The 140,786-nt window shown below is 44.8% G+C and overlaps 9 protein-coding genes across 14 annotated transcripts; 5 read left to right on the top strand and 4 right to left on the bottom strand.

Annotated features, from left to right (window-relative positions):
* Positions 1–22,178: 22,178 nt before the first annotated feature.
* Positions 22,179–31,022, top strand: hoatz (HOATZ cilia and flagella associated protein). 2 transcript variants are annotated; one of them, XM_018755162.1, is made up of 6 exons: positions 22,179–22,398; positions 22,576–22,602; positions 22,714–22,781; positions 28,237–28,296; positions 29,110–29,162; positions 30,753–31,022. In XM_018755162.1, the coding sequence occupies exons 1-6, from the start codon at positions 22,203–22,205 to the stop codon at positions 30,817–30,819; spliced, it is 471 nt and encodes a 156-aa protein (XP_018610678.1). In that variant the 5' UTR covers positions 22,179–22,202; the 3' UTR covers positions 30,820–31,022. The 2 variants fall into 2 exon arrangements, with proteins under 2 accessions (XP_018610678.1, XP_018610679.1); XM_018755163.1 differs by lacking the exons at positions 28,237–28,296; positions 29,110–29,162; positions 30,753–31,022 and adding an exon at positions 25,040–25,403.
* Positions 31,023–31,867: 845 nt separating this feature from the next.
* Positions 31,868–38,362, top strand: layna (layilin a). 2 transcript variants are annotated; one of them, XM_018755143.2, is made up of 8 exons: positions 31,868–32,374; positions 32,988–33,008; positions 33,796–34,093; positions 34,957–35,114; positions 35,342–35,386; positions 35,942–36,028; positions 36,429–36,531; positions 36,621–38,362. In XM_018755143.2, the coding sequence occupies exons 1-8, from the start codon at positions 32,296–32,298 to the stop codon at positions 36,967–36,969; spliced, it is 1,140 nt and encodes a 379-aa protein (XP_018610659.1). In that variant the 5' UTR covers positions 31,868–32,295; the 3' UTR covers positions 36,970–38,362. The 2 variants fall into 2 exon arrangements, with proteins under 2 accessions (XP_018610659.1, XP_018610660.1); XM_018755144.2 differs by lacking the exon at positions 32,988–33,008.
* A 1,282-nt stretch (positions 38,363–39,644) lies between these two features.
* Positions 39,645–72,538, top strand: LOC108936192 (serine/threonine-protein kinase SIK2-like). Of its 2 annotated transcripts, XM_029250877.1 has the most exons (15): positions 39,645–39,983; positions 45,438–45,554; positions 47,551–47,614; positions 55,828–55,989; positions 60,759–60,883; positions 60,993–61,116; positions 64,862–65,097; positions 65,290–65,442; positions 65,610–65,768; positions 67,512–67,740; positions 68,211–68,495; positions 69,241–69,404; positions 69,879–69,986; positions 70,207–70,298; positions 70,388–72,538. In XM_029250877.1, exons 1-15 carry the CDS (start codon positions 39,843–39,845, stop codon positions 70,935–70,937), a joined length of 2,709 nt encoding a protein of 902 aa, XP_029106710.1. In that variant the 5' UTR covers positions 39,645–39,842; the 3' UTR covers positions 70,938–72,538. The 2 variants fall into 2 exon arrangements, with proteins under 2 accessions (XP_029106710.1, XP_029106711.1); XM_029250878.1 differs by lacking the exon at positions 55,828–55,989.
* A 7,049-nt stretch (positions 72,539–79,587) lies between these two features.
* Positions 79,588–92,024, bottom strand: ppp2r1ba (protein phosphatase 2, regulatory subunit A, beta a). Its single transcript, XM_018755505.2, has 15 exons — positions 91,923–92,024; positions 90,042–90,132; positions 89,576–89,676; positions 89,232–89,464; positions 88,591–88,738; positions 88,312–88,467; positions 87,011–87,125; positions 86,838–86,908; positions 85,231–85,365; positions 84,027–84,200; positions 83,645–83,705; positions 81,789–81,943; positions 81,405–81,547; positions 81,150–81,241; positions 79,588–81,054 (listed from the first exon to the last, which is right to left on the bottom strand). The coding sequence occupies exons 1-15, from the start codon at positions 91,998–92,000 to the stop codon at positions 81,038–81,040; spliced, it is 1,770 nt and encodes a 589-aa protein (XP_018611021.1). The 5' UTR covers positions 92,001–92,024; the 3' UTR covers positions 79,588–81,037.
* Positions 92,025–101,086: 9,062 nt separating this feature from the next.
* alg9 (ALG9 alpha-1,2-mannosyltransferase) lies at positions 101,087–118,562 on the bottom strand. Of its 3 annotated transcripts, none has more exons than XM_018755563.2 (15): positions 118,398–118,562; positions 117,196–117,331; positions 116,475–116,609; positions 116,275–116,345; positions 115,913–116,001; positions 115,610–115,745; positions 115,392–115,479; positions 115,189–115,294; positions 114,775–114,897; positions 112,968–113,122; positions 112,708–112,837; positions 112,453–112,600; positions 111,852–111,981; positions 110,523–110,653; positions 101,087–101,882 (listed from the first exon to the last, which is right to left on the bottom strand). In XM_018755563.2, exons 1-15 carry the CDS (start codon positions 118,541–118,543, stop codon positions 101,759–101,761), a joined length of 1,848 nt encoding a protein of 615 aa, XP_018611079.1. In that variant the 5' UTR covers positions 118,544–118,562; the 3' UTR covers positions 101,087–101,758. The 3 variants fall into 3 exon arrangements, with proteins under 3 accessions (XP_018611079.1, XP_018611080.1, XP_018611081.1); XM_018755564.2 differs by lacking the exon at positions 118,398–118,562 and adding an exon at positions 117,650–118,363; XM_018755565.2 differs by lacking the exons at positions 116,275–116,345; positions 116,475–116,609; positions 117,196–117,331; positions 118,398–118,562 and adding an exon at positions 116,097–116,154.
* A 4,100-nt stretch (positions 118,563–122,662) lies between these two features.
* Positions 122,663–126,635, bottom strand: fdxacb1 (ferredoxin-fold anticodon binding domain containing 1). The gene is made up of 6 exons (XM_018755192.2): positions 126,139–126,635; positions 125,836–126,021; positions 125,314–125,470; positions 124,703–124,906; positions 124,437–124,595; positions 122,663–124,083 (listed from the first exon to the last, which is right to left on the bottom strand). Exons 2-6 carry the CDS (start codon positions 126,008–126,010, stop codon positions 123,030–123,032), a joined length of 1,749 nt encoding a protein of 582 aa, XP_018610708.2. The 5' UTR covers positions 126,011–126,021; positions 126,139–126,635; the 3' UTR covers positions 122,663–123,029.
* Positions 126,636–128,171: 1,536 nt separating this feature from the next.
* gig2p (grass carp reovirus (GCRV)-induced gene 2p) lies at positions 128,172–129,454 on the top strand. Its single transcript, XM_018755550.2, has 2 exons — positions 128,172–128,276; positions 128,698–129,454. Exon 2 carries the CDS (start codon positions 128,756–128,758, stop codon positions 129,392–129,394), a length of 639 nt encoding a protein of 212 aa, XP_018611066.1. The 5' UTR covers positions 128,172–128,276; positions 128,698–128,755; the 3' UTR covers positions 129,395–129,454.
* Positions 129,455–131,564: 2,110 nt separating this feature from the next.
* ufc1 (ubiquitin-fold modifier conjugating enzyme 1) lies at positions 131,565–134,849 on the bottom strand. Its single transcript, XM_018755549.2, has 6 exons — positions 134,211–134,849; positions 133,598–133,665; positions 133,428–133,491; positions 132,688–132,764; positions 132,166–132,256; positions 131,565–132,084 (listed from the first exon to the last, which is right to left on the bottom strand). The coding sequence occupies exons 1-6, from the start codon at positions 134,676–134,678 to the stop codon at positions 132,004–132,006; spliced, it is 849 nt and encodes a 282-aa protein (XP_018611065.2). The 5' UTR covers positions 134,679–134,849; the 3' UTR covers positions 131,565–132,003.
* Positions 134,692–139,239, top strand: si:dkey-71l1.1 (mitochondrial import receptor subunit TOM40B). Its single transcript, XM_018755547.1, has 10 exons — positions 134,692–134,770; positions 135,248–135,443; positions 136,094–136,161; positions 136,312–136,404; positions 136,496–136,597; positions 136,745–136,850; positions 137,234–137,356; positions 137,503–137,579; positions 137,850–137,952; positions 138,225–139,239. Exons 2-10 carry the CDS (start codon positions 135,299–135,301, stop codon positions 138,362–138,364), a joined length of 957 nt encoding a protein of 318 aa, XP_018611063.1. The 5' UTR covers positions 134,692–134,770; positions 135,248–135,298; the 3' UTR covers positions 138,365–139,239.
* The last annotated feature ends 1,547 nt before the right edge of the window (positions 139,240–140,786 follow it).

The following is a 140,786-nucleotide window of genomic DNA, read 5'->3' as shown; positions in this document are numbered from 1 at the left end:
TGAACCATACACTGGTACAACATCTGTGTTTGAACAATAGGTCCCAGTGACCAGTAGCAAGACGCTGACAGGCTCAGGTATCTTGATGAATGACATGATGGATACTGAGCATGGAAACATTCAAACCCTCGGGGGATGAAAGACATGGATGACAGCTGCCTTGTTTTAAATGTTTACCAAGCCTGATCTGGGATTCTCTCTGGACTCTGGCCAGTGCTTTGTGCTCAGAAAGCCCAGTAACAGCCCTCCAGTGAAACTGAACACACAAAGGGAACCACATTTCCAGTCATAAATAAAGGCTCAGACATGGCAGAATCAGCAGAAAAGGTTCAGGATGTCAGTATTGCACACAGAACATGGTTAGTGTTCATATAGCACACTGTGTTATCCCCACTGTTGAAAAAAATCTAAACTTGATGAATGATTTTGTCTTGTCTAAAATATTAGATGTTGAGCTCTACAAAACTACTTTTCAGTTTCCTTTTTGGGGAGACGAGAGCCCGACAGTGATCAGTCCACAGATGTGAGTCTGATAGATGAGACTAAATTGTCCAAGGCATGTCACTATGACTTAACATAAGTGTAGTTACCCTTTGAGGAACTAGCATCCATTTGGGGTGTATCCTACCAAGTCTAGTACCGCATGCCTCCAGGATAGGCTCCAAAGTGCCGTAACCCTGAATTATGAGTTAACGGTGAGCTTTCCATTGGTAATGGGAACTACTGGAAGTGATGTGAAATCCCCACAGCAGGACTCAAATGCATCTTTCTCAGCTGTTCCTAGACACACAGCAGTGCTGGGTTGCTTCTTGAAGGACACACTCCATATCCATACACAGAGTGAAAGTTATTGTAGGCCACAGCACAGGAGAAGAGTTGAGCAAATGCACATTAGTTATTGCATCTCCAGATTCCACAACTGAATAAGGCAACAAAGAAATGTTATTGTAACATGTAAACAAAGGCAGTAGTTACAGTTTTGACATCTGCTTTGTCTTATGTTATGTTTCACACAAATGCAGTATTGTCTGACCTGCCTTTACAGACAAGAAAATTAATTTGCATTTTCAGGGATTTCAGATTCACTGACACGTTAATGCTACTTTTTACACAAGAATCTGTAATAGTTTAACAATGGATCTGAGATGTATACTTGGATTTTTGAACTGCATTACAACATAAAGCCTTTCATTATTTGCTATAATATACACAGAGGCTCCAACTAAGTTTATATTTCTCTGTCTTCAAATGGGCTCATCATATTCTCATTTAACCTGGGACATTTCATTCTGTACCTCATTTAGTAGTATATAAGCTTGATTGCCTTGGGTTGAACAGTCAATAGTGATTTTTACAAAAAGGATCCCATCATTTTAAAGTGATGGTTGCAATGGAGAAGGCTAAGCAGACAACAAATGGGTTTCTCATGCATCTCACAGATAACATTCATTGTGCTCATCTGCTCTGATCAGCAATCATCTCTGACAAGTTTGGATTAGTAAGCAGATGATCATTCTAACGGGATGTGGTGGTGTCCATCTTTCAGCAGGCACCTGAGGATTGATGTAACGCAAAGGATCGAAAAGCATTCAGGAAAGTCAGCAGAATGCAGAAAGGAATCAATACGCCACATGTGGATTGAAGTCACGACACTAAACAATCCAATCACACTCCAGACCAAAGACATGTGGAAAACACCAGTTGAAGATAGAAGATAACACACTTTGCATCAAGATTAACCCCTTGACATATCCTCATAGACCACCTTGTTTACTCAGACTGCCAGTAGGATGCATATTGCACCAGTCACTCAAGCAAAAAATACTTTTCACTTGCTCTGAAGGGATCCACGCCGACAGCCCAGCAGGAAATATTCAAGAGTCCGCAGTATGTGTTATGTTGCATCTGTCCACAAGAGATATTAATCCAACCTGATATGATTTGATGGGGAGGGAAGCAATTCAACACACCAGCTCAATTCTCTATACATACACTACTTTATCACCACTAGACGGCAGCAATGCCCTCTTACAACAGATTATCTCCTTTTACTGTAAGCAAAAGCTGGCAAGGCATGGCAGGCAGCAGTATATAACTTCATTCCCCACAATGCTGCAACAATATGATGTAAATACTACATACTCTCAGAACACAGGAAGTGAACCCCTTTAAAGATACTTATGAAACAGGCAAAATAGAAACAAGAGACCATATATAGGAACAACATCACCTGGCCCCCTGTGAACACATCTCTCACCCTCCAGTGAGAGACAGTGCAGATCTGTTCTTCATGGGGGACAAGCACAGCTGTGCATGACTTTGTAAACAGCCCAAAGTGAACACTGGCATTTGAAAGCTGCTATTTCTCATTCTTGTACAGTAAGAAGCTGGGACATGTGTAGGTCATTTGTGATGCTGACAGTGATTAATGAGTTATGTATTTATTATTATGACAGTGATTAATGATTAATGTAATTTGATGTCTACATGCATTAGCATTTTCAGAAGGGGCAGGGTTGCATTTCCCTTTCTTGATCTGAGGGAAACACTGCCTATGCTTTCAATTCATGTCACTAAAGGTGGTGGGACAGGGGGAGGGGTTCCGCACATCTCCCCAATGTCTCTCACACTACAGTAATATGCCAAGAGTGGAGACATGAAAGGGAGGGACAGGATATCCAGTGTGAACTACATGATCAGCTACACCAGAGCCCCTCTGTTCTGACACAGCAAGCTACACCACCAGGTAGAGTAACTCTGTCCCCACTGCAGTGGGACCCACCAGCACACCGTATGTCTAACACTTTCTAGAGACATGTTTAAATGACCTAGGTCAGAGTTAACATTTCCTGCAGAGCTGCAGTTTCACAGATTTAATTTTTGAGGATTTGGCTTTTTTCCTGCTCAACTTATGAACAGTGGTAACAAAAACCATAAAAATCAATTTTAAGATGCAAAAATCAAAGATAACAAAACTTTACCATTTCATGAAACTAACAGAAGCTTCTTTTCCGCATTACGATGACAGACATGAGAGCAGGTCATTGGATCTAGACGCAGGGGTTTATTGCAAGCAAAGAAGGTAAATGCTGACAGTAACTCTCAGTCAGGGGGACCAGTCTAAACTGACCCCCACCAACAGGACACAAACTCAGGGGAGCACAAAATCCCACAGGAAGTGGTTATCAGCTCTCCACCTTCATAACTAGGACTAATTGGGAAAGTGGCAGCAGGTGTGAAGCATTCTGCTCTGGGAAGGGCCTCCTCTGGAGCTCTAAGGAGGGAGAAGCAACGAGGGATGGGCCACTTACCAAAAAGCAGCCCAAATGGGACTAATTTTTAAGTCATTACTAAACCGAGAGGCCATTAAATCCTGTGGTGCAATTATTTCCAAGTGAGGCAGTGAATCAAAAACGAATCACTGAAAAATGTACCCAGTTGTCCTGTATAATTTAATATCGAAAAAAATGCAACCAATATTTTTTCCTGGGAGGTGTGGTGGCGCAGTGGGTTGGACTGGGTCCTGCTCTCTGGTGGGTCTGGGGTTTGAGTCCCGCTTGGGGTGCCTTGCGACAGACTGGCGTCTTGTCTGGGTGTGTCCCTTACGTCCTGTGTCACCACGTTAGGCTCTGGCACCCCATATGGGACGTGGTGTGGTGTGTGTGTGTGTGTGTGTGTGTGGTTCTTGCCTTTATAAACAAGAGGACTGTCCACCCTTTGTCCTTTAACGTTCAAATGATCTTAACTACCTCATTTTAATTATTTAACTACCTCTGACTGAGCTAATGAATGAATCTTTGGGTTTTAATTGTTTTACACATGCACTGATTCTTATGTACAGATTTTTGTTTTTTTGGTTCTGTGGGTGGCATGATGGTGCGGTGAGTTGTGCTGCAGTGATCTAAACAGCCTGGGCTGTTTGGGCATTGGTTCAAATCCAGCTGAGCATACATGGAGTTTTCTATTTTGTCCGTCTGGGTGCTCTGGTTTCCTCGCCGAGTCAAAAGACAGGCAGTTCAGGTGAACTGGTAGTAGCTAAACTGTATGTGTGTGTGTGGCTACCCTGAAATGGGGTGATGTCCTGTTCAGTGTGTATTCCTTGTGCCCAGTGATTCCAGGATAGGCTCTGGACCACCGCAACCCTGATCAGGACAAAGCAGTTAGTAAAATGGAATGAATGTTATATTACATATATAAACTGAGCTGAATAAATTTTGGAATGCCATAGGTTTTCGCCCCATTCTACCAAAATAGAAAAGTCCATCTGTTTTTTGGTTAAAGCCTTGAATGTTGCATTTACGTGTTGTGAGCAATGTGTTAACATAACAAATCATCACAAGTGTAAAGTCTGGGCCTGAAATTCACACTTTGGACTTCAGACAGATGACATCAGTAGAATTTCTCCATAGAGGTTAAACAATGACTGATGAGGAGTGGTATCCCGCAAACTGGCCATGCTGTAGTTGGGAAAAAGCAATTTGTTATGTATTTACAGTACATATATTATATTGCCTGGAGTTCAGCCCACCTCCGATTAGAAGTGTGTTTCATAATTCTATTCTATGGCTGATTCACCAAACTTTAACACACTTCCCTAAGTTCACAGTGAGGGCAGGCAGGTAGACGTCAGCGTTGAAGCATTCCAGTTTTTATTGGGGGCACACAATCCTTTCACCTACTGTGACTTCACAGGTCACACTGGACCTGAACCCAAGTTAAAGAAAAGTAATCTTGCAAAGTATGTTTCATCTGGATGATTGTGTCAGGTTATATCCTCTTATAACACTTTACCCTTTGGACCTTCCCTGTACACACATCAACCATGTAGCACCAAGCAAATCAACTTTGTAATACTACTTGTTAATATTATTAGTTTTAATATAATTTTGTAGCTTTGTTGGCACTGTTTTTCTATGTGAATTTACCCTTGTAAAAACTTCAATATTTGTCTCGGGGGCAGCTGATAGCATAGCGTATGGAGTTTTTTGACTTTCAAATCTGAAGCTTGTAGGTTTGAATCCCACCTACTGCTGTAATACACACACACACTACACAGTCTGAAGTTGCTTATCCCAACCAGGGTTGCAGCGAACCGGAGCCTAACCCGGCAACGCAGGGCACAAGGCTGGAGGGGGAGGGGACACACCTGGGACAGGACGCCAGTCCATCGCGAGGCACCCCAAGCAGGAGTGGAACGCCAGACCCACCAGAGAGCTGGACCTGGCCAAACCTGCTGCGCCACCACACCCCCCCCCCATACTGCTGTAATACCCTTGAGCAAAGTAATTTACTACATTCGGTTAGCCTGAACTTATACAGCAGTAAAATTACCCAGCTATATAAATGGGTCAATCATCGTAGGTTGCTTAACACTATAAGTCACTTTGGAGAAAAGTGTCAGATAAATGTCAAATGTGTTTAGGTTCAGTAGTTTGTTCACAGTAACAAATGCAGAGCCTCAAAGACAGTAATGAACCAAACACGTTGATCGATACAATATACAGTGCTGCTTGAAAGTACGTGAAGGGATGGTCATTATTCTTGTATAAAAATTCTTTATACTTGTATAAAATGTTAAAATAAACTTATTAAATGAATAAATGATTATGATTTTCAAACCTGATTCTACTTACCTACTTGTTTTCATCAATGCAACTTGGGGTTCACTCATTTTTGCACCTGCACTACTTCTGTTTCGCTACTGCATGATGAGTTCCTGGAACTTATGCATCTAGTAGCAAAACATAAGTAGTGCAGGTTCAAAAATAAGTGGAATTTGGACAACTTCCAACATGATATTTGTCGTTACACATGCATTTCGTCAAATGACGAACACTGCTTCTCCTTAAATAGCGATTACATGGTTGGTACAAGTGTACGAGAAACATAGGGGCCTAGGACGGCTGGACCCAAGTGCAGCGTCATTCGTCCGGGGACGAGGGATGAGGCAAGTTCTCGGTGTTGGGGACAGGCGAAGGGTCGGTCGATCGGCGGTCAGGGTCAGAGCGAAGATCCATGGGCGAGGCCAGCGGACTTAGCGAAGGGTCGGTCGAACGGCAAACAGGACAGGAACGAGGATTCGTGGACGTGGTCGGGAAACGAAGCGAAGAGTCAGAAACCAGAGGACATGAATGAAGAGCTAGCGATGCTTGTGAATGAAGAGTCACGAGAAAGGGGGGTTGTCCCTGACGAGATTCAGCAAAGGTCTGGGAGTTGTGGAGTGTCTTTTAAAGGGTAGGTGCTGAACTGGAGTCAGGTGCTGTCGACTGAGTTGTAGGCGTGGACGTGACAGTAAGTAAGGCACACAAGGGGTTCCCATTCTTTCAAGCAGCTCGGTATATGTAAATGTACTTCCTTTCTGCATTACTGTGCTCACCTCAACCCATTCTAGGTGCACTCAGGGCAACAGGTCTGTCGTCGCTATTAAACATCTCATTGCTTTAGACTTACACTGTACTGAAGTAAAAATGAAAGTTGTCATTTTAAACTAATGATGCAATTACCAACCAACCAATGCCTACAACCACTTGTCCCACGGCAAGCCAGAGCCTACCCAGCAACACAGGGCGCAAGGCTAAAGGGACACACACACACACACACACCCTGGACAGGACACCAGTCTGCCGCAAAGCACCCTATGCAGGGCTCGAAACCCAGACCGTCCAGACAGCGGGCACTGGCCAAACCTGCCACACCACCACACCATCCGGATGCAATTACATTTACATTAATATTTACCTTGTGCTTGTTGTTGTACAGATCTAGTATTACAACTTCTAGATGACCAGACTGTAGATGACTTGCTGTTACACAGCTGTCTCATGAGCCAGCGCTACATCATCTAAGGGTGGAAGATAATGTCGTGAGAAAGATTTTTAAAAGTCAAAGAAGAATACAACTCCACAACCCTTGTCCCACTGCATCGTGTCAGCGCATAACACCAACTCCAAGCTCCTGACCTGACCCTCAACACAGTCTTTGTTGACAAAGCCAGGCTACAGGTCATACAGATAACAGTGGCCTAAGGGTAGATAAGGAGCAACAGGAGGGAGTGGTTTCTTCACACATACTCACTGTCAGAAAAGGGTCAGATATACACAAAGACACACGCTCAAGCACCCATTCCATTCTGCAGCTCAGACAACGACTATGATTCCATCCTTGTCTATCCACTACTGTCAGTTTGACTGGGACTTACCATTTTGTGATCAGGGATTATATCACTTATTCAACTAATTATATGCATCTTCCCTTATAGTGGCACAACTGAAAATGCACCTATTAAGATCTACCCTTGTTCTCTGCCTTCTGGGCAGTGCAGGTCAGTGTGTCCAAGGGATTTCTCTGTAGGCCCATCTCCTTCCCAGAGGCTTACTGACTTTTGTGTTTCTCCTATTGCAGCCATCGCACTGCCACACAGCTGGGGCTCCTCCAGCACTCAGCATTCCCACCATCACCAATGATGCAACCAACAAAACTCAGAATATGGAAGTGTCCCGGGACTTCAGGTAGGTCCTTTAGCAGCAACTTTTTTAGTGTCAAATACACACACGCTGTCTGAAGCCGCTTGTCCCAAGTGAAGTCGCAGCAAGCCGAAGCCTAACCCGGCAACACGGGGCGCAAGGCTGGAGGGGGTGGGGACACAGCCAGGACAGGACGCCAGTCTGTCACAAGGCACCCCAAGCAGGAGTCGAACCTCAGACACGCCAGAGAGCAGGACCTGGCCAAACATGCTGCACCACCACACCCCCCTATGAGTGTCAAATAATTATTTTAATATTTTTCATAAGCAAAGGTAAAATTGCCGTTCACCTTCCCCTCTATTCCTCCATCAATGGCTGCAGTCTGAAGAGCCGTCTGGAGAACAGGGAGCTGTACACCGAGGAGGGTCTGAACCACCTGGCAGAGGAGCTTATACAAAAGTTGAGCCTGCAGTCGGAGAAGGTCCACAGCCACCTCATGGAGGAGCTGAGAATTCTGCAGGAGAACCTCTCGCACCTCACAGACCAGGAACCACAGGGTCGGCCCTTCTTTCAGAGCCGCTTGGCTCTTTACGTGCATCGGCTCAGGGGCATTTTCTGTGCTAACGTCCAGGATCTGCGCAGCCACCTCCAGCTCTACATTCACGACCTGAAGACACCAATGTCCCAAGGAGAGTACCAGGAGACCACACGGTGGATCGGAAGCATGCTGCACGAACCCATCCAGGACCTGCAACCGCATCTCCGGGAATTTGACACGCTGGCCTCACAGGTGGCGGAGAATGTCAGGGACAGCAAGGAGGGTAATCGCTGGTAGGACACCACGATCCAGCTGGGCCGTGAGATACAAGTGATGGAGTCAGAGCTCCATAGCGGGGCAGAGGCGCTGCAGGCCACTGTGGCCAATATGCTGGGAAGTACAGGCTCTCCCAGGGAGCAGCTCTCGCAGAGCATAGACCGCTTCTGCCAGAGCTCCCTTAAACAAATGGAGCACTTTGGCTCCAGGATCAAGCAGCTGCTGAAGGGGCTAGAGCAGGGAAAGGTCAAGGAGCTGACGCAGAGCCAAGGAATGGACCCCCAGCACAGCATGGTGGTCTCCCTTCATGGGGATTTCATGACCAGACTGACCACTCTTCTCACAGACCTTTGACAGATTCTGAACTGAACCGGTATAGCGGTCATGGCAGGAGAGTTTTTGAATTTAAACTGTTCTTGGCTGATGTTATTCCTCTGGTTGCCTCTAACAAGATAACGTGAGTCAATGAACAACACTGAGCTTACAAATGACAGTCAGCTGAAAATGAGTTTTGAAAGCGGAGTGTAACAGCTGGTTAGAGACACCATTACAGCCTTTTTCTGTCCGATTTATGGACTGAGTTTGACACAAAGAGTCCATCTGAGACCCTCTGCTCCAAACTGGCATCAACACATGGCAGGCCTGTTGAACACCCAACACACACCTCATATATTCCCTGCCATTGTTTTTCATTATTGTGTTTATTCATTTTATACAATTTTTCATACTTAATTGAAGACATCGCTTGGACTAGTCATCTATTCAGCAATGAATTTATGTCATGTTATGCCAATCTTTGCTTAATATGTTGCATCTGAGGTTATTATATGTTATATGCAGCAACCAACAGAAGGACTTTACATACATACACACACACACACACACACACACACACACACACACACACACATTTTCAGAACCGCTTGTCCCTTACGGGGTCACAGGGAACCGGAGCCTACCCGGCAACACAGGGCGTAAGGCCGGAGGGGGAAGGGGACACACCCAGGACGGGACGCCAGTCCGCCGCAAGGCACCCCAAGCGGGACTCGAACCCCAGACCCACCGGAGAACAGGACTGCGGTCCAACCCACTGCGCCACCGCACCCCCTTTACATATATATATATATATATTTTCACAGTATATCTACAAATATATGGATATTTTGGCTGAGAGAACCAAGGAGAGTGTTTGTTTTTGTTCTACTTAAAACCCTTAATCTCTTTATTAGATCATCCTAAATTAATGTATGTGAACATGATCAATGACTGTGACCATAGACTGCCAACTTGTTTCATTTCTTAAATAGAATATAAGATCCACAAAACTTCATTCATAATGTTACAAAACCCTGTAATGCTTTAATCCAATAATACACACACACTGGCCCCAAGTGGGGTTGCAGCAAACCAGAGCCCAACCCAGCAACGCAGGGCGCAAGGCTGGAGAGGGAGGGGACACACACAGGAGAGGACGCCAGGCCATCGCAAGGCACCCCAAGCAGGGCTCGAACCCCAGACCCACCAGAGGGCAGGACGCTGTCAAACCTGCTGCACCACCATGCCCCCCGCAGCTAATATTATTTTAATATTTATGTTCAGTGCAGGAAAATGAAAGTATTAAGCGTTAAAACATGACATTGTAATATGTCTGGATGAACTATAATTTCAATTATTCTTTAGAAGTCTAAATTCTGAGGGTAAATGATTAGAAGATACTTATCTTCCTGTACTGATGTCCCAGAATGGAGAAGAAAAACAGTTTTATTATTAATAAACATATGATAAATTTAAGATGGGGGGTGCGGTGGCACAGTGGGTTGGCCCTCGTCCTGCTCTACGGTGGGTCTGGGGTTTGAGTCCAGCTTGGGGTGCCTTGTGACGGACTGGCGTCCCGTCCTGAGTGTGTCCCCTCTCCCTCCAGCCTTACGCCCTGTGTTGCTGGGTAGGCTCCGGTTCCCCGTGACCCCGTGTGGGACAAGCGGTTCTGAAAATGCGTGTGTGTGTGTGTGTGAAAAACATTCAAACTTTCTGTTTTTTATTTACGTTAAACGTTTTTAATTTTTGTTTAAGGCCAACCAACATAAATAAAAGCAAGAGAAAGGTAAAAATAAAAATATAATCATGAACACTGACGTGATAACAGAAGTAGTAATAAATAATAATATATTAGTATATCTGCACCATGGATGGTCCCAAGCCCCGCTGAGAAAGGAGGAGGGTTGGGCGTGAGGCTAGTTACCCCACACCGTAAAAACCTTGCCAGCTACAGAAACGCCAGCAAGGAAACTTCACGACATCTCAGCTCTTAGGGACACCTGGAGAACCCTTGTTGGCAGCCTATGCCCCAGGAAGGGTGGAAGGCATAAGAAGAAGAAGAAGATATATTAGTATATATAATATATATTACTCTACAAGTATAGGGTACATAAGTATATGCTAGTATATAAGCAATGAATAATTTTTGCTGTCAGTATAAGAAATATCTACAGTTCTAAAGCAATAAACTGTGAGTTTATTTAGTTCATGGTCTATATGATCTTCTTAGATTTAACATCCCAATTTTACTCTGGTGAAAGCTATTTGACTTTTGATCACATAAAATACAAGAAAATTATGCAAATACAATCCAGGTGACCAGAATGAGCCACAAATACAGGGAAGAAAGAATGATTTGTGGAATCAACCTATTTTCCTAGCTGGGATAACTTTTCCCGACACATGAGTCACTAGAACTATTCTCATGCGGAGGATTTCAGATGCTTACGTAACTCTCGGACATGTCTGAATTTTAAGGCAGAGTTGAAAAGGCAGAACACGTGGATGCTCCCTATTCCAGCCAACAAAATGTGTTTGAGCTGCATCAGAACCTTTTTTCATCAGTGACTGCCATCAAAAAGACATTATCACCAGATTTGGTGCTTTCTGCAGAGGAGCTCCCCCATCAGGGGGGAGAACACTATAAGCGAAATGCAGTAACTTCTGCAGAAGACACAGCTCACAGAGTGACAGAACCAATCTGAGGGTCCCATCGCTTGCATGAGAGCCACTGACTGAGTGGGATTACTGTACAGTGCACGGCTTCACATAAAATCCTCCTAGCTTTAAAAAAAACCCTTTATTGTGAAGAGACATATTTTATCACTTTACGCAGGGCTCAGGTGCGACACGGGTGAATGCCATTTACTTTCTTGACAAGCACTTTTCTGGGAGAACTTTTAGCCAGAGAAGAGTGAGATTTTTTTCATTATTACATCCCACACTCAGGCTCTTCGGAATTATTTTTGTTACTTAGGCTACTGTTTCAAATGACTTTTTTAAAATATAGATGTGTATAATTTTGTATCAGAATCTGTTAGTTATAAAACATAACTTTTTTGTGTAAGGACTTTTTTGCCTTGTATGAACTATATATATAGATACGTATATGAAGAATGTATGTATATATTACAATAATAATAATAATAATAATAATAATAATAATAGTAATAGCAGTAGTAGCAGTAGTCGTAGCAGTAAGAAGAAGAAGAAGAAGAAGAAGAAGAAGAAGAAGAAAGCAGTGGAAAAAAGACCATGTACCAATACCATTTACCAGACTATTCTAGAAGCACAGGATATAAAGCTAGGTGGGATACACCATGGATGGGATGCCTTTCCATTGCAGGAGATCATTTCACTCATATTTTTTTTTGCTTAGATGAAAAATGGCTGTGTTATCCCTTGTGAATGAGTTTAAATTAACTTTTGAATCGTTCTGTTGTTGCCAGAGTCACTTGGAACATTTATTTGAGTGTTGTCACTGCCGGCACTAGTACATGTGCAATACCAAAATGTTGAACCCCTGTTGCGGAAGGCAAGCAAACGACATACAGAAATCCCCATATATGTGTGGGTGACATCTGTAGAATTGTTGTTTTGGTGGCGGGGGGGTGGATTAAAAAAATGTGTGCCTCAAATTAGTGAACTTACTTCTAAATAGTTCATTCATTCACACATTGTCCACTGAAGGGTCGCAGTGGTCCGGAGCCTGTCACAGTAACATAACACAGAGGAAGGGATCTCATCCATCACAGGGTGGACACACACATTCACTGTCACTCTCACACACTACAGGCAATTTAGAGTCATAAGCCCACCTGAAACACACGATGACAAACACCCTTATACACATGGGGTGTAATATCTTGTCCTGTGTGTCTTGAATGAATGAATGAATGAATGAATGAATGAATGAATGATAACTCATGTTTAGCAATCTTTGACTGTATTGACATGAACCTTTTTTTTGCAGGTTAGTAAAAAAACAAAACAAAAAAAAAATACAAGTGCAATTTTCTGCAGTGACCTTTGAGCACTGGTAATGAAATATGAGCATATCCCTTGTAGTACCTAACTGATATCACGTTTGATTAAAATGCTGATTTAATTTTGATGGGAGATGTTGGGAAATGTCACCCAGGAGTGTAATTAAGGGAAGATATTGCATGACAAAATTGCTCAACACTCTGCAGGTGCTCACAAAGTTCTAAAGAGACACTGATGCAGCACAAAGGCAAGAAATTATGAACACAAAACAATGCAAACTATGCTCTGCCCACACAAAGCTGCCAGACACAGAGATGAGCGTCCTTTGCTGGAATGATGCTCGAACGCCCATGTGCTGGCAGACGTACACGGACCGATGGAGCTCATTCAGCATGTGCCATCCAGGGATCTTCATCCTTCAGTCATTTTTCTAGACCCTTTGTCATATTATAAAAATTATAGGGTTCAGATAAATCTCAGAAGACTTCTCATTAAGAAAAATAAACCCACCAAATCTATACTGAGAGGAAGAAAAAACACATCTTGACATTTAAACCCTGTTTTATTAAAATGACATCCATGTATTACATAAATAAACAATGGACTTCTGATGACAAAGTTAAATAATTATGATGATTTACATACTGACTGAGACACGCCTGACAAATAATAAGTCTACAAAACTCACAATAAAAAGTGGTGCATTAGTCACCCTCTTATTGAGCAGCCTTTGGGATTTCTGATTATACAGTGCATTAGAAACAAATGGCATCATTAAATATACAATATATGAATGTTAACATTAGTTCATTTGAGGTATTTTCTATTCATGAACTTTAGAGCTTTTATTTTGGAGGGTGATTGATCAAGTCTTTACTGATGCATATACAAGTACATTACTGTGCATCTTAGACGGGCTAATCTGTGTCACATTAGTACCAAACACACTTTGTTCAGCATTAAGACCACTGGCACAGACAAAGACACTGATACACGCCAAAAATAAAACTTCTGGGAGAAATGGTCATCTACTGCCCTCTAAAGGGAATAAAAATATTATACTGCACAATGTTTACATACATTTATTCTATCCACTGCTTTATGAACTAATAGCACAGTGGCACAGCAAGTAGCGCTGCTGCCTCACAGCGCCTTGGTAGTGTGACAGGATGTGGGTTCGATCCCTGCTCAGTCTGTGTGGAGTTTGCATGTTGTCCCTGTGTCTGTGTGGGTTTTCTCCGGGTGCTCTGGTTTCCTTCCACAGTCCAAAGACATAATGTTTAGCTTCCCCTGCAGTGTGTGAGTGACACAGAGAGAGTGTGTTCCACTGATGTATGGATGAGTGACCCATTGTAAGTAGTGTATCTAGCAGTGTAAGTCACCTTAGTGAATGAGGTGTGTGGGCTGATAACACTACATAGTATCCATTGGAGGTTGCTTTGGAGAAAAGTGAATAAATGTAAATTATTTACCCATTTAGAGAGCAGGATGGGGAAAATCTCCCTAAATAAATGAGTAAAGCACTGTAAGTTCCTCCGGAGAGAGATCAGCTAAATAATATTGCTTTAAATTTTCTGTTCAATGTATAATGTGTATTAGTAATGTGATACTGACAAAAATGCTATAAGACCAGTAAATGAAACTATTTAAAATGAACTCCAAAAGACTCCACCTTTGCCAGCTCATCCATGCAGATAGGTGAAACAGGTTTTTTCAAGATTTGAAAAATGAAGCTGCTGATTTCACATACTGGATCTACTGTGCAATACTGTATTCAAAGGCTCCAGCATGACACATGGAATTAACTAAGGGTGTCTTGCTGAATCTCAGACTCATGCTGGACATACAGTAACCTTGACAGAATCAGGAGTCCACTCAGACAAGGGTCACTGCACAGTGCTGTATTCCCGATAGAGAGAGCCACTAAGCTTTCTCAGCATGTATTGTATGACGCTAGTTTAAACGTTACAAAATAGCTGCTGATTCATTTCCATCTACTGGACCCATGTGATGGTGCTCCAACAGCTGCGTTTTATAGCTGATTATTTAAAATGAGCTTGTTCTAAGCAAGAGTGATTACTCAGTGCATTGCCTTGCTCACGCACTATAAAAAGTATTGTGGCACACAGCACCGTGGGTTTGGATGGGGTGAAGAAGGACGCGGAGACAGCGTTCATAACGAACGATTTATTCGAACACCGACACAAAGGAAACGATGCTCTTGGTCCGAGGACCCCCTTTCTTCCAGGACCTGTGCTCACAGCCAGCCTGCCTAGCATCCCCAGACTCTCCCCACTATATTAGGAGACACAGTCACCCTACCATTTTCCCCTTAAGTGCCCCCAGTGGTTACACACACATTTAACATTATTTCCCATAATGCAACTATTTACATTGAATCAGTGACGCGGGTCGTTACAGTACACACACACACACACACACACACACACAGACACACACACACACACACACACACACACACACATTTTCTGAACCGCTTATCCCAGACGGGGTCACGGGGAACCAGAGCCTAACCCGGCAACACAGGGCGTAAGGCTGGAGAGGGAGGGGACACACCCAGGATGGGACGCCAGTCCGCCGCAAGGCACCCCAAGCGGGACTTGAACCCCAGACCCACGGGAGAGCAGGACCCGGTCCAACCCACTGCGCCACCGCGCCCCCTAAAAATATATATATATACAATTTTTTTTAAAAAAAAGAAATGTTTAAAGAAGCGGGGGGGCGCGGGGGCGCGGTGGCGCAGTGGGTTGGGCCGCAGTCCTGCTCTCTGGTGGGTCTGGGGTTCGAGTCCCGCTTGGGGTGCCTTGCGGCGGACTGGCGTCCCATCCTGGGTGTGTCCCCCTCTCCCTCCAGCCTTACGCCCTGTGTTGCCGGGTAGGCTCCGGTTCCCCGTGACCCCGTATGGGACAAGCAGTTCTGAAAATGTGTGTGTGTGTGTGTGTGTTTAAAGAAGCTTTAAAAAATTTGGAAAAAGTATTAAATGGATTTTCCCCATTTTTCCCGCTAACATTACTTAATAAAAAACATTTTTGATCTTGATTTGATGAATACAGTGTGAATAACAGTTCACACACACAGTGTGGGCGTGACAAAGACCTTCACTAATGTTGAGTATATGGATTAAACGGTGAAAAATAATTACTTGTATTTTCTTCTTTGTACTGTCAGAAGTTGGTAGCTCAGCTGCAAATGGCATTTGGAAATAAAGTATTTGGTAAATGTAGTATTTTATGTCTCACTTGCATAACGTTCATGGCATTTTGTGCAATATTCATTTCATATATTTACAGTATTTTAATTATTTCCCCCAACTATTCACCAAATTGGGTGCCAGAAAGGCCTATCTACAGAGGTATTTCATTTTTATTTGTAGATCAATCACTGGTGAGCATCAACCTTTTAAGAAATAATTTCAGCCTACCAAACACAGACTTCTATAAAAATGTAGAACTTTATCACTTTATTGCTGCCCTAGATAAGGAGCTCAGATCAGGGACAGAATTAACAAAAGTTGAGAAACAGCTCAATACACCAACTCCAGGGGCATGAGCTCCACATTATATACCATTTTATCAAGTGCTGGTACTGGCTCTTGTGACACACAGAGAAACTTGAACAGGACCTTGAAGTATCTTTCGGCAACCATGAATGGTCATCTATATGTGCTAAAATCTTCCCCCCCTACTCTTTCCTTACCATCCAGGATCAAAACTTAATTCACAGTTCATTCACAAAATTGATCGCATCCCAGTGAGCCTTCACAGGATATTGATGTTATGGTATATAACCTATCCACTCATACATATGGCAAATGTATTTTAATATTGTGGCCTATACCCTAATTTCTCTCTATAAACATGTGGATGACAGAAGAACTCTCTCCTTTTTACCAAACTGACATTTGACTTGCATGATGACTCTGGAATATCTGGATACCCTTTTCTGGAAGTTATTCATACAAGTGATAAAATTATAACCTTTTGACCGTGAGCCCTCGCTCTATGTATGTGAACGTATGTGCTTTTTCTCAGTGTACTGTCTTTCTGTGCTGTTTTGACACTGTCCTGTGAATAAACCCAATAAATATAAATACGTAATTTATTTATTCATATGATATTTCAAGACACTCGCAATGCAATGTGTAGACCATGTCTACAACATACATTGAGACATTCACCAGCCACACTTCATCAGAATGTCATCAGAACATGACTTGCTTTAATTACTCATTGGACCTTTATATCAGCTGAAACAAAGTACTGAAGTGCTGAAATAAAATATAGTGATGATACCCTGAATATGGCAACAGCAATCCTGCAGTAAAACTAGTTTTACGTAGTAAAACAAGTGTACATATGGATATTATTTTTCAGTCTATACTGTAGCGACACAAATGAGGCTGGTTAAAAAATATATTAAAACTACATAAGAACCTCCATATTTTTCATTATTTATTCAGTATAGTTTAATTCCTAACAATGTTTAAGACTACCCGACCAACTTCCATTAACCATGTGTGCGCTTAATGAACAATTGAGTCCAGCAGGCTGATACATAAATGCTTCAGGTCACGTCTCAACATCTGACCTGAGGTCGATGAATCAGGGTAGAGTGGCAAATCCCAGCTGTGACATCATCAAAAGATCTTAAGACAATAAAGGGTTAAGACTAACAGCTTGTTTGCCAACAGGAATAGTTTACTAGAGACTCATGGGTCCCGATTAAATTATGACCTGCCAGTATTCGCTTGGTGGGCAAGCCTAGGCATGAAGGGAAGGGAAAGAGTCGTTATACAAATACAGTTACTGTAGCAACCCTTAACGACACTACTGTCCACTCACTAGTGGCCTCATGAAATCTCTGTAACAACATAATGCAAACCAAAAAAATGACATTTACTGTAGGGGAAACTTGATCAATTTTCTTTTTGTTCTTTGAAATGAAAGATTCATAATTAAACTGTGTATTTTTTAAATTCTTGCACCCCACCCCTCCCCCAACGGAGAGAGGATGAAGATTTGACTGTGGAGTCCCTGTGATGGCAGGGTCTGTCTACTGGCTTTATGATGGACAGGTAAGAGAAACGCTCACCTCTAACAAGTGTCAGTAACTGACTCAAACAGATCCTAGTGGCCTTGGCAACAAACCTGGCATTTGAACATGATTGGCCTTTTGAATCTACGTTCATTCAACACAAAGGGCTTGAAACAATGTGGGATTATCACTATGTCCTGTAAGACAACCTACAGTGAAGGGTCGAAATTCTTGAAATCTGAAATCTAAACAACTACAGAGACAGTTGTCTTTACTGGTATGGGGAGGTTGTTGACCATTATCCAAGCAACCGATCAATCTAAGTAACAGACAACAAAGATTAGGCACAAACAAAATCTCAGCATTTCACTTTTAAGGTAATGCGTCTTAAAACTTTACATTATTTTTACTCCAGACTACTGTTCAGGAAGAAAACAATAAGATGTGGGAAATTTCAGCCACTGAAGAACTCAAGTGAAGCAGTTTATGGTTTACAGAATGATTTAAAAATGTGAAGAATTAATTTATTTTTTTAATTTTGAGATCTTAAGAAGGGTTGCACGGTAGTAGAGCACTGCCATCTCAGAGTGCTTAACTGGTGCAAGAGCAGATGGGTTCTATCAGTCTGTGTGAAGTCTACATGTTCTCCCTGTGTCTGCATGGGTTTCCTCTGGGTGCTCTGGTTTCCTCCCACGGTCCAAAGACATCCAGTTCAGGTGAACTGGCGATACTAAATTGCTTTTAATGTGTGTTTGTGTGTGTGTGTCGCTACCCTGCAATGGACCAATGTCCCATCCAGGGTGTACCCCCCGCCAGCCTTGCACCCACTGCTTCCGGGATAGGCTTCGACTCACTGTGTCCTACTCAGGACAAGTGGTTATTGAAACCGGATGGACAGTTCAGTAACAAGTTGTTCTTTTGCTAATTAACATACATTCCTTTTCCCAATTGTGTGAGTTTCTGCTACTTTGCAATTCTTTTATAATTAATGTACAGGCAAACGTGGATTCCCGGTCGTTAACTGCTTAGTCTTATCAGGGTTGAGGTGGTCCAGAGCCTATCCTGAAATGACTGGGTGCTAAGCTAACTGGAGTACAACCTGGATGGGATGTCAGTCCATAGCAGGGTAGACACACACATACAAGAGGCAATTTAGGGTTGCCAGTTCACAAGGACTACATGTCTTTGGAATGTGAGAAGAAATCGAAGTACCTGGAAAAAACCCACACAGACACAGGGACAACATGCACACTTCAGACAGACAGAACCACATTTGAACCTATGCCCAAACAGCCCAGGCGCTGTAATATGGTAGCACTACCCACCTGCACCATCATGCTCCCATACAGGCATATACATAAGCATCAACTTACTGAAGGCCTACAGATATATAGGACACAACTGATGCCACATTCACAATGACATTTTTCCTAAATATCTACAAAATTTTATTGGACACTTTCAGTGCAATTTACTATTTATCTCAATAAGACCAACAGTACGCAACTTTCCATCAAACTGTCCATTGAAGGGGTTTGGGCCTAACTTATCTGGTTTCAAGGTAAGTAGAGGGAAGGGATATGTGAAACAGTGAGGATCACAGCTTAACCCCGGAGGTGATCTCCCTGGTAACCAAATGGAAACATCAGAACGTGACAGACAGACAGACAGAAAGACAGACAGACAGATAGATAGACAGATAGATAGATAGATATTTCAGAAGAGCTGGTCACTACCCCGGAGTGTTGAAACAACGATGCTCGTCTCCTTGACAACCGAACGGCGGCATCCCCGCAGTGAGCGCCCTGTTTCCCGCCGTGCTGAGCTCGCGCTCTGCCAGGCGCTCAGTTCAAAGTTGAGCAAGAGGCGATGCGGTGTCTCGCGCTATAAAGGCAGCCGCGTGCGACGAGCTCGCAGTGACACCGGCACACACGGAGCGAGCGGACGGAGCTCTCGCAGGTAAAACTTCTCCTAAGAACTTCTCCGCAAGTTGTAATGAGCACCCTTAACATACACGATTCCTCGTGAAAAGTTCAGCCGCCGTGCAAAGGGAGTTAAAAGATGTTACGCAGCCGTTGAAGAAAGAACACGGTGGAACTTTCTTTACCCTGACTAACTCACTTCGGGGGGGGGGGGCGCGTTAGAGAAGCTTACGGCCAAACACTCTATATCCCTGCATTACATAGATATAGCGTGTATGATATCCGTGCGTGCGTGCGCGCCCGCGCGCCTGCCTGGTTCACCTGTTCTCCGCATTCCAACACCTGACGCACTACGTCACCGGGTCCATGACTACAGCGATGTACACAAAAATGCTTCCCTAGATTTCCACTTCTCTGCTAAAACTGCGGGCCATGTAGCTCACCTTGGAGTTTCACCTCCTATGTAACTGTATTTATGCATTTTTTGAGCTGATCTACTCTGTCTCCACGTTCAGGGAACCAGGTAACATCTTCCACTGCTAATATGCATTTTTTTGATTATCTAGTTTTTTAACCAACATCTGTTTGCTTTAAGTGTGCTTACATATACAGTAACAGCTAAAGTGTGTGTTACCTGTTCTATTCACACCGTCTTTCTCTCATATCCAGAGATCTTGTCTACAAGGTGTTTGACGCTCAATGTGTTAATATGAAGATTTTAAAAACTATAAGAATTGCGTTCAAAATTCTTTGTTCACTGCTGCACTAACATGTTTGTAGCCCCAGCCAGGTTGCCCCTGCGACAGGAGCTGCAGCTTGGTTTGTAGGCAGTGTTGTTAGCTGATTGTTTCGCTCTTGCTGCAATCACTAACCATACTGCCAACAGAACGTGCTACAAGCGGATATGGACCGTTTTGTCAGTGCTTCAGTCTCCACCAGTGAAATTTTAGAGAAAAAAAGTATTACTTTTGAATAATTGGGAGCAGCTGGTAGTGTAATGGTGAGCGCTGTTGCCTTTGGACCCAAAGGTTCCAGGTCTGAGTCTCATCACCAGCTGTAATACCCTTCAGCAAGGTGCTACACTGCACCATTAAAATTATCCAGCTGTACAGATGGGTAAATAGATTTTTTTTTTTCCTTTGGGTAAAAGTGTCTGTTAAATGCAAATAGTCCATTACTATGTCTGAGATTTTTCTGCATCAGTCTTTCCCCCCTTGTAAAACCTCAGACTCCTAAAAGAAAAATTCACCTTCACTCTGAAATGTGCTTTTTACTCATTTCCAGTGAAACAATTAAAAGTTGTGCTCATGTATAACATGGCATGGCTTTAATCCGTTCTAGCAGTTCCTTCCAATTGGAAAATCATTTCATATCTATCAGACATGCTGCCCCTGAAGAAAATTCCTGGTGGTGAAGAGCAAAGGAAGCATGGTTGCTGGGAAATGGATGATCCTGTGTTGTCACCAGGCAGTGTAGTTAGCTGATTGCAGTGTTCAGTAATCACTAACTGCACAGCCAGGTGAAGGACAGGCATGGAGCAGCCCACCCACTGACCCCACACCTGAACCCATGACTCTAGTCCTGATGGAACTGGGGGTTTTACAAGAACTTCTCTATAATATTATTTTCATGTTTCAGTAATAAACATTAAAACCAATCTCTGATTTCATCTTATAGGGTATATGTGGACACCTCTTGTTTAATTAAAGTATGTTTTGAAGTTTACCAGCTTGTTTTGTGACTTCTTTAATCTATTGACCTGCAGGACTGCTCTTAACAGTCCATGTACATAGCTACCTGGGAGATGGCAAAAAGATCTATACACACAGAAACCGCTTGTCCCAAGTGGGATCGTGGCGAGCCAGAGCCTAACCCAGCAACGCAGGGCGTAAGGCTGGAAGAGGAGGGGATACACCCAGGATGGGATGCCAGTCTGTCACATGGCACCCCAAGCAGGACTCCAACCCCAGAGAGCAGGCACAGGCCAAACCTGCTGCACCACCACCACACCCCCTCAAAAAGATCTAATTTTCCATAACACAAATTGGGATTGTAATGTCAAAAAAAATCCTGATATGGTGAATCTATTCAAAATTTGGATTAACACACAATGTCTTCAAGAGAGGAGGTCGGAATACCTCTGTAATAAACCTGGACAAAACCATATTAAATCATAATTTAGCATTGTTACTGCATATAGTCAGTATGCAAATAGTTATAAACCAAAAAAATTAAGTATCATTATTTGCTTACTCAGAATTATCAGATGTTGAGCTAACCATATGTTAACAGAAATCTGAATTCTCTGAACCACAGGTTCGAAGCTTCTCCATGTTCACCTATTTTTGGTTGAGTAAATAATAATGGCAGCAAAAGTGATGTTACTATTAGAACATGGTGAAGACTAGCGGAGGTTTAATTACTTGTCCCAACAGGCTAAATTAAATAATTGAAAGAGGATTTACTGTGTTTTTCGTTGTCAATTACCCGCCTTACTGATGAAGCCCGCCAGGGGGGTTCGTATTCGTGCTTTGATTGGATATTGGATTCTAAGCGTGAACACCACTTGCCGGCTGCGGCGTCTCGTCTCCATGGTTACCGCTTCCTCCGCTCTCCGCTCCCTGGATTTTGATCGCTGTAGCAAACATGTCGGAGCAGCAGGGCGAACACGCGTTTGCGGATCTGGACAAATATTACACCGTTTTTGCTGGATCCTCTCCAGAGGACGTGGCCTACGCCAAAGTATTCTGGAATTCTTTCAACTTACATCCGCCACTCGAGTCTCGCTTGGTTTCGGCCGACATGAGACAAAGACTTCAAGTAGCGGGGAGCACGCGGGACTGTAAGGAAAGCACCGATCAGCATGTTTGTTCTCTCGATAGTCATTGATAAAAATTTCATACACGTTTGTCATTTTAGTGTAACAATGTATATAGAAACTTACAAAATCAATACAAACAATAGTCAGTGCAGATGCTTGCAATTATGTCACAGGACTGACTTTCATTGTTTCTTTCAGCTCGTGGATGTCCAACCTCTGACAGGAGTGAGTAGTATTATATACGAAGGTGTGGAGGTTCCAGGGTACGAGGGTTTGAGGGTGCTGTGCTTTCAGGGAGCAGGTACCTCAGTCCTGACGCCGGGATTTGTGTTGCAGGAGATGAGAAGCTGCAGGAAGTGTACATCAAGCAGAGGCTGGAAGAAAAGCAGCGATATTTGGAGATGGTAAGATTCATCCACACCATAAATGATCTGAGCTGTACGGTTCAAACTTTAGCTGCATGTGATTTATCAGTCTGCAATATCAAGCAGAGAACCGCTTAAGCACACAAACTTTCCAAGTGCACTGTACATTTGCTGATGCAGGATGGTTATTCTAGGTCATCTTCTCCCTATAAACCACTGATTTCCCATAATCCCTGCTGTGGGGAAGTGGACAGTGATGGAATTTCCATCTCTCTCAAACTTGTGCCAGTGCAATATTCTCTTCCTCTGTTGCTTGATGGATGTTGACAGACTGTTGTGTGTTGGCTGCGTTGCACAACATACAACCCCTTCCCCCTCTCCCAATTTCCTGACTGTGACAAAAACCAATAGCTGCAGTGCAGAAGTGTTATTTTGTACAGGTGTATTCTAGCTGGGGGGCGTGGTGGCGCAGTGGGTTGGACCGGGTCCTGCTCTCTGGTGGGTCTGGGATTCGAGTCCCGCTTGGGGTGCCTTGCGGTGGACTGGCGTCCTGTCCTGGGTGTGTCCCCTCCCCCTCCGGCCTTACACCCTGTGTTACCGGGTGGGCTCTGTGACCCCGTATGGGGCAAGCGGTTCTGAAAATGTGTGTGTGTGTGTGTGTTCTAGCTTCATTTCAGTACTGACCAGTGTCTTTAGGAGTGAAGACAAAGCTTTTAGCAGATGAACTTGACATTTCCTCTCCAACAGGACAAAACCAGTTGGGAAATGTGCATGAAACTCATACATCAGTGAGTGATAGACAGGTTACATTTATGCATTTAGCTGACAATTTTTTCCCTAAAGCACATTCCAGTGTTCAGGTACTTACAATTATTCACCCATTTATACAGCCAGGTAATTTTACTAGAGCAATTTCAGAGTAAGTACCTTGCTCAAGGGTAGTACAGCCAAAGGTGGGAATCAAACCTGCAACATTTGAGTCCAAAGGTAGTAGAACAAACCCCTACACTACTGGCTCCTGGCTAATGCTGGGACTCCTCTGAAGCTGGAAATGTAGGCATGGTTAAAGCAACTTTGTGAAAAAATCTGCCAAATAAGTCAATGTAACTATAAATGTACAGTACAGGATTCTTCTGAAATGTAGATTGTCACCATTTTCGTGTCAGTTTGAGAGTGTACAGTGCTTCAGAAATGTTTTCTCCATCCTAATGGACTTTCGCTGGCCTTAGACGATTAACACTACAAACGCACCGTGGCTTTATGGGAGATAGTTGCACCGTTCCACCATGTGCCATTACAAGTTGTTGGCTGAAGATGACAGAACATCATCAGTTTTTAGAGTGCGGATCTGGCAGGCGGCTGGTGCACGGGGTTCAGAGGGGCTGCGCTGTGCGCTGCATTAAGGAAATGAATCTCCCAGCAGAGTCTCTGCAGGACTTTGGGCTTCCAACATTAAACGTGACGGGCCGGCCAGCCTTGCCGCAGCACCCTGTATCTTAAATCACACAGGGGCTCTTCACTATAATGGGGAAGCTTGCATGTACATTTATAAATGCGAGGCCTCAGCCCTTTTTAGGAAGGCAATCATGTGGACAGCTTTCCCCGGTGAAATTGCGAAGATCGGGCTGAGCAGAGTGGTGAACTGTTAGCCCTTTATGTTTTAAGTTAATGGAAAATACGAAAAACTAAAAACTGAACCTCGCAATGTAAGTATCATTGATTTTCAGTTGAACATTTTAATATTTGCGCTATGAGAACAGTATGAATACCTTTACATTTACATTTATTAATGTAGCAGATGCTTTTCTCCAGGACAATGAACATCTCAGAGAACAATACAAAGAGTCATCAACAGAAAGAGAGATCTGGATGCAGACACGTGATTCTTGAGTACAACCCGTTTCATTGCGTTTTATCATATGAACCAGTGTGCATTACATGAGGGTTTTCAATTATTAAACACATTGTTATTAAATATTATTACACATAACAAACACCTACATGTTTATGAAGCACTTACAAGATCAGGGGAAAATTGAGTCCGAAAAAGCTGAGTTTTAGCATCCTTCTTAAATGTAGAGAGGGATTCAGCAGTTGCTAAGTACCATGCTCAATGGGTCCTTCCCGAGACTTGAGCTGGAAACCCACAGGTTACCAGACATTGTCTTTAGCCAATATACTCACAGCTGCCTCCCTCCAATTGTTTTGGGTTGTTTTTCTTTCCCTTTGCCTAAAATGAAACCGTTTCGACGGATAGCACACATCCTGCGTGTCCCAGCTTGGCTTCCTGTTCTCAGGAGCGGTTCTGTGCCACCATCCCACAAGCATGGAGCACCCGTTGGCCCTTCCTTCCTTCTCCAGTCCCCCTTCCAGGGAATTCAACTCACGTTTCATGCCAGCAGTGGCTGCTTTCACAAAAGTGACAGCATGGGAAGAATGTGGCTGATTCGGGTCATCGCTACAAACTCGCTTGGAACTGTGAAATTCACACCGTCTTTTCCTGTCAAATATACCTTAGTGCAGTTCACTCATCTCAAATGTTCTTCAAATTAACATACATATGTATATATAAACGTATTTATATTAACGTTGTGTGATTGTGGGTGGCGTCATGGCTGATTTGTGAATACTGTTAAAATTTCCTGATTGAAATGGTTAACAAATGCCCAACCTTCATCTGGCAAAGACCAACAGCAATGTATGGTCACACTCATTTCAAAAAGCAACAATAACAAATTGTTACAGAAGAGTCATTATTTTGGTATATATATATATGCATATATAGTAAAGATGCTGGACTTTGAGTATTAGAAGTATGTATTTCGGTTGATATACACAAAGAATAAACCTGATGGCACCCTTCAGGGAATGTCACTGCTGTCACATGTTCATGTAGTTGCTTGGCTGTTTCCTTTGTCTCATATAGAGGTCAGTTTTAACTTTTTATAGTATCTAGGGCAACTGTTCAGGAGTAAAGCTCCACAAGACATTTAAACTAGCAACGTTTCCCTTGTTCTTACAGGTCCATTATTTCATTGTCCATCCATCCATCCATCCCATCCATCCATCCATCCATCCATTTTTTTGACTGCTTGTCCTTCTAGGGTTGCGGCAGCAATAGGGAGAGCAGAGAAGTCCAGACGTGTCTGATTATTTGATACCTATCTCAAAATTTTGTCCAAATCAACACATTTTACTCACCAGGTTTAGAGTATGTACCATATGCGCACGTACTGAAGCAGGTCCTCCCTTGAGGGTTGAATTTACTTGTATTTACATGTAATTTATATTACATTTATTCATTTAGCAGACGCTTTTCTCCAAAGTGATGCACAGCTCAGAGGAAAAAAAAAGTGCATTTCACTAACAGACAGAGAGAGAGATGCAGACCTGTGATTTTTGAAGATAGTCAATTAGACCAATACTATTGTTTAACTGGAATATTGGATTAGAAGAGAGTACATTTTTTTTTAAAAAGAAGGTAATATGCAAGTTTACGGAGTAGATAGCAAATTAGGAGAGAAGTGAGTCTGAAAGAGATGTGTCTTGAGACTTTTCTTGGATGTTTAGAGTGATTCAGCAGCTGCGAGTGAGAGAGGAAACCTCATTCCACCACACTGGAGTCAACTAAGAATATTCAAGCTTTTTGACTGTTTACTATAAGAGAGTATGGCATTAAATTTTTAAGCCCTACCCTACCTCCCATGAAGTTTAGTGGAATGGTTCATGCTCTTTATATTGGTGCCAATGTGAATTTGACATAGTGCTGATTCCTCTATCACCCTGCAGGAAGCAGTTAAAGTGCCCTAGAGCAGCAAGGCTGGCATCCCTGCGCTGGCTCAGTCCCAGTCACTGCGCACGCTCCTCTGATTAATGTGCCTGCAGCGGTTCCCCACCACCGCCCCCAGCAGCCACCTTCACTAATCCGATTATCAGGGGGTGTATACTCAGGGATCAATTCATTGGAGAGGATTTATGATAATTAGAGGAACATTGATTTATCTCTTTGAAGCGCAGGTTACTGCCAGCCAGGGAAACAGCTCATCTTTCTATTGGAGTGATGTGACAGTCGGTGCAATAGTCTAAATGCTTCTCGTAGTCATCTCCGGTCTTACTTTTGAATAAGCCAATATACTAATTGCGAGACAAAAATCTCAGCTAATCATTGATCATATTGATCTTAATTCCCACAGAGCTTTGTTTTCTTGGAAGAACTGTCACTCGTTGCGAGACAAGATGCTGTGTCATGATTGGTACTATTTATTTTCCCTTCTTTTCTGCAGCTTTGTGATTTTTTTTCCAAGTGGGAAGATAAGGAAATTACATTTTTACTCATTATTGCCTTTTATGATTCTCATATTTAAAGTCCAGGAAATAATTGTGACAGTGGAACACTTTGTGGAACAGTTTATGAAACATGTAGCATACATGGGACCATTAAACTCACCATACTGCATTTGTATGTTCTGTATCTGTAACTTAAAGTGTGCAGTCATTCACTATCTGCAACATTTGAGTGATATTTCTTTGCAAGATGTGACAAAGTTAAATTCCCTTAGGGAATATGGGTTCATTAATTGATTAATGGAAGCTTTGAGCAGCTTTTTTAGAGCTTGGTGCTCTTGGCAGGTTCATGCCATTCATTCCTCTTTTTTCTCCATGGAGAGCAATCAACCTAGAAGCCCACAAAGTGTTGGTCTCCAGAGTGAAGATCAGTCAGATTGAAGTCCCCTTAATGAATGTACACTTCTCCAAAGCATTCTTAGTCACACTGGTTGATGACTTCCCTACTTTTTCACATTTTCTATAGTAAATCCTTCTATGAAACTCCACATGTGAAGCTTGATGGTGAGAATTTTCCATTCTTCAAAACATATTCAGTTAAGCCAGTCTTAAAATTATGTATTGAACTGTTACGCATTTGTCATGATGGTAGAGAGATTTGTATTTCACTTTTTTAAAACGAAACAGTAAAATAATGATCTGACGTTAGCCTACCTGAGGTTGGACATTTCAAAAAAGCATGTCTAATACTTTTAAGTCTCATGATGTTAACAGTTACAGGCATGGTATGTGGTTTTAAAAGATTAAGTTAGCCCCTGGGATGACCCCTGCCAGACAAATTTCCGCTTAGCATATTCGTAATGGATTAATCAAACAACATTAAACATGGACTGGCGTGTTCCTTCGGCCCTCCGCTGGTTGGGTGCTAAATCAGATTTTACGAGCCTGCTTTCCTGATGGCTGCAGTTTCGCCTACAAGATGGGCTGTCGTTTTGGCTGCTCTAGCATGCATGCGGCCTCTTGCCACTCATGGGGACCCAAACACCCACCACGCTTCCAGTAGTGACTCAGAGATTTTTATTATACACCCCGACCCATTACTCCCATCCCTTTCCCCAGTTGGACCACAGGATAGGAGTGTCACCTGATCCATCGCTCCCTGCACAGTGTCACTATGTTCCACTGTAACATTTGTTCACATCTATTTCAGGCAAAAAAGAGAGATGACACTCTGGCTCTTCTGAAGAAACAAAGGGAGGAGCGGATAAAGGTAAAAACCCAGAGGGGATACAGTTCGTATGTGCACCAAGCTTCAGAGCTGACGGCTGGCAAGAAATCCCCCCCCAACTAACATCCTCATTGCAAAATGATAATGGAAAAAATAAGCTTAGCTTCCCCACCCCTTGGCTTCCGAGGGTTTTATTTAACTCCCCTCCATTAGGGCACTCTCTCTTTAGCTCTCAGCACTTTTTCCTCTGGGTCTCAGCGCTTTCTGGGACCGTTCACCGAGGTGGGAGGAGTAGGTGTGGGGGATGGGCAGTTCCGGGGCCTGCGCACTGAAGAATAATGTACTTTTTGTGTCGTCGGGGACTCGTGCCCCCCAGGACATATCTGTGGAGGCGGGGGTGGCCTGCAGGGGTCTTATACGTGGAGGAAAGATTTTTTTTACACAGTTAGGAATTGGCTCTCAACCATCCAAACCTCAAGATTGCTCAGGGAACATGAGAATTTACTTTTCTTTGTTTTTCTCATTCCCTCCTCCATCATATCTACTGGTGTTTGTGTTCCAGTGTAGTTAGTGATTTTCCTCAGCTTCCTCCTGAGCTCCAACACATGAACAATATTCGCTGTAGTTGAAGCTGATCTTTTAATTTGTTAGCAGTAGGTTCTTCAGCATACAACAGGGGTGCTTGAGAGTGTGATCATCCTGGAAGCAGTGTGTACATACTGCTTGTTTGACGGTTTAGAACCCAGTTAAAGTAGCCTATGAATACCAGCAGAGTATGTTTCAACGTAAACCTCAAGGTCATAAACTGCTTTCTTTCCACCATTTGTCATTTCTTTTGTTTGTCTTTTACCACAGAAGGAGATGATATCTTTACCATACAAGCCAAACCAATGTGAGAAAAAAGAGAGGTATGACCACTTTTTGCTTTTTTTCCCTATGTAAAAACCCCATACTTTTTCACACTGGATTTCATATTCAGTCTTTTATAGCAGAACTCCTCAGAATCTAAGAATGTTGTATTTTATATTAATGCAGAGCTGTCTTGTCAATATTACGCACATGTTGTTTGAGACACAATTGTGTTTTATTTAATGATTTTTGGTGTCATGAAATAAGTGAAATAAGAAAGCAATAGCAAAGGAGTAAATATTGATTGTGTCAACAAAGAGGCTGTAACCCAGTCCTAGTCTGTGATTTATAGTTACAGATTGTGTGGGCCTCACTGTTTTGCTGATACTGCTGGCATTAATCACCAGAAATTGAGGAAATTGACACAAAGAATGCTTCCCTTTACTTCCTGGCAAAGAATGCTACAATTTTGTGATGGTGTGTAGGTTACTGCGGTTTGAAACAGCATATGAAATACAGGCAAGCTAAAGCATTTTAAAAGATTCTGAGGTGGTGTGTATGTGTGTGGGTTTTGGGGTTGGAACCCTACATGAATTTCCATTAACAGTTATTCTAGAGCTTCACTCGCCCGAAGTGTTTCCATACAGAAAGGATGCGGCAGACCTCATCATCACATCATGGGAAAGAGGTTCATTGTAATTGCTATTATTTCAAAAGTACTCACAAGTTATACCTTTCAGATTTTTTTTTTCAATTTTATTTTTATCACATGCTTATCAAAACCAGACTGGTTCATCTATGGAAAGTTTCACGACTCATTGTTTCTCTGTTTTTGTTCCGTAAACAAGGCTGCTGTCTGTCCCTGCGCCCCTGCATCTTAAGGAGCACCACGGCACGGTTAATGAACTTTGAATAGATCGGGCTGCTTGGCAGCGCCGGGTTGTGTTGTGCTCCCCGGTCAATAGGAGAGATTCTCTAATGAAGAGGCCGTCCCAGCTCTAACTCCCCCCAGAGAGCGCAATAAACGGCCTGTTGGCGGAGCCGAGGCTAGCCGCTTTAAAGCTCATTGATTTTCTGCCCTGTTGTATTAAATAGTGCCTGTGTCGATTACAGTATGGGACGGCTAATTCAGTTTCATTACGGGCTTCTTTTCATCAGTCATCTAGTGTCGTTGAGAATTATTTAATGCTCTCTTTGTGTTTGCCTCCAAGGCAGGCGAGAGAAAAATAAAGCACAAATCACATCTGCAATTTAACTGCTGACTGACATGATATTAATGCATATGCATCTGCCATTGATGTGGTGTTTTGGACAGATGTCAGCGGGCCCAAGTAAATTGTTTTCCTTTGACACTGGAATGAGCTTGGGACATCAAGATACCTTTGCAATTATGGCCAGCACACCAATACATTTACATACATACATTTATTAATTTAGCTGATGCTTTTCCCCAAAGTGACTTACAATGATAAGGTTAAATTATCGCAGTTACAAGCTTACAATTAATGTTACCAGCTGTCCCAACAAAAATACACATAACTCTTTCAGCCAAGCTGAGAGTGTGGCACATAAGCGAGATAGTTTTAATTCCCCACCAGGCAAAATGCACATATTTTGAAGGGCTGATACTCTTTCTTATGTTGTGACAGACCTACTTTCAGAAGTCTTCCTGAAGAGGCCCACCGGGACATCAAGGATGTTCAGGATCTTAAGTAGTGGTTCTGCTCTCTGGGAAGAATTGATCTTCAGAACAACAAGCGGACTTAAATGTCACTGCTTTTTCTGCTAAGTGCTCTTGAACTGATGTTGACTCTTGGCGACCACACAGATTGCATCCAGAATCTCCATCTTCCACTTGTGTCCTTAAGGTTGAGACTGCTTTTTATGGATACACTCAGAATAAATAAATTATTTGGAAATTTACAGCTTGTGTTCCTCTTCTGCTAAGCATCAAATAAGCAGAATTAAGGTAAGGTATTCATCTGTTCTAAAAGAGCACACATTTTATAAGAAGGGCACAGTTTATGTGATTGTATAAATACTCCAGTGATTGTTGGAGTTTTACACTTGGACATCTGACATTTGTCACCTTAAGCTATGTGGCAAACGGCGTGTTGATAAAATTCTAAATTCTGGAAACCTGACTTAAAAATCACACATGAAATACTGCAATGTCCCTCTCGATATTCGGGAAAAAGAAAATGATGGCGAGCACACTCGAGTTTAGCAGGACAGTTAATTGGTACAGCAAGAATGTGTAGTTGTCTTCATCACCTTGTATGTATAATTGTTTAGCAGTGCTGGTTGGAAGTGTGTGAACCCCTTGTATTCCTTAATATTACCATTAAATAATTGTTTAATGAGAACCAGTCTTTCTCATCTGACTGAATAGATGTATAATGACCAATTCCATATGTTGGTTTAGAGGAAATCGTGTGTAGTAGAAAAACAGAAGTAGCGCAGGTGCAAAAACAAGTGAAACCCAAGTTGCATTGGTTACACTAGGTGAGTAGAATCAGGACTGTAAATCATAATCATTTATAAATTTATTAAGTTTAAGAGTTAAGATTTACATTTTATAAGTTACTTTAATATTTTCTGAAGGAAATGTGACCATCCCTAATTAGGGTTCACATACTTTGAAGCAGCACTGTGTATATGCAATACACACGACACGTATCTCTGTCCCATTAAACTCGAGTGCGCTCCGTTCTCGCACCCTTTCCCTAGAGCTCGGAAAGCCTTCTTGGGTTTCACGCTTTTTCATAATCCTTCATTTAACAGTAGACTATGTTTTCGACGTTCTCGTGTGTCCAGTTAGACATTCAATACAGAGACGACGCACCGCCGACCAGTGAGTTTATAAGCGCATGATGATGATGATATTGCGAAGTTCATGAAAACAGGAAAAGTTCGGAATAGTACTATGGTATGACCGGGAAAGAGCGTCTGTTTAAGCCAGGGAACCCCCAACGTGAATATCTGCGGTGCTGCTTTAGAAAGGATCTCCTGAGTGAGAGTGTCCTCGATCGATCGATCGAAGAAGAAGCTCGCGCTCAGGGAGGATCGCCATAAAGCCCCTCCGCCGGTGCCTGGCGGTCACACACACAGCTCGTGCCCCACTGGACGTGATGTGGACTTCTGAGGGGAGACTCGCCTCGTTGCTCTAGTGCGTGAGGAGCACATGAAGACATGGATGTGCTGAAGGTGCTCGGAGCTCTTCTCGCTCTCTGCCACTGCTCGGCATCCGCCGCGTCCAAACTCTTCAGCGGTAAGTAGGGGGTCCGAGTCCACCACGGTCGCGAATTTTGCCTCAGACGTTTCGTTTGACTCTAAATTTCGACGCGTTTTTCTAGGGCAGCGTCCCCGGGTCTTCATTTTTTGTTCTCAACATTTTTTGTTGACGCGTTTTCAGTGTAACAGTTTGAAAAAGAACCGTTTTTTCCGTGGGTTCCCTCTGGAAATCGGTGGTGTAATGTGGCGGACCGGGTCCCGTGGCATGATCATCATGTTCAAATCTAATGTGTGTAATACTTGTGTTGTGTATAACTCCACAGAATATTGTTTTTACTGTTTTTGTTATTTCTCTGTAACTCAGCTGAGTACTGTCGCAACTGAATGAATGTTTTTGCATCCCCAACATTTATGCAAAACTCCAGAGTGAGTAATAATTTCTCATTAGCATTCGGTGTTCGCCTATTATCTTAATTGTATCCTTAGTTTCAGACTCTCATATTATTACACTTTCACTAGTCTACATGTTAATTTTCCTCTCTGAGCTACTTTTCTGTTGTTCAGCCTGTTACTTTCGTACGTTTCTTCCCCACTGCTTGTTAAATGAGTGTTTTTTTTTTTTTTAACCACATTCTGCACACCGCGTGAAGCTGACTTTTACGAGCCCAGAGGTACGTTGTGCCGCAATGTGAGTGAAGAATGAGTCTCGCGCGTCTGCCGCGCGCTTGGCACGTGGGGGGGGCGGCGATGATGCATCTCGAGATGCTGCGGGTCTGTGCGCCTTTTTTGCGAGGAAACCGATGGCTCAATGTGATCTCATCGGCCATTGAACAAAGGGTCATCTTGCATGTCTCCGCAGCTCTTCATCACTAAGTCAGCATGCGTTCCTGCGAAGTGTGCTTTTTTCACAATACCAGTCAAAATTTTGGGTGCATATATTACAGATTTTTTGTTCCTGTTGGCATTTTTTTATTTATTTTTAATTTTGAGCAGGAAATCAGAGCGCATGTCATTCCATCTCTTCCACAGCAGTTGCAAAAGGTGCAGGACATTCTTGTCGCTGGTTCATCCCATACAAGTATTGTCCAGGTTGCCTGAGTGTGCTCAAAGTTTTGATTGGCACTATGCATTGAATGTGTGCAAGAGGTGCAGATTCGATGTAAATATATTCAGTTATTGCAGCGCGTGTTTCCTCAACATGTGTCCATGTACGACGATGCTGAAGGGGCAGGCCGCTTTATGAGAAGAGCGCCGCTTTAGAGATGCTGAAAATCTCTCAAGAATGTTCACGCCCTTTCTGCACCTGCTCAGTGTCCATGCATGAACTAGGCGGCTGCTCCTGTGTCTCGTTGAGACGATATGGGTGGGCGATGACCTCTGCGACAACATTCAGAGCTTGAGGCCTCCTGCTGCTGTCATACCCTCATGCCCTCCCTCTCGCCCAACACCCGTGCCCAGGTCAGAGGATTTGCCGGCGCGGCACAGAGAAACCCTGCTACAAGATTGCGTACTTCCAGGATAGCCGGCGCAAGATGAACTTCGAGGAGGCCAGTCGGGCGTGCCGCAGCGATGGCGGGGAGCTGCTCAGCATCGAGTCCGAAAATGAACAGCGGCTAATTGAGACCTTCATCCAGGAGCTGCGGGCCGCTGACGGTGACTTCTGGATTGGACTCCATAGGGAGCCAGGCTACCAGGAGACCAGCAGCAACTGCCATGCACTGTACCACTGGCTGGACGGCAGCCAGGCCACCTTCAGGTCCAAAAATGGGGGAGGGGCATTGCACTTAACACTTACATAGCATCTGCGGGAGAGTTAAAAGCACGTAATAGCATGTGATTCATACAGGCACACTGCTCTTTGAAGCAGATCCAAATGGCTCATTCCACTCACCACGTAAAATTACACACACCTGTGAAGCACCATATTCATGGTTTATACAGCTGGATCTGCCTGTCAAGTTATTGATCTTGGTCTCATGAGTCTCAGTTGGGTGGCATTCCTCAGGGTCCATAGCGCTAAAAGGCTGATTGGTTTTGCCTTCAGTACATCTCTTTCATTTGATAACATTTCAGCTCAGTGCTGTGTGGTATCATCATTTTTAACTAACAGCAGAGAAGCACTGAATCATAGCAACACAGAGAACCTGCAAATATCTACACATACATAAATTAAGGGCAAAAGGTCAACATATTTCATAGGTGTGATTACAGAGCACTATATAATAAGTTCCATAAGGAAGGTGTCCAGACATTCCAGAACTCCTTTGAATTGTCATGCAGATCAAATGTTAATTTACAGAGGGAACTTCAGGTGTGGACCATTACAGGAAAATACATTTCCTTGCCAAGTATGTGAGAGTAAGTAGCCTATGTTCTGGAAATTCCGGAAAAAAAAAAAAGAATGTGGGTTGTGACTCACGCAGAAAACAAGAGGGTGACAAAACTGACTTTGTTACACGTTTTTATGGGATATGTCAGACGTGGCTTGAGGAGTGACCGACTGACATCCAGGATGCTGTTCTTTTCTTGTTTGTAGGCTTTGGTTGTATTATTCTTGGAAACTGTTGGGCTAAAACTTGGCCACTTGCAGCTGGTAAGTAAAACATGTTTGCGCTTTAGGAACTGGCATGGAGATGAGCCTTCCTGCGGATACGAGGTGTGTGTGGTCATGTACCACCAGCCCTCGGCACCCCCGGGCCATGGAGGGCTCTACATGTTCCAGTGGAACGATGACAACTGTGACACCAAGAACAACTTCATTTGCAAGTACACCCGAGGTTAGCCGCCTTTTATGCTGCTGCTGCTTTTGTCCAGCAGGGGGTGAAGTATTTCAGGAGTTTGACTTATGTTCGAACACACAGATTTTAGGAAGTATCGTGGATGCTTTGTGAAATCTGCAAAATGTGTGTATAACTGCTTTAGGAAACATCCAGAAAGGCATTTTAAAATAAACATGATGAACGTGGCAAAAGAAAGAGTAACTTAAAGTGATTTCTTCTCTCAGATAAGCGGACTCTCCCTACAACAACTGAGAACTTCACCAACACAGGTAAACATGCCCAATGACTGTCGTGCTGGAAACACAAAACCAACATTATTATATCATAAATATATAATCTTTGAGTCCTGATCCCTTCATTCTCAAGGCTGCCTCGACTAAATGGATCAAAGATCTTTCACAGTAGAGAGGAGTGAAATGCCACTTAATTGCCTTCCATTTGTTCTGATACATTGTGTCTGTTTTTATTCCCGTAAATCTTATAGAATTGTTTGTGGCTGTGAGGACACCTAGTGGCCGCGGATATGTTTACACTTGGCTTTTATTATAGGGCATTACGTAAGCCCCTTTACTGGTGTAAGGAAAGTATTTAATCTCTATTTACTCTACTAAATTGAGTTAAGCATGCACTTTATTTTCTGTGCTGTGAAACCTTCATTGATCTAAGGCAGATATGTTACAGAGGATGGAGCAGAAGATAATTCAATTACTGAATTACATAAAATGGCTTGCCAGGATATTTATATGGTATATTCAACCACACGAGTACGTATATGCCTTGTCAGATGTGAAAATAGTTTTTTCCTTATTGATTCTTTTTTCCAGATACTCCAACCATTTCTCTGAGTCCAAAATATCCTTCAGTTACAAGTAATGACAAAGAAGTAAAAGTGCGTGTCCCAGACCCAACAGGTAACAAGCACTGGGCTTGATTGACATTTACATTTATATTTATTTATTTAACAGATGCTTTTCTCTAAAGCGACTTCATATGAACTCTATGTCGTGTTATCTTTTTTCAAATAAGTTGCTGATTTCTTTCTACGAATAACTGTGTCTGTAAAGTAAAGAAACAATTGCCATCGGATATCTCAAAATTCATTCAAATGGATGCTGCTGTTCTTCATTGTCTTCTGGCACTCCATGGAGGAATTCTCTCTAAAGGTTATTAGGGTGTCATGCAATACTCGTTGTATAATTTATAGGGGCATCTGTTTTACTGAGCAGTGCTTAAAAATTATGGGCGGGACATATAGCGGTGTAGTATGTTGCTTCCCTTTGCCTCACCCTCCCGCTGGTCCATCTCTTTCAGACAATGCTCTGAATATTGCCTACATAGTCCTACCCACCATCCCTCTGCTGCTGCTGCTGCTAGTGGCAACGGGGGTCTTCTGCTTCAAACTGCTCACCAGAAGGTAAGTGTTCACTCAGGTGTTGTGTTACGAGAGGTTCTGGGGCGGTATGTGCAATGTGGGGTGTTAACCACGACTTTCTTTGTATGCAGGAAGAAGGAGCAGACTGAAACCTGCCCCAAGGAGCCGGGATACTGGGTGTCAGCGGAGCGCTGCAACAGTCCGAGCCCGGATGTGTACAACGTCATCCGCAAGCAGCACGACGCAGACCTGGCCGGCACACGCCCCGACATCAAGAACACCTCTTTCCTGGGCTCCTCACCAGACACTCCACCTGGAGACTACGACAACCTGACGGGCAGGGACACTGAGAGTGGCTTTGTGACGCTGGCCAGCACAGAGAGTGGTTTCGTCACCAACGACATCTATGAGACGTGTCACAGCCGGGGCCGCTACTGCCGTGAGACGGGGTGGGTGGACAATGAGATCTATGGCTACTGAGTCACAGTAGGTGCCCCCAAGACCCTCCCTGTCCTTCTCACTGCTAGCTGGTGACCTGCTCTTCTAGCCAGAGCCCTCCTCCCCTTCATGTGTTAGCACTGTGACTGCAATGTCTGGTCCGCCCCCCTCTGCCCAGCCACCACAGGGAGGACCCGGTGGCTATCGTCTCTCACAGGTTTCCTGTGTGAAGGCTGGCAGGCTGGGGTTCTGGAGAAGCTCACAGGAAACTGTCATGATGGCTCGCTGTTGAGTTTAATACCTCCCCGAATAATACTGTTCTCATTGGTCTTCCACCAAGACACATCCCCCTCTCGATCCCTCACGATCTCTATATTGCTGGCCAGTCTCCGCACATCATTCTGACTCCAACTGCTGCCAGAGTCATTCTGCCATTGGATTTTTTTTTGGGTGAGACACACAGAGGAGTGTTGGAAAGGGAACAGGGCTTCTTCGTAGTTTGCTTCGCTGCTGTTGCTGAAGTGCAACTCCACTTCAGAGTGATCCTGTATTCCCATCGACTTGACTGCTCTTACTCCAGTGGGAAATCAAAAGCAGGAGTCATACAGAATTGGGCCTCGAGTGAATGAAACACAGTGCCACTGTGGATTCAGTCAGTTTACATGGAACAGTGTTAGGATTGCTTCTCTTGGGTTTGCATGGACTTGTAATGCGGAGTCTTTTTTTTTTTTAACAAGGGATACACTAGTTAAACGTGTAAGGTAAAGTGTAATAGCTAAAGTCTTGTCCCAGCAACACTTTCCTGTAGAAAAACTATGCCTGACTGATCCTGATACTGACTGCTGCACTTTTCACTGATACTGGAATGTGTTTGCCACTAGACCTTAATAAAGCTCAAAAAATATGATCCTGTCGATTGTTGAGAAAAAAGCATGGAATCCTTCTGAGGTGAGATTATAATGTCAATCTTAACTTGCATGGTTTGTCACTGTGTGTAATGTTGATCTGCCAGCACTGAAGAGGCCCCGCTCCCCCCCCAATGTCCAGATGTTAAACACATTTACAAATGATGCAAAAATATGACAAACATATGTATTCGCTGTGTAGGTGTGTTTTGTATCGTGTTACGGTTGAGTTTTCAGTTCCTGGGGTTTTTTGTAAAGGCAAGCATTTTTCAAGGCCTCCGTATCACTTTTAAATGCGGATTTGCGGATGTCAGGGGCACCCGCAATTCTTCTGGGAAGCCTCCGTGTCTTTTTGGCAAAAGTTTGCTCACCAAACCTTGTGACAGACCCTGAGTGCTTAATTCCGGTGAGAGCCGCAAGGGAACAGCTGTGTGTTGGAGGAGGATGTCAGGGGCTGTGGAAGCACATCTGGAGCACACATGCAGGAAATATAGCCTTGATGGAGGGGGCCTTTCAAGGCAGACCCCCCCCCCCCCACCCCCATGCACAGTGCTTCCTCTCAGGCTGTCACTGTGACACTTTGTGAACATGTGCACATACAGAATAAAAATGTCAAGAGGACTGGGGGGATTGTGAATGAGAGTGTGTGTGTGTGATTCAGTCTCTGTGTAGCTAATAATGTAACAGTAAAAGGAAAATGATTCTGTTATATTTGCAGAATTTCTGCGCTGCATTCGCGAGCGCTCTTTGTGAACAGCGAGCCCATTGTTAGTGCCTTGTCTCCCGCTGGTCGCTGTCCAGACCGACAGCAGGTGGCGCTGTTTCACCGCTCTGGTAACAGACAAAGAGCCGAGAGGCCCCGTCTCTGTGTTTACAGAACATACGTCTTTGAGCAGATTAGATCGCAGCATCGGGCAAGCTGCCACAACATTAGTACAATAAGAAGCTTTACTAAATTACACATTGTAAATGAAAATATAATAGCCTCGTTCACTGACTGAAAATCCAAAATGAATACACGGGTATGACTATACAATTATATAATTTATTTTTTTAAAGTGTGAGCTGCTAATACATTACACTGTAGTCATAAAACGTAGCAAGTAGTTTGTGACAAACCTGATATAAGTGTCAGTACTGCAATCTGCAGTGTGCGTGTGCGTGCGTGCGTGCAAAACAGAAGTTAGTATCATGCAATTTGACTAGAAAAGTGTGCTTCAGCAGATGCGTACATTCAAATTTAGACAAACTTGCCAAAATACCCAGTTCATCTCTTTCCTGTCTTCCACACTGAAACGTTACATTTTCAATTTTTTTTATTACTATGAAGGCGCCCCTGAGCGCAAGAAAATATCTGCGCAGCTCTCATATCTGCGCCGCTCGAGCGAGCACACTGACAGCTGATCGCAAGAGCGGCCGTTTGACGTAAAAGGTGGATCTGGTTGTCTTGGAGACGGATTGGCACCGGACCGTGGAAGCGCTTCGAAGGCCCCGCCCCCTCCCCCCCCTTCCCCGGGCTGCGCTGACGTCAATGCACGCGGAGCTGGGAGCGCGACGCGTCCTGCTGCGTGCCGCGAGGAGTCGGTCCGTAAGCTCGCGCTGGAAGGGCTCGCTGCACAGTGCAACACAACAGTGCTACAACACGGCAGCGCCGCTTCAGCACCACACGCAGCACAGCACTGCAGCCGGTCAACCACCTCCCCCCCCGCCCCCTCCCCCTTTGTACTTGGAGAAACGATGTGACGAACGGCGGCGCGCTCGTCGGCGTCTCATCTTTTATTTTAATTTTTTCTTTTTTTTTTTTTTCCTCGAGGAAGTTGGAGTGAGCGCCGCGAGAACCGGGCAACCCGGCGGGCGGGCGACCGAGCGACTGACTTCTTCATGCGCTCCCCCGGCGCTGCTCTGAACGTGTGGCCGCCCGCGGCTCATCTTTTTTAGGTGGCCGGAGGAGCGACACCCTCCCCACCACCCCCGCTGCCTGGCTGAGAGCCCCCGCGTCCCCGGTACAGCATGGTCATGGCGGACAGCGAGCAGAAGGCTGCAGCGCACCGGGGCCCCGTGCGGGTGGGCTTCTACGACATCGAGCGCACTCTAGGAAAGGGCAACTTCGCCGTGGTCAAGCTGGCGAGACACCGCATCACCAAGACGGAGGCGAGTGGCCGCCCTGGGGGGTCTTCTGGGGGGTCCCTGGGGGGGGGGGTTCCTGCTCGCGGGACAGCGTGCAACTGCTAGTAGGGGCGCTTTTCCGACAGCGTGTCACGGGGCCCCCGGCGTTTCTGTGTCTGTCTCTCTCTCACTCAGTTTTCGCTGCATGATCATGATGATCTGTGTCCCAGTGTCTCTGAGCTGCAAAAATCACTTTCAGTATTTCTCACTCTCTGTGTGTCATTGTGTGTCTCCGTGTCTGTGTGTGTTTCAGTGTCTGTCCCCCCCCCCCGTCTGTCTGTGTGTGTGTTTGGATCCGTCCCCCTCTCTGTCTCTGTGTGTCTCACTCTGTGTTTCAGTGTCTGTCCCCCTGTCCGTTTCAGTGTCTCGCGGCAGTGTTCTGCGATTGTGTGCCGCTCTCTCTCTCTCTGTGTGTTTGGGAGTCTCACTGTGCCTCTTACTTTCACTGTACTGTACGGCAGTACCAAGTACCCCTGCATGCCGAAGTTAAATATTTGTGCAAACAAGCCATTTACACAGGTGCCCTCGCAAACAAACCTTTCTTAAACAATGCAGATGGCCTCCTCGCTATTCAATATTCCCTCATAAAATCTTATTCTCTCTGTTGGCCTTTCAGTGGAGTTTGGAAACAGGTTGATTTTCCTCTCAAGGGCTGGAGCTCAGTAGCACCTGGAACTTGCAAGCAAACTTTTGTCAAAGGAAGCTGTAACCATGATGCATGATTTGAATTTTTTATTTATTTATTTTTTTTAAATTAGTGCAAAGTTGTCTGTGTACAATTTTAAAAAAAAAAGAGAAATTAATTCATATCATGCATCATGGTTACAGCTTCCTTTCCTTTGGGGCATAACTTGCTGTGTATTGGGAGACCAAAAACAATAATAATAATGAATGGAGTTATGTCTGAAATAATAATCAATGGAGTTATACCTGAATATTGGGGCCACATGTCCTCCCTGGGCTGTGTCCATGCTTTGCGTTTTAATTAAGGACATATTTAACAAAGATTTTTTTTCCGCTTATGTTTTGTGGAAGATGCTTCTGGGCATGAAACTGTCATCACAGCAATGTGATGAGGGGCGTGAAGTAGAACATTATATTCTAAAATGGTTTTAATTAAGTACAGATCAAGCTTTCCATCATGATATTTGGTGTTGCATCTGTCATATAGAGCCATGCTGAGACACAAGGGACTTCAGAAATTACACATTTTAAAAAAAGTTGGTTCCTGTGTCGTCTTATTGATTCATTTAGGAGATGTTTTTGTTCATAGTGACTTAAATTTTTTCCAGTTTATAAAGCATGGTGTTACTGTTTAAATTAACGATAAATACACTTGGTCGAGGGTACTCCAGCAAGAGTGGCACTCCCAGAACCTTGAAATTGCAGAATACTACCTGCTGCCACAATGCGGTGTTTTACACCTGCAAATGAATAAAAAAATCGTGTTACCTAGATTCTGACTACAGTCAATATAAAGGTTATGGATGCTGAAATTCTACCTTTATCTTTGGAACAAAATGTTGTAAATATATGGTATCTATAGCTTGCTTTACAGAATGCAAAATTAAAGTATGTAAATGTGGTGTGAATTGGGATATTTGGTGAGTGCACATGCAAACATGATATGTTTATAATGATTGTAAATAATAATCTGTGATTGTGCTTTTACTGTTTTGTTGCTGCAGCATTAAGCACATTTCCAGATGTGATTTGAGCATATTGCTATGTTGGCTAATACAGCTCCAAGAAATATTGAGTTAATGCTTCGCGACTGCGTTCACCACAAGCGTGCGTGATATGCCAACAAGATTTCACACGGAAACTAGTAAAAGTGTACCTGACCTCATGTGACCCCACTGATACAAGGAAAAAGCAACAAGCTGATAGCACACACACAGAGCAGCCTGTGTGTGGCTTACGTAACATTATCAGCCATGATGCGATGATAATATATAATTTTTTTTTTTTTTTTTGGTTTGTATAATCCTGTCTTCAGGGGGTTTTAAAAAAAAAAAAAAAAGTACAAAACATGTACAAATAAAGCAAGTAATTAAACTCCAGTGATGTTATTTCTCTGTCTGTCAGATACTTTGTTCCTTTTGCTTGGGGATTTTTCCTGACAGCCTCTTGCATGTATTGCTGTTGCTTTTCCAACCTAAAATGTATTTATAGAATTACTATGCTATATATACCCCATAAAAGATGTTGTCTAACAGCTTCTTTCCTTGATCATTTTGTCGTCTTATTTTTTTTATTTTTTTTTTTTTTTTTTTTTAACTGACCTCTTCAAGGGACCTCCCACGTCTAACGTAAACTAACAGAGAGGAGTTTGCAGCTTGAGTCATCTGCGCTTCCTCTGTCCCTTTTGGTCGTTTTTGTGTTCGCTGCGCTACAAATTGAGAACGTTTTCAGCCATTAAAGACCAGCATGCTGTGTGCACCAGCCCACACGTGAAAGGATGACTCTCCGAGCACATATGAACCCCAACGGGTTCTTCCCTGCGAGTCCTCTAGAAGGGCTCTTCAAGCTCTCTGGCTTCATTAGATCTCGCTGTCGTTTCAGGCTGATATCCGCAGGTCAACTCACAGGACCGGTTGCTCTTAACAAAAAAACTCTCTGGGCTACTAAAGAACTGGAAAACCACTAATAACACCGCTATTGTAGCACGAGAGGCTGTTTCAAGTTGTAGCGTTCGGTTTGAATCCCCCCCCCCCCCCACTATTAAATGATCAGAAAGCCTTTATTAAAATGTATTGTTTTTCTAATGGTTTGAAAAGCTTTGTTGCGTTGCTTATTGTTTTATGTATTTTTTTTTCCTGTAATGACAGACCATTTTACGAATGTATACCGAGTCGAATGGCTTTATTGTCATTTCAACTATATACGGCTGGTACAGTACACAGTGAAACAAATCAACGTTCCTCCAGAACCATGGCGCTACATAAAACAACACAAAGCTACCTACACAGGACTAGATAAAGTGCACGCGTGCAAGACGTGTGCAAACGGCGCTAAACATTATAAGAATTACTAGAAGAGGACAATAGGCACAGTGATGGGCAGTTCAGCAGCGACCAGTACGCAAGTTCAGTCCCCGAGCGTTGAGGAGTCTGGGGGCTTGGGGGAAGGAACTGTTACGGTCTGGCCGTGGGGCCCGAACGCTTCGGTACCTTTTGGCAGCCGGCAGGAGGGTGAAGAGTTTGTGTGAGGGATGTGTGGGGTCATGATGAAACAGAACATGCATTCTGATGCCAGTGTGTCCTCCTCCTCCCTGTGAGTTTCCATGGGTGCTTATATTTAAAAGGTTGTATAACGTCCATCGAGTTGGCCGAGCTGTCCCCGTGACAGAGGTTATTTGAGGGAAATGCATCTGTTTTCAGCAGTCGCAAAAGAAATGACAATGAAGTCGATGTTAGTAAAGCTGATCATGAAGTCCATTTGCAAATTACGTACAGTAATGTGGATATCGTTCAGTTAAGTTAGTTTTGGGGGAAAAAAAAAATCACTACACCTTTTGTGCCTAGGTTAACCTTTCATTTTATCTTTGGTCCTCTCATTTTGTAGTCCTGCCAGCCAGTTTGGTCATATTGAAATACAAAATCTTAAGGAACTGCATGTCGAGTGATTGTTTGCAGTGCTGCGGAGAAATGAAACAGAACTACATTTATTTATTAATTATTTCGGCCAGCCACTCGCTGTATTTGACGGCATTGACAAGAATGCTTAAAAAAAAAAAAAAAAAAGTTTGTTTTTATTTGTGTGTTTGAATACATGTATGAAAGAGTCGGACTGTTTCTGCACACTGTTTGTTTTGTGTCTCAGTGATGGGCTGTGTGTGCGGGGCGAAAAGGGCGGCATGGTAAAGTACCGCTCACCTGGGCTCTCTTGCAGGTGCTGCTTGAGAACACATATCAGTCTCTCTCACACACACACCGTGCTGCAATGTTTGTTTGCCCCATGTCACATGCACCCTTGTGTGCAGGGTAGCACTGACGCTTGTGGTCTGCCAAAGTCTTCAAGCAGGTTTTTCTCACGCCCCACGCTGCAGCCTGAACTGGCGCTTTGTGGTATTTGAGTTGCTTGTTTAAAGTCAAAAGGCCGTCCCCTGGATTGATAGGCAGAATTCTTCGAAGTTCAGCGCGAACGCGGTATATTTAAGAGCCATCTAGCATTGGCCAGTGTGACTAATGATACGATTAATGGGCTCTCGGTGGGAATTCCGGCTATTGAAGTAGTAAAGCTATGGTTAAAGGAGCCTTGAATGTTGTAACTCCAGTGCTATTAAGACATTAATCCTCTCATGTTGCATTGTAAATGTCCATGATGCTCTAAAGCTTCTTGATATGACAGTAGTTGAGAAGAGACACTGATATTTCTGTGCAGTTGGAATTTTGAAGTCAGTCCATTTCCACCGTACAGCTCCACAAACCTGCCTGAAGGAGACCCATAAGACCGAGTCCAACGGAGATCCTTCTTCTCCACCTTCATAGTTAGTTGTTCACAATTTATTCTCATCCCAATGCACCTCAATGAATGAACGTCTCTGCGTTTAGCCCATGTCACATTGCTGCATGTTAAAAGTGCCTCGCTTAAGGGCCATGACCTTCTGGTTTCTTATACTTCTGATTTAAAGTGTAAGTGTGGTGAGGGGAGACAGGTCAGCACACCTTGCTGCAGTTTCCTGAGTGGCGAGGGGTTGGGTCTAACGGACCTGTCATTCCCCAGTAAGACTTCACTTTGGGGTGAGCTATGCGATTCGTAGACAGTGCATTTGTGGTGCTCGGAGGAGACCAGGTATCCTCCTTTCTCTGAATCATCACCGTCCCAGATGTCAGCCTCTCTTCCTGGGTGACGTGGCATGCCTAGTCAACGTTTGGACTCAAAGGCTCATTAAGACGTGCAATGACGTCTTGTTCGGCGCACCGCACAGGCGTGTCTATTCATCATGTGGCTCCGGTTATGTCAGGCAAAGCCAAGTAACGGTTTGGAGCTTTGTGTAGGTGCCCACAGCAGCCTGTGGTAGAGTCTGCAGTGACCCTGTGCTTCAGTAAAAGAAAAGCTGTGAAACTTCCATAGTGTTACCATAGTGCATAATGTTGTCTCTAGAAAGGCAGACCTGGGGTTGTCACATATGAAGATCTACTTCTAGGTCATCAGCTGCTGCTTCTGTTACTCTTGCTTCTTTTCTTTCTTTTGCCTTGGTCCTTGTTTTTTTTTTTTTTCCATTGCCTTGCTCAGCGGTGCATGTAGCAGTTCCGTGAGTCTATGAAGTAAAATAGCCAGTAGTGAAGCATAAGATGTGCTTTCAAGAAAGCACTGTTTCCAAGGATTCTTTTGTTCGCAGCGGATTTTAGTACGCATTTGAAATACACTCTCTGGATATGATGTTCTCTGATTGTGTTCCCTCATTGATGGTGGGCGTCTCCCGGCATGCAGGTGGCGATCAAGATCATAGACAAGACGCAGCTGGACTCAGTCAACCTGGAGAAAATCTACAGGGAGGTGAAGATCATGAAGATGCTGGACCACCCACACATCATCAAGCTGTACCAGGTAATGGCCAACTTTGTGGCACTGTTTTGTGCAAACCTTCGCACTGCTTCCAGCCCTGATCCTGTCCAGTGGGCCTTCCTAAACGGCAAAGTGGAAACACTGTTTGAGTTTCTGTGGGTTCCAAAAACCCACATCGCTGTGAAAACGAGTGTCAAAATGCTGCCTGGGGACGGCTGCACCGATCAGAACGGATACGAGCTTCACGCTGGCAATTTTTGTTCCGTTTCGTCGTGTGTGTTTTTATTGACGTGTGGTGTTACATAAACCCAGGCCAACAGATGCAAAAAACACACTTTCCCCTTTGGTTTTATCCTTGTTCCTAATATTGCATTATGCCCTCCAGGTGTTGGGCACCTTGGGATCAAGCCCATTACTAAAAGGCCTACTTACAACACCTACACTCTCTAGCTGCCCTACCCTCTCCGTGGCCTGATGGCGAACAAGGGCTCCAGGCCCCAACACACCACTCCGATGAGCACCCCTCCCTGAGCCAGCACAGCTGGGGGAGGGATGACGTCACTGTGTTGCGTAAGGTTTCGGGTCACTCCGGCGGCTGTGAGAGACGCAGAAGTTACACAACGCCGCTGGCACTGTTCCAGCCTGCACTCCTCTCTTGGGAGGGTATCCAGCGGGGCTCACTCATCGCTGTCTTTCAAACCATCCTGCCCCAAAAGTAATGCTGTGGCTCATGACATTGCATTACTCCCTTGGTTAGCCAATTCAGAAACCATTATGAGCTTTTTTTTTTTTTTTTAAAGAAAAGAAAGCATTTGACTTTCTGCCTTAAGCATCTTATTGTTCTCCTCCAGCTTCCTTGAAAATATTTAAAACGTGCTTGACTTTCCTTACTTTGTCTACCACCTGCCTAGACCCACACTTTTCCAGGGGTAGGGCAGGTTGCACGCTACAACACTTGCCGCGGCAGCCCTCCATCCCCCCTCTTACCCTCAGGAGGAGCTGCGTCACTGGGCGGATCGCATGGCGGTCCAAAGGCTCGTTTTTACAACCCGTCAGATGATGGAATTGACTTAACACGCAGGCGAATCGTTGCAGTGAAAATGCTCTTGTTTGAAAGTGAAAGTAAATTGAAGATCAGGAAGGGGACAGAAAAAAAAAAAGACTGGTTTCAGGGAACGAGCCACAGCGCCTTTATCACTCTACCATCTGTAGAACTTGCTCCTGTCACATCCTCACTGCAGACTCTCTGCTCCTGCTTACCCTTGTACTGAAAGCTGTACAGCATGGATTTTCACGTTGTATTTTTTTTTTTCTTGTTGACGGTTTACAAATACTGTAAATGTTTTGGTGCACAGTGGCTTATCTTTGTCTGACCCTTTTTTTTTCCCACAAGACTTTCAAAGAATGCCAGGTCTTCTACTGGAGATCTCACTGATGTGGGAATACTTCAGATTAGTCCTAGACATGTGCTTAAGTGTTTTTGGAGGGGTAGCACCCCGTGGTTGCTGTTGAAATGCATGGGGAGTGATGCTGAGAGTTTTGTGGGCCTATGGAGGACCCAAGGAAGCAGAGCAGATGACCGCACCTTTGGGAGCTGCAATGTGATGGTCGAACTAGCCAGGCGGTGATGGTGCTGGGCTGAGGAGGGAAATGCTCCAGACATGGTTGGCCCTCCAAACTTCAGCTACTGCTGCACCACACGCATTGCAATCTCCTTTATTATTTCTGGTATGAATTAGCTTAATAAAAAAGCTAGATAAGACCATGTGGGCCTTCATTTTGCTATTAGAAACCATCAGAAGCATTCAAGATTTTTTTTATTCCCCCCCCCCCTAGCATTCCGCTCTCTCGTTGTGAGGACAAAACCACTTGGTCAACACAATGTGTAAAATCTGACTAAAGTACGATTCTTTGTCATGGTTCTACATTCCCTTATATGCCTTTTTCTTCGAGTGCACAACTTCATCTTTACTCAGCAGCATTGGTGAAGTAATGCCTTGCATGTGAAATATTGACGTTCTCTTGTTTCCCCCCTCAGGTCATGGAGACAAAGAACATGCTGTACCTGGTGACGGAATACGCTAAAAACGGGGAGATCTTTGGTGAGTCTCCTAATTCCACAGATTTCTTCCACCAGCCAGGCATAACTGCCCTCTGATTGCATGTCGCTGTTGACGTGTATCGGAATGTCCACCTTTAATGACGTCTGAAACCACTGTCTCACCTGTTGCTGTGGCGGTAAAGAGATTATAGGAACCAAACCCTTCTCCCAGGTCATCTGTGACCCACGTGGAAGTCGATTTGTCTGGCTTCCTTCACTCCGGGGAATATTGCAAATTTGAACAGTACCTGCAGTTTAGCTTCCCAGAAGGTGCTCTGGTTTATCCGAAAAAACACGGACATGTTCTGGTTGCTTAATGCAGTATTGTGTTTCCATGTATGACTGATGCTTGGTTGCTTAGGGAACGTGCTGCCTGTCTTAAACAGCTTGTTCATTTGTGGCTCAGCGGGTTGTCCCGCTCTTAGCGTTTAGGACTCATGTGTCATTAATTTGTAGTGCACCGTATGATCCAAGTTTGCTTCTGCAGTCCATACTCAATCACCTTTACCTTCATCCTTCTTTGTTGACTGAATGAGGAAAAAATTGATCCTTTGAGTTCTGAGGAAAAAAAACTGCCATACATGGATGGCTTATATTCTGGCCGGGGAGGTCGCTGAAGGCTGTAACCACAGGCGTACATGGCGGACCCTCCAGACTCAAGCTCTCGAGATTCCACTGCCCATGCCTTCCAAGCAGACAATGGGAATGGATGGTGTGCAGTGGTGTGCCTATGGCATCCTGCCCTCTGAAATTCCCCCCCTGACCATTTTCATCCTCATGTCCCCTCTGAACTGCACAAACCACCATCCAGAAATCCAGGCTAATTCCCGTACGTCATGCTTTTTAGCTCCTAAGCCCATCAAGCCCATCACCCGAGGGGGGGGGAGCTTAATTTCTGTCACCAAAGCTGACATCACCTTTGTGTCTTTGGTTTTTGGTGTAGCGGTCTGGGATTAATTAGGGAACCTTTTAATCGTGGCGGTCTGACGCACTTCTGGACGGTGACTGACACCACCACCCGTAAAGAAACGATGACTTTATTTCACTTCACAGCATTTCTGACGAAATATGACATACTGCACTCTGAGGTCATGTGGTGACCCTGACAGCTCAGGGATGTTTCTTTTAATTCATAGCATGAGGCATGTTTTCTATAGGTTCGTGAATCCTTGAGTCATCACCATCACGTTGCAGTTGCTGAGGCACACCTGGAGAAACTGACAGCGTTGACGCTGCACTCGGTGCCTTGAAGCATTTCTCGCAAAATGAGAAAGATGAGAAATGGTGTCAGCACTCCTTGTGTATGTGCTGTTTTAAAATTGAGGTCAAACGGAATGGGAGGAAATTTCAGCAGCTCACATTCGCAGGCTTTACCTTTTGTTAATTCGGAGGGTGAGTGCTGTGTAAATGCTCATTTAGGTTTCTTTTTTTTTTTTTTTTTTTTTCTTTTTTACATGGATGTACTGAAGTCTAGAAAGTCAGGAGATACCTGCTCTCCGCTTGGCAGCTTGCGTTAATAGATGGGTCAGACTGCGAAGGGGTGTTGTCTGCAGAGAGCTACCAGCATCTTGCTTGCAAATTGGATGCATTTACATTCCTTGATTGACCGAGCGCCCAGGTGTTAAACTAGGAGATGAATGAGCAGTGACGTACCAGATTTGCCTGTCCGTTGTAGTCCCCGGTCTTTACCCTGCACGTCTGGCTCCTGCCTGTTCTCAGAAGATAAGAATCTTAATTTTGATCTTGATGACTGAAGTGTATGTGAGTATCTGTTGATGGCCGTGTTTCCTCTACGAGCCAGTTGCTTCACAGAGATGTGCAGCCTTGAATTATAATTATCATATTGCAGTTGTTTAAAGACGTGTGGAGACCCTTACACAAAGAAATCAACCATGTAGACAATGTACCCCATGCAGGGATGCTTTTCTCCTTAAATATGTTAGCACTCCCTATGTATTTGCTCTTTTAAAATTGGGGTCAAGCAGAGTGAGGGGAAGTCTGAACATGAGATTCTACTGATTAAGGTACCGTGTTCTTTTACTAGATGACCGTTGTGTTCAACCAGAAAAAGGAAGAACGTAGCCAGGATTGACATCCATGCGCTCGGATGACTGGTCACGTGCTAGATGATGTCCGTAACAAAGGCCACACGCTTGAAATGTGTATTGACCCTCCGTGTCGGGATAAGCAATCCCATCGTGCACAGAAGTGCTGCGCGTGGAAGACAGTGCTGTTAAACCTGGGGTCTCCAGCCTTTTTGCTCTTTGCACATTTCATGCAGATTTCTGTTGCAGCCAAGCTCAGTTACTCAGCCATGACTGTGGTTTTGACTCTATGCGCCCCATCATTGAAATCATTAAACCAAGCATGTTACTGAGCGTTCATTTTTCAGCTTGTACACCAAACTAAATTTTGTAACTTAATGACTCCATTTGTGCAATTAAAATAGGTTTCCTTTATTTAGCCTTTTGTGTAGCAGAAACAGAACGTAATAAATTAGTTTTTAACTCACTTCAGGTTTGAGTGCTTTAGTATTGTTATTGGACTAAGAATAATTACATAATTGTTGATTAACTTGAAAAAGGTTCATTTGAAACATAACGAATAGTAGTGTAATAATACGAAATGGAAGTACCTTTACTCATGTTTTCACCACTGGAACGAAATAGCCGGTTCTTTACAAATGCTTTTTGTTTGAAGTGATTTGAACAATATGATGCATTCGGTCAAAATCCCTGAGAAGGCTCGCTGAGCTCAGCCGGACAAAAAAAAAAAACCTGTATAGCCTACGGCCCGAGGGGACCAGGATTGCTGACCCCTGCCTGAGATGAAGAACTACATGGCAGCTTGTTTGAAAAATTTTTTTTCTTCGCATCCTTTAATTTCATGCATGTGTTGTTTTCTGTGGGAAAGTTTGTATTCCGTATGAACTCTGATATCCAGTATGCACAATATTTACTCAATTTAGTCACCCCTTTTTATCACAGTCGATTGACTTGTATCTTCGGAGTCTCCGGGGTAATATGGTGCCTTGGCGATATGCATGTGAGCAGGGTAGAGGAACACGTATCTGTTATGTAGCCCTACGTAAACCATTTCTCATGCAAATATTGTTTAATCGTTTGAGGCCAGACCATGCAGTAAATGCTTTTTGACACCCTGACCCTCATAACAGTCTGGCTGTCTGATTGTGGGCTCAGGGTGATGGGACCAGAGCTATATACCTTGGTAGGGCCCCAGAAGGATGAAGTCGAAATTGGACTGGATCTCCCCTGTTTGTGGGTAAGGCGAACCAAGCCACCGACCAACCTCCACAGCAGGTCCAACATCAGGTCCTGGACCATACCCAAAGGAGAGCTGTAATTACTAACCAAATGAGGTCATTCTGTGCATCCACAAGCTTTCCAACTGCTCCAGCTAGTTGATAACCTTATGTTGGCCACCCAGGGCTCTAGTGTCTTGTTGACCTTGGATCGACATCGGACCTCACGGTAAGTTGCAGCATTTTCCTCATCATTCGGAAACCACCGTGAATTTAAAAATACAGATGTGTGCCGTCTTCTCTAAGTGGGCCTCGTCTCTGGCTTGCCTCCAGGGAACACTCATAGTGACCACTTCTGTGTTGTCATGGAAACCCAGCCAAACCCAGTTGTGAACTCTGCGTCATTTGTTATTGTATAGCACAACTGTCGTCCCGGGGCTTCAAGACGTGCCGAGCACTTTGTTGTAGACCTGTAGGATGGCAGTATGCCGAAACCTTCAGGTGTCTTGCAGCCACTCGTTCTGCGGAACTAAATGGATCTCAGAAGGACAGAAAGATGAATCCAGGTAGGTGTGCTATAGACAGATGGATGGAAACTTTATTGGTCCCAAAGGAAATTGCTCAGGCTGCTGCAGCATACGTATAACAGAGCCGTTACACACGACGCTGGAATAACAGTGGAATGCATAAATATCAGATTTAGATAGTATGAAAGAGTACTTATGAAAAGCGTGCAGGTTCTTATGAAAAAGTGCCACTGATACCAATACCACTTAGATAATAAGAGGTCAGTGGCCCCCTTGATTGTGAGATGCCTCATTATAGGGCCTAATGGCTGTTGGCAGAAATGACCTCAAACGGAAGGTGTCGGTGATACTTGTGTTTGGGCAGTTTTAGACCTATTCCAAATCCTGGTCAAACTAATTTTGTCTGGAGGGTTCCCTATTAACATCAGCATAAATCCCTGCGTTTGGAATTGTGATTTATATTTAGGAATCCTGGGGCAAGAGGGTAGGTGACCCGGCTGGGAGCTGTGTACCCGCAGAGCTCCTGGCTAGACCGGCACTGAACGAGAAGGCGGCACGTGCTTTTTAACTTTTTTTAAGCAGCTAATCTCGAAACCTGAGCAGCTGTTCAGAATAGTAGCGTTGAAGCCGAGTTGGGGCGGTGCCGTTTCCCGGAGCTTCCGCTGTTAGTGGGTAACTCGGAATGGGCCACACGACCTGCAGCTTCTCCACCAGCTGGACTGCTCCTCGAGAACTTACCGGAGGCTGCTGTTCCGCTACGAGCAGGTTGCGGCTAAACGAATTCTTTGCTGCGGTCATCCCGCCTGGACACCCCCCCAACCACCACACTCACAGTTGCGTCGCAGATACCCTGTTTTTCCAAGGCACAGATTTCCACAGCCCAGCAACACTTCTCAAACTGTGTCCGTGTCCAAAGTCCAGCACCACGGTGGAGGCAAAGGATGGTGCGTGCCGGGCGTGCAGCATGCAGGTTGAGGGGTGGGGTAGGGTAGGCGGGAAAACACAGGAACCCATGCCACATTCCCACACCAGATGTTTTTTCTGATTACCAGCATGGCTCAAAGAAAGATTTCGTCAAATAAAGAGGGAGGGTTACAATCCGGAATGTGGCACCCTCTGTCTAATCAGCAACACACTCACCCCAGATGAAGCCCTCTACATTTTACCATCTGGCATGGATATACTACCTTTCTCACGCACGCACGCATGCACGCAAACGCACACTGCAGGCATTTCACACGTCAAACATATTCCACGCATGCACACACACGCACACACGCGCACGCACACACCCCAGCCTCCTGGTTTTCCTGCAGAGAGACTGATTGGAGTGTTAATTAAACACGGTCCCGCTCTGCTTGCGTGACGCATCGTTTCACACTCCCCAGGATCTTGATGATGGCCCTTCTCTTTGCCTCGCTTGCCCAACCCCACCACATGCCGTGCCACTGTCTGTCTTTCTGTGAGCAGTGGAGCGATGCCTCTTCACCTGTTGGACCGCTGAAATTGTCACCTTCTCACCTTTCTTGCACTGGCGCCCAGGTGCTGGTTCGCATGAGCTGTGGCCTGTGTCCGAGTGCTTGAGCGCGCGCGCACACACACACACACACACACACGTACGCACCAGCACGCACGCTTTCCCCCTGCTCTCTTAAACATATTCCAGTACTTCTTTTTTCATTAAGCGGGGATACATTCCTAAACATGGCCTGGGGGTGAGATTATGCCATTTAGGTCGTCTTCCATGAAGGAGCGCGTTGAGGAGGCGTCTCCGAGAGCACTTTGGAGCGCGTCTGTGTGACTGGCGAGCCGTGAAAACACCCTGCATATGCAGCAGCTACTTGGCTGTAACCACACTGTAACTTGGCCCGTCGAGACGGCATCTTTTGGGTCCGCAATCTGGTGCTGTAGCGCTGGTCATGTGCTGGGCCATATTGGCGCACGCTGGTGTGACTTGTAAGAGAGGGTGTCCTGGGGGGGGCAGGTGAAGTGGGAGCGGTAATTGTTTTAAGGGTCTTTCAATATGCTCTTTTAACATCCTCTGTTGGTTCAAATCCAGTATCCCTGGAAAAGCCTTATTTACTTATGGTGCACTTGAGGCATGTTGCCTTCCCTTGTGAAAACCGAATGAGAGATCCTCCCCAGGACCCAAGTGTACGCTTATTTGAATCCGCTTGCGAACATCTGAGCGCTATATTTGAACGTTAATGCATTTTGTATTAATTCCTCCGTGATCCATCCAGTTCTCTGTCTGGATGTGGGTTCCAGCTTCGCCGGACTCGGCTAAACAAAACGGCGATCAGTGTGTCGGTGTGCGTCTTCCCCGCAGCGTGTGTGTGTGTGTGTGTGTGTGTGTGTGTGTGTGTGCTGGAAAGCGACCTAGTTAGAGCGATGCTACGTTTCCAGGAGAACGCCAGAACCTTTGCCCTTGCCCCTGTGTGAGCGAGGGGGAGTCTTGGGGGGTGGGGGGAAGGGGCATTGCACAGCCAAGACACGTGGCTGAAGGGTGCCGTGTCACGTCCCTCGTGCTTGTTCCCGCTCGCTTCCGACTTCCTTTTCACACGCACGCATGCGCACCACCCTCCCCCCCAACTTACAGTCACTTGGCAGCCACCCCCGAGTACCTGCAGGAGCAGGTGATGGGGTGGGAGGGGTGTTAACATGACTCAGAGGGGTGTGGCCTCGCCGGGAGTACGTGCTGTGTGCCTATGGGTCCATGAGGTCAGGATGGAGTTTAGACGGCTCCCAGCGTCGTGATCATGTTAACTGTGTTACCGACAGCGTATGTCATCCTGTGCAGCTCCGGTGTGTTAAGTTTGGCTTCCTACGTTCCATCACGGTGAAATGCACACACGTAAAGCTTATGCGGAAGCCATCAGAAGTCCCGAAACGAGCAGATGCACCAAAAAAGATGCTCGGCTTTGCCCTCACGCTGATCCTCACCGCTTTCACCATACAGATGTCAAGCAAGTGGATGCTAAAGAGGCAAGAATGGCGACGAGGGGTATGGGGGGGGGGGGGAAAGCGAACACAGGGAGCTGCTGTTCTTCACACAGCTGTTCTTCCGTTCGGCATTTCAGACATGCTGGTTTGGACTCATTTACATTACATTTACATTTATTCACTTGACACTTTTCTCCAAAGCAAGGTACAACGATTATTAACCAGTGTTTAGCTGACACCTTTATCCAAGGTGACTTTGTATTAAATTCTGACAGTTGTTCACTCATTTATATAGCACAGCAAAGTAATGCACACATACAGTTTGGGGGGGGGAGTTTGGCAACCCTTTGGAATTACCTGGATTTCTACATTAATTGCTCATAAAAGGTGGCCTGATCACCCACTAAGACACAATAATAGGCAAACACTCAAACAAAAATTGTACTTTCTGACATTATTGAATACATAATTTTAACAACCACAGTCCAAGCAGGAAGAAGTATGTGGATAGATGGTGCAAAAGTTGAACTTTTTGGCAGGAATGTTGTGTTTGAAGGAAAAAGCACTGCACTGCATTCCCAACGCCTAAACCTTGTTGTAACTGTGAATCATGGTGGAGGGAGCATCATGCTTTGGAGCTGCTTTGCTGCCTCAGGGCCTGGACAGCTTGCTATTATACTGGGAACAATGAATTCAAAATTGTATCAAGAAATTTTACAGGAGAGTGTCAGGGTATCAGTCTGCCACCCGAAGCTTAATAGAAGTTAGGTGATGCAACGAGACAACGACCCAAACCGGAGGAGTAAATGTACAACAGAGGGGCTTAAACATAAGAAAATTCATGTTCTGGAATGGCCAAGTCAAAGTCCAGACCTTAACCCAGTTGAGATACTGTGGCATGACCTCAAGAGCTGTTCACACAAGGAAACCCAAAAATATCAATGAACTGAAACAGTTTTGTAAGGAGGAACAGTCTGAAGTTCCTCCCAACCGTTGTGCAAATCTAATGAGCGGCTACAGGAAATGTTTAGTGGAGATTATTGCTGCCGCCGGTTTTATCAGTCACTGAAGACGAGGCCTCGCATACGCTTTCTACCTGTGAGACAATGTCTAAATGATGTTTTCACTATTGACAAGAAGCACGTTTGTTTGCGTGCTATTAGTTGAAGCAGGTTGCATTTGCCTGTTGTGACTTAGTTGATCATACCGTGTTTTATGCAGAAATCGAGGTAATTCCAAAGGGTGCACAAACTTTTTTTTTTTTTTTTTTTGCATTACATACATGGTGTGAGTAATGACCTCAGACTGTGGGAGCAAACCCATGTGAACTGGTGGAGAACGTGCAAACTCCACACAGACCGAGCAGGGATCGAACTTGCATCCGTCTGTGCGGCGAGACCCCCGGTGCGAATCACCGTGCCGCTCTAACATCTGTGCCAGATGCAGCGAAAACAGTGGTCCGTGTCTCCACCACCCCTGCAGATTACCTGGCGGGCCACGGTCGGCTGAGCGAAGCCGACGCGCGTCGCAAGTTCTGGCAGATCCTGTCGGCCGTGGAGTACTGCCACAATCGGCACGTTGTCCACCGGGACCTGAAAGCAGAGAACCTGTTGTTGGACGGACATATGAACATCAAGATCGCAGGTATGGCGCCAACCGTTTTTGCGCGTTCGCTTTGTTTGCATACCTCCTGCTACATTTACATTTTTATTTTCGTTAAGAAAAAAGACTGTAGTTTGCAGCTTCTGCCTGTTAGCGCACCTTCGTCCGCCAGCCTGTCCACTTCTGTTCTGAAGTCCGGCGCGATGAGGGGTGTCAAGAAGTCGGGCTGTAATGTGTGCGCGAATAGCGTGGTTCACCACGGGAGAGCAGCGGATTCTGCTCGCCGGATCCTTTGACCGTTGGTGCTGTGCTTTCTGAGCTCCTGTGCAGGTGGCACCAGCCGAGGCCCGAGCGAGGAGGACCGGGGCGGCACGGCTGGATCGAGCCAGCTGGCCTCGGCTGTTTTGAATTAGCAGGAAGCTGGCACCTCTTGCAGCTCAGTGAAAATGCCTCATGGCAGGGCTGTGAGAACAGGCGGCGAGCACGTATCGGGGGTGTCGCGTTGAGACCGGCGCCTATCTGAATGCTCATGTGTGCAGGAGAGATTCCTGTGTTGTCCCCCCCCCCGGGAACTTTCTCTTCTCCTCCGTCTCCTTTCTCATTTTTCGCACGTATTTCAGGAGATTCATAACAGGCTGTCTGTTCATCGCCCACCAACCCCCGGGTAGGGTGTTCCGGCAAATGTCCCGCAGGCCCGGCATTCGATGAGACCGTAAACAACATTTTGCACGTGACCACGGTGAGGTCAGCTGAGGACGCTGGGACACCCAGCCCACAACACTGATGGCACTGTCATGTGGGATTTACTTCCTGCCAGGCTAGCTGGATTGCGTTTTAAAGAGTGCCTCGTCTGCCCAGACCAGCCAGCAAGCAAAGCCTCCAGCCTCCCGCCTAGCAGGCAGGTCCCCCAGCCCTACCTGAAATACTTAACCCTTCCCTTACCAGCATGCTCCTTCGCGGTGGAGAGCAGGTAGCGTAGTGGTTAAGGCCAATGCCTTGCAGTCAAGGGCCTCGGATTCAAATCCTACCTCCTGGTGTAGCGCTCTTGACCAAGGTACTTATCCCAGAATGCTCCAGTAAAAATTACCCCTCTGTATAGACGGGTAAAATAGTTTAAGTAGCTTAACATCGTGTGTTTCTTCGGCAATAAGAGTCCGCTAAATACATAAATGTAAAAGTCATCTTGGCTCGTTTGGTGGTCACACCCAGGGAAGGTAAAGAACAGGACAAGGGGATTTGGGGAGTTTTTAGCATTTTCCCCATCAGACCAGCAGTGCAAAAGAAAGTTAGGACTGTCAGCAAGAGAGCTGGATTGGAGGACTAAACCCGGAAACATTTAGGTGGAGCCAGTTGCGGATCCTGTTGAGCCGACAATGCTTTTCAGCAGTATTGGTGTCTCCACCCCAGTCTGTTTCAACTCTGTCTGCATGTTTCATAAAGGAAGATTTGGTTGGTAAGCATTTTCGCACCATTTTTGTGCATGTTTTGGAGTGTTTTCTGCACCGCTTACCGTGCTAAGCGGAAGGAAGGAGTGTATGTGGGAGATCTGAGGATGCCGAGTTTGTATGGACCCAGGTATGGGGTGCTTCTCGTTTTCGTTCGGCGTCTGCAAACGGCATACTGAGTTCCGCACCCTTAACTCTGTTTGACTGCTCAGACCTTTGAAAGAGTGTGCAAACACGGTACGGGTGTGCTGTAGACCCGTTGTCCTTAACCTTTTAAGTCTGTATCTTGCGTGATCCTTGGAGCAATAACGGCCTCTGTTTAGCATTAACCAGTCACGCGTTTTTTTTTTTTTTACTCCCCCCCCCCTTGTGTGCGGACCTTGGGTATGTTTGAGGCTACAAGATAAAAGCCTGGCTGCCCCACCGGAGATAAGACGTTTATCAGCACTAATGCTGCTTTTCCGCATGCCCCTCCCCTGGCCGTTCTCAGACCCGCGTTACCTCTTTGCCCTTGAGTCACGCAGCACCTCCTCGCCCCACTCTTTAGCAAGGGTTGCCCTCTGGCTGATGAGAAGTGTGCTGGATGCGCTTTAGAGGCGGTCCCGCAAAGCTCACCTGCGATCACCGTTCGTTTCAAAGATTAAAAGGAAAAAAATCTGTAATCTGAAGTGACGTCCTCTGAGATCATATAAAGACAAAATGCATGAATTTTGCATCCCTGCGTTGTGCGCAAATTCTTTCATCGATTTATGTGACGCGCTTAAGGATCAGTTTGTAAAAAAAAAAAAAAAAAAAAAAAGGGTAAAACCCACCTTTGATTAGTGTGTTTACAGACAATGCTGTCTGCTTTGTGTTTGAAGATGGGTTTTGAAAATTTTAAAAGGTTTAATTTTGTAAGATTTTAAAAATTCCCCTTCGGTAATCTGCAGGCTTGACGGCGCATTGCAGGCAGTACATATTACTTAAATTAATGTTATTGTCATGCAGACTCGTGTAACACCTGTCAAGTGTCGTTGCTAAGCAGCTGTATTGTACTATTAAATTTGTTGCTTTCCGGAACATTCAACTGAATGTCTGTGTATTTGGTGGAAGGCGTGTATGATTTTTGTTATGCACGGGCCGTGTGAGTGTGTATTTTCTAGGCTGTTTTGGCGGCAGAAAGAACAGAAGCATAATCCAGACCAGATCTTAATTGTACACCGCTCGTTTCTGTTGCACCCTCCACCCGCTCCTCTGTTCTTCCACCTGAAAGGGCTTTTGGGAAGCCAACACCAGACGCACGCTGGGCACGGGGCTGGGGCTGCTCTCGCAAAAGCTGCTTTCCTTCGCCTCCTTAGAACTCACATGACCTCCTGTTACCCGCATGCAATTTTGCAGTCAAAGAAAAGTGCTCTGCAGGGAAGTGACCAAGGCTCACGGTCCCTTCTGCAGCGGCAACAAGGTCCACTTCTTAGCCCACTTAAGGGTACGCCAGTGGATTACCGCACCGCGCCGCGCCGCGTTTTTCCCCACAGCTGGCCGAATGCAGAGCGTGTATTTGTGTGTGTCCGTCGAATAGTGTTTGGACGCATCCCAGGGGTGTGCATCGCCACCTAACTGAGAGAGAGATAATGGCCCCTTTATAAAACCCCGCAGTGCTTCGGTTCCAGTTAATGCTGCTGTGATAATGCTGCATTCAAGGGATCCGAGCCTCTGCCGGAGCAGCGTCGTCGTCCTCGTAGACGCGGCCCTGAAACGGTAGGTACGGTGGCGTAGCGCTGGCGAAAGCTAACTCTTTGTGCCTGTCGCAAATGCACATGGGTGGAGAGAGGGAGTGCAAAAGAGAGAGGTGTTTTGATTGCAGCCCCCCCCCCCTCCCCAGGTCTACCTCTGGGCAGCAACGGAGCATTGACGTCAGTCTGCCTGCTCAGTATTCACGGCGTGAAGTGGGTCAGCACATCTGACAGCCCCCGACTGCGCTTGCCTCTCACCTTGATGTTGTCAGTGCATGTGTGTCTCACCTCCCGCCGGTCTGCGCAATCCCACATATACTTACCTCTCCCTCTCCCAACCACCATTAACCCCCGCGGCCCACCTGCCTGCCCCCACTGGAGGACCACCTCTAGACATGACCCATAGCCTCTCCTGCTGTGGCCTTTGGTGGAACGGAGGGCGTGGTTTCGGCGGAGTCCGTCTGCGTGATGCCATAATCCTTAAAATTGCTGTGCTATACCACGCCGAGAAGCGGCGTCATTCATTAGTGCCAGATGCCGTCAAGATGCGCAAGTGACGTGTAGAACGCTCCGGAATGCCGGCGCGTTCCGAAGCCAGGTGGGGCGATCGCTTCGGAGGGACCCATGCTGGCGGCGCCTTTGGACGCTGGTGGGCGACGTGGGCCAAGGGTGAAGCGTACTGCTGGCTGTGGCGCGAGGACACGCACACACATGGCTGTGGGCCAAGCGAATGAGCATATTACAAGTAACCCCAGCAGATTGCTGCCGCTAGAGGGGCGGGAGGGGTTCGGCGCAGGAATTTTCCCTGAGTGCCGCCTGCCTTTCCTGGAAGAGGCGGGACTGAAGAACACGTCGTCTTTATGTTGCTGGATATCGGAAGATTACATCGTTGGTGTTTGTCTGTGGGGTTTGACCTTTCTGTTTATGCAGATGGTATGGGTTTTTTTTTTTTTTTTTTAATTGAGATTTCTCTTGTAGAAGGATTGGATATTGCAAGCCTGTGTGAGGCACTTTGAGAATCCCCCCCCCCCCCCCAAAATCCCTGTTTTATAACAGGCCACATGTGTTTGTGTGACTGTGTGTGTGAGAATTGTTGGGGGGGGGGACACACACCGAAATGTCAAATCCCCCTGCTAGCAAGCTATCACAGATGAGTGGCGAGGGAAGGGGGGGGTGGGGGAGAACATTCTTTTCCTTTCTGCTCCTGGGAGAGCAGCCACCTAGCGCTTGCACAATGACAGCCGCTTCCTTTCCGAGTGCGATTTACATGTTTTGCTCATAGAGGAAGCGCGCCAGAGAGGCGGCAGGTGTGCCCTGCAGTCCGTCCCTGCTCTTTACCGTCCCCGGCGTCCGTCTGCTCTCCCCGTGCGCTCTGGTCCCCTTCTCTCCGCCCGCACCTCTTACTTACCGCACGAAGCACCCCCAGGAGGGGTGTGTCCGCATTCCCCTACAGCCCATGAAAAAACGGAGGGCCTTCCACGTCGCCGACACCGAGGTTCGATGTCTCCCGGAGTAAAGCCACGCATTCAGCCTCTGATTTCAGTCTGTGGTTTCTTTTCTTTAGGAACTTTGAAGGTTTTCGTCGGGGCTTCGCTGCAGCGGGTTTGATGCAATGCCTCCCCTGTGAATTAACGGCGGTCTTTGTCTCCCGCAGACTTCGGCTTTGGAAACTTCTTCCAGCCAGGGGAGCCCCTGGCCACGTGGTGCGGCAGCCCCCCCTATGCTGCCCCTGAGGTGTTTGAGGGACAGCAGTATGAGGGCCCCCAACTGGATATATGGGTACGGTGCAAAGCTGTGGTCGGTGAACCCTATTTAACGGGGTAGAGTCACAAGGAGACTCTGTGCACCATGTATGTTCACGTTTTGCTGTGTGCGCCCCTCCCCGCAGAGCATGGGCGTGGTGCTGTACGTGCTGGTGTGCGGAGCCCTCCCGTTCGACGGACCTTCTCTGCCCGTTCTCCGTCAGCGCGTGCTGGAGGGCCGCTTCCGCATCCCATATTTCATGACGGAAGGTAGGGCGCTCCGCAGAGGGTGCCGGAGCACACTTACATTTTACATTTACATTTACAGGCAGTTCCCGAATTACGAACGAGTTCCGTGCCCTCGGTCTGTCTTTAAGTCGGATTTTGACACAAGTCAGAACAGTTGGGTATGGTGGGTATCTAACGTCAGTTTGCCAGCTGGGTCATTATATAGCATATAGTGTACCTTTCTATGCAAAAAACAAAACATTCAAGAAATACTTTGAATACACTGAAACATTTAATATAATAATACAGCAATAATACAGTGTGATGATGATAAAAAATGTAACTAGAGTATTTATAATAAAGAGAGACATAGAAAGAGATGATAAATGTTACTACTGCGAACAGAGGACACGGAGGAGACTGGACCCAAGTGCAGGACCGTTTATTCGGAACGAAAGGAGATGGGTTCTCGTGGTCGGGAACGGGCGAACTAACGCAGACGAGGATCCGAAATCGCGGTCGAGGGACAAGGCAGACGGTCGTTATCCAAGAGATGTGGAACAGGTCTGGGGAACCATGAGGGACAGGACTTGGAAGAGAAGAGCGAGGGAGGTTTGAGAACATGAGGGGGGTGTTGTCTGGAGCGAGATTCCGCAACTGGGAAGAAGCGTCTTTTGTAGCCGAATCGAATGCTCTCTCGGAGGGAGAGGGAGAGAGAGACGATACGCGTGCAAGCAAAACATTCAAGAAACTTTGTTTTCTTTTCCAGTGTTTGTTGTGTTTCACCTTTCGCTTCATTATTTCCTCTTTAGTTTCAATTGTGATCGTTTCCCTTTTCTTGGATGCATCACCATCACTTGCATCACATTTACGCTTTGGTGCCATGGTTGGGAGGGTAAAAACAAAAAAAATTAAAGCCAAATACAGTAACACATGAGACACTGTTACAGGAAAAGAAGGAAGTCTGTCCTCGGGCTCACGAGCCGACAAACCGCTGTAGACACGCGATGTTTTGACGCACGTTGCAAAGTAGCCCGTTTGTTATTACTAACCAGTTGTATATACAGTAACTCTAATTTTTAATATAATAGGTTTAATTATGAAGTTTTCATTTGAATGTTACTTAAGGGTGACAAAAAAATTCAACTTCTGGTCAGTAAGGGGTAAGGGGGGTGGTTCGTAAGTACAAGTTGTATGTAAGTCGGACGTTTGTAACTCGGGGACTGCCTGTATTCATTTAACAGATGCTTTTCCTCCAAAGCGATGTACAACGGTTACTACGTAGTATTTAGCTGACACCTTTATCCATGGTGATCTGCGGTGCTAGATACACTGCGCTGAACTTCGCACAAGTCATTCACCCTTCTGCTTGGCCCGTGAATGAGAGAAAAGTGCCGCGATGGGTGGAAAGGGTTACTCTTCCGCTGATCAGGACCCTACGAGGAGGAGGACTCAATTTGACTGGAGAGGACAAGTCATTACATCAGACGGCTTGTTCTGGTTGAACGCTGCTGAAAGCATTTCTCGGAAATGTGTTCTTGCAGAGTCCTCAAGCGCTTGATGTAATTTGGGGTAACATGGGGAGAGGGGAGCAGGTGTCAGATGATTAAGTTCTTGGAAATTAGTAGAACTTTGCTCAGGACCCTCAAACTATTGAGCTGTGTCCATATTGAGTGGGTCATCGCTGTGTCCCAAGGAACAGAACGTACAGAATGCCATTTCCTCCCAGCATGTTCTCACCACGTCTGGGCTGTCACGATCACTCCTCACCTTGCACCACTAGGGCAGGCCTGTGGTGAACACACTCTACACCACACGCCATTTATACCGAGCAGCTCTGTCATAACCACTACCTACGGCCTTACACCATTTCACCAGCAGTAATGCATGACAGGCCGAAGTGTTGCTGCTAAATTGTAGTTGTGTGGGGGGGGGAATTAGTCCCTTACGGCAGTCATTGAATCTTGCGTGGTCTCAGCTTTACGCGAGCAACGCATGGTTTTTTTATGGCTGTAAAATTGTTAAAAAAAAAAAAAAAAAAAGGTGATTCCACATGTGAATAACACGTAACATGCCACAACGCCAGCTAAGCTATCTGATGAACTAAACGCTCTCCCAGGGGCGACAATTCCAGATACCCATCTCTTATACCCTCCCCTCATGTTCTCTTGTCCATTAACATCTCAGTATAAGTTAATAGCAAAAACCATTTTGGTGTGTTTCTTAAATATCTTCACTCTTTCTTATTTTGCAAGTATAGTGTATTTTTTAAGCATTTTGTTTATTCACATTATTTGTTCTTATATGTACTGTTATTGTTTTATGTTAGCCCTTGCAAACAGTACAATATCCCTTAAGCTTTGATTGTTGAAATGGATATGAACACTGATCCCCCTGTATTCTGCTTTCTCAGGATACGCTTTTTCACGTCTAGCCTGAGATTTATTAATACCACTTATCATTAATTTGTCGATTTTCATGTATTCAGCCTGTGACAACCAGTCCAGAATGGAGACATTTGGTCCAGCTCATTAAACTGAGGCCACATTTGAAATTTGCACCAGTGGTCTGTGTAAGACTGAGACCCACTGCATTGTGGGAGCAGTGTACCCACGCTGTCACTTGTGTTCTGGTACTCTACAGTCTCACATGCAGTCACGTTTTTGTGTTTGCATCTTCTGTTTTGCAGCATTGCATTTTAACTTCATTATTCCTTTATTTAAAGGTAACATATAGTCTTTGCCCTGCTCAACCCGGTCCACACACAGTAATAGTACATTTTGTTTATGAAATCGTTGCTGTTCTAATTTTTTTATACGTTTACACCATTCGTGTTCATCCTTCATGAAAGAGGAATTCCTGTGAATAACTTTGTGTTACCATATAGACTCAAAACCTTAAATAGGGACTATAAAGTAACGGACCTTTAGATAACTTCTGCATTTATAGAGTAGAAGAAAAAGTTAAATGAAATAAAAATCATTGTTTCTACTGTTGCTAATGTAGACTTAAAAAAAACTAGTTCTCAGAGAGAGAATGATGAGGAAGCTTTTTACATATACACATTGTATGTTTGTCACAACAATTATGTAAGATTCAAAAAAGCTTCACGGAAAAATGCTTTGCACAGTTCAACATAAAAATTAAATTTTTTCCCCCAGGACAAACAGCAAAAAAAAAGTTTCAAAAAAAATCTGAGGGGCTAAGTGTATAATGTTTTTATTGCTGTTCATTCTGTTTTAAAATTACACTACTTTTTCTTACGACATTAGGCATCATTTAGGGTAATTTTAATAACTTGGGATGGACTTGGGATGAACTGGCAATTTTTCCCTATAAAAATAATGGAATTAGTAATAATAAATTTTTTTGATATTCTGTAATTTAGATTTTAAATTTTGTCCTACAAAATTGTGACCTTCAATTACTGACCAGCTTCCTTAACAGAAGCTTTTATATTTGTTACTTACCTCTACACGGTTCAGGTTATGCATCTTTGCCTAATGGTGAAGAATCAGGGGCTGTCACTACCACCGTGGTGTGTTTCCCAAAAGCACCACACAACTTGCTGTGAACAAACTGAGGAGCGTGTGTAAGGAAAGTGCGCGCGCACACACACACACACGCTTACTTTCTGAACCGCTTGTCCCATACGGGGTCGCGGGGAACCGGAGCCTAACCCAGCAACTCAGGGCGTAAGGCTGAAGGGGGAGGGGACGCACCCAGGAGTAAGGAAAGCAGGCTCTGAATAATGTCCCCTTTCTCTGTGTACCTCATGCCAAAAAAGACTGCGAGCACCTGATTCGCAGAATGCTGGTGCTGGACCCCTCCAAGCGGCTCACCGTGACACAGATCAAGGAGCATCGCTGGATGGCTCTGGAGGTGCCTGTGCAGCGTCCCCTGCTCTACCAGCACAGCGGCACTGAGGAAGGGGGCAGCAATGAGCCCGGTGTGGGTGAGCACAGTGAGCAGGTGCTCCGCCTAATGCACAGCCTGGGGATCGACCAACACAAGACCATAGAGGTAAGCTTGGGAGACCCACCACCCTGAACCTCAGCCTAGAGGTTACTCATTTACAGAACAAGTTACTGTTCTCTGCATGCTGTTGAGCAGGGTGGTAACGGGTCACATTTTCTCCACCTGCGTTTTCCACGATAAACCAAGTTTACTTTTAAAAGTACAAAACCCCAGACAAATGAGAGCATTTCTTTTCAGTCCCTACAGAACAAGAGCTACAACCATTTCGCTGCAATCTACTACCTGCTGGTGGAGCGGCTCAAGGCCCACCGCTGCAGCTTCCCCGTGGAGCAGAGGCTTGACGCCCGCCAGCGTCGACCCAGCACGATCGCCGAGCAGACAGTCGTCAAGGTAACCCGCCGCCACCACCTGTCATGCAGCGCCATCTCCTTGGGCTGTGCAGGTGTGGCTGCTTTGTTGGCTGCCCAGCATGGTGCCAGCTAGCCTTTGCCAAATACTTCATTAATAAGGAGTGCAGGACAGCAGTAACGGTCTCTTCTTCTCCGCTCCCATGCCAGGCAAGCAGTGGCTCCGCACAAGTGGGGCTCCTTCCTCAGAGCATGAGGCTCCTGCGTTCCCCTGCGCTCCCCCAAGCCTCTGCCGATGCTTTCACTTTCCCCCAAACCCCGTGCCCACCCGAACACAGCCTCATGGAAGAGGAGGTGGCCACGCCACAGGTCGGTAGAACTCAAAGCTCTTTGCGACTCTTGTCTATCCCACGTACCACAAACAGGATCTTGTGTTAAAACACCTCTTCATTTTCCCATGTTTAGTATGTCAAGCAGCTACCCTGCAGATTTTCAAGTAATACTGCTGTAAACCAGTTTAAACCAGACAGTTAAGTGTGTGTGTGTGTGTGTGTGTGTGTATATATATATATATATATATGTTGTACATACTACATTCAGGTAATCCAAACATGAACGACTGTGTTGGTAGCGATGTTTTACCATCTTACGCCAAGTAACTAGTTCAGTCATGAGTTCAGTGAACGCACGCGGTAAGGTCGTCTCAGTCCGTGCTAAGACAGCTGATGCCATTGACGTGATCTAGACTTCCCAAAGGTGCATGATTGCCTGCTGAGTCCAGTTCATCCTCATGCTTACCCCCACATACACGGTGTACTTCTTTCTCTATGTTATGCCCTATTTACATTGTTTATTAATTTAGCTGACTGTTTTCTCCAAAATGACTTACAGTCCTAGTCTACCTACAATTATTTACCCATGTAGAGCTGGGTAATGTTACAGGACCAATTTTAGGGTAAGTACCTTGCTCAAGGGTACTGCAGCCGGAGGTGGGGATCAAGCCTGCAACCTTTGGGTCTAGAGGCAACAGCTCTAACCACTATGCTACCAGCTGTCCCGTATTTGTGTACTCTTCATTATTTTGTAGGTAATTCTTGAAAGCAGGGCTGCTTTTTATTTTTTTCGAGCATTTTTGACACTGGGGCCTTAAGCACTCGGATCCACTGAGGACGTTATGTACTCCGGCAGTGACATCACAGTCATCAGGGTGGTTCTGTTGGTAAGGCTGAAACAGGGTGCTGGTTGTTCTAGTCCTCATTCTGAGAGGGCAGCTGTTACGTAACGCAGCTTGAGGTCGTTGCAAGGCCTTCCCAAAAATCCATTTGTCATGGAGAGACGCTCAAAGGGCGGCTACACGTGCTTGTGTCAGCAGCAGTTTCCCCCTGCATTGAGCAACAGTGTTCTTGGCATCAGACTCATCAGGAAACTGTGACCGTGGTTTTGGTTTCCCTGGAAACCTCCAGATGATATGTGTCAACGAAGCGCGCACGTGTGTGTGTGTGTGTGTGTGTGTGTGTGTGTGTGTGTGTGTGTGTGTGTGTGTGTGTGTGTGTGTGTGTGTGTAGGGGAGGGGCGGGGGCACACGCTTGCTTGGCTGTGCGACTGCAAGACGACCTGCTCAGCCAAAACGCACTGCTTTTTCCTGCACTACAGACTTCCAGTCCATTCTCACTCCTGCCTCCCATTGTCTGAGCGACATTCTGCTTTCTTTTCCTCAGTCTCTATTCTGGCACAGTGTCTGAAGTGCTATGAACAGTACTACAGTGGATGTCAACATGGTTGTCATCTGCCCCTTTCTGAACCTGACCTAATCCAACCTAGGGTTCTGTCCTCTGCATTGGTGGCAGCAAATCTGTACATGACTGGATGAGATTGAAGGGGGGCCCGTGTGAAGTAGCTCTTGCCCGTTTTATCCTCTCAGACTTATTTCAGATATGGCTTTCCAAATAGTTGCATGTTTCAGCACAGGAGGCCTTATGAAGAACAAAATTAACTAGGTAATTCTTAATCAGTAGTAGGCTTATGGAAAAGATGAGAACAGGAGCACTGAGGGACTCCCGAGTTGCTGGTGTTTTGGCTTCCTGCTGTCAGCACACCCTCTCGTCCCTCCAGGTCAACGGTTGCCTCTTGGACCCTCTGCCCCCGGCCATCCGCAAGGCCAGTGGCTCCCTGCCCAGCAATATGATGGAGACATCCATCGATGAGGGCATCGAGACCGAGGAGCCGGATGGCGAGGATGACCCCATGCACGTCCCTACCGCTGTGCAGGGGCCCCGCTTTGGCCAGAGGCGGCACACGCTCTCGGAGGTCTCCAATCAGCCCGGTGCAGTACCGACCACAGGTCAGATATCCAGTGTCGTCATTTGAGCACAGCACCAGCAGCGTAGATGCATGACCACAAAGGTCGATGATCTTGTTTGTTTAACTGAAGACCAAAGGTTAAAAAGAAGCAACGATGAGTGGTGCACTCTTCCAAATGGCTTGAACTTGCAGTTTGTGGTCATTACCTCATGTGTGGTCGCTATGAAAAATAGGTCGTGTTATTCAGACAACTGCCTTCCTGCCTTTTTTTTTCTTCATAATATTAGGTCTTTAGGAAATGACTCGCATTTACCTCTGGCACAGTTTAGTTTGCTCGGCTGTGACATTTTAAATTTGGAACGTACCGTGAAGGTGTTCACATGCTTGAATGCGTAGATGGTGCTACAATTGCGGTCAGAGGGTGTTGCGTTCATGGCGGAGTCACCCGTGAATGTCCAAGCCTGGGCTATTAAAGCTTTGGGATTTTGCGTGTGTGTCTTCTGACCACAGCGAAGCTCTTCAGCATGGGCCACAACCCGTCCCTGGGCAGCATGGATTCGGAATGCGACATGGGCTCCATCCACAGCGACCTCAGTCTGCCGGAAGACGCGAGCACCGTTACGGAAGCGCCGCTCACCAGCGCTCCCATGGGTGGTGTGACTCCGGTGTTCGTGGGCCCGCGTCCTTCCCACCCGGCCACGCGCGCCCTCGGCTCCCGGTGCAGGGAGGCCCACAACCGCTCTCCTATCAGCTTCCGGGAGGGCCGGCGCGCCTCCGACACTTCCCTGACGCAAGGTACGCCGCAGCTGCGGGCAGACGTGTATCCCCGGGTTCTGCATTGAGAAGTCTTGAGCGCTCGTTTCTCAACCCCGCGCCAAGCCTCCCGTTCCAGCTCATTCACACGCGTGTAGATACAAATTAACTGGCAGAGGCACGGTTCTAGCCCTGCGATGACTAATTCTTTGAATCACTTCCTGCTTTGAAGTCTGCCCACGCAGCACCCTATAATTTTTAATCATGTCGCCTGTGTAATTGCTCTTAATCACTGGAAGGCTTAGAATAACAGGCCCCTTTGTAATGCCTGTCTGTCCTATCCGAGCCAGGACCTCTGCCGCTGCATTTGTCTGCTGTGATCAGGTGAACTGGCTCCGTTTTCACTCGTCAGTGTTTCTCAGTTGTGGGCTGTAGTGGCCCATATTTGACTTCTTTTTATACAGCTTTTTATATATATATAGGTACTGGTGTGATGAACATTGGTTCATATGGTGGAAAGAAAGAAAGAAACTAAGAATCGCACGTCTGCAACTATGTCTCTTTCTCCTAATGTAATGCACACATTGTATTTTCTATGACATGTACGTCGCTTTGGAGAAGACCGTCTGCTGAATGAATACATGTAATTGTATACCTTGTCTTCGTCTGTGGAGCAGAAGAGGAAGCAAGTTGCTGTGTGCAGTCCTGCCAGTTGTCTCTGGGGACTTCGGGCAGTTTCAGTCTGTGAGAGATTCACTCCCTGGCTCTCTGCTGTCTTCCTCCTCAGGTCTTGTCGCCTTCCGGCAGCACCTGCAGAACCTGGCCCGCGCCAAGGGCATCCTCGAGCTCAACAAGGTGCAGATGTTGTATGAGCAGATGGGTTCCCAGGAAGGGCCCTCTCTCGAACCCACCGGCCCCAACCTGCAGGACCTTCTGGACCCCCAGCTGCAGGTCAGGGCCAATACTGACATGCATGAAACCCTCCCCCCCCCCACCATATACACATCTGGTCCTGTGCAGCACACCACACATCATAGCTGAGGTCCAGGGTTATAGGAGTGAGTCGTGCGTTAGGGTTTGTGAGCACCGTGAGGCCCCTCAGCAGCTGGGGCTGCGGGAGGCGGTGGCCATCGAGGAGTCTGTTTACCTAGAGTAATATCGCAGTCATAGAGTGTTTGTAAAACAGACTTCAAATTGCAGAGCTCTTCAGGATACAAAGCAGGCTGAATGGAGATTAGCTGTACCCATCAAGCATGGTAAGGCACTCATTCACATCCTATTGAATAATGAATTGGTGCTCTGGCCCCGTGTGTGACAGGGCGTTGCCGTGCCTGGGGTCAAACCCCATCTTGCCACAGTTACCTGTTTCTGCGAGAGGTGTGCGGTGGACATAACCTTACCATGTGTGCATGTTTTCGCCTTAAGGTGCCTGGAACCCATCAGCAGAACTGCATGTTTTCCAGTGGAGCCCGGCCCCCGTTGCTGTCCCGGCGACAGAGCCTGGAAACGCAGTACCTCACCCACAGAGTGCAGGTAGATCTCTGCTCGCAGGACACAAACGTTTAGAAGAGGGGTTGATGCCCTACGTCAGCTTCCCTTCTCTTCAGTATTTTCTTGGGGCTTAGTAGGGAAAATTGGGGTTTTCGGGGTGATCCCAGCTACCAACCCCTCATGCTCCCCCGGTGTAAAACTGCATGTCCTCAGTGCTCAGAAGCCAAGGTCTAAGCATCCCAACTCTTCGTTGTCCCTGCAGAAAGCAAACCTCCTGGCAAACAGCCCTGGAAGCTGTCAGATGTTCTGCAAGGAGATACCGCGAAGTCTGGAGCAGCAGCTGCAGGAGCACAGGTAAGAGGAGCCAGGAGCTACATCTTGAAGGGGTGCGTGTTTGGAGGTTAGCCTGCTCACACCCTCTTCCTGTGCCTGTCCTTCTGTAGGCTCCACCAAAAGAGACTCCACCTTCAGAAGCAGTCTCAGCTGCAGGCCTACTTCAACAAGATGCAGATCGTGGAGGGCTCCTACCCTCCTCACCCAACGTTGGGACTTACAGATTCTGTAGTGCCTCCTCAGGCACAGAGCGGGACCCCCCCAGGACCGGTGCAGACTAGTCCCCAGCAGTCTCCCACCTTCACCTGTGCTCCGGCCCTTAGCCCGCTGATGGAGCCCAGCGCTGAAACCCTAGCCTACAGCCCATACCTGGGCCAATACCTCAATGTGGGCTCCGCACCACTGCCCTCCCAGCTGCCTGAGGCCCCGAACTTTAGCTATCCAACATGTGAGGTGGCCCTACCCCCATCAATAGAGACCCAGTATGACGAGCAGTACCAGTACCCCCTAGACCCCGGGCAGCCTCCCCCACCAATCCAGGCCGAAGGCCCGTCTGCTGGGTACGAAGGCCTAGCCCTACCTGAACTCAGCACTCCCTTCCTGGACTGCGAGATGATGGAGACAGTGGACTCACAGCATGGCTTCGTGCTGGTCAACTGAGCAGAGACAGCAGAGACACAGCATAACAACCAACAGCAAGCCACGCTGTGGACAGGTGGAGGCACTGGCGCTTTTAGGGAGTGGTGGGCATGTCACCATGCTTGCTCACGGTCCAAGACCTTACCCTTTTCTGTTGTTTCTGGAACCTCAAACTTCTTCACCAAGTCCCTCCACATACGCCACAAGATTACCCCCCAGGAGAGTGCTGTGTGCATGGGACCTGAGTGTTCTCTTGTACTGTGTGGGGAGAGAAGGAAGTTTTCCGCACAAGGAAACCCAAGCACCTCAGAGCTCCTGCATGGGGACTTGTTCACTGCGGTAACGGCGCAGAGTTGGGTGGCGGCTTCACCTCCTTAATAGAGCACAATTTTTGTATAGACGTAGGACAAGGACTCAGCTCACAGGTTCCTTCGTGGGCTTGAAGTTTGGCGACACGACAGACACTGAGAATGGTGATGCACACTTGAGTTGCATTGTATATTTTTGTTGATGTGTGTTGCAATACTGAAGCAATATTTTCATCTGAAGTGGAAGGAAGCCTTAAGTCGAAGCCATGCAGGTTTCCAATGGAGGACACAACACTAAGTCACGTGACACTGGGTTTAGGCTGAATGCTCTGAGTTTCTCAACAAAAGCTAAAAGGAACATTAAATCAGCCTAGTTTAAAAACACAATCAGACAAGTGCTGCCTGAAACAAAACATGACCTTTGTAGGAAAGCATTTGTAACATAGAGCGGAGCGGCACTTTTGCCAGGGCACTTTTTCGAAGGCAGTAATAATGTAACAGAGAAGATGGAATAGATACCAGGGACGAGTTCAGAAGGCAATAATCTCTGAAAAAAGGCTGATGGGAGAGTTAGAGCAGAACCACTTTACACGATTCCACGTACAGCTCTGGACTTCACTTCCCATGATCCTTTAATCCATCGAACTCCCCCGCGGCGACTTTTCTTTAACTCTGGTTAACATGACAGTGAGACATGTGTGATGCGTTAATGAAATGTAAATGTTTTTGAGCAAAAGGAGACTAAAAGCTGCCGGTCCCTTACTGTAAACAAGGGTTATGTGTCAGTGATTTGATCTTTACGCTGTTGTAGAAATTAGGGGTTAGAGATTGTGAAGACCCAAAACCGGCTTACAGGAAACAACAAAATTGTGTGTTTGCTGTGGTAGTGCTGTGCCTTTTTTATTTTCTTTTTATTCCTTTAATTTAAAAATGGAAAATGGATGTTGATTTGGTTCTATTTTTGTTTTTAGAATCCTTTCTGGAAGTAGTTTTTACAAAGGTACAAAACCAAATCCCCTCCAGAAGTCCTGTGTGAACCCCACCATGTGGAGTTATGGGCTTCCTAGTTAGTTTCATGACAGTGCTGTTTTGGTCCATCAGTATATGCCATTCAGAAGTATTAGAGCAATATTTATAACCAATAACTATGATACAATGTAAAGATTGTGAATGTGTTATTTCCTTGTCTGTCATTTCACATAAACAGGAAAAAGACTGGTTGGAAAAACAATCTATAACAATTACCTTCATTGCTGTTGATCATGCATAAGCTAATGTGCTGTTGGGATTTTAAAAAAGGTAATTTGAAACTAATCCCTTCAAGTGTCTCTTTTTTTGCCGGAAGTGTGTTCTTGTAGACCTCGTGTTGACCTGGATCTGCTGGGTTGATCTCAGATCTCATTTAATCAGATGGAGTTACACACACAACAAGAATGGATTTGGATAGCAGTAAGATGCCTAGTGTAGACCTAAACACTGGGCAAAATTACTCAAGACTCGCAGTATTAAATATGTTCGGGTGCATTGGTGAATCTAAGTTGCCCATAGTGTTTGTGTGAGTGATGGGTAAGTGGGTGATCGCCCTGTGATCAACTGCCATCCTGTACCCTACCCTGAACTGGACAAAGAGGTATTGATGTAGGGCTGGTTATTTCAAAAGATTTTGTAAGACACCATTGTTGACATGGGATTTTTGTGTGTACTCTGTTGGATCCATGGGATGGTGTTGTACCACATCTGTGCAATTATGGTTCCCTGGAAACTGTTTCTGATGGCTGGGATGGGAGAACTTTTGGAGAAACCCGGACTTGCTCCACAACCACACTGGAGCTGTAGTCCATCGCCTTCCATCAGTAGCGAGATGCCTTCCTAGAGTTACACCGTATGGTTTTGTGAGCGCAGACCCACTGCTTTTACTCGGAGAACGGACAAGACTGCAGTCACGAATCTGTACTCACCCAGCCCAGCGTTTGCCAAGTTTTCTGCTTTTTATAGCACAGCAGCAGCACTCATTTCAGTTTGTCATGATGGCCTCCGTGAACCTTCTCCCATGTTGGAGGTGGAAAATAGTTATTCCTGTCAAAAAGTGATTCATAAAATGTGATTCATAAAAAAGCAGGTGAATCATAAGATAATGCTAAATGTATTCCAGTATGAAAGTAAAACCTATATTAAAGTTTGCACAGGATACACAATTTTCTCCACTGGGATGTATACCTAGGAGGCACTAAAGATCACAGCTCCATCGTATACTTAATATGACATGTCATCTATGCCTTACTACACAAATGGTTATTACTGCAGTGCAGTAATATATTGAACCAAACAATGAAGTTCTTGGAGCTTAGTCTCTAAATCACAATCCATTTCATTATTTTGGTAACGTTTTGTCACATCAAGGCCGATAGTCCCCAGTTCTCTCCTCTCTGTTGTTTAGCAAGGAATTCAAAGCCTTCTCCAGACTAGCTGCCTTAATCATAAAAAGCTGGTGAAAGAACATGAGAGTAGCGAGGTTCCATCATTAAAGCCATGTTGACTAAATGTCAATGTGATGGAGAACAACTCTAAAGTACCACTCCTAACTCGTGTTTAACTGTCGCTATAATGGTGTTGATGGTGTCAAGAATGGGACGCATGTGAAAAAGGGGCTGTTCTGTCACAGTCACTGACAGTCAAGCTATGGATTGGTTGTGTGTATCTATATGTGATTACTTGTGTCAGGTGGCCTCAAGACAGTAAGAGGAAAAGGTGGTGTCAAGTTTGATGAAGGATATCAAAACTGTTTCTGAGGCTGTGGAGAGTGTCTAGACGGCTATGGATCAGGAGAGGTGAATTGGGTTCAAGATAAGCTACTTGGACATGGGGGGGGGTGTTCTGATCAACTCTGGCTTCTTAGGTGAGGATGTATGATAAGACCTGAAACCCACAGTGACCTTGGGTTACATCACTGATTATGTGTCCAGGTGCATTGCAGGACTTGTTAAAAAAAACATCTCTTGGAGCCATTAGTACCTGCAGACACACATCTATGTGCCAATGTGTTCTGGTTTGAACATCACCTCTGTCTTCACATTTGTAGGAGATCAGGCTTGGGTGTCACATCTGTGTGTTACAAGCAAATACAAGGCATCAACAAGCCACACAAATTAATCCTCATAGTACCGTGTGCAAGAACAAAACAACTGTGAATAACTATAGGCTAAAATGTTGACGGTGCAGCCAAACAGTAGTCTTTTTGCTACAGGTATCTAAAATTCACGCCACTGCATTAGAAATTGAAGCACATGATGCGTTCCCCTACACATCCCCTCACCCAAGTCTGTCTTTGTCATTTCTAGATGTGGGAGTTTACCATCAGCTTCTTCTTTAATTTAATTAAATTTTCTATAGCTGTGCCCTAGACAGAATGTCCAGTTCTTTGAATGTTTTTACATTTCTGGTACAGATGTTCAACTGAGGGATAAAACTGCACGTATGACCACGAGTTCCTCTCGGCTCCAGAACCAGTTAACAGATTTTCTGCTAGTTCACTGTTAAACCTTTAAATCCTTGTGTATTTCACCGAATTCCAATCCATATGGTTTGATAAGGGCTAGGAGTTAGTTAGGGTTACTCACACCTGCTGTAAAGAGCCGTACAGGTACGTTTGTTTCTTCTCCAAGTTTTTAAAAGACTCCCCAGTGAATGGCACAGGTGGAACTGGAGGTCACGGCCCCCGGTTTCACAAGTTCATTAAAATAGCATATGAGACGACTCCTTACACTGCTCTCTCCGGCTGTTCTTCATGCGCAGCCATGATCATACTAGCCAGCATCTGCTCTTTTTTGTGACTGAAGTGACATCAGCAGTCACCATGGCGACAAGCCCGACAAGGACAATGTGCCGCTGCCTTGAAACGGAGACACACCGTTCAGTCACTTGTGTTCGGTCCCACAAGGCCAAACGCACAGATGTTTGAACCACATGCCAGGGATCTCGTTCCCTACTTGCTGTAATTCTCCTCCTTTTGACAGTCACAGACGTGTTAAACTCCCCTAAGTGCTCCCCAGAACAGCACCGCTAATACACACTTATGAAGAAATCAAGGGCAGCCATCATTTTCACGTGGCTACATTTTATTCTGGGTTGTGCTAAATTAACCCATATTTGACCCTTCAGGAACAAACTGGAATTTCAGTTTAACTATAAAATGCTTGTACTGGTGTTCAGATTATTTTTCTTATTTATTTATTGCATTAGGGGCCAGTATGACATTAATATTTTTTGCATTTTGTCTTCCATTTAAAAAATTCATAAGTACACAGAAGAAGCATTGTAGTGGGCAGCACATGACATACTGGTGAGAGCTGCCACCTTGCATTTGAAGGACCCAGGTTTAAATCCCACCTCTTGTTGTTAGTACCCTTGAGCAAGGTACCGTTCCTCAACATCTACTCAGCTGTATTAAGGTGCTTCAAAGAAGAGCATTGGGTATACAAATATACGTAATTGTGGTGAAAAAGAAGTGGAGATTTACCAGTGGTAACCATCTCTGGGAAGATGTTAAATGATTGCCAGAATGTTCAAAATGGGAAGCCTTTCCTTTCAGCAGGCCGTTTTGTCACCATCAGCCACCATAGCACGTCAACTGGAGAGCAACCGTCACACACGGACATGGACTCTCCTTTCACCTTAACTACACATATAGGTAGCCATCTAACAGCTTTTATGGTCAGCTGCCAGTAAGACTCTCATTCTACACAAATTTAGTTCATTTTAGTTTACATCTACATTTATTCATTTAGCAGACACTTTTGTCCAAAGAGACATACATCTCAGCAAAAGTACAATTTATGCATTACATTAAGAGGAGACACAGCTGCAGACATGAAAGTCTCAAGCAAACCTAGTTACCTACCACTTGCTGCACCGATCTTCATCGTTCAAGTAGGTGCATAAAACATAGGTCAGACAAATCCTGATACCCTCCTACCAATTTTTTTTTTTTTTAATATTACAAGATACACAAGCAAGCAAAAACAATGTCGGAGTAGTGGCTGAATAAAGGCTTTATCTGGTGATGCTCATGAAGTTAGGGTGCATGAACATTTACACCGTACATGAGCTGGAGATCTTGGGCGAAGTGGATCTGGAAAACATGAGTTTTCAGACCCTTCTTGAATGTAGACAGAGTTTCCGCAGTTCTGAGTGAGGGGGGGAAGGTCATTCCACCACAACGGAGCCAGAACCAAGAACCTCCGCACTTTACCTTTTGTAAGGTTACCTTACAAAAAGTTAACCTTTTGGCAATATTGTATGTTACAATTAAAAAAAACTATGGTGTCGCAGAGCAGTGTTGGACACAATCCACCATCAAGATGGTCTTCCTAAAAATATACCAAATTACTCATTTTAGGGCCAGTTCCAGTTGCATTCCAAAAAAGTATCCTGTAAGATATGCTGGTATATTGGATAAAGCTGCAGATACCTGCTGTATGTGTCTCGTACATTTCTCACAAAGTCAACAAAATTGCAAAGTTCTGAAAACCTTCAGGAATTTGTAACTGTTGGAGAAGGAAAGAATTGTGTTATGGCCACTGAAGCAGAATGAGACGTCGATATAATGCAACAGACATAATAAAAGGATAAGAGCTTTTGAAAACATTCTTGGCAAAACAAAGCTGATCTTGACCGAATAAGATCTTACAAAACTAATCGGAGATGCTGTTCCCAAGAAACCTGTTAACAAGGCGCTAAATCCAGACCGCATGAAGAACAGAACAAGTGAAACGGGAGATCATGCACACAGACGCAAAGGGTGGTCTTGTTAAATGAAACATAAAAACAACCACAATTCCTCCAGTCGGACACGGGTCTCCTTTGGAGTTTGTTTCCACGGTTGTCATGGCGATCCAGGGAGCCAAAAGAGCGCAGCTTTGGCACTACTCCCCACACATAGACAAGGCGACCTGGGTTCAGACCTCCCATGATATATTAGGTACCCATCAAGTTTACACAAACCCTGCTGTATTCAAGTCCTCTACTCTGGTTGGCTGTCGGTTTGTAACAGAAGTGCGTCATCAGACATCTATACAGTCAAGTAACTGGCCACCGAAGGCCGTAAAGGCCATGGCACCAAATGCTACATCTTATGAGTAGATGGAATAGTTGGCACTAACCTTCTCGGGCTCCATCGTACAGGCAGTGCCTTGTTGGGCTTTCCTCGTTCTTAACTACACCAAGACCTTGTAATAATCCAGAGGAAGCAGCAGTAACAGTGATCGCTGAAAAGGCTGCACCCAAGGATGCCTTATAACACATATTCACCTATGATGATGCTAAAACACACTTTTGAGTGTTAATTATGAGACATTACTTGCCTTTTATTGTGATTTAATACCGAATGTAATTTTTGAAGTGTGAACTAATCAAAAATTTGGATGCACCTACTCATAGAAGGGTTTTTCTTTATTTCTACTGTTTTCCACTTTTTAGAACAATACTGTAGGCACTGAAACTATGAAATAATGTGGAATTATGCAGTGGCCTAAAACATGCTAAAAATCAAAATAAAAATCATGTTTTAGATTCTTCAAAATATCCACCCTTTGCTTTGATGACAGCTTTGCACACTCTTGGTGTTCTTTGTCAACCAGATTAATGAGGAGCCACCTGAGATGCTGTTCCAGTTGTCTTGAAGGAGTTCCCACATATGCTAAGCACCTTTTGGTTGCTTTTCCTTCACACTTCACTCCAACACACCCCAGCCCATTTCTATTAGGATTAGGGTGGCTGACCGTAGATGCTAGAACATGAGTCTGAATCCGTGCTCTTGGTGTAGTACCCTTGACCAAGGCACTTACTGTTACAGTATGAGTTCAGGGTATGAATTGTAATTTCTGTAAGTAGCTTAGTATACAAACCTAAAACCCATCACTTTGGTCAAAAGGGTCAGCTAAATAATGGTTTCTATCTTGGTGTGTTTATTTTTTTCATATTTATTTGATTAATCTAAATAGCAATATTTTTATTTGGCACAACAGATTTGATTCAATTAAAAGATGAATTAAGATTAAGCTTCTTTTCAAAGTAACTTCCGTACTTGGGTAGTTTTTGACTCGATACTTTTTACTGCAAATGGCGCACAAGAGCCTTAGAGGATGCTGACTCATCAGGCTCACCCTATAACTGCAGAATTTTTGGTAGCACAGGAATGTTTTTGCTCTTATGGGTTGAGATCTTTGGACTTTGTAGGTCACTGGAAAAGTCAATCATGTTCATAGAACCACACTCTGATAATACGTGCTTTGGGACATGCTGAATTATCCTTCTTGAAGTATCCAGAAGAATGCACATAGTCAGCAGTAATATTTAGGCACACTGTGACATTCAAACAATACTGTTAGCACTACTGGGCCTAATGTGTCCCTAGAAAACATGCCCACCTCCCAACACCAGCCCACTGTGGATACATAAAATTTATAACAAATGACAAGTCTCCTATCACCATGTCACAACAGAAACTACAAATTATCAGACCAGCCATTATTCCCCTTTTAAATGAACCAGTGGTAGTGATAACCTACCCACTTCAGTATCCTTATCCAACCAGTCATGAAAAGCTGCTATAGCCCATCCTCTTCAAGGTCCAACAAGTTGTCCAATACAGATGCCATGCTGCACATTACTATTGCACTGAACTGATATTTCTGCACGTGCAGTCTTCCCATTAGCTTTGAGGCAGGCCACTCTCCTCCACCCTCTCACTAACAAGGCATCTGCACCCACAAAAGTGCTGCTAGGGATATCTTTAATCACTCTAGTCTCCATAATTCCTTCACACAGTACTATGTGAAAATTCCAGGTGGGTGGCTAGGGCTGAAATGTTGAAGGTGGTACATCCTGCCTCAACCCAACATTCAAAAATGAATTATACATTCTCATCCTGACCCCCTGCCCTAGAGAAGCACAGCCATGTAGCCCTCTGTGTGACAGCAACAGCTAAAACTAGGTTAGTGTCTTTTTTGTAACAAATAGCCGTATAATGTAACAGTTCTAAATGGCTGCCGAAACATTACTGCAGCTAGTTTGTGGTTAATTCCAATTAAACACGCTGAAGGTACAGCAGAAGAGGTGTTGGTTGGGGGGTGAGAGGAAAAAAACCCATCTAAGGAAGCGCTCGCATTAATGCACTGTTGTGAAGACATTTCAGGTACAGCTCTACAGGATGAAATCTAGAGGCTGTTGTGCATTAGCTATGGCCTGTTCCTTCCAGCTCAGCAGATACCTGTAGCTTTCCAGCACTCTGAGCACAAATGTTCCATGTAACTTTAAGATGTGTCTTGTGCATGTTTGCAGACACATCCACTCTACTTAAAACACAAAACATTTCATTACTTTATTAATTTCCCCCTACAGTACAGTGAGTCTTTTCTTAAAGGGGGTGTCATTCAATATAAAAGCAACACATTCTAGTGACACAGAACAAGATTTAGTTTAAATTCTAAAACATTTCAAATGCGCCAAACAGCAAGAGAAAGCAAGCAAGTTAGTTTATGAATGCTGACATTAATCTACCCTCCTGCTACATCCAACATGCAGTGATACCCAGCACCCAAATGAATGTCACACTGATAATTGTCTCCTCTTTTGCTGCAGTTGGGTTAATGTTTTACATGATAAAATGATCACATGCCAACACACATATGCACACGGCCCACTGGTGCTGAGAATTTCAGACATTACAGAAAAAAAAAAAAAAGCAAGGTTTTCTTTTTTTTTTCCTTTTTTTTTTTTTAAACTTTTACAGATTGAAGACAGGAAGTCCCTTACATTGGAATGAGAAACAGTTCAACTGAATCCACTTTTTCCACAACAGCCACTGGCACAAGAAGGGAGGGAAGTTACAGTTAATACCCCATAATGACCAAGATTAAAGATTAATAGCATACAGTCAGGCCACTGGCCTCCTGGCATTAAATCTACAGTCCTACTAGAGGGCACAAAGTTTAAAATATCCTAAAACAGCAACATGTGATGGTCCCTTGTTTTAAGTTCCTTTGTGCACAGATCACAAAAGAATCATGACAGCTGGCAGGGGGGTAAGGGCTGAGTATCAGAATTAAATATGCATTTTACCGAGAAGAATATGCAGACATGTGATCAACAGAAAGCTTTCCAAACACACAAGAACAAAAATCGATCTCATGTTACTCATCCCATCTCTTCCACGCTGTGTTCATGTCTCTCAAAAGTTGCACTCCCCAATTGGAGGGCAGCTTGTAGGACATGATTTTTAAAAAAAAAAAAAAAAAAAAAAAAAGGGGAGTAGAACAGCCTTCCCCTAGGCATGCCAGGGAAGCTCCTCAACATAAATGTACAGAGAACAATGAAAAAGATGGAAAATTTTGGCCGGGGGTCAAACTGTCAGGAGACATCAGGCTTAGAAGTAACACAAACATCCATGCTGAAAGGACAGACAGCAGCAATGTGAAGTAAATGGGTGAAATGTGTGTTTGTACAGACATCATAGTCCACAAAAATTTACTGAGCTCATTTTCTGCTATATGCAGTAATATACAGCAAGCACTGCCAATAAGAGAGGGGGGAGGGGAAGAGGAAAAAAAAAAAAAAAAAAAAAAAAGGCCAAAACAAAAACTCATCTGCTTCCTCTGAACATCCACTACCACCAAAAGCAAAGATGGGAGGAAAACATTTATACAGCTTAAAAACTTTTCCTCTATAAGCAGCCAGTTGATCCTGGATATCAATAAATACAGTGCGGTATGTTGTGGGCCATGTGTTGTATCTTCAGCAGAAAGTCAAACAGGTAATTTAGGCCAGGGCAAGAACTGTGGAAGAGGAAATAAAACAGTTAGGGTCTCACAGGTCAGCAGTAAGGTTTGTTAGAATCATTTCAGTTTTGGCCAAACCCAGTGAAACATACCACTTATGGCTTCCTGGGCAAAGTATTTCACATCCATGTCTTGATCTGTGGCAAGTTTCTCCAGCACTGGCTTGACCTCTGTCTGAAGGGCACTATAGAAGACACATGGTTTTCATCTCCACAGTATCCCCAAAGAACTCTAAGCAATATCTAGAATGACATATTTACAGAGTACCTTTCTAATTTTAAAGAAAATAAAAATTCAGAAAATCTTGTCACCCACCCATCCTGCCCCAAAAGTTGTGAAATACATACTTGCTATCCAGCACTGGGCCAATCTTCTGCAGGGATTTGGCCACGTTGAAACGCACATTAGCCACCTGGTCATTGGACATCTTGAGAACCACAGGCAGCATCTGCTTGGTGGTGATGTCCTGTCCACAGGCTTCAGACAGTGCCTGAAATGCAAAACCATGCATTCTAAAATACCACCACATTAAAACACAGGGCACTGTTTTAAGACCACTATTATTAGAATAAAGGCTCTAACAGCCCACACTGATGCCAAACTTGAGTAAAATGTCACATTTGTATGCATACAAGTTTAAATATATCCAAACGCCCACACAAGCAGCCAAAAAGGCACACTGAGGAACATTGCAGAAACTGAAGGAAAAACTAAAGATACTCCAGACTCACATTGATGCAGAACAGAGTGGTCATTCTGTGCAAGTAGTTGGGGTCATTGGCCATCCCCAGCACCTTGGGGACAATAGTGTTCTGGGCCCATTCTGCTCCAAACTTCTCGACCAGCTTCATCAGGTTACAAGTGGCTGCCTCTCGGATGGCATAAACTAGGAACAAGTGAAGCCCACTGATAACTCATCCATACAGTAGTGACAGGAAGTGTGTGATGCATTCATTGCATCCTGACTGCACTACAGGTATAATTCACATGCCCATGACAAAACATGTCTCTAATGGGTGCAAGGCAGCAAGACCTGTGAGAATGATATACACCCTTAAATTTTGTTGCAACACCACCTTGTTCGCACTTCTTAAACAAAATAAATAAAATAAATTGAATGTCTGCTTGTTTCTGGGACAAGACAGTGGTTTAAGGCAGAGTAGATCAGTAGGAGAAAGCCAGATGGTACACCTGCTTCTTTACAGAGTACGTCTCATGAAAATGGGAAACAGGGGTGGGGGAGTGTGAGGAACCAGTCACACCACATTTTCAAGAGGTACACAGACTGGACCTCCACTGCACAGCTGGCCCCATCACTTAATGCCAAGGGTGCTAAAGTATAACTCAGTGAAGTCTTACTTTTCATTGGGCACCAGACCTTACGGTCTGGAACCCCAAGTAGATTTAACAACACTTCCTCCTATGCTTTGTCAATGGTGCATATGCATTGAAACAGCACTCTCATGCAAGAAGGAACTGGAAAAGGTAAAACAAGCAAGCAGGCTGATTAGGGCTGCTCCATATGAGATCATTCAAAATACTCTCACAAAAACCTCAGTGGGGGTTTTAACTACAAATAAACTATATCACTGTTGGGAAATGCACTTCCCAGCAGTTCAATCATCAACCCAGACACCCAACAAAAAGTCAAAGCAGTTCAGATGTTCTCAACCCACATCCAAGTTGAACCTTAGTCCTTATGAGTAACACCAAATCAAACCATTTTCATTTTGTAAAAAATTAACCAGACAAAAACCTGGAGATACCAATTAATCATAGTTTCAGTAACTGACACTTCACAATGTTCTCACAACAGGGGGTGGGTAAGCAGTATTGACAAACTTAAAACATTTATGCAACACTGATCCCCAATCACTAGGGCAGTTGCCACAAATAGCCCACAGTAATCCCACAGTCCTCATTACAGATCACTAGGGGCAAAGACCAGCAATGTGCTAAATCCCTGGGTATAAATATGAAATTCAAGCTCAACTTTTTCACAGATAACTCTGGTGCTGGTTTACACTTTTCCCAATGCAAACAGGAAAAAGTTGAAGCAAAAGGACCAGACTGCTCAGCAGCTGGGTGAGAAACACAGCAGCCTCAAAGCCTCACTGCATTCCATATACAGCTTCAGCCACAGCTCTGCTGACCTAGTTAATAAGCTCACATGCAGGAAGGTTGAACGAAGGAGAGCGCATCCAGAGAGCACGTCCGAGCCACAGCAGAAGGCGTGGTACACGACTTTTATCAGATGCTGTCAACGAAGCAGAAAGGCAACAGCCTGAAATCGGTGCAGAACGCCTCTCCCCCGAGCAACCCGGTATGCATGTTTGTGTGTGGGGTTAGAGCACTCAGCCCCATTGGGCCATAAGAGTCCTCCCCTCAACGTCATGCTGTCCAGAGAAAAGTCAGTATACGTGCCACTGCTCCATGGCTTCATGTTCCATATATGGGGAGGGGAGTTAAAACCTCATACCAAAGTCAAATCCACTCCACATTTCTTCCCACGATGCCCTCCCCACAAGTTTCATTACAGGCTAAAACACCCTAGAATGCATCACAGGATATCTGAGGCAAAGCTTACCATGGTCAACAAGCCACGCCATGCAGAGGGAGTTCAGCTTCTCATCAAAAAACTCCACACCCTAGAACAAGAGAAAGGAAACAGCTGTGGTTCAGTGGGCAGTGTGCCCTTGTCCACATCCACAGAATTTCAGAGAAATTTGATCACTTTGCTCAATTTGGTCATGACAACCTCCTGACTTGCTCAGTGTCCTCAAAGGAACACTGAGGCAAGTTGGATAATCCCAGTATACAGAGAAAAATAAACAATGCAAACAGCTCATTTCAAGAATTGATGTAGAGCAGACAGCATGACACTTCGTAAGGCAACTCTCAACAGAGACCTGCCAAGCATACAGAACCTGAGCAGTGGAGCATTTTGAGTCTACAGGTATAGAACTCACCAGCTGCCCTGCCAGCAGAGGCATGTACTCAATGATGGCCAACCGCACCCTCCACTTGGCATCTTCAGCCAACTCCACAATAGCAGGCAAGAGTGACTGGGACAGCTGGCGGATCCCGATGACTTCATTGACACAGTCCAAGTTGGAAATGATGTTCAGACGCACCTCTGGGCACTATGCAGTGAGAGTAAGAAAGCACCAAAAACAAAAGTTGTCAACTCAAGCTGGATTCAAAGATACAATCCTGTCATGCCTAACAGTGGTCTAAATAAACATTAGGAAATGCAGTGACACCAGCTGTCAAATGATTGCTGTGCTGTAGTGTAATGGAACAAACAAAACCTTGTTTTGGTTTATGAGTAATACTGAGATTATTTACATCCCCTAAAACAAATAAATTAGAAACTTAATTTGTGAATCAAAGGATTTCTGTATTGCAAGGAAAAGGGGGTTTAAAAATGAAGTGTTCTACTGTGTGTGCTCTGGTGTTAGCTAGGACAGCGCTTGTGCTACCTTAATCACACTGGAACAGATGGAATGACAATAGCTCATGTAAGTGCACTGGGTGCCCAGGAGGCGAGAGCAAACTCAATGAACAGCCTTCTCTTAGCTTTAAGCACAGCGTGAGGAGGGCAGAAGGGGTGCTGTTTCTGACGCAGATGGCCACCTGACTGCTCATCTTCTGGCAGCTGCCCCCCTTTGTCACAGGGGAGTGCAGCTCCACACCTGGACAGACTATAGAGCTGCTAATTTCAACTGCCACTGCTGCAAGGACTTGAAAGCAGCTGCTTAAATCTGAGAACACCAGATCAATTTTAAATGGAAATTCTAGCCAAATAAAAAAAGGCTGAGTGGCGGAGATGGGTTTCCTGTTCGTTCACGTACCCAGGTGCTTCAGAGGATCTATAAGAGCACTTAAAGACAAGTAGAGCTTACAACCCAGTTTTGTCTGTGCCTGGCAAACATAAGATTAACCTAAGAGCCCAGGAACCTAAATTAACATTATACCAAATACCTTAAACAAGCAACTCCAACATCCCATACATTTTTTGGACAGCATGTCATGTCACCGAGTGATGCACATGTAAATCTTGTGCAAAAACAACCTGAACATCACAGGTCTGGTGTGAGATATAATGCTCTCAGGAAAATCCCCAAAGGAGATGAATTTCCCCAGTAGTACAGTAGCTGGGGATAGATGTACCTCATCCTTAAGCTGGGCCAAGAACAAGGGTAGCAGGTGCTCAATGGTGTTGTCTTTGCCCAGAATGGTAGAGAGACCCATGATTACAGAGGCCAGGGCAGACTTCACATGCTGATTTGTGTCAGACACCAGCTCCTGCAAAGCCAGAATGACAAAGACTCAAATGACAGCAAAACACAGATGCAAACATTTTCTTCATTAAAAACCTGACATGTACGTCGCTTTGGAGAAAAGCGTCTGCTAACTGAATAAATGTAAAAACTCCTCCAACATTACAAGTCTTGAACAAAGTCTAGCTGATGCATTTGAGAAAACTTGATGCCCACAGGAATTAAATTGTACTGTATAGAGCAGCTTGCCAGAAGACAGATTTAACTCAATATTTTAAGTTAAAATGTTATCCAACTTGTCCTGGTTCAGCTCCAAGAGTCACCTGTTACAGGAGAGGCAAAACCACCACAGCGTTACCTACATGCCAGAAAGTAGTATGGGATTCACAGCCTTGACATCATGTATTCAAAGTTCAGAAAGACCAGCCATAGCTTCCATGCATTCTTATCCCACTAAACCCTTGTGACTGTTCACACCAAAGGCAGCTGGGACACAGATAGATCATTAGCAGAATGCTGAGAGCTTATGTTCCTAAAATCTGAATGCAAACCTGAAACATGCACATACAGTGGACTCTCAGCCCCAGATATCCAACTTAAATTATACTTCACCATGGTGTTCATTCTTACATGTACTCAAGAAAATCTGTGCGTGATCTCTAATAAGCCCAACACCCAACAGTTCCAGTTCAATACATTTTGTTTTAAGCGACAAATCAGCAGATTCAGCCAGGTTCACTGACTAGTCCTTTTCTTTTATTCTAAATGAGCCATTTTTAAATTCATAGCCAGTGACACTAGCAATGCTAAGGCAGTTACCTCATCTTGAAAGCACCCACAGAAGTCTGCCAAGTAATGTGCTGCTATACTGATGTACTACAGCTCTTGCTGTTCTGACAAAAGCCAGCCTTGACTTCAGTTGTTCAGAAAAACTAAAAGCCATTGACCATTCAAAGAAGAAATGCATTGCTCACTTCAAAATATTTATAGAACACTTGACTGGCACCCAATGGTTACTTTAGAAATGTTGATTAGACAATGTTGAGCCACCTGAAGAGCCCTTAAAAGCTAAGCTGTAGAGAAGGTTAACCCAAGACAACAAGTAAAGAACCTGCAGCACTCTTACTACAGCTCTCTTCCTACCAGGACTGTGCTGAAACCCACCATGTTTTTGACATTTCACTGCTAGTGAACTTAAACCTCCACTACAGAACCTGACTTCAGCAGGGTCCTAAATTTAATCTAAGTCCAAAAAGAGAAAAACTACACAAAATTTAGTTTGCCACAAAAGTGGAGAAACCTTACACAAAAACAAAAAATCTTACCTTTTGGATCAGAAAAACTTATCAGAATCACAAAAATGACACCTGTCACAGGTGTAAAAACTACTCCGTTAACAGAAGCATATCAATGAAGTAATAAGTAACTGTCACTCGAGATAAACTTAAAACATTCACCCAACAATGATCACCAGTGAGACAGAAAATGAAGTCTTACCTTCACACAGGGGAGAATATGGCTCATGATGATGGTCTCCCTGCTGTCTTCTGGCAAATTCTCACAGAACTCTGACAACAGATGTCTGTGTCAGAGCAAACCCATTGGATAGTGAAGCATGCACAGATTTACAGGAAGGAAGGTGGTGGGGGTACAAAAAAAAAAGTATTCACCTTTGACCTTATTTGCTGCTGCAGCACGGACCTCAGCCTCACAGTCCTTCAGCAAGTTCTGAAAGGCTGGCACCAAATCATTCTTGGTGATCTCTGGGCCCACAGCTTTCTGGAGCTGCAGTGACAAGAGACAGATGTCTGCTGTTATACTTCATTGATTGAGGGTAAGCACAGCAAGAAATTGATTTTGAAGTTCATCAACCTATGTAAGCTTCAGTAAGAAGCTTTTATAAATCTCATGAAGAGAAAAAAAAAAAGTTTAGAACCAAGTACTTTTTCTGGATTGTAGAACCAGCATTTCACCTACTGGGCAACTGATAATATAGTTGTTAAAGCTGGTGCCACTGGAACCAAAGCATGGAGGTTTGAACCCCACCTTGAACAAGGAACTAATCCTAAATTGCTTCTGTAAATAAAAAAAATGCCCAGCTGTATAAATGAGTAAATTGAAGAAAGCTTAACAAGTTGATTTGGGGAAAAGCAGCTAAAAAAATAAGTAAATGTACTGTCATGCCAAACAACCAAATGCTGTATTATATGCTAGAAAAGATTAAAGAGCAAAAAGTTGCAAACTTGAACAGTGGATAAAAGACAGCCTTCAAGTGTAGAGCACACCGAACTTTAACATCTGTTTAAAAAAAAAAAAAGTTTACAGTCTTCATGCACCTCAGGAAGGTAATGCATTTGTGACAAAATTGTAAATTCTTAATGTTAAGATAAAATTGAAGCAAGTGTTTTAAGTTGTGCACTCCTGGGCCTCAAAACTAACACACATTTATTCTCAAATATCACCAAATATCAACAAAATGGATACAATTACTGCAAGATTGAACAGTTATAACATAAGGCAGTTTCCCTTTCATTTTTTTTTTTTTTTTCCATAGTTTTTCTGTAGTTGTGTACTGCACATCAGAAGTGTGCGCTTCCTCCAGGTGCCCTGATTTTGTTTCAGGTGTACTGGTAACTAAACTGCCTGTAGTGTTACATTGCTCTGCTGCTGACATGTGTAAAGCCAAACACCATGATTAACCCTGTACCTACAAAAACCTTATTTGACACGCTACAATAATCTTTGTGTAAACAGAACGTACAAAATAATTTATAAAAATTACTAAGAAATTTAAAAAAAAGAAACCATACGTCAACAAATGAGACCTTAATCTGTTGTCTTTGTGGAAAAGGTGAAGGAATAATTTATTTACCATTATGCCCGGTAACACCTTGCTTACACAGCACTAAGAATTCATATGATCTGAAAAGTACTATGTAATATTCTATGTTCACACAAATGACACCCTCACCTCTGAGAACTTGTCAGCCACCATGTAGCGTACTCTCCATGACTTGTCCTCAGCAGCCTGACGTAGTGTTGGCATCACCAGGGCCTCTAGGTCCTCTTGAGGAAGCAGTGTGGCAATGCTCACACAAGCTTCAACAGCTAGCAACCGAACAGAGTCCTGGGGATGTACACAACTGGTCAGGACATACTTTTAGCAAATACAGCTAGGAGGACAAAAATGGTTTAAATACATAAACTTCAGACATAACACATCTCCAGGTCAATATCACAGGTGCCACACCTGCTCATCGGAGGCCAATGCAGTAAAGAGTGAGATGATGTCGCTCTTCACATACTCAAGCTCCAGGACCTTGGCAAATTCACCTAGCTTGGAAGCAGCAGCACGGCGCACCATGGGGGTATCATCAGAGCACAGCGTGCGGAAGTGCCTATGGACACAGCAATCCAACTGAAATGCAGTACCTTCTCAGACAGAACAACAAGTTGTGCCACAAATATTCTGCAGGTCTAACCAGCTGACCACAATGACCAAAGGAAATATTTCAACCATTTCAATCAGATATATAAATCTCCTTTCCAAAAACTTCAGTGGAACAAAAAAAAAAAAAAGAAATATCTTTTGACCACATAAAGATCAGCTAGAATACAAGCTAAAAGAACAGGTTGTGGCCTTGTTGAACAGTAAGTCCCCGTTCACGCTTACTTTATGAACACCAGTTCAGGAACAACCTGAACAGTACAGCGTTGCACCACAGTAACCTGCAATTTGCCAAAACACTGTAAAGAGTTATGTTGAGGAATTTTGCATTTCCACACTTTGTTTCTCAAAGTAAAAAAAAAAAAAAATTAAAAAAAAAATGAAGTACTCAATACAGACAAAGGATAAACACAAGGGACCATACAGCCCGGGGAAGAACTCACTGCCGAATTTCTGCCTTGACAGTGCTGGAGACACGGGGGTAACAGACACTGAAGAGGCCACAGGCAGAGGTGCGTGAGGTGAACCAGTCACCACTGGCCAGACGCTTCACAAGGGGCTCAAAGTGCACCTCCAGGTCCACAGGTGAATGCTCGTGGGAGATCTTGCGCAAGGATTCAACAGCCTTGTCACGCACCACTGTCTCCTCCACAGTAGCCAGGCTCTCCAGTGGAGGCTGAAGGAAGCAAAAAGATGAAAAAAGGTAAATGTAGCAGGGTTTTTTTTTTTTTTTTAAAAATCTCCTAGCTCCACCACTGAACAGAGGCAAGGGATAATCCAGACTTACCAGTAGACAATGGACATATTCAGGACCCCCAACCAGCATGGTGAAGTTGCCCAGCTGCTCAGCAAGTGCAAGGAGAACTTCATCTTCATCATAGATAGTATCTGGTAAAGAGTAGGAGAAAAGGTTTCTTCTTTCAAATGGTAGTCTGCACAGAGCAGAGATATGGAGCGCAGGGACTTTTGTGACATGCAGCAGGGAAACTGATAATGATGCTGCCATGCTCAGAATGTTACTGGTTACAGAGAAATGTGAATTTTGAAGACAATTTCAGATGAGCACTTTACTAACCCCTTGTGCATTCTGCATTCCTTCACTGTAAGTGTTTAACTGCATTATAATTTGCAGGGAAAAAATGTAATAGATTTCATAGGCAACATTTAATACAACACAACTGGATAAGAAAGCCCATTTCTGAAGAAAAGCATGGAACCAGCTTCACAGCCAACAAGGAAAACAACGAACGTACCAGTTAGGAAGGGGAGCAACTCTGTACGTGTCCTCTCCACACCCAGTGCCAATGCAATGGTGGACAACTTCTTGATGCTATTAAGCCGCAACTATGGGGAGAGACCAAAATAAAAAGTCTTTTACAAAGACTTGACTGCGTAAAGACAATCCTGAGCGCCTGAGAACAGAATGAGAAAATGGAATAACTGGGCACTGATTTTTGTCTGTGCAGCTGTAATGCTATAATGTACTTTCAAAGTAAAACATGACAAATAATTACTTGTACCAAAGCCTTATTTCACTGCACACGTGTCACTTTAGACACATCTGAAATTTAAGTTTTGATTTCTATCTTAAAGCTTTTTGCCACCTACAACAAATACCAGTTTATGAATCATGTCTCCATTCTTTTGTTTTTTTTTCCCTTTTTTATATTTTTTTTTTGGGAGGGCATTAATTTACAATTGCTTGAGAAGCACTGCAGTACATCCAAGGTATATATTTAGCCTGGAAAAGAAATGCTCAGGCATAGGCTGCCATGGCAACAGATTAGCCCCAACACCCACCAGCATTCATACATCAGCACGTCCGCAGTGCTGTTCTGCTGCTGTAAACAAGCTGATTACTGCCACAATTCCTCCATAAAAATACAAGGGTCTTAATGATAATCACTCCCACAAACAATGATATAACTATCCAAAGACAAGGTATTTAATCTACTATTCATAAAACTGTGCCTAGCCATTCCTCTTTACATAGATAGTGGTCAGGAAATTTGATTTGGTACCAACATGTACATGACTCCCATGAAGGGTCCATTTCTAAATTTCAGATTTTAAGAAAAACATCCACTTGGACATATGGTTCAAGTGTAAAACTGTAATTACTACTGATAAAACGATCATTCCAATTAATCTGACTGCAAATTCTAGAAGGGGGAGGGGAAAAAAAAAAAAAAAAAAACCTGTTCTGTGTTAATCGCCAAGCATCAAAATGCCACTTTTTTAACTGACTATGACAACAAGCAAATACATTCATTCATACATACATATGAAACACACAGTGGTGTGGCTCTGTCTTTAAAAAATTAAAATCAATACAGTCACTGGACCAAAACAGGAGTACAGAGCCACTGATAAATCAATTACAATGTTAGTACCATGTTTAATATGATACCTTTGTCACGAGCAACTTAGTGTAAAATAATCAACTTTATTACCCAATTATACAACAGCATCTTGGTTCTTATCGCATTAGCTTTACAATCAGTGGGCATACTTTCAAAGGTATTTAAAATGAGATTTGAACCAGGAATGGTCAGACTGCAAAACAACCCAATTTTATAATCTTCGGGCCCATATCTGATACACACTCAAAATTAAATATTGAGTCTCTCTCGTGTATATAATATATATAATAGAAGCCTGTACATTATTATTTGGTTTAGTTAAAGAAAAAGAGCATTAGATTGCGAGACAGGGAGGATGCCTGAAAAACGACTGGGAGCTCTTGTCAGTTTTCCCGACGCGACGGCCCGGCCGCCGCGCCTCACCGCATACCGCGTCCGTTCGCCGCGATTCACGGAGTCAAAACAGAACAACTCTGGCGAAATGAGGGCAACGTCCATGTTCACTTTAATATGAAGTACAGAAACGTAATAGCTATATCTAAGCGAACAGAAAAATAACCGCTATTTCAAGCAAGTGATTTTAAAAAAATAAAAAATAAAAAACTCGCGGCCGACTGGCACGCTAGCTAAGTTAGCTAGCGTTCGCCGGCTACGGGCCTGGTCATGAATTCTCGTGACCGTTAACGAACGATACATCAAGTGCTCAATTTAGAGTTTTTTTTTAAAAAAAAAAAAAAACAAGAATCATGTATGTAACTTAATTCAATTTACCTGAACATCTTCATTCCGTAGCTCATCAATGAGTACTGCAATAGGGTAGAGAGAATCGTCTCCATCAGCTCCAGCCATTTTGAATACTATCAGCTACTTCCGGCTAGCCCAACGCTACGGGGTTTCTTGCAGAGAGGACACGGGCCTGTAGAACATGACAATAAGCTGATTGGTCCGATTCTACGTCAATAACGTCACAAAGCTTGGGAGGCGTTACGTCATTCTCAGAATAGGTCAGAACAATTCTGGTCAGGCGAATAAGCAATATTCAAGTCAGTTTAATACCTGTCATGGAGGTCTGTTAAGAAACTTGTAGTACTAGCTGGTGAAATTAAATGTTCGGTTTACCCATTTTATAGGTTCTACATGAAATGTGTGATGAAATGACCGAATATCAATAACTGGGTGTGTTCGCTAGAATTATAAGCTTCAAATTAAAAACACATCATCTTAAATGGAAATAGTTATAAAAGAATAAATCTGGAGTTAAGTTATATTGTTGCTTATCCATGTCGGTGACACACCTTCGGCTGCACCGTCAGGTGGTTTGTTGCGAAGCCTCATTTCTGCACTCCAGTTTTTTTCCAATTTCACTAAGTCTTACTAATTTCGAGCCTCGCATAGTGAAATTGTTGAAGAAAACAGAATACATGGTCACAACAATCATCTTGAGTCGACTTCCATTGAGAAATCTCTTAAACTCCAAAAAAGGAACTAGCTAAACGGAGCATGCGGGCGGAGGTAATTAGGTAGCTCGAGGCCAGTGTGTCAATGACGTCAAACGATCCCGCGCGCGAAGGGCGGCTCGTTCCTCCACAAATGAACATGTTTTCCTATATTTCCAGTAGATTCCAGGACTCATTTATCCTGTTTCCATGCTCTGGGCCACTGGGCTGGGATACATGCAGGTGTTGATAATAACTGCTTTGTTTATGTCCAAGTTTCATTTCTCATAAGTGTATGTTGCAAAGGGGGGATGCGGTGGTGCAGTGGATTGGACCAGGTCCTGCTCTCTGGTGGGTCTGGGGTTCGAGTCCCGCTTGAGGTGCCTTGCGATGGACTGGTGTTCTGCCCTGGGTGTGTCCCCTCTCGCTCTAGCCCTGTGTTGCTGGGTTAGGCTCTGGCTCCCCCGTGACCCTGTATGGGACAAGCAGTTCAGAGAGAGTGTGTGTGTGCTGCGAGTACACAACACGGGACGTATATTTATGAAGTATAGTAGTTAAGTATGCAGACTTCCAAATGAGGGCTGCTGTGGTACTATTTACATGAAATGTCCCAGTAAAATACCCAACCGGTACGACTTGGTAAGATTGCAAGCTTCTTTTCATAAAAGACTTAGCAATTCACAAAAAATACATTAATGGTAGGCAATAAATTAATTATGAAGTATTGGTGTATGTGGTATGTGCCAGTATGTATTTCAATTCTGTACTAGTTTTATATGTTTTATATATATATATATATATATATATATATATATATATATATAAATTGTTGTGCATTTTGTCAGCTTTGAAGGCATATTTTCCTTGGGTCTTAAATGGAGAATGATCTGGAAAGGAGCAATTTTCCTGTCAATCTGCTAAATCATCGTGCAGTGAGGGGACAGGGAATCCAGCAGACTCAGAGACCAGACATTAATGCAGCTGACCTGTTCCTGGTTGAGTATGACCTCCTTTATTTCTGCATATTTTTCTGATTTGTACCCTATGTCATTTTATTTGACCTGGAAGGAAGGCCACCAAGGACACAAGATATTTCCATAAAGTGTTTAAGACATTAATTTTTGAAGAGTGGAGATTAGAATTTCAGTTGTGCTTATGGATCAATAATGGAATTAGATTTCAGGATTACAGACTGTGTGTGTTGCAGGGCAGAGGAGAAGATAAAAAAGTAGATTATGCAGACACTGCCAACATGGTGGTACAGTTATGTCCACTGTGGTCTTTATAGCAAGGATCCCGGATGTCACAGGCTACACTTAGCACTGAGGAGAATCTGAAACCCTGAAAACAAATGGATCAAAACACATCCTGGCCATCTGCCCTGCCCCCATGATGAAAGCCTGTTTGTTTCATTCAGTCACTAATTTATGTCTGATTAAAACTATGACATCCATAATTCATGCTATTAATACTCCACACATTTTCAGAAAGACAAAAGAAAAAGATGGGAGTTTTGCATGAGAACTTTAAAGGACAAACAAGAGATCACCTCCAATAGTACGTTTCCTTTTGCTAATATCCTGTATTACAATGCACCTTTGCTGCCATGGTCACATTTATCCATATCAAAGTGAAAAAACTATACCATAAAAACTCTTCATATTCATTCTAATTAATTTTGACATTTGTTCTTAGAACAACTTATTTGTTGATGTAAGGTTACTGATGTTCTATTTTAGAATTCATGGAAACAAAAAAAAAAAAAACCATTGTAGCAAAGAACAACCCGTTACTGAACAAATTGTCCTTTTGGTAATTGGGGTAAATCCTTTTGAGATTGAATGTTGATTTTCTGGAAATCTAATGTACACAATTGTTCCTAGGACTCCCATTCTGTCATTTTTGACATATGAGCAATCTTCCTGTTGTAGTCTACAGACATTATAATGTTACAAAAAGAAGCAAGGAACACAATGTACATCAATTTGCTAAATCCAAAATAACTTAAAAAAAAATTAAGGTAAAGTAACAGAAAGAATATGCGGAGACTGCAAAACATGCCAATTAGCAAGCTGCAGAGCTTAGTTCTACTGTCTGCTTGACTGGAACTTAGTGGTGCAATACCTGGCCATGCCCCAGACAGCAATAGCAATAGCAACACCAAAAGCTGTCAGTTTTCATTATGAGTCCAGTTTTTGTTAACCTAGTCCATCCCATTGTATTTCCTGTGCACCACCAGTGTAGAGATAGGGCTCTTATCTATGGCAGATGACAGATGTTGCGATTAAGCTCTGTGGCTCACAATAACATCAGCTCTTTAACAATATACAGTGCCTTCAGAAAGTATTCAGACCCTTCCACTTTTTCCACACTCTTTTGTGTTATTGACTTATTTACATTTACATTTATTCATTTAGCTGATGCTTTTCTCCAAAGCGACTTACAAACTGACTTATTTCAGAATGGATTGAATAGATTTCTTGTTGCCATTGGTCGGAATTTTTGCTCAATTTTAAAAAAATAAAGAATGGAAATTTCCCATTGGAATGTCACCTCACTGGCGGGGAATGAGCCTGAGCTGGTGCGGGAAGTTGAGAGATACTGTCTAGATATAGTCAGGCTCACTTCCACTCACAGCTTGGGTTCTGGAACCACTCTTCTCGACCAAGGGTGGACTCTCCACTATTCTGGCGTTGCCCAGGGTGAGAGGCGGCGGGCGGGTGTGGGCTTATTAATAGCCCCCCAGTTTACCCGCCATGTGTTGCAGTCTACCCCGGTGAATGAGAGGGTCATCTCCTTGCGCCTTCGGGTCAGGGAACGGTCTCTCACTGTCGTTTGTGCTTATGCGCCTAGTGGCAATGTAGAGTACCCGGCCTTCTTGGAGTCCCTGGAGGGCGTGCTGGAAAGCGCTCCCACTGGGGACTCTGTCGTTCTACTGGGGGACTTTAACGCCCACGTGGGCAGCGACAGTGATACCTGGAGGGGCGTGATTGGGAGGAACGCCTCCCTGATCTGAACCCGAGCGGTGAGTTGTTATTGGATTTCTGTGCTAGTCACGGTTTATCCATAACGAACACCATGTTCATGCATAAGGGTGTCCATCAGTGCACTTGGCACCAGGACACCCTAGGTTGGAGGTCGATGATCGACTTTATAGTCGTTTCTTCTGACCTTCGGCCATATGTCTTGGACACTCGGGTGAAGAGGGGGCTGAGCTGTCAACTGATCACCACCTGGTGGTGAGTTGGATTCGATGGCGGGGGAAAAAGCTGGATAGACCTGGCAGGCCCAAACGCATAGTGAGGGTCTGTTGGGAACGTTTGGCGGAGGCCCCTGTCAGAGAGGTCTTCAACTCCCACCTCCGACAGAGATTCAACCAGGTCCCGAGGGAGGTGGGGGACATCGAGTCTGAATAGACTATGTTCCGCGCCTCCATTGTCGGGGCGGCGGTTCGGAGCTGCGGCCATAAGGTCTCTGGCACCTGTCGCGGCGGCAATCCCCGAACACGGTGGTGGACACCGGAAGTAAGGGATGCCGTCAAGCTGAAGAAGGAGTTCTATCGGGCCTGGCTGGCTCATGGGACTCCTGAAGCAGCTGACAGGTACCGACGGGCCAAACGGAGCACGGCTCTGGCAGTCGCCGCGGCAAAAACTCGGGCTTGGGAGGAGTTCGGTGAGGCCATGGAGGAAGACTTTCGGTCGGCCTCAAAGAGATTCTGGCAAACCGTCCGGCGACTCAGAGGGGAGAAGCGGTGTTCCACAAACACTGTTTACAGTGGAAGTGGTGCGCTGCTGACCTCAGCTGAGGATGTCCTCGGGCGGTGGAAGGAGTACTTTGAGGATCTCCTCAATCCCTCCGACACGCCTTCCGTAGAGGAAGCTGAGGCTGGGGACTTGGAGGGGGACTCGTCCATTACCCTGGCTGAAGTTGCTGAGGTAGTCAAAAAACTCCTCGGTAGCAAGGCTCCGGGGGTGGATGAGATCCGCCCCGAGTTTCTCAAGTCTCTGGATGTTGTGGGGCTGTCTTGGCTGACACGCCTCTGCAGCATCGCGTGGAGTTCGGGAACGGTGCCTCTGGTGGTCCCTCTTTTTAAGAAAGGGGACCGGAGATTGTGTTCCAACTACAGGGGGATCACACTCCTTAGCCTCCCTGGGAAAGTCTATGCCAGGGTATTGGAAAGGAGAATCCGAATGATAGTCGAACCTCGGATTCAGGAGGAGCAATGCGGTTTTCGCTCTGGCTATGGAACACTGGACCAGCTCTATACCCTCACTAGGGTGCTGGAGGGTTCGTGGGAGTTTGCCCAACCAGTCCATATGGGTTTTGTGGACCTGGAGAAGGCATTCGACCGTGTCCCTCGTCCCTCGTGGCATCCTATGGGAGGTACTTCGGGATTATGGGGTTCAGGGCTCGCTGCTACGGGCTATTTGTTCCCTGTATGACCGGAGCAGGAGCTTGGTTCGCATTGCCTGCAGTAAGTCAGACCTGTTCCCGGTGCATGTTGGACTCCGCCAGGGCTGCCCTTTGTCACCGATTCTGTTCATTATCTTCATGGACAGAATTTCTAGGCACAGCCAGGGAACGGAGGGTGTCTGTTTTGGTGGCCGCGAGATCTCGTCTCTGCTTTTTGCGGACGATGTGGTCCTGGTTGGCTTCATCAAGTCAAGACTTGCAGCGTGCACTGGGGAGGTTTGCAGCCGAGTGCGAAGCGGCGGGGATGAGAATCAGCACCTCCAAATCCGATGCCATGGTTCTCAGTCGGAAAAAGGTGGATTGCCCCCTCCGGGTTAGGGGCGAGTTGCTCCCTCAAGTGGAGGAGTTTAAGTATCTCGGGGTCTTGTTCACGAGTGAGGGAAAAATGGAGCGGCAGGTTGACAGACGGATCGGTGCGGCGTCCGCAGTAATGCGGTCATTGTACCGGTCTGTTGTGGTGAAGAGGGAGCTGAGTCGTAAGGCGAAGCTCTCAATTTACCGGTCGATCTACGTTCCTACCCTCACCTATGGTCATGAACTCTGGATCATGACCGAAAGAATGAGATCGCGGATACAAGCGGCAGAAATGAGTTTCCTCCGCAGAGTAGCTGGGTGCACCCTTAGGGAAGGGTGAGGAGCTCAGTCACCCGGGAGGAGCTCGGAGTAGAGCCGCTGCTCCTCCGCATCGAGAGGAGCCAGTTGAGGTGGCTCGGGCATCTGTTCCGGATGCCTCCTGGACGCCTCCCTGCGGAGGTGTTCCGGGCTTGTCCCACTGGGAGGAGGCCTCGGGGCAGACCCAGGACACGTTGGAGAGACTATGTCTCCCGGCTGGCCTGGGAACGCCTTGGGATTTCCCCAGAGGAACTGGAGGAGGTGTGCGGGGAGAGGGAAGTCTGGAGGACTCTGCTCGGACTGCTGTCCCCGCGACCCGGCCCCGGATAAAAGCGGAGGAAGATGGATGGATGGATGGATGGAAATTTCCCATTTACATACGTATTTATTGAGTATTTTGTAGGACAGTGCTTACAGCTGTCAGTGTTCTCGGATATGCTTGTAAAGGCTTTACAAATTGGGATTTGGGCAGTTTCTCCCATTCTTTACTGGAGAACTTGTATCAGATTGGATGAGTGTTAATGAACTACAGTCTTCATGTCTCTCCACTGATTTTCTCTGGGATTCAAGTCTGGACTTTGGCAGGCCACACAAAGACATTCAGAGACTTTGTGTGGCCTGTCTGAAACCACCCTAGAATTATCTTTGCTATGTGCTTGGCTCTGGATCACGTTTTCTTCAGTGACTTGTCTTAATTGGCTCTGTTCATCTTTCTTTCAATCTTGTCCAGTCTTCCAGTCCCTTCCAGTGAGAAGCATCCCTGCACCAAGGTGCTGCCACCACCATGCTTCATTGTAGGGGTGATATTAGCCAGGTGATGAGTGGTACCTTGTTTTCGTGTTGTTTGGCATTCAGGTCAAAAAAATCAGTTTTTGTCTCATCAGACCAGAGAACATTTTTCCTCATATTCTCAGAGTCCTTTAAGTGCCATTTGAGAAACTCCAGGGAATCTGTCATATGCCTTTTACTCAGGAGTGGCTTCTGTCTAGGCTCTCTACCATGGAGACCTGAGTGATGGAGTGCTGTCAAGATGGTTGTCCTTCCAGCAGGTTCTTCCATCTGTACTTAGAATCTCTGAAGCTCTGTTAGTGGCCAGTGGGTTCTTGGTCAACTCTCTGATGAAGGCCCTTAACCGAATACCCAATTTGACCAGGCAGCTGGATCTAAAAAGAGTTTTCATGGTTCCAAACTTTTATCAGTTGATAGTAGCAGAGGCCACTGTGCTCCTGGGAACCTTCAATGCATTGCAGATTTTTTATACCCTTTTCCATGTCTTTTCATTTACACAATTCTTGCTCAGAGGTTTAGAGGGTTTCTTGGACTTTGCTGTTTGGTTGTTACTCAATGTAAATGTGAACTGTAGGACCTTATAAAGACAGGTGTGCACCTTTGTAAATCAGGTCCGCTCTAGTCATTTTGCCACAGGTGGATTACAGGCAAGTTCTGGAGACATCTCAAAGATAATAATAAGAAACACAATGCATTTGAGCTCTCTTTGGAGTGCCATAGTAAAGGCTCTGAATACTTATGTAAATGAGAAGTTTCACAGTATAATTTTATAAATTTGCAAGAAATTCTAAAAAATTTGTTCTTTTTTGTTATATATAGGATATTGTAACTTTATTGATGCAAAATGAGTGAAACCATTTTGTAATATGTCTAAAACACAGCAAAGTGTGGAGAAAGTGGAGAGGTCTGAATACTTTCTGAAGGCACTGTACATCACCAGTGACATTACAAACAATCCTTCTATCCCCTCATGACTGCATTTTGCCCGTCACATGGAGAGATTAAACTGGACTAAATTTTTGGTTTGCAGTGGTCACTGCAATTACACACAAAGCCCAGCAATTCAGTTATTAAATGAGGTTTTTGATATTCACAAGTCATAAGGGCTTGTTTATGCATATATCTACAACTGAGGTAATCTGCTGATCTTGCCTAAGTTCTTGTCTAAGTGACTCAAGGCCATCTGACTGGCTATCAGGATATGATGAGAACATCTGCCTGTACAGCCTGATCCTGCCATACTGAAAATGCTAACCTTGCTGAGGGTAGGGACATGTCTACATACCAGCTGATTGTTTCTTACAGTATTACCTTATCTACATTAGACCAAAACATCTTAGTGGATTAATATGAAGCATGTTATTTGCAAAATCAAAGTTCTTTGTGTCTACTGACCATTTGGAGTAGTGGTTAACAGATTTGCTTCTGTCAGACCCAAGGTTGTCTCCTCTTTTTCCTAAGGATTAAGACTGTAATAATAAACAGGGTGAGAACAGTGTCCGGAAAAAAGTGTATTTATATAAATATCTTCTTTCATTCTTCAAAGGGGTCTTTGCGTCACTGGGGTTAGTGTCATCAGCAGGGTTTAAAGAGGATCACAATTCTCTTTAGAGTCCTACAGCTCAACATGCCGTCAGCAGAGATGCTAATCCCCCAAAGACCACACACGCTTGTGCATAAATACACGTACACTCCTTCTTCACTAAAACATACACATGCAGACTGGCTCCACTGTAATAATGCCATCTTCTGAGTCAAACTGATTTGCTTGTCCCAAGACAAAGCACAGTGTCTTGAGACATGCCTCAACCATCTGTTGTCTAGCTGCTGCTATTCTCAAAGTGGATTCACTGAGACATACTGGCTGAATCCAAGGGTATGGCTTCACTGTGGCATGACATCCAAGGCAGTGCTCAAAAGCTTCTATAGCAAAGTGAGAGAAGCCTGGAAATAGGCCCTCTCTGATCCACCTGGTGGTCCTGTGGCCAAGGTAATAGCTGCAGATGCATACAGATAACATAAAAGTTCATGTTTGAACTGAACATAATACCCCCAGTTCTAAATTAAATACCTCAGTAGTTGGTGAGCTAGTCAGGTGACTAATGTATGAGCCATTACATTGAAAAAGTTTTAAAAACAAATCAAATCATTAAAATGGGATTTCTAAATGTTACTATTTTTCTTTACATTTTTAGTTGTCCATTTGAAAGTAAAACAAATATAGATTCACAGGTGATTCAAAAACTTTTGATATCCAAAAAGTTGTTGCCGTTATTGGTGTTTTTATTTGCCATTATTACTTGCTGACATAAAGATATACACAGACTGGCGTCTCATCCGTGAAGTATCCTACCCATCCTAGAGGCCTAAGATTGCAGGATGTGTTCTGGTATTCTGGGATCCTGCATTAGGACAAGTAGTTGTTGATAGTGAGGGACTGAAGATAATCGACACCTTTTAAGACAGTCTTTTATTTGATAATGTAATTCACAGTTAACACTGTTCAAATATCCTTGCACAGTACACAGGATGGTTCAAATGTAAACGTTCAGTGTGTCCTGATCCCTTTGTATTTAGCAGACACTGTCGGACACCTAGCAAATTCTGAAGAAATTATTCTTCCAAAAAAAAAAAAAAAAAAAACGTTAATTTTCCTTACTCCCAAAACCATACCATAAACTCGTAACTTGCACAGCTTTCCACCAATTGATGCTGTACAGGATCAGAAATGTTGTACCTCCATATTTACGACAAAAGCAAAATGGACAGACGACAAACAAAAATCTTCTGCCGCTAACCTGAAAAACGACATGCAAAGCCTGCTGTTTTCACTTTCGTGTTGCAGAAAGCCAGCAATACCGCAGTCATCACAGGAAAGAATACAAAAGGGCAATAGAATCTTTGGGGGACCCCCTGTTCACCAAGATACAGAGAAGTCATGTTGGTGGTAATGAGGGACATCACTGTTTCCAAGCAGCTCCTCCTAAGATCTGCTTTTGGTCAAGTGCCTCATAATGAGCACTGCACTTTTGGACAACAGTCAGGGATCGCCTTTGTAATGCCTTCGTAATGCCTTCATGTACGCTGACAGACCTGAGCGTTGGTCGATTATGGCTGCAGGCATCAGAGCAAACACCACAACAGCAGATGCTTGGGAAAGCTGACTGGATCAACACAAGTGTTACGCATGGAATGGGGGTGGACAGCAGACTAACTGGAAGCAAGAGCCAGACAAGAAGGTTGGGCTGAGGATTATCAAAGGGAGCAATCGCTGGGAAGGAGATGGGGCCACAGGTGTCAGGGCTGTGTCCGTTTCTTGGACTGCCTCAACCGCCGGGGTTTCAAGATAACATAACTACTGTAGGTGGTGTGTTGCTCAGACAAGAACGGCACAAAGAAAGCCCTCAGGAGGCGGGATGACCTGTTGCAGAGAGAAAGAGTAAATAAGTAGGAAGGCACATCACTTGATCAACACTAAGGCAAAATAAATTAAGCCAGTTCAAGATTTTTTTGCCTGTAGAATCAGCCTACAATGTGCTGCTGTACTAGCAAATGCCATGAAGGCATTACATGATCATTACAGACATACATCTGACCACATCTTAAAAGTTAATGGGTAAATATATTTTAAAGTGGATTAATGCAGGTTTGAAAAGCACTCCAACTCAGTCAACTGTATGTCTCCATGTGAATGTTTGATTCAGTTTCTCAAGAATCCTCTTCAGCCGCATACATTGATGAAGATGCAGCCCAAAGTAACACTGTTCTTCTCCAGTACAGAACACCAAGAATATAAACCCTACACTAAGGAATACGTTCACCAAATCAAACATTAGGATATCCCTGTGAGGAATGACGTATGATGGATCTCTTCTCTGTGCATCAGGCATGGAACACCCCCCAAAGGATCACAGTCTCAATTAAACCTTCCTCCCGGTTGCAAGGAATTTGACATTTCCCCAAATCCACAAAAAAGTGCAACCAAACACGGTGCCTTGCCTGAGAGGAGCAAACCTTTCTTCCCAAGTTCTCTTAGTGGTGCTCCACAGCTGATAAAATCAGTGTTAAAGCTGTGTGTCACAACATACCAGCACACAATACAACCATCTGAGGAAAGGTGACACCATTGGTTCTAGAGGAAAGAGGAGGGAACAGGAGAAAGGAAGAGAGGAACAGTGGAAAATGCATTGAGAGTGACAATGAATGGAGCAGCAAAGGGCCAATGAGAAGGCAGCTCACAAGGTGCCCTAATTATCGACCATCTCGCACAGCCTGTCCAACTCAATCACTGACACCATTTCTCAGTGCAGGCAGCACCAGGGCTGAGCTGGCACCAGCTGACGTCAGCCCAAAACACACAGTATGTCCTATGAGGCCTTGCAGTAGGAGATGTGAAAATAGGCCTGTGAAAAACCTGAGGGGAGTATCAGACAAGAGGGGGGAGAAGGATTTTTTGTACTGGGCAATAAAGACAACGGAAAATTTTCACCACCCTACATTACCATTCCAGTGCCATACCAGCAGCATTGGATGAATGCTATGATGTTGGCATCTTGTTTCTTGATCAATCTATTTATGCTTTGCGACTGACCTATGGCAGAATGATTAATAAATTGACGCCAATCACTATTTCACAGAGACTTTATCTGAGCACCTCTAAAAGACCAAATATACACCAGTCACAGGTGCTCTATGTTCAGTGACACATGGATAATCACCATGGCAACTTATTTATACTCAACACCCATATCCATCCAGAAGAAATGGGTTCTTGGATTTTCGACGAAACCATAACATAGATTAACATTTCTGCTCACATTTTGTTCATTGTAAATAATTGTGGATATTGGGAATTGTGGGGAAAATGTAAAATGGCTCTCCAACCGCTGTGAAGGATTATAAGGGGGTGAATGCCTGTCGGACAGTGTGAGGAGGTTAAGAAAAGTTTAAGAAAGGCTAAGCAGGTTGGGAAGGCTGGCTTGAGGTGCCGGTCTTTAAGGAAAAGGGGTCCTCAAACCCAAACCATTACTTGTTATGTGCCAAAACTTCACTGTGGGCCAGTGTTACAATAAACGTTCATAATAAATGCCGTCTGTGCATCCTTCTTTTCCCCAGTGCATCGCATGCTACAATATCAATACTTTCATAAATGTTTGAATATAGATTGAGACAGGCATCTAAATAATATCTTCATGTAGACTTCCCTCACAAAATAAGCCTACTTCATTCCTCAAGATGTCCTAACAAAGAGAACGTAAAAACTCTTCACAAGCCATCCATCCGTCCATTTTCTATCCCATCTGTCTTAGTAGGGTCGCGGTGACAGCAGGGAGAGCAGAGAGGCCCAGCCACCCCTGTCCTCAGCAACTTCCTCCAGCTCAGCCTGGGGGATCCCCAGCCATTCCCAGGCCAACTGTGAGATATAATCCCTCCAGCGGGTCCTGGGCCGACCTCGGGGCCTTGTCCCAGTTGGCCGTGCCTGGTATACCTCCACAGGGAGGTGCCCACCTCAACTGGCTCCTCTCAACATAGAGGAGTAGTGGCTCTACTCCGAGTTACTCCCAGATGTCCGAACTCCACACCGTATCACGGAGAGTGAGTCCCAACACCCTGCAGAGAAAACTCATTTTAGCCACTTGTATCCGCGATATTATTCTTTCGGTCATTACCCAAAGTTCACGACCACAGGTGAGGGTAGGGATGTAGGTCGACCGGTAAATGGAGAGTTTCGCCTTATGGTTCAGCTCCCCCTTCACCACTACAGTCCGGTACAGAGACCGCATTACTGCTGCCGCTGTTCCCAGTCTGCAGCCGATCTCACGCTCCCTTCTCCCCTCACTTGTAAACAAGACCCCAGGATACTTGAACTCCTTCACCTGGGGCAAAATTCTATCCCCTTACCTGGAGGGGGTATGCCGTCCTTTTCTGTGAGAGAACCATGGACTAAGACTTTGAGGTGCTGATCCTCATCCCAACCACTTCATACTCAGCTGCAAACTGTTCCAGTGCACGTTGGAGGCATCCATGTGACGGTGCCAAAAGGACATCACCACCCGCAAAAAACAGATGTCACCTTCCGACTCCCACACAGAACGCCCTCCTGGCCTCGACTGCACCTTGATATCCTGTCCATGAAGACCACAAACAGGAGTGGCGACAAGGCACAACCTTGGCGGAGTCTAACACCCACATTGAACATGCTTGACTTAATGCCGAGTACGCGAACACAGCTTTCGCTCCATATGTACAGAGACCGAGTGCCCCGCAGTAGTGGCCCTGGTACCCCATACTCCCTAAGCACCTCCCACAGAAGTTCCCGGGTCATAGGCCTTCTCCAAGTCCACAAAACACATGTAGACTGGATTAGCGAATTCCCATGCCCCTTCCATTATCTGTGAGAGGGTAAAGCGCTGGTCCACTGTTCCACGGCCAGGACGGAATCCACATTGTTCCTCTTCAATCTGAAGTTCAACTAATCGGCCGGAGCCTCCTTTCCAGCCCCTGGCATAGACTTTCCTAGGGAGGCTGAGAAGTGTGATATCCCGATAGTTGGCACACATTCTCGGGTCCCCTTTCTTAAAGATAGGGACCACCACCCCAGTTTGCCAATCCAAAGGCACTGTCCCCGAGGTCCACGCAACATTGCAGAGACATGTCAGCCATGACAGCCCTACAACATCCAGGGCCTTAAGCCGTTCTGGGCGAATCTCATCCAACCCTGGTGCTTTGCCACCGTGGAGCTCACCAACTACCTCAGTGACTTCCACCAGGGAAATTGACTGACAGCCCGGAAGCCTCTGGCCCTGACTCCTGTAAGGGAGGCATATCACTCGGGTTTAAGAGTTCTTCAAAGTGCTCCTTCCACCTCCGGACAATGTCCTCATTAGAGGTCAGAGTTTCTCCACTCTTGCTGAGCACACGCTGAGCAAAGCTCCTCCAACCCCTTCTGAGCTGCCGAATGGTTCTCCAGAACCTCTTTGAAGCTGACCGATAGTCATTTTCCACGGCCTCTCCAAACTCCTCCCATGCCCTAGATCTTGCTTCTGTAAACGCGGCCACTGCTGGCTTTTTTGTCTGCCGGTACCTGTCTGCTGAGTCAGGAGTCCCCAGAGCCAACCAGGCCCTAAAGGCCTCCTTCTTCAGCTTGACGGCTTCCCTCACCATTGGTGTCCACCAGAGGGTTCTCCGGTTGTCGCCCTGGCTGGCACCAACAAGCTTTTGGCCACAGCTGTGCCTGGCTGCTTCCACAATGGAAGTTTTGAACAGGGTCCATTCAGACTCCATATCCCCTACCTTCTCCAGAACATGGGAGAAGCTCTCCCGGAGGTGCGAGTTAAAATCATTCTGGACAAGGTCCTCCGACAGTCGTTCCCACCACACCCTCATTAAACGCCTGGGCCTACTGGGTCTGTCCATCAGTTTTCCCCATCTGATCCAACTCACCACCAGTTGGTGATCGGTTGACAGCTCAGCACCTCTCTTCACCAGAGTGTCCAGAACATGTAGCCTCAAGTCAGATGAAACAACTACAAAATCTATCATTGACCTTTGGCCCACAGAGCTCTGGTACCAAGTACACTTATGAGCATCCTTGTGTTCAAACATGGTGTTTGTTATGGACAAACCATGAGTAGCACAGAAGTCCAATAAAATTTCACCATTCAGGTTCAGATCGGGCAAGCCGTTCTTCCCAATCACCCCCCGCCAGATTTCCCAGTCATTGCCAACGGGAGCATTGAAGTCCCCCAGCAGGACACATGGAGTCTGTAGATGGGGCCCTATCCAGAACCCCACCCACCCTCTCCAAGAAGGCCAAATACATTGTACTGCTGTTTTGTGCATAAGGACACACAACAGTCAAAGTTGTCCTCTCTGCAACCCTAAGACGCATTGAAGCAACCCTCTCGTCCACCGGGATAAACTCCAACTGTATGGCAGCCAGCCGGGGGGCTTGTGAGTATCCCCACACCCGCCCGGCACCTCTCACCCCATGCAACTCCTGAGTAGGGGAGGGACCATCCCCTAACAAGGAGTTTGGTTCCAGAGCCAACACTGGGAGTGGAGGTGAGCCCAAATATATCTAGTTGGTATCTCTCAACCTCCCGCACCAGTTCCGGCTCCTTCCTCCCCAATGAGGTTACATTCCAAATGCCAAGAGCCAGTTTCTGTCGCGAGGGGCCATGACGCCACGCCCCACAATTCTCTTCAGAGTCCAGGATCCTGGTGGCCGGGCAGTCCACGTAATCTGGCCGGGCTCAGCCCTAAAAGGCAACGTGGAGGGGGCCATGTGGGCCCACCACCCACAAGGTCAACATGGGGGTTGGGTGCAATGTATACCAGGTGGCAGGAGGAGGAACACTTCACAAGCATTAATTTAAATAGGGAAAAAAAAAAAAAAAGCATAACACGTAGTCACAAAAGCTTAATCCATATATTTAAATCAAACATTATAAATTCAACAAATTATTTTAAACTTGAAGAAAATCAAATAGAAAACTAAACTCAGAATACAGGCAGTCCCCAGGTTACAAACTTTCGACTTACGTACAACCCATAGTTACAAACCACCCTCCGTAAAGCCTACTATATAAAAAATCTGGGTTACATACAACGATCTGTAATAACAAATGGGCGCTACTTTGTGACACACATCAAAACATTGCGCGTCTACAGAGGTTCTTCAGCTCGTGGGTGCATGAGCTCGAGGTAGGACAGACTTTGTTCTTTGCAGTGGGACCACATTACTGGTAACAGTGTCTCATGTGTTTTACTGTATTTGACTTTATTTTCGTTTTTACCCTCGTAACCATGGCACCGAAGCATAAATGTGAGTACATTTCTATGATGTCTATGTCGCCTTGGAGAAAAGCATCTACCAAGTGAATAAATGTAAAAGAAACAATCACGATTGAAAGTAAAGCAGAAATAATAAAGCAATTGGAAAAATGTGAAACGCCAACGGACACTGGAAAAGTGTTACACTAGTCGGTGAACGACCGGAACAAGTTTAAAGGACAAAGGAAAAATAATGGAGCATGTAAAGGCTCTGTCCCAATTTTTCCTCTCTTTCACTATTATAAATACAGTAGTAACATTTATTGTTCTCTCTATTATAAATACTGCACATAGTTACATTTATTATTGTTGTTATATTATAATTACTATTACTGTATTGTTATATTAAAAATGTTTTAATGTATCTGGAAGCATTTCTTTAATGTTTTTATGCATAGAGAGGTACACGATATAGTATATACTAAGACAAACATTTGACTAACTGACATTAGACACAAACCTTACCTAACTGTTCAGACTCACGTACAAATGCGAATTAGACTTAGGAACAGAACTCGTTCGTAATCCGGGGACTGCCTGTATCAGAACTACTCTGTACACCTTTAAACCCAGGTTTAAAACCCTCACGTTAAGAACTCCTTATACATACTGTACATATTTGCTTGCTCCCATTTTCCCCCTTTTCCTCTCATCATTTGTTACTAATATTTTCTCGTTTTTATTTTAATTGTTCTTGGGCATAGCTCCTGCTCTGTGGATTCAAATATAGTTTGAATCCAGCTCAGTTTGTGTGTAATTTGGATGTTCTTTCTATTTCATGCAGGTTTCCTCCCAGAGTTCTGGCGAACTGAAGAATCTAAATTGAACATAGTGTGACATAGCACACACAAGCGTGAATGAGGGCGTGATTAACTTGTGATTGACTAATGTCTCATGTACCAGCAACCTGTAGTAGTGCAGGCAAGATATCACTATAGCCTGGACCAGGAGCTAGGTAGTGTGGTGTGAGGTACTTGCGGGTGTAATGGATGTTGAAGAGGATATTTTTGCAAAAAAAGCTTACAGCTATTATGTATTAGGATAAACAAACACTAAGGTAAACTGTTACTCCAAGACTTTTACCTACTGGTGAGGATAAGATGTGTGAGTTGTCCAGTGATAGCTGAGAGAACGCTTTTTAGAAGGGGAACAACCAGGCGGGAAATATGATTTCAGTCACCCACGTGGAATGTCAGAGACACATGCTGCAATTCGTTAGTATTTATCCGTTGTGGTCATGCCAAAAGGTAAGAGCAGCTGCATCTCGTCTGGATAGCAGTGATAACAGAAGCCATGGGAGGAAATTACTGAGCCTAAGGAAGGGGTTTAGAGAAGAACAATGGAACACCAGTTGAGAGAGATCGAGGGGCAAAGAAAGAGCTACACCAGACCACCTGGTAAGCTCTACCTGACAAGCAAGATTCAGACCATTTCAATGATGACAGTTTGATACCAAGCTGTTCTAGCAAGGTAAGGAGGATGCATGGTAGACTGCGTGACTTGCAGCAGAGAGGCTGAGAACAATGAGAACAGAAGTGAGGGAAGCAACTTCAGAAAATTGAAGTGCTTCTGACAATGCGAGGAGGATAGACTAGGTAGAATGACTGATCTTGAATCTAGTCTGATATCCACCACAGAGCTCATTCTGGGCAAGATTTGTGAATAATTGATTTGTTAACAGCATGGTTAATAGTTTTGGAAAAGGAGACTGGTCAGTAATTCTGGAATGAGTTTTGGTGTGGAGATTATTATTATTACTACATTTAGATTTATCCTTTATCAGGCCCTTTTCTCTATAACAAACTCAGAATAAAGTGTGCGTTTCACAACATACAAGGAGTTATAGATGTCAGCCTACATTACACGTATAGCTGCCTAGGAAGCACACAAGGTGGCTTGTCACCTTGTATGGTCCTTGATGTCATGAAACAACGTTTTTTTTTCCCTAAGAGTGAGTTGAAAGCTGTTATGCAAATTTTAGGGTACAAAATACTCATAAGCATAAAGCAAGCCTTCATTATATGAGGGAAGCCAATATTTTCACTTTTTTTTTTTCAAATCTGCATTTAATATGAAATTTAAACTGAATTCCTGGGTTTTATTCCTTTAAGATCTGCTAAATGTTATTAGAATCTTCTAATATACACTACCTTGCCCTTGGTAGCAAAATGGATAGACTGACAGAACATGGGAAGTTTCCATCAGACAGCTCTTCTCCACAAACTTGATTCCCAGCCCTCTCTAGTTATCCACTGCCTTGTCTAAGCAAAGGAAAACCACACTGTCTTAACTTCATCTGCACAGTTCCACCCCTTCTGGAGCCCCTCACCTCACTGCACCCTGCATGACAGAAAGCAGTGAGATAAAGGATACCACATTGTAGGCAGTACAAAGCTGTGGAAGAGAAAGCAGGAGGACCTGCTGAACCTCCTCCCTGTGACAAGCAGGAGAAGGGGGGAGGAGAAGGCAGAAAAGATGAAGATGAAAAGAAAGGACAAAGCAGGACAGAGAAAGGTGAAAGAAAGGTGCGGAAACAGAGGAGAAGGAAAAAGGGAGAGACGGGAATGGTGTGGACCGAAGAGAGACTAGTGGGAAGGAGCAGATGTAAATGTTTGGGGAGGGGGTTGGGGGAACATGCGCAGGCAACATTCCCATCTGCCGCCTGCACTCCTATCTGCCACTTTGCCGACGTGCTACCTGTCTGATTGCTGGGCTTGACGAAGTCCAATGACGCACACCACCACAGCCCTGAGAGTCTTGGCAGAGAGTGTTTTCCTGTCTCTCTCTGTGTGTGTGTGTGTGTGTGTGTGTGTGTCTGCGTGTGTTTGGAGGAGGGGTTTTCACAGAAGAGACAGGCTGGGTATATAAAGCACAGTAAAGGCACCTTCAGAAGTTGCTGCTCTGTAAAATCTGACTGGGAAGACCTCACAAACAGAGTAATCATGTCCACCCTCCTCATCCTTACATGCTGAAGTTCCAGAAGGGGCTGTACCATAAAGTGATCGTGACAATTATTAGTAGTTAAGTACATAATGCGCAAAATGTAAGCTATTTAGGGTGAAGTTGACAAATTGATCATTTAAATTCTGTTAAAAAAAAAAAAAAAAAAAAAAAAGGCTGTACAATACCATCTCTGAACACTATCAAATAATCAGAAACTGTGTCAGAAGGACTGTCAGTAAAGGGAATGCTGTGTGCAGTTAGCCACTCTGCCTGCTGGACTGACCGTGTGGCATCCAGGAAGGGCTTGTAGGCGATGACTGTCCACTCATCCTTACTGGCAGCATACCGTGGCTCTCTTGGGGCTTCAATGGCAGTATCCAGGTCGACCAAGTAGTGGCAGTGTTTGATGTCCACCTGTCCAGCGGAAGGACAAGAAGTGGTCTAGTAGGAAATGCTGTAACATGGGGAGGTTAAGGAACTGGACTTGGGAACAAAAGACAAGGACCTACTGCAGTGACCTTGAACAGGGTACTTATGTCTGTTTTGTAAATAATTGCCAAGCAGAGGCCTAAACGGATAGCTGTTTTTGATAAAGTCTGCATTTCTTACATATGCACTCTGTGGATTCCATAACTTGGAAACTTTGGTTTGTCCTTTTGAATTTCTGTTCAGGACTAGAGGGACTTGGAAATCAGCGTACCGGCACAGCCGGGAGCAAGGTCACCTCGCCAGAATAACCTTGGTTTCATCTGCTGCCTGGTTGCTAGGGCAACTGCTCTGTCTGGAGGACTGATAGATCATTAAGCCCGGGAATGCAGACAGCACTGCTGGACAATACAGGTACCCTGGGCAGATGCAGCTGGAAGTGTGTGAACACAAACATGCTGTAGATTCATGGAGGAGGGGAGCATACTGAGCGGCACCCTTTTGAGTCATTACCATGTTATGAGTGTGACAGGGAAGCATGTGGGTCTGGCCCCTGGCTCACGGCACAGTGACATGGGAAACAGGAAGGAGCACTATAATGAGGGTGCCACTGCCAGCGCTAACTGCTCTGCAAGATCCTGTGACTACCACAGTTCCAAACATTTGATAATGACACTGAGCACAAGGGGTGACACCGATGAATCACACAGCCTGTCTGTGCGAATTTGTGTGTGCGCACGCGTGTATATGCCTGCATGGGTCCAAGTCCCAGCTTCCTCTCCTTTCCTCTATCCATGAGACACAGTAAACTCAGATAGTGGTCCCCACTTATGCAAGGATGGGTGCCAGGCGAGACCCCTGGGGGCACTAGTAGGTATTACATGGTATTACACAGCCCTTCTGTCTGATTACAGACTGGAGAACATTACATTACACCAGGAAAATAAAGACACTTTTACACAGTAGTGCAGGGGGACAAGTGAAAAACCTAAAGATCTCTTTAAATGAGGCAAATTCTGAGGTATGATCACTTACTGTGTGGTACTGTAATGTAATGTACGGTACCACACTTGATTCATCGCTCAACATACCCTAGTGTCTGTTCAGATCTTCACTGGGACTGAAGTAGAGGGCACCATGGGGGGAATGTTTGGGCAGGGTGGGGAGCCAGGAGGTGGGCACTCACATATCTGGATGGCTCCTCCAGGTTCTGGTCATTCATGTGGGATGGGATGCTCTGCGTGGCCAGAGGTCCTGGGCCATAGGGTTTAGGAAGCTGGCCTCGGAACTCCGATTGAATGAACTGGAGCTGCCAGCTGAGAGAGATTCGGAGGCTCTTGCTCAAACCGCAGCTCAGCACAGCCGAAGACCAGAAAAGCCTGGTTTCTGAGCATCCCAGTGTATGCTTAGAACCATTTGGGCTACTGAACAAAGCCCTGCGCTCGCTATTACCTATTAATTACCCATTATGGTATTTCACCATTTCTACTACCATTCACTGTGTAACAGGTTCATGTGGATCCATTGCTGTTTTCTGAAACACTTTTATGTAACAGTTCTTTTCTGCATATATGCATTTACGCTGCAAGGAGAGATAAGACTCGGTATCAGTCACACATTTGATAAATGAATACGCGGAAATGTTTGCCAAGTTGCGCAGGATGGATTTACAACCACGTACAGTAGTGTTATGTGTCAAGTTGATACAAAATCGTACGCAATCCAAAGTGCGACCTCTGTTGGATTATACCGATCTTTAGGGAGTGCAGATGAATGTGAGCACTGACTTGTTTGGCAGCAGGAAGCTGCTAGGGAAACGATGCCATTCCTTCCCCACACACACAGTGACCAGCCTGCCCTCGGGGACCATGTGTATGGTGGGGTCCTTGGCAATGCGGTGGAACTCTGGGTACAGGTCTAATGGGGCGTGGTACCCTGTAAAGCCAGAGACATGGTTCAGAGGTCAGCCAGTGTCACGACACACTAGACTGCGGTAGATCGATGTAGTGACGCCAAGGTAAAAACGTGTGGAATTCTGTCACCTCTAAAGAGGGCCACTGAGCGGGACAGCGACAGAACAGCAAACAGCAATACAGAGCCCAGGGCCAGCCAGTTGGAGGAGATGGTGTAGTGCTCCAGGCGGTAACGCTGGAACAGGAAGTGGTAACACTTCTGCAAGAGACCACACAGCCCAAGATGGACACATCTTCATATGAGAGCACCAGTTGTACATAAAGTCACGAAGCACAGTGCAATATGAAATGAGGAGGGGCAGACTGGAAGAGCCAGCAACAGGCCTTACCTGTAGGGAGGAGAGAGCTACAGCACCACACAGGCATATGAGGGGGTAGATGGGGAAGAGGAAGCGCTCCTCCTTGTGTGGCCGGGTGAAGAACACCAGCATCCACAGGTACATGGGCGAGAGCGTGAGCCAGTAGGGCCGACCCAGGTTCTGCACTGCACACAGATACAGACATAGCTCCTTAGTCCATGACAGTCAAATGCAGCTCTCAGCATCCAGCCCAGGACATCCCAGCACACTAGTGATAACACACAGTCTGCCCTCTACTGTGACCACATCAGAGTCACTGGTCTGCTACCCAGGCTCATGGATCCCTCTACACAACTGACTACAAAGCAAGGTGCCAAAGAAAAAAAATTCAAAATTCAAATCTAACCCCTTCCAGTTATTTGTTTTGACATAAAATAGGTATGAGCCAAATTTCAACATATCCAATGTCTTTTAATTGGGGGAAAAAAAGAGTAAAGGTTTCTGGTGTATTGGTATATTTGAGATACTTGTATTTTTCTACATGCGTCTAAATAAAACAATGTATTTTGAGGGAGGAAAAAAACAAGGTCAAAATCATTCTACCACCATTACTGTCCCAAAGAGACAAGCATGTTGTTATTAAAAATAGAAACTAGAAAAGTAACAAAACAACAACAACAAAAAAAAAAAACGCTCAGCACAAATCAGTAAATGACATTACAATTCACAAAAATGGCATTTAATGAATAGGCTATAGAACAGAATCAATGGAAAAAGATTAGATTAAGTGTGAGACAGACACACACACACAGGGTCTGAAACCGCTTGTCCCGAGCGGGGTCGCGGCAAACCAGAGCCTAACCTGGCAACACAGGCCGGAGAGCTGGAGGAGGAGGGGACACACCCAGGACAGGACGTCAGTCTGTCGCAAGGCACCCGAAGCAGGACTCGAACCCCAGACCCACCAGAGAGCAGGCACAGGGCAAACCTGCTGCACCACCGCCCCCCCCGAGATGTGAGATAATATAATGTAATATTATAGTAATTTTTTTTGGCAATTTATTTGTCAAACTGCTACTCCACATTAACTTCACAGACAGGTTCTCCAATTCCAGTCGCTGTGAAAAAGGACTTAAGGTCGAGAGGTACTGGAAACCAGCCATTCCTGGACCTTAAAAAGAGCCCAAACTGAATGCAGGGAGCCAGAATGAACAACTCGCACCTTCGTGCAGGCTGTCAAGAGTATTGGCAGTGTACCGAGTACTGGACGTCCACATCCAGTAGATGAAGGCGCCGTTTAATTTGATTTGCTCATGCTATTTGGCGGCACAGACTGTTTAATAACCTTCAAAGGTGACCCGTATCTAAGTGGCAGCCCATTAGGAGAGACCCGCGTTCATTAGCACGGAGACGTAATGTTCCCAGGACTCGGCATGCAGTGCATTTGTTTACTGCAGGAAACAACAGCGCTGTGGTCAGGGTAACAAGCTGTCAAAACAGCAAGGAACGCTCACACACGAGCGCACACACACGTATGCACGAGAGTCTCCCGATGACACAGACGCACAAGCAGGCCAGCCCAATTCACAGGCAGACAAACACATTCCATCCACCCAGACGAAAATGACGTGCACACACAAGCTGTTAGCGCCCTACGCGCGCACACCGGCACCTCCGACCAAGACGTCAGTCAAATACGCAAAAGATGCACGTTTGCAAGTTTTTTTTTTTTTAAAAAAAGAAGAAAGCGCGCCAACACGCGTACTAATGCATGTCGCTGATGGTTCTTTCGGGGGTAGGGGGTGGGTGCTGGGGTGATGGCACTGTACTCTCTCACCATTAAACCTCTGCAGCAGGGCCTCCATTAGCGCTGTCAGCGGCAAGGAGAGCAGAGCTAGCAGGAACACTATGTTGAAGTTGAGGAAGCCGTTCACAAAGTAGTAGTGCCAGGGCTCTGTGCCTGCGAGGACACAGGAAAGCATGTAAGTTCCAGCGTGCAGCTTGATCCATCACCCTTCAGCACAGAGGAACACAAGTGTGACAGACAAATGTGTGAAAATGTCTGCGCAAGAGCAGTGGCGTACTGCCCCCGTGTGGACAGTAAGAGGAACTGCACAGCAGGTGCTTATAATGGGGCCATCAAGGTGCTGAGAGCTTCAGAAAAAGACACAACCTCAATGCTGGGGTTCAGTTTTACAGTTCATTCTGACTACGAACAACACCCGGACACAGACGAGTGAGAAGTGAATACCATAGAGATCTGGACCGTGAGGAGTGAAGACATTGTAGAGGATGATGTTGAGAGGCGCGATCACGAGCTTGCCGTAGTGGTAACTGTCCACCGCCACAACTGGGACCTGTTCAAGGCACAAAGGTGGAGACAGGGGAGGAATGTAACCGGAGAGGATCGGCGCAACAGAAATGGCAGAGGACGCCTTTTAGCAGAAACCTCACCAAGAAAAGCAACACAGCCAGCAGAGTCCAAGTGAGAAAACTCTTCCACTTGCGTTTCAGCAGCAGCAGGTCGAAGACAATGGGCAGCCTGACAACAAAAGCTCAATGTTACCAGTAAGAAATACCACTTCGCTATCTTTAGTTAATAGTAGACACACACAACATGCATCCGTTAGCAGCTGTCACCCTCCACAGTGCTGTATGACCTCCACTCTCACCCCAGCAGAGCGCTGAACGGCCAGCCCACAATGGCCCCAGCCGCCACCCCCAGAATGGCCACAGAAGGTCTGTCCTGGAACCAGCCTGTCATGGCCACCGCAGTGCAGTACATGCAGAAGGTGCTGGGCAAGTAGGCTGCAGGGGGAAACATGACAGCAGAGTGCCATGCACAGTCAGTGGTGTTATTCATGCTTGGCGATCTTCACTCAGCTCTTTTTCTTTTTGCCAAGTAAGCCAGAGTCATAGGACCAGGAAGCAGTGCAAGAACGCAAAAGAAACCAGCTTCTCTTGCCGAGGCCCACCTGCTGAGGAGCAGAACATCCCTGTGCTCAGGACCAGGAAGGCCAACATGAGTCGGCCTACGTGCAGTCCGAACTTCTTACACACCGCCCTGGGGGAAACAAACCACACGCCCCGTGCATTGACTTCACCTGACCAAGAGAGCCCTGGAACCGCAGGCACACGGACACTTCAACTGAAACCCACAGCTTTGAAATGGTGGAGGGCAGCGTCCGCAGATCCTTGTGGAAGCACCTTTATTCGCCAACGCTCCCCTCTGCCGCAGAGCCCCAGAAACACATCTGAATACCAGTCCTTTTCCGTCACGAGTCCATGCTCAAAGTCGCCAACAGAAGAACCCCAGGACCCCACGCGTCACGCTTACTTGTAGAAGTACAGCTCGCACACACAGCAGGCGAACGCCAACGCGCAGCGCAGGAAGTAGAACACGAGCACCTGCCAGAAGACAAGGAGAGGAAAGAGCAGATGGTCACTCGTCCAAGTCCCAGGAGGCACCCTGGTGTTGTACTACACCTGCAAACTGCTTCGAGAAACATGCAACGATATAGAGGAAGTGAACCTCACCTTATTGGTCTGTAAGATCTTGGCATGGAAGTACGCGGGCAGGGCGTGCAGCCACAGGTAGGCGTAAGAGCGTATGGCGTAGGCTGGGGAGTATTCCCATGTCTGCATCCCTTTGCCATACAGCAGGTAGTGGGTCTAACAACACAGGCAGATGAAGAGACGCCTGCAACATACTAACATTTGTTCATTTAGCAGATGCATTTCTCTAAAGCGACATCCAATGAACTCTATGTAGTGTTATCAGCCTGCACATCTCATTCATCAAGGTGACTTACACTGACTGTTGGATACACTGCTTACACTGAGTCACTCATCCATACATCAGTAAAACACACTCTCTCTCTGTCACTCACACACTATGGGTGAACCCGAACAGCATGTCTTTGGACTGTGGGAGGAAACCAGAGCAGCCAGAGAAAACCCACACAGACACAGGGAGAACATGCAAACTCCACACAGACCGAGTGGGGATCGAACCCACATCCTCTCGCACCACCCAGGTACTGTGAGATGGCAGCGCTACTTGCTGTGCCACCATGCTGTACTTGTGCTCCTTTCCTTACATCATGACATCACTCCAACATGATGGTTTAAACTGCGAACTCAGGCCAAGATAAAATGTGGTCATAACTCCGTGCCCATAACTCCCGCATAAGGGCGCATGTCTGTCCCACAGCGTGTCCCGGACGTGCATCGGCCCGGTCCGGCCTGGCTTCCCTACCGGCTCCCAGTAGTTGTAGGTCTCGTCACAGTCAGAGATGTTGCTGAGCAGCGCTGCGCAAAAGCGGGCCGACACCAGGCACTTGAAGGCAGTCGAACCCTCGGGCGCCCACACCTGGCCCGCTTTGCCGGACGACCTAAAGCGGGACACGGGCTGAGTAAAGGGGGAATACCGCTTATCTGGGTACAAACTAAGCAGCCAGGGGCAAAGCAAAGGGAGGAAGGCCAGTATTGAACAGAAGAGTACATCATTATCCATTACTGTTATAATTATTAAGTAGCATTCAGTTACCAGACACTTCAACTGCCAGTGCCTCACTGTGATTTATTCGAAACTAACTACAGTAACTGACCCATCATGTACACCTCAAATCAATGTAACAGTGAGCGAGGGCAATTTTGAAGTCCTCATCAAGTCAACTCCCACTTTCATTACACGTAACACGGCGTCTTACTGCAAAAGTCCACGTTTCATGACGCGAGGACGACCGCACTGTGAGCGCGCGCAGCCTTGCGCGAGCGCGCCCCAGCTGTCCTGCGACGGCTAATAGAACGAACAAGGCTTATTAACGAGGATGAAAATGACTTATGAGCGGAGCATGCGCGGTGGGGCCTCTGAAAATTACGGTGCGACATCGCGAGTCCGGCACGCGAAGGGGGACGGGCTCCTCTGCTTCACGTCAGCCTTTGTTCGGTGTAGTAAAACAGGGTACAGCTCCCAGAGAACGTCCCGCGGGAAGAGCCCACAGCTCCAGTCCACGCTCATTCACAAGACGCTGCGCGAAAAAGAGCACAAAACGTGTGTAGAAAGAGAAAGGCCGGTGGGGTGAGGGAGCCCTGGCCAGCAGCGCGGCAGTTCGGGGGTGTCGGACTGGAGACCCGCTGAATGAACGGTGACGAAGCGCGATGTACTCTTTTCACCGCGCTGCCTCACACACTGAGTGTGTGTGCGCGCGCAAAGTGGTCAGTGTCAGAGTGATGGCTTCTTCTCAGGGCGCGCGCGCACACACTCATAAAACACGGACTGTGTCAGTGTGTGAGGGAGGGAGCACGTGCAGAAACCCGCACCCTCACACAAGGCGGACACCCCTTGAGAACCCGGGTTCCCGTGCCCTCCGACAGAGTGGCAGCCCCGAATCCACTCAGCTGACACGTCCCGGTCCCTGAGCGCGCGCGTGGGAGGCGGCACGCGGCGACACTCACTCATTGCGAGTCTCCGGCGTTTTACTGTCTTCCGCCCCCTTTTCTTCTTTCGCTATTCGACTGTCGTTGGCCGGACTCGGGTTCACGCTGCTCTGGTCTTGCCTGCTTCCTCGTCTGTTTCGTTGCCGGAGTCCCCTGGACGCCATGTTTGCTGCTGGCGAGAGAGCGGCGTCATTGTGTGGAAAGAGCGCCGCGTCCGACAGCGGAGGCCATGTGTAGTGAGGTCTGAGCTGTAATACTGTAGCGTGTCTGTGTATGTAGTGAGGTCAAGTCTGTTGTACTGTAGTGTATGTAGTGAGGTCAGCTCTATGGTACTGTAGCATGTATGTGTAGTGAGGTCAGATCTTCACTACTTTAGTGTGTAGTGAGGTCAGGTCTGCAGTGTGTGTGGTGCTGTAGTGTGTGTAGTGAGATCAGATCTGTAGTACTGTAGTGTGTGTACTTTTTTCAGAGTAGTATTGAATTAATACTACTAGTTAACTTTTTTTTTTTTTAAATTTCCAAAACATTTGTCACATCTGTTCAGAATCAGAATGAGCTTTATTGCCAAGTATGTTCACACATACAAGGAATTTGTCTTGGTGACAGAAACTTCCACAGCACAGACAGAATGACAGTGACAAGACAGATGAAAAGATAGAGTATGTGAATAAGGGATGAAAAATATAAGGTACCCAATATACAAAAATAGTCACTAGATACAAATACAAGGGAGTGTGAGTAAGAGATATGATGTGATAAATAGTTATAAATATAAATAGTGTCATGTATTGCACTGGTTTACTCTCTGGGGGGGGGTTAGCTGTTCATGAGGTAGATGGCCTGAGGAAAGAAACTTTTCTTGTGCCTGGCTGTCCTGGTGCTCAGTACTCTGTAGCACTGGCCAGATGGCAATGGTTCGAAGAGGACGTGGCCTGGATGTGAGGGGTCTAGAATGATTTTGCTAGCCCTTTTACTGACTCTGAACGAGTGCAGTTCTCTGAGAGCTGGGGGGGATGTGCCGATGATTCTTCCAGCAGTCCGAACTATCCGCTGTAATCTTCTGATATCTGATTTTGTAGCCGAGCAGAACCAGACAGTTAGAGGTGCAAAGGACAGACTGGATGACTGCGGAGTAGAATTGCATCAGTAGCTTCTGTGGCAGATTGGAATTCCTCAGCTGGCAAAGGAAGTACAACCTCCGCTGGGCCTTCTTCACAATGGAGTCTGTGTGGAGCTCCCACTTCAGGTCCTGTGAGATGGTGGTGCCCAGGAACCTGAATGACTCCACTGTTGCCACAGTGCTGTTCATGATGGTGAGTGGGGATCATGCTGGGGTGTTTCTCCTAAAGTCTATGATCACCTCCACTGTTTTGAGCGTGTTCAGCTCCAGGTTGTTATGACTGCACCAGACAGCCAGCTCTTGGACCTCCTGTCTGTAAGCAGACTCGTCGCCATCCTGGATGAGGCTAATGAGTGTAGTGTTGTCTGCGAACTTCAGGCACTTGACAGAGGGTCTTTTGCAGTGCAGTCGTTGGTGTACAGGGAGAAGAGCAGTGGGGAGAGCACACATCCCTGGGGGGCGCCAGTACTGATCGTGCGAGTATTGGATGAGAATTTTCCCAGCCTCACTAGCTGCTGCCTGTCCGTCAGGAAGTTGGTGATCCACCGACAGATGGAGGTGGGCACAGAAGAGTTGGGTTAATTTGGACAGGAGGAGGTGTGGGATGATGGTGTTGAAGGCCAAACTGAAGTCCACGAACAGGATTCTCGCACAAGTCCCTGGTTTGTCCAGATGTTGCAGGATGTAGTGCAGTCTCATGTTGACTGCATCATCCACAGACCTGTTTGCTCGGTAAGCAAACTGCAGGGGGTCCAGCAAGGGTCCAGTGATGTCCTTCAGGTAGGCCAACACCAGTCTTTCAAGTGACTTCATGACCACAGACGTTAAGGCGACAGGTCTGTAGTCATTAAGTCCTGTGATTTTGGGTTTCTTCGGAATGGGGATGATGGTGGAGCATTTGAAGCAGGAAGGAACCCACATCAGTGTATGTGCTTCATGGAAAATAGAGGACACGATCAAAACACCTTTCAGTCGTTATTTGGATAGTGACACCAGATTTTCTTGTTGTGTGAATAGTGTAGCTATCTGGTACAATGATTTATAACCTAAAGGTAAGCAGTTCAGATCCCATTCCTGCCACTAAGTAATGTCTGAGCAATTTCTTTACCCTGAACTTCTCACATATAAATACACTGCTGTATAAATGGGTCAAGGGTTGTAAATTGCTTTGTGTGAAGATGTCACGAAAAAGGTAAATCAGTGCTGTTAACTGTTCATTCCAGGTAGTGTAGTGGTTAGAGCTGATGCCTTGCGATTAGAAAACATGAGTTTGAATCCCTTTTCCTGCTGCAGCGCTTCAGTCAAAATATTTACCCTGAATTACATTTTTATCAGACACTTTTCTCCAAAGTGACTTTCAATGAACTCTGTATAGTGTTATCAGCCCCCACACCTTATTCACTAAGGTGATTTTTTGCTGCTGGATACACTACTTACAAAGTAACAGAACTTTTATATCAGTATTGTTTACTTCTCTATCCACCTGTGCTATGCAGCAAAGGTAAATCTGAAATTCCAGACGGCTCTATGAATGGTTAAAACATCAAGCTGATGTAGAAAAATACATAATCTTGGCAACTGAGTAATAAAGTTGGTGTGTGTGTGCATGCATGTGGGTGCACACACAGTAGTATAGCTTTGTAGATCCTGTGCTGCTCTGTGGGTGTAGGGTTCAAGTCCAGCTCAGGGTGTGCAGTCCATGTTTTTCACCATGTTTGCACTCTCCACACCTGCATTGAAGGCAGCAATAGCAAACCACTTCCATTCCTCCTTTGCCTTGGAAATCACACCTGTGGTCAGTCGCTATGATTAAGACAACTAATTACATGACACTGGCTGGACCCACGTAATAAGATGCACACATTATGCCCAGAAGACTTTATTAGCCTAAACACATAAAATCCAGGCAAAAATGAGCTGAATACAAAGCTCTCATAAAACTTAGTACATAATGCTCTCTAGACACAATCACTGGACATAAATAATCTTTTGAGAGGTAAAGCCAGAAAGCTGGCACTCATTTTATCCTCAAAGAGAAAAGCAGGAAATCCAGTTGCCTACATTTTCACCATATTAAGATAAGCATCTAAAAAGAAAAAAAGTTTTTACCTGATTTCTATTCAAGTGCCATTTCTGAGCCTCAGACACCATCTTTAAACTTTGAAATAAGAGATAGTTTCCAATGATTTCCACATCATTATGGCTTATTTTTAATTTTTATGAGGCATCACTGCAACAGTTTAGAATGCAGAACTGGAAAATAATGTTTCTGCTGGATTTAATTATTTTCACAAACTGCTCTGTATTTCAGCCACTATGAATGTGCATGCACCATAAATACGGTATTTACATTTACACACAGCAGCATTGCTCCCAAGCAGCACAGGTACCGCAAGTGTTCTGCAGTTCCCTCAAAAGCCCACATTTAACTGCAGATAAATAAAAATACTGTACACCACTTATTCATAGTAAAATTCAATATAACTCTTGTAAAAATATTACTTTCATTGCCATGACTCCAATTACACATTTAAACGGAACACAAAACTATAGGTATATATATTCTGAACCCAAACAATGCATGGAAAAAAATAAGTTAATTAGAATTTCACAGAGAAAACACAAATATAAACAGGACACAGATGGTACACAATGCAAAAGAACAACAATGTACGCCTTGTCCTGGTCAAGATCATTGTAGTCCAGACATCCCAGAATCACTGGGCACACAGGTGTAAACCCTGGACAGAATGTCAGTCCATTAAATAATCAAATTAAAGAATCACATTTGCATTAAATACTGAAAATGTATGTAGTCTTGCGTACTGTTCTGTGTTGCACCAAAGCCCCGGAGAAACAACATTTCATTCCACTGTACACAAGCTATATAGAAGAATGACAATACAAACCCACTCAACTTCAGATCTTCCTCACACTTGGGAATCTGTTCTGACCAGTAGGGGGCAAATATCCTCCTTTAAATTTATCCATTTACAGTACAGCTGGTCCCTGATTTATGATAGTTCGACTTACGATTTTTTCTACTTTGCAATGGTGAGCTAACAATAGAGGTTCAGTAGAAACCATACTTCAAATTTTGATTCCCCCCCAGGCAAGCGATATACGGTGCAATAGTATTGTGATGCTGGGCAGCAATCCCGGTCTGTCACGCAGAGGTATGTATTAAATGCATTTTCAACTTGCGATATTTTGAACTTCCAGTGGGTTTCGTGGAACGTAACCCTATCGTAAATCGGGGACCACCTCTATATGACACCTTCAACGAAGGAGGCTTACAAGGGTAGGTTTACTACATCTGCTTACTTTTTTAACAGTAAATTAAATTTTAGTGGAGCAACTCGTAGCAAGTACCTTGCTCGGGAGTACTACAATGACAGCGAGACTTGAACCTGGGTCCTTCAAATGTGAGGTGATGGCTCTGACCATTACACCAGTAGATTCCCCAGTTCTTGATGTGTTTCAGTTGATTGATATAGTTCAGTAGGACACCATTCTTTTTTTTTTTTTTTTTATCTGAGTGTCACCCCAAGCTCTGTAGGCAGCAGGCTGCGCAACTGGAGCTGCATGCCCGACGCCTGGCTGTGAGAGAGCGCGCGGTCCGGGGACTGGTAGGTCAGCCGGTAGCACAGACTAGCATGGCCCATGTGGGGGTGCCGGAAGCGGTCTACCATAACCACCTCTTTTACGGTGCCTGCCGAAACCCGCCGCACGAGGGAATGGAAGGCCAGCTCATCAAAGCCCTCTGGCTCCACCCAGAAGCTGATATCATGCGTGTAGACAGGTGGGTACAGCGAGAAGGCGCGGAAAGGCCCAGGGGATCTGAGGAGGAAGTGGGCCAGGAAGCGGGGGTCAGCACTCCACAGGAGGCGCCAGTCAGCCACGTCAAAGATCTGCACAGACAACAAGTCCAGGTTGAAAGTGGCCACGCACAGCTGCTGGGATTGCGGGCCATCCCTTGTGGCAGGGAACGCTTCCAAACGGCCCACTTTAAAGGGGCTCTTTGTATTCACCCACAGCTCTTGTATACCACCTCCCTGGTTTTCTTCAAAGGCGATGCCATGCGGGGAAAGCAGCGACTGCAGGCAACTCTTGATCTGATGGATTGGCTGGGATTCCGCAGGGAAAGCCCCCATGAGGAGCAGCTGATGAAAAGCAGGCGAGACGCTCCTAGAGACGGGCACTCTCTGGAACACCAACCCACTCAATGCATGCAGGACTTCGGGCTGGAAGGCCCTACGCTGGATGATCTCCTGGACGTGCATGAGTAAGGATGGTCGGAGCCCAAAGCCCCCCATGGGACTATCCTGGTTGCCATCAGGCTCACCATCTTCCTCCGTTTCCTTTTCCTCCTGGCCCAGAACACAGGTTTCAGTGGGTCGGATCCAGTAGATGTCTGAGGAGCTAATGCCAGGACCACATGCATGCAGCCTGTCGGCAGAGCGGCGGAAGAGCTCGGGGAAGTCCATATCCACCACGTGCACTGGCCATATTGACTGCAGTTCTTTCAGCAGCTGCTCTTTCACTCTCTGCACAGGGTGATGTGACTGAGGGCCCAGGAAATTCCTAAGCAGTACAAACAAATCAAAAAAGGTAAGCAAGACACTTCTAGGAACAATAAAGTAACAAAAACATAGCTTTTAAAAAAAGTCTTTGCCATTTTTGAAAATCTTCTGAAATGACCTTTGAAGCTATTTTGAATACTGTTTATTTTCCCTGTGCTGCCAGTTATATTACAACAATGGGGAAGTAACATTTTGACCTTATCGTAACCACGAGCTAAAGATTAACCAGTTTAATTTTCATTTCTGGCATCTGGTCACTCTTTTTTGGTGGCCGAAAACATCCCCCCATGGAAAACAACAGCAGAATTAGTAACCAAAACTTTGGACGCATCAGTGAAAATGCTGTACGAGAACCTGTTTGCAAATTCACACAACTCTTGGGGAAACTCGTAGCGAACAGTCTCTCTTCCGACAGTGATCTCCATGCTCATACTCTGAGGGGCGACGCAGGGCAAACTACGTGTGAAGACATGATTTAAGGCCCCGTCCATGTGGAAACCTTTGTCTTGGCTCCTAGAAAAAAGACAAAGCCAAAAATAAGACGCATAACCTGTTAGTTTGTCACCCAGTTCCAAGCCACTTCAGCGATCAGTTACATATAGTAAGAATACTTGTGTTACCTGTAGCCGGTGCACCTGTAGCCCTGGTATTTTTCGTGGTCAAAGGGGCAGATTTCACTCAGGATAAGTCCTGCCTCAGCAGCTATAGCAACAGCCTGCCAGCTGTTGTGCCACTCCCTCATTGGAGTATCAACAGGTGTGCCACCCTGCCCATTGCACAGGGCAACATGGATCTCCCCACCATCTTTCAGCACCTGGACGCAGCTGCATAAGCAAACTATCTGTTAACTGCCAACACTCTCGCAGCAAGTGCTACCTATACTCCTCAGTACCATTCAGATCTAAGAAGGATCACCCCGATTTCCTTCCACAGTTTACAGTGGAACAATTTTTTTTGTTTATATCTTGTTCCGTAAACTAACCTCAATAAATGTAAATCATTTACCAAAAAACCAGGAACAGTCCGATAAAATGTCATTCATCCTTGGAGTATCAACAGGTGTGCCACCCTGCCCATTGCACAGGGCAACATGGATCTCCCCACAGTCCGATAAAATGTCATTCATCCTTGGCAGGCCGACTTGCATATTGCCACTCGTTATGCTCATTGATCCTGTGAAGCGTTTCTACACAAATGATGTGTGTCGATTCATGCAGAGGCTGTACTAAACCTGAGAAAGAACTTAGCCAGCAGGTTTCGGTTCTTTTTCACTCCGCTCTTGCGCCCACAGTGGGGGAAGTTGAAGACGATGCAGTCAAAGAGCCTTCCTTTGAGCGCAGCACACTCTTGCAGGGAGGTGCCATCCACCTCAAAGTGCACTTCTGCCCCTGCAACACATTGAACCCAGAACCTCAGTTTATGGAGTGCAACACAGTTCCATGAAAACTAACTGCCCTTCATCAATACGGTTACATCTTACTGACCACCTCTGTGGCTGTGTGGCGAGACATCCGACCCACTGTAGCACAGCACGTTAAGAACACGTAACGTAAAGGTTGTCGGTTCGAGTCCCACGCCCTACCGCTGCTGTTGTAGTGTCCTTGAAGGCGCTTGCCAGTGCCTACTTAGCAACGCTGATGGATCAAGTACTGCAAGGATTTGTTTTTTTTTTTTTTTTTGGTTTTGAATCCTCCACCATCCACCAAATAATTTATTTAAAACCATGATCTTAGAGAACCGTAAAGAGTCTCACCGCAGTCCTGGAGCCTCCGTATGTTGTCAGCAGCCCCATCCTGCCGCAGAGCTGCCTCTTGGGTGAGGAAGCAGGTGGCTGTCACCTTGGCACCGCCCAAGGAAGCCTGGCACAGGGCAGCCGAGAAGGAGAAGTTTCCCTCTCCCACAAGCAGAACCTCTCGAAGGGTCGTCATCGTACCACCGCCTGGAAGAACAGCAACGTGGTCACGCTGACACACAGCAGGGCAAAAAAGAAAAAGAAGAAAAAAAAAAAAACAAAACCTCCTTGACTTGATTCAGGAGGAGGAGCGCAGAAACTTACATTCCTCACCCGCTCAGCGCTCACGCCCTCGGGATGGAGCGCATGTCAGGTTCCGTACACACAGCAAGAGGGTGAAGTCAGCACCTGCTACTACATGATCATAACGAGCCCAGAGAGAGAGGCGACTGTATGTCTGTCAAAGACAGACACACGTGACACGAAGCCACAGTCCTGCTCGTCCTTGAAGGGCCGCTGCGACGTGGGGAAATGACAATGAATGAGCACGCGGTTGAGCTGCCACTGCGCCCCCTCGCTTCGGCTAAATTATAAATTCTACTCTCCGCGTCCACGACCACTGAGTGCCGAGGTGCTGTAGCTGGAGGCAGGACAGCAGCCAGACAGACAGGCTCCGCGCGAAAAACACGTGCTTCGCTGCCGGAACGGCAAAAATAAAGTGTTCAGGAACGCGAGCGATGTACAGTGCCGCAGAGGCTACGGATGTCCGCCATTTCCACAGACCATTCATTAAAACCCTTCGTTAGCCGTTCCCACCTTCTTTAAAGAACTTATAATTTACTGGAGTGTGGCTTAGTTAGAGCCCGGGGGGAAACGGGAAGAAAGTAGTGAAGATGACCAACACGTTTTTTAAAATAGTTTCATCGGCTGCATTCCTTGAGTGATATGCTACTGGATATTTAATGAAAGATCTAAGTATTGTCACATGTAAAAGTTTAAAGACGAACACGTTCAGAAAAAAAATATTTCGCGTGGGGCTCAGCTACGTTTCTACACCGGAAGATTATCGAGCGACACCGAGCGGGGACAGGAAGACTGACACCTCCAGTGACCAATAAAATGTATGAATGTGGAGGAGGGCGGGCCCTGGAACTCGGACTTTTTTAATGACATTAGACAGCGCTAATGTTCTCTGTAATAGGGCCAAACCAGGTCGTCTTATTTGGAGTTCCAGTTACGGTTCTGGCAAATATAAAATGTTGTCTTATGGTTACTTTAAAACCTCACAAATGCCTATACCGTTGTTTGGAGCTAATATTAATTAATATGGAATTAATACAAAGAGAGCACCAGGCTGGGTGCAGGGCAGGTTCGAATCCGTCTGTGACCTTGTGCGAAGGGTGTCGGGATAGGCTCCGGACCCCCGCAAGCCTGACTTGGACAAGCGGTAACCGCTTCAATTAACAGTTGCGTAACAACTTGTCTCGTGTCAGCGTTCAAAAATACCCCCAGTAGTACTCAGTGCTAAAAAAAATATCATATTGAGAGAACATGTGCGCGATCATTTGAGGGGTGTGGTCATTTTTCACGCCTATTAATATTAATATAATATTATATTATATTAATATTTAGTATTACATGTAAGGTATGAGGGAATCACCCTAACATCCGAGCAGCATGACTCACTGTTCGGGGAATTGCCTTCGAAGTAACCGAGTGCTGTTCCATTTTCCTTAACTTGTGTTTTCACTTTTTATGCGGACATTTTTTACTGTTTCATTATTTTACCCTATTCTTCTTTGCTCTTACTGGAAAGCTTCAATTTACAATGTATTCAAAAACACACACACACACACACACACACACATTTTCAGAACCGCTTGTAAAAAAAAAACGTGCAAAGATAAGTTTCATTCATTCTCGCATGTAGGCGAACTCTCCAAACGAAATTATATGTTTTATATTTAAAAAGTTGTTCAATAGTAACGCTCCGTTAAGGCGAACGGAATCATCATGTGAACACAAAACACACAGGAGTTACATTTAAATTTTAACAATATATTTTTGTTAAGAAACGGGCGTGTTAGTTCCTGCTCCATAAATTTTATCAGAAGTTGTGTTGTGTGTAGCACAAGCTACGGACTGGAGTCAAACGCACAGGACAGACAATTAAATACTTCAGTCGTACCAACAAATCCATCAAAATGCTGCTGAATTCCTTTTTTATTTCTAAGGTACGTGTTCATGTAGCAGGAAGGCGGGTGAGACTTTCATTTATGGGAAGGAAGAAGAGAAAGCGAAAGGCGCAGGGAGGCTCACGAACCGGCTCGCGGAGGCTCGCGCTCTTCGCTCGTGCTCACAATCCGGGGACCCGCGAAACTCCGCGGTAGAATTAATTCCGTGAAATTGAGACTTTAATCCTTTGCTACTGAAAAACGTCGTACGGACTCGCGTATGAAAAGGTAGGATGAATTCTATACTTCTGCGATTACCTAAAACACTAAAATGTTGTTAGAGCAAACAAAAAAAGTGCGATTCTTCATCCTCATCTCTCGTGCTTCAAACGAACTAATGATGAAATGAAAAGAACAGTTAGTGAAATTAAATAATATTCGTTATGAGGTGGATCTGCTTTAAAGTACTTTAAGACACTGTTACTGTAAGTGAAAGGGAAATTCTGTCTTTTGACTATATTTTAAATATGGAAAACAACAAGGAAAGTATTTGCTGCTACTTTTTGACAATAAAAAAAAGTCAAGGAATTCCTCAGCAGGCGGTTGTACAGAATTCTTCATCACCTCTCTTCTTATCTCCATTTCCTAAAACAAAAGCTCATTTTAAGTCCCTTGTTTTCTCATAATTATCACGTATTTCTGTTTGTAGGTTTATGGAAACCAGTTACTGTACATCGCAAACATCTTAGGTACGAAGAAGTACAGACATGTCCATCCTGTTTTATGGCTGGGAGACAGAATGTGATGATGTCCAACACCTGGGGCCAGAGCAGGAGCCAAAGCAAGGAACGGTGTACACCATGTACCACGGCACTAGCGTACAGGGGGCCCGCAGCATCGTTCGGCACGGCTTCCGGCAGTCCCCCGACGGCATGTTGGGGCCAGGTGTGTACGTGAGCCGCGACCAGAAGAAGGCACAACGCTACCCGCTGAAGGCCTTCCCCAGTGACCGCGTGGTGCTGAAGCTGAATGTTGATACTGGGCGTGTCAAACGCATTGACAAGGACAACCACCCCTTGCAGAAGACCTGGCACAACCAGGGATATGACACAGCCTGGGTACCCCCCAAATGTGGCATGAAGGCTGTGCCCAGTGGCCTGGAGGAGGACTGTGTGTGGGACCCCAATCGCGTGGAGATAGTGGACGTCGCCCTGGCCCCAGAAGCTGTCCTCACCGAACTGCAGGGGCTGATTGCTCAGAAACGACAGTTCAGAGGCCCGTCCCCTGGAAGGAGTGTGTGTCGGACGTGCAAGTCAGAGGCACACTTAGCGCACAGCGAGGAGACCTGCTGGGGCTGTGGGAAGAGCATTTGCCCACTTATGAAAAAGCACTTTTGCAAGTGGTAGTGTTGTGCTGTGGGGGGCACGGTGGCGTAGCAGGTTTGACCGGGTCCTACTCTCCGGTGGGTGTGGGGTTCAAGTCCCGCTTGGGGTGTCTTGCGATAGAGTGGCGTCCTGTCCTGGGTGTGTCCCCTCCCGCTCCAGCCTTACGCCCTGTGTTGCCAGGTTAGGCTCTGGCTTGCCGTGACCCCCCCCAGCTCGGGAGAAGTGCTTTCAGACAACGTGTGCTGCAGCGCGCTGGTACGGAGTGTGGACGTGTACTTCGGTTGCCAGTCACTTAGATATGTTGCCTTTTTGAACCACGATACCAGAATCATAATCAAGTGCTGGAAATTGATTTTCAAAATTGTACTGCATGGTGAAGGGTGAATGCAATCATTTATTTCTCAGTGAATTAAAATTAAAATGTTTACTTTTCTGACAAAGTGATATATATATATATATGTAATACGGTGCTGCTTGAAAATATGTAAACCCTATAAGGATGGTCGTTATTGTATAAAATGTTAAAATAAACATAAATCTTATGTTTAAATCTTAAACGTAGAAAATGAATACATGATCATGATTTACACCCCCAGGTTCAGCCAGTGCCTGCTGCGTGGCGGGTCTGGGGTTTGAGCCCTGCTTGGGGTGCCTTGCGACGGACTGGCATCCCGTCCTGGGTGTCCCCTCCTCCTTTAACCTTGCGCCCCGTGTTGCCGGGTAGGGCTCCGGCTTGCTCGCAACCCCGCTTGGGATAAGCAGTTGTTGACGATGGATGGATTTACACCCCTGATTCTACTTACCTACTTCATTTAACCAATGTAACTTGGAGTTCACTTATTTTGGCACCTGCACTATTTCAGTTTTTGTAAGACACACAATTTCCTCTAAAGCAACATATAGAACTGATAACTGCACACCTATTATGTCAGGTGAGAAAGACTGTTTCTCATTAAATAACCAAGTACCCAACTGTATAAATGGGTAAATCATTATAGGCATCTTAACACTGTAAGTCGCTTTGGTGAAAAGTGTCAGCTAAATGAATAAACGTAAATGTAAACATAGAATGAAGTCTTGATGAGGACAGACAGTGACCCCTCACCGCTTGGGAGAGGAACTGTATAACATGTATTCTCTAACTGCACCAAGCAAGCCAACGGTGTAAATGATGTGAGACTTTAACTCAACTTATTTAGGTTTCTACTTTTAAAACTTTAAAGTGGACAGGATACAACCAAGACCAATGCAAAAGCTGCACTGGTCTCTTAAGTATTCACACAATTGATTCCTCATGTTACGAATAGTCAAGTTGTGAATTTCTGAGGATATTAACACTTCCTTGCATATTTATTTTTAATTGCATTTTCTTCACTTACATTTCCTAAATGTTCTGTCTGTTGTGGAGTGAACGCCACCTGTTTTTACACAGCCAGTGAAGGTGCACCCAAGAGAACAAGAATATGTAGCAAACACCCAAAATAACTATGATTTGTAGGAAGCTATTATTAATTTTTGATGTTAATATTCAGATTAAGTGTGGTATTTGTGCTTTCTTTCCTTCTCACTCTTCCCAAAAGTGGCTGGTCCACACCTTTTTTACTAATATAAAATTTCTCTAAAGCAATTAGAACATTGCTGATGTCTATGTTCCTAAATTCTTCGGCTAGGAAACTGAATTATGACATCTGTATCTTTATCTGATGTAGGAGGAAACCCACATAAACACAGGGAGAACATGCAAACTGCACACAAGCTGAGCCACATTCAAACCGACTTCTAAAAAGCCCAGATCATGAGGCAACAGCACCAATGACTGCACCACAGTTCCACCCAAACAGTTAACAGGATTAAAAGTAACATGCAAGTATATTTGTGGAGACTGCTAATTCTAAAACCACTTCCAAACATAAAAGGATAAGCACTGGATCACATGGTAGAAAAGGCTGGAATCAACTGCAGAGCTTCCCGATTCCTCACAGGCAGCTTTAAGATTTTACACATAGATTCTGTCAGCCTAGTTAACGAGGGCACTTTTGCTTACAGTGCAGTGTTTCCTAAGGGATACTCTTCCATTAAAGGACTTGGGAAAAGTTGTAAGGCTAGTATAGTATAGCAATCCTTTTGGAAGTGTTGATAATCTTTATGTTACAGGCTATATTTCAAATCTCATTCAAAAAAAGCAAATTTGTAAATGCTAAAGAACCTTTAATTTTTATATTGCATGAATTAACAAGTTTGTTATGGACCTTTACAACTCACACTACCCTGAGAGTCTGAGTTGAAGAGATGTAAATCTTTAGCTTTAGTTTTAACACACTTTAATAATGCATTAGTTTTTTCTGTCCAGATCTGTAGTACTGGTCCCAGATCATTATAGTGTATTTTAAGTTACGAACAAAGTATACAAATGACTTAAACACAAACTGTCCTGGGCAGTTGTACTTGTATAATTTAACTCAAGCGAGATTACATAGTCTTCATACACATTCATTTAGAATGCCTGCGATTTATTGTTGTTACTTTTTGTCCGAAAACCATTCAAAGTCAGTCCCTGTGAGAATGCTGAGAATGCTCAGAATCGACTTCTGTTGTTCTCTCTTTCACTGTGAATCGAAAGTCCAGGAGCCTCAGCTGCTCTGGTGTTCCTTGTGTTGAATGAGGCCCTTTGCAATGAGTTCAGGTATCTCAACAGCCAGCCAAGGTCCAAGCTGCAAGAAGACAAAACTATTACTGATGTTTATTACAAATCTAAATAGTTTATCCAGACTAATAACATACATAGCACATACCCCGAGGGCCATCAAGTGAGCCAGGCCAAACTTAGGGACATTCCGGGCCCAGAGAGGCTTAAAATGGTCTGTCAGACAAATCTTCCCTCCCCTTGGATGAGGAAAAGAAAGAGATGATATTAACACTTCCATAGACATCAGCAATGTTCTAATTGCTTTAGAGAAATTTTATATTAGTAAAAAAGGTGTGGACCAGCCACTTTTGGGAAGAGTGAGAAGGAAAGAAAGCACAAATACCACACTTAATCTGAATATTAGTATCACACATCGCAATATATTATTAAATATTACATATCACAATGAATTTGCATAAATATAAATGTATTAATATTAAATATAAACTTTGTAAACAAAAAGTCGGGGAAAAGACAGTAGACCCATTTTGTCTGAATGAGGATATCTGCCACCTTGAAGAGGAATTACTGAAGAAGCAGCGTATCAATAATATCACAGCTGATATTGCCGAACAGGCTTTAACTCACAGCCACTTGGTCAAGTGTTCTGCACCTGCAACACACTAACCTGTACATTTTGGCTGTCTTTCCATCCAGCTCTGGAATAGCAACTTCTGGAGCTGTGGCAGGGTACGTCACAGGAATCTGAACACAACAGAATTAAACGGCCAAATAAATTATGAATAAATTTGGCAAAAAGTAAGAGCGACATCTGCAGTACAGTTAATTTTTTACATACACAACCATACGACGTGCAGCGAAATGCTTTTCCGACTGTCCGAAATACAGACCGATAGAAGAGATAATATAAATAAGGCGATACAAATAAAGCAGAAATTAGAAACATACTACAGAAATATGAAGAATATAAAATGGTGAAAAAAGGATAAAATAAATAATAAAATAAGATAAACATATAGTGGTAAAAAAATACATATATAGTGGTCTAAAAATGTGGCGTTAACAGAAATATAATAAAGATGTATTAGAAATATACAGAAAAATACAGATGTGGAGTCCAGTATTAAAGGTTAAATAAAAAAAAAAAAGGGCAATGTTGCGCGGGGAAAAAAACAAAATCGCGTGCAATATTCGGCTCAGATAGCGCTCCTCGTGCATGCAGTCAAGTCTCTATTCCGTGGTGTTATTCTGGTTAAGAACCCGAATGGCCTGTGGGAAGAAGCTCCTCCTCATTCTCTCCGCGCTGGCCTTCAGGGAGCGAAAATGCTTCCCTCACCGCAGCAGGGAGAAAAGTCCGTTGTTCGGGCGGCTGAGGTTTTAAAGGTTCTACTAATCTCCGATACTCACATCGAACTCCATGTCAAACTCATACTTCAGAAGATCATGAATTAGCCAGCATTTTCCAAACCACCTACAACAAGAAATACGCACAAATTATAGGCGATGAACAATTCCGTACCTGAAAAACTGTTTTTTTTTTAGTGTCCATAAATATATGAAAGAAGAGATATACAGACCTTGTGCCTTCTTTGTTGGACTCCAGGCGGAACCAGTCGTTATCTGCATTCTTATTGTTTTCCACATACTGTACTAGACGAAATGAGAGAAGTGTGAAAAGGAACAGAAGAAAATAGAAAGTACAAGAGAGTCTAAGATTGATACAGTGCAGCCAAAGACAATTTCACTATGTTCTGGAGATGGAACACATCTGTGTAAAAATATTGACAGGTGATGGTGGCAGACAGCAGATGGGTGTTGGTTCAAGGCCCTACAGTTGTGTCCTCTATACAACCCCTTAATATGTTTAAGAAAATACATGGAGCACAACTCGAGAGGGAAACAACATGGTACTGGAGGACGAAAAAAAAAATAGAAAATAAATAAATCAACAGAAATCCAAAGAGTTATACACACAGGTAACAGCTTCCTTAAGCATTGCTGGGACACACTCCCGACTCCCCTTGTAATTCATATATTGTTTAAATCATTAAAAAGACACTGGTTAAAAAGGAATCAGATAAAAGCACAAGCAAAGAACAGCCATATAAGACATGATGAGTTATTCGACGACGACGTACACTGTTAACTGTATGTACTGTAGTGATATGGCAAATGGCGGGCAAAACATACTTTGATGAGAGCTAGGTACTCCTCTTTTAATCTCTGCACCCACAATTCCTTGTCCCTGGGCCCAGCGTTGGTCTTTAAAAGCGGTATTTCGGACACTGCTTTCCTTGTTGCTTCGTCTGCCATCTTGCCTGGATGGGAGGGGAGGGGAGGATGCGGAAGAACGTCACGAGACGAGTCATCGCTACAAACATCCAGCCGCGGCCACTCCAACAGCTCAAAGCAATCAAACAAACAAAATAAAACATTTAGTGGCGCTGTTGCAGGCGAAACTTTTGAAAAGACAAGTGCGTAAAAAGTGGCATAAAATAGAACCAAGTTATTTATTCGCAGATACAATGCGCATCGGGAACAGTAGATCTTCCCCTTGTTTCCAGGGGGACGCATTATAGTGTGGGTCTTCGTCGGAGTGAAGCCGGGTCCGCACATCTGTGTCGTCATTTCCGCAGCGTTATTGTATAAGCATCCCATTCATTTATTTAGCGGTAGTCCTACACCTTTCTTTAACTATTGCTTTTGCATATCTCTTAATATTTTGAAGCATTCTACATATTAAATTGAACGTAAGTAGTTTGCTATCGTTTTTTGTTTACCATTGTTTGTCATTCTGGAGCTTACATTCACATTTGCGTCTTTCATTTGCTGCCTCAGATTTTCCGTTATGTACACAGCTGCACAATTATATTATTACGGCGTAGAGGTAGAAAGTGCGCAATTAATAAGATTAAGTCAGGTGACCGACACTGAAATACTGCATTACTTCCACGTAAGGCTGCAGTGTTTCTCAATTGCAGAGGGTAGTAACTAAGTAATAATTAATGCTGGAATTATCACCACAATTGAATTGAATTCATTTACGACTTCAAAAGTGCCGCTGACAGAGCCGTTCGAAGGAGCGAAGGAAAAACGACCGTTGGTTGCACGTCACCAAGCTGCACTGTGTGGCGAGGAAGCGAAGGGGTGACAACGCTGCTGCTGCTGCTTCTGTGAGTGTTCACTATACACACCACCATGGCTGTGTTTGTGCTCTGTTTCTCTAGTCCTTGGGGCTGAAAGTGGGAGTGGCTCTCTGTCGCCCCCTGCCGGCCCCCATGGGCAGCGTGCTGGCCTTGTCATCCCGCCCGGGGCGTCAGAACTCTCCGTTCCCGCGCGACGCGCCGCTCTCCAGGTGGGACCGCAGGGACGGGCGCCTTTCCAACCCCGGCAGCTTCGACGGGCTCCACCGCAGCTGCAAAGGTCACGCACTACTGATCATTCATTCATTCATTCATTCATTCATTCATGCGGTTTTTTTACACACACACACACACACACACACACCCAATGGACGAGCAGAGACGCATGCAGCGCTGCTTGAAAGTGTGGGAACTCCTTGTGCCTCTTAGTTTTACCATAATGGTTCTTTAATGAGAAGCTGTGTTTGTCATGCTACATAATTACAAACCAGTTCTGTATGTTGGTTTAAAGGAAACCATGCGTTTATTAGATGCACAGAAGTAGTGCAGGTGCAAAAGTAAGTGAACCCCAAGTTACATTGGTTACACCAAGTAGGTAAGTAGAATCAGGGGTGTAAATCATAATAACTTATTCATTTTATAAGTTAGTTCTGAGATTTCACATTCAGATTTTTTTACAGTTTAATATTTTGTAAAAGAACAATTCCCATATTGTTCACGTACTTTCAAGCAGCACTGTATATGACACTGTATATGACAGAAAGATGGAGAAACACAATTTATTGGATGCATTTTTTTTTAATTTTTTGAGCTCTTTGAGTTTGTTGACACGTTTATTATGTAAAGTCAGAAATAACTGTTGTATCATAACTGTAAGAAGTGGAAATTTAAATATTCTGTTGGTTATAAAAAATTTTTTCCCCCCTACAGATGTCTTTCCTCAGCAAACAGAAGGAGTCAAACTGGTTGTCAACAAGACTCTGAGCAGCTTCTTTAAGGTGACTTTGTCTTCTCTGGACAGCTATAATCCACATATGTACTAAAAAGGAGTGTTTCTCCATCCCCTAGACTGTCATTTATGGCTTACAGCTATTGTGTCATAAGTACATAATGTCCTCTAACAAATTTTATCTTGTCTTTTAATTAAGGTCAGCCACACTTTCCATCTCAGTGCAGTGGGACCATCAAACTATCGCTTCCATGTCTCCTACCTGCAGTCGGACATGGATAGCAAAGAAGTGGTAAAGTGTTTATGTATGAAAGTTTATCGTGACTTTTCAGGAAATATTTTCACTCTTTGTTCTGAAGTGTCATATTCCATCCTTTACCCAGGATTCCCCCATGCTGATAGGGGAGATGGACTCCTCTGGCAGTTTAAATGCCCACTCTTTGTTTCACCTCAGCGAACGAATCCGTGCCAAAGCTGTGTTTCAGGTTAGCCACATTCATTTATTTAATTATGGTTTGCTGTAATTATGAAGATGAGTGTAAAATGCACTATTTTAAGGATCTTTTTGCATGCTCAGCCATCTCAATGTCCTGAATCCCTTTCACTGCTCCCTGCTTCCCTGCTGCGATCAGACACAGCAGTCCCACTTTGTCACCTGGCAGTTTGAGACGGAGTACAGGGGCAGTGATTTTACAGCTGCTGTGACTATGGCGAACCCAGACATCCTCAGGGAGTCAGGTGAGGCACTTGTCAGTTTTCAGATTGCATGATAGTGTAACTAAACCAACAGGTTGGAATGAAACTTCTGTAAATTCTTGTGTGTCATAAATCACTCGCACAGTTATGCAACATAGAACATGTTCTGCTATGTAAAAGATTCCATCTAGATGATGTTTCAGGTCTCTTTAATCTGCACAGTTTTTTTTTTTTTTAATTTAATACCTCCATTGAAAATTAAATTAATTACATTTTCAGACAGACTTAGCAGGTTTAACCTAATCCAACAATGAGTCATTTTGAAATACTCAGCATTTGCTCATCATAGCTTTATCCTGTTTTTGTTCTTGTTGTTCTTTTTCATCTTTTTGTGTGGTCATGTGCCTGTGTTTCAATGATAACAGTGATCATGGTGGCACACTTCCTCCAGAGTGTATCCTCACAATTGGTCCTGGGAGGGGAGCTGGTATACCACCGCGGTCGTGCTGAGGAGGGCGGAATCCTCACGTTGGCAGGCCAATATTCAGGTTACAAGGGTTGGACAAGCTTAGGCAAACACTATGTCATGAGATGTGTTGGACCTTTAATAGTTGGGGGGGGGGGGGGTTCCTTTTGTGCTGAATATTTGGGGGCTGATTTAAAAAAATATTAATTTTCTCTGCTTCTTCTCCAGGACCAAACTGGGTGGCGACATTAAACGCTGGCAAAGGAGGTGCCCACATGAGCTACTACCACAGAGCCAACAAGCAGGTATGATGGAAGTGCAACAGCCATCCTTCTATTGCCTAGTGATGCCTTTGAATTTTTTTGCATAGTTAAAAAACAGGTGCACACACAAACATTGTTGACATTTAAACACATACAGGTGAGGATGCTTCCAGACTATAAAGCTGAACCGCATTGTGGCTCTCCTGCACACAACATTGATCCTGGTCAGCCAAGCATTGCTTGACGGTTGATGTTTGCTGAATTTGACAGTGGTTAAAGGAGTTCTTTGCAGTTTGATGGTGTGTGTTCCAGATTCAGGTTGGGGTGGAATTTGAAGCCAGCACAAGGACTCAGGAAACTACTTTTTCTTTTGGCTACCAGATGGATCTCCCTGAAGCCAACATGGTCTTCAGAGGTGAACATTTTCTCTCTGGTCACTGCCGTTCACTATCTTGTATGGTTGATTTTCGTGAAAAGCCATTAATTCCAGTTTATCATTTTGCTTTATATCCAACAAGCACTGACTGTAATGTAGTTTTCAAAAAATCCTAACTTTACTATAAGCCTCAGTTAACGACTCTTTCTAGCAATACCATGTTATAGAAGCACAAAAAAAAAGTGTTAGTGAGACAAATTTCCCCCAGAAGATGTCGTTCACCCTTAGCCATTGACCTTGTTCTCTTTCAGGGATGGTGGACAGCCGGTGCATCATCGGCGGTGTTTTGGAGAAGCGACTACGCCCCCTACCTGCTACCTTGATCATGGGAGCTTTTGTCAACCATCGTGGGGATAAGCTGCAGTGTGGACTGGGTGTGAACGTCGGGTAGAACACCCTCCACCTTTGCAAGACCCCACCCTGTGCCTAAATATGCTGTGGATGGCTGAGGTGACTGGGGAAATTTTCAGGTGGTACACTAACCAAAATCAGCCGTCCATAAGGATTTTTGGGGAAAGGAAAATGAGGAGAGTCCAGCTGCAGGAGGCCCAACAGGAATCAGCAGTCTTTGGACTTTCTTAGTTCCACGACTGTACATGGACCTATTGCTATGCTGTGTGTGAACTGACATTAAAGTGTAGTGAACAGCATAGTGCAGATGACTGAACCAACATAGACAGCATATAGGCCTTCTGTCAAGAATGTTGGAGGACCAGTAAACCTTTCTTTCCCATGTAGCCAAAACATAACTGTTCATTGTAGTCAATGAATCAGACAAAATACCACACAAATAATTATTGTAATGATCAAGGCAGTTTAATTGTTCCTTAGTATTTAATTGAAAAGTGACTCTTACTACTGTTTCTGTGTTGTAAGACCAAGGTGGTTAACTAAAAGCCTAAATATAAATTCTGTGGGTTACAGAAACCAGAATAATTGGCTGCTTTGTAATTGCTTGAACTTCTCCTGATAACCAAATCGGCATGAATGAATGGATAAAGATATTACCGTGCACATTTTCAACAATTTTTCTGCTCCTGCTAATTAACTCCAAACAAAAGAAGTCCATGTGAGTGTGAGGTAGTTTTTTGGTGCTTAACTCAAAATGGTACATCAGATAGATGTGAGGCGCACAACTCTGGCCTGTGGTCTTTGAAAGCTGGATCCCTGCAGGTTTTAGAGGATGCATTTAATGCTAGTTAACATATGGAGTACCAGCTGAGGTGACAGTGTCCCATTAACTACTATACTACTGAGTAAATACCAGCGCACCTTTTGTTTCATCAGTTCTGCAGTTGGGTACTTGTGATTTTGAGTTCTGCTGGGTTCCTCTCGTAAGAATGCAAAGTCACATAATGCACTGAAGGAAGTAAATTTTTCAGGAAAGGGTTTTTATTTTAAACAAAAAATTGAAGATGCTTAATCTAGGTAGATGGAGACAGAACTATCTCAAATCAGTCTGTATTTTATACACAACATTCAACTTGAAACGTATAAAAAAAAAAAAAAAAAATTCAGTTCCCTAAAACAGATTTATGTTTAATGGCTTAATTCTGGTTCAGTATTAATGCTGAATGTAATATTAAAAAGAATGCCATTTATCTTGGTTTGACCCAAACAGGAAAGATATCTTTCAAGACATTAACAAATCAGAGGTCAATGTGGAGACACTGGTATTTGTTTTTCTAAGACCTGAAGATGTCCCAGAAGTTTCCTAGTTATAAGGAGAGGAAACTATATTCTGGGAAGGCATCTCAATAATTTCAAGTCTGAAATAACTTCTAGTTTGAGACCAATAATGATTTACAAGATCAAGCATGAATAATATGGGAAAACAGGGTAAGGATGCTCCTGGGGTAGTTGGAGCCAAGCCCCACTATATGATGCACTTTTGAACAGAAAGATCTTGGTTGAAATCCCTGGTTGTACCCTTCAACAACACAAAAACCTTAATTTTATATGGTTCCTATTCATTCAGTATAAAGAATGACTTTGTGTTATCTTGGAGGATATGTAAGATACTCTGAACCTGGGAGTGTTTTATGTAAACAACGTACAATATGTTGTTGCTTGAGTTTATAAAGTTTGTCTTAATCATAGGGTCTTGTCTTTCAACGCAACAAAACTTAAATGTAATCTCTGGGTGGCATTTCATAAATAGGTTGAAGTCTCAAAATGGGGGAAAATCAACTTGGTTTCATGTGACATTGAAAATATTAGGTGTTTCTTCCATGAGAGCTGAATTCAGAATCAGAATTCTGATTTCTGTAATATGTTGCACTTTTGAATTTTCTAAAATGTCTGAATGCATTCATGTAACACTACTTTCTTACTACTTTATTATGTTGGTTATCAGAACTTCTGTTCGTCAGAATTTGTGCTGCCGTTTAATATCTCACCTCTGTTATCCCAAGATATAAATAATTTGTAAGGCTAAGTTGTTTGCCTTGTGTATATTTTAAATTAATTAAATTTAAGCTATTTATTTGCAAAGTCTGTCTTTTTTTAATCAACATAACTTGCAATGTGATTGTTTCTTTGACTGAGCAGTGCACTGTAACAGTATGGTGTTATAATAAGTAGATGTCTGCCAAGGCTGATACTTCCCACGATCAGTACTGGGTGCATTAATTGAACATTGTAATATATTGCATAGTGCTGCATTTATTCATTTGTTTGTTTCAGTAATTCTTCATGCAAATGCAGGTGCAAGGTGCTTCAGAGCCGATCCCGGATACGCAGGGCGAGGCAGGGTACACCCTGGATGGCATACCAATACATTGCAAGGTAGTCGCACACACTCCTTCATTCAT

Source organism: Scleropages formosus, chromosome 4 (genome assembly GCF_900964775.1).
Source record: "Scleropages formosus chromosome 4, fSclFor1.1, whole genome shotgun sequence".
In the NCBI taxonomy this organism is placed as follows: Eukaryota; Metazoa; Chordata; class Actinopteri; order Osteoglossiformes; family Osteoglossidae; genus Scleropages; species Scleropages formosus.
Note: the sequence above shows the minus strand (reverse complement) of the source record. Positions and strands in the feature narration are given on the sequence as shown.

What these genes read in the sequence shown, in the direction of transcription:
- hoatz (XM_018755162.1), top strand. Translation starts at nt 22,203, where the DNA reads ATGTCGGAGCAGCAGGGCGAACACGCGTTTGCGGATCTGGACAAATAT. An exon ending in AGCGGGGAGCACGCGGGACT is followed by an intron (nt 22,399 to 22,575) that starts GTAAGGAAAGCA and finishes TGTTTCTTTCAG; the next exon opens with CTCGTGGATGTCCAACCTCT. An exon ending in AAAGGGAGGAGCGGATAAAG is followed by an intron (nt 28,297 to 29,109) that starts GTAAAAACCCAG and finishes CTTTTACCACAG; the next exon opens with AAGGAGATGATATCTTTACC.
- layna (XM_018755143.2), top strand. Translation starts at nt 32,296, where the DNA reads ATGGATGTGCTGAAGGTGCTCGGAGCTCTTCTCGCTCTCTGCCACTGC. An exon ending in GGCAGCCAGGCCACCTTCAG is followed by an intron (nt 34,094 to 34,956) that starts GTCCAAAAATGG and finishes TTTGCGCTTTAG; the next exon opens with GAACTGGCATGGAGATGAGC. An exon ending in CATTTGCAAGTACACCCGAG is followed by an intron (nt 35,115 to 35,341) that starts GTTAGCCGCCTT and finishes TTCTTCTCTCAG; the next exon opens with ATAAGCGGACTCTCCCTACA.
- LOC108936192 (XM_029250877.1), top strand. Translation starts at nt 39,843, where the DNA reads ATGGTCATGGCGGACAGCGAGCAGAAGGCTGCAGCGCACCGGGGCCCC. An exon ending in GCCCCCAACTGGATATATGG is followed by an intron (nt 60,884 to 60,992) that starts GTACGGTGCAAA and finishes CCCTCCCCGCAG; the next exon opens with AGCATGGGCGTGGTGCTGTA. An exon ending in AGGAGGTGGCCACGCCACAG is followed by an intron (nt 65,769 to 67,511) that starts GTCGGTAGAACT and finishes TCGTCCCTCCAG; the next exon opens with GTCAACGGTTGCCTCTTGGA.
- ppp2r1ba (XM_018755505.2), bottom strand. Translation starts at nt 92,000, where the DNA reads ATGGCTGGAGCTGATGGAGACGATTCTCTCTACCCTATTGCAGTACTC. An exon ending in TACGGAATGAAGATGTTCAG is followed by an intron (nt 90,133 to 91,922) that starts GTAAATTGAATT and finishes CTCTCCCCATAG; the next exon opens with TTGCGGCTTAATAGCATCAA. An exon ending in CCACTCTGTTCTGCATCAAT is followed by an intron (nt 81,548 to 81,788) that starts GTGAGTCTGGAG and finishes TTTGCATTTCAG; the next exon opens with GCACTGTCTGAAGCCTGTGG.
- alg9 (XM_018755563.2), bottom strand. Translation starts at nt 118,543, where the DNA reads ATGGCGTCCAGGGGACTCCGGCAACGAAACAGACGAGGAAGCAGGCAA. An exon ending in TCACGGTCCAGATCTCTATG is followed by an intron (nt 114,898 to 115,188) that starts GTATTCACTTCT and finishes GTGTCCTCGCAG; the next exon opens with GCACAGAGCCCTGGCACTAC. An exon ending in CTCAGTGGCCCTCTTTAGAG is followed by an intron (nt 112,601 to 112,707) that starts GTGACAGAATTC and finishes CTGGCTTTACAG; the next exon opens with GGTACCACGCCCCATTAGAC.
- fdxacb1 (XM_018755192.2), bottom strand. Translation starts at nt 126,010, where the DNA reads ATGACGACCCTTCGAGAGGTTCTGCTTGTGGGAGAGGGAAACTTCTCC. An exon ending in ACGGAGGCTCCAGGACTGCG is followed by an intron (nt 125,471 to 125,835) that starts GTGAGACTCTTT and finishes AATGTGTTGCAG; the next exon opens with GGGCAGAAGTGCACTTTGAG. An exon ending in TACAGGTGCACCGGCTACAG is followed by an intron (nt 124,596 to 124,702) that starts GTAACACAAGTA and finishes TCTTTTTTCTAG; the next exon opens with GAGCCAAGACAAAGGTTTCC.
- gig2p (XM_018755550.2), top strand. Translation starts at nt 128,756, where the DNA reads ATGTCCATCCTGTTTTATGGCTGGGAGACAGAATGTGATGATGTCCAA.
- ufc1 (XM_018755549.2), bottom strand. Translation starts at nt 134,678, where the DNA reads ATGGGATGCTTATACAATAACGCTGCGGAAATGACGACACAGATGTGC. An exon ending in AGTACCTAGCTCTCATCAAA is followed by an intron (nt 133,666 to 134,210) that starts GTATGTTTTGCC and finishes CGTCTAGTACAG; the next exon opens with TATGTGGAAAACAATAAGAA. An exon ending in AAGACAGCCAAAATGTACAG is followed by an intron (nt 132,257 to 132,687) that starts GTTAGTGTGTTG and finishes TCCTCATCCAAG; the next exon opens with GGGAGGGAAGATTTGTCTGA.
- si:dkey-71l1.1 (XM_018755547.1), top strand. Translation starts at nt 135,299, where the DNA reads ATGGGCAGCGTGCTGGCCTTGTCATCCCGCCCGGGGCGTCAGAACTCT. An exon ending in ACCACAGAGCCAACAAGCAG is followed by an intron (nt 137,580 to 137,849) that starts GTATGATGGAAG and finishes TGTGTGTTCCAG; the next exon opens with ATTCAGGTTGGGGTGGAATT. An exon ending in AGCCAACATGGTCTTCAGAG is followed by an intron (nt 137,953 to 138,224) that starts GTGAACATTTTC and finishes GTTCTCTTTCAG; the next exon opens with GGATGGTGGACAGCCGGTGC.